The 140,720-nt window shown below is 48.2% G+C and overlaps 9 protein-coding genes and 2 pseudogenes across 9 annotated transcripts; 2 read left to right on the forward strand and 9 right to left on the reverse strand.

Moving 5' to 3' along the window:
- Nucleotides 1–2,742: 2,742 nt before the first annotated feature.
- Nucleotides 2,743–19,224, reverse strand: LOC131291410 (kinesin heavy chain). The gene is made up of 8 exons (XM_058320618.1): nt 18,648–19,224; nt 12,591–13,429; nt 11,233–12,486; nt 11,045–11,146; nt 4,301–4,418; nt 3,878–4,217; nt 3,654–3,788; nt 2,743–3,586 (listed from the first exon to the last, which is right to left on the reverse strand). The coding sequence occupies exons 1-8, from the start codon at nt 18,792–18,794 to the stop codon at nt 3,573–3,575; spliced, it is 2,949 nt and encodes a 982-aa protein (XP_058176601.1). The 5' UTR covers nt 18,795–19,224; the 3' UTR covers nt 2,743–3,572.
- A 3,025-nt stretch (nt 19,225–22,249) lies between these two features.
- LOC131290384 (paraplegin) lies at nt 22,250–24,868 on the reverse strand. The gene is made up of 2 exons (XM_058319537.1): nt 22,831–24,868; nt 22,250–22,763 (listed from the first exon to the last, which is right to left on the reverse strand). Exons 1-2 carry the CDS (start codon nt 24,844–24,846, stop codon nt 22,410–22,412), a joined length of 2,370 nt encoding a protein of 789 aa, XP_058175520.1. The 5' UTR covers nt 24,847–24,868; the 3' UTR covers nt 22,250–22,409.
- A 709-nt stretch (nt 24,869–25,577) lies between these two features.
- On the reverse strand, nt 25,578–27,860 carry LOC131290427 (uncharacterized). The gene is made up of 6 exons (XM_058319581.1): nt 27,200–27,860; nt 26,854–27,117; nt 26,672–26,769; nt 26,477–26,599; nt 25,905–26,022; nt 25,578–25,840 (listed from the first exon to the last, which is right to left on the reverse strand). Exons 1-6 carry the CDS (start codon nt 27,858–27,860, stop codon nt 25,578–25,580), a joined length of 1,527 nt encoding a protein of 508 aa, XP_058175564.1.
- LOC131290821 (uncharacterized) lies at nt 26,229–35,982 on the forward strand. Its single transcript, XM_058320002.1, has 5 exons — nt 26,229–26,348; nt 28,763–29,290; nt 29,380–29,660; nt 35,503–35,691; nt 35,767–35,982. The coding sequence occupies exons 2-5, from the start codon at nt 28,909–28,911 to the stop codon at nt 35,980–35,982; spliced, it is 1,068 nt and encodes a 355-aa protein (XP_058175985.1). The 5' UTR covers nt 26,229–26,348; nt 28,763–28,908.
- LOC131290822 (uncharacterized) lies at nt 30,541–31,497 on the reverse strand. The gene is made up of 2 exons (XM_058320003.1): nt 31,296–31,497; nt 30,541–31,157 (listed from the first exon to the last, which is right to left on the reverse strand). The coding sequence occupies exons 1-2, from the start codon at nt 31,495–31,497 to the stop codon at nt 30,541–30,543; spliced, it is 819 nt and encodes a 272-aa protein (XP_058175986.1).
- A 1,264-nt stretch (nt 35,983–37,246) lies between the features above and the next one.
- On the reverse strand, nt 37,247–39,182 carry LOC131290428 (putative fatty acyl-CoA reductase CG5065). Its single transcript, XM_058319582.1, has 4 exons — nt 38,559–39,182; nt 38,142–38,457; nt 37,925–38,057; nt 37,247–37,838 (listed from the first exon to the last, which is right to left on the reverse strand). The coding sequence occupies exons 1-4, from the start codon at nt 39,180–39,182 to the stop codon at nt 37,247–37,249; spliced, it is 1,665 nt and encodes a 554-aa protein (XP_058175565.1).
- A 4,839-nt stretch (nt 39,183–44,021) lies between these two features.
- Nucleotides 44,022–46,065, reverse strand: LOC131290431 (sodium-independent sulfate anion transporter-like). The gene is made up of 3 exons (XM_058319584.1): nt 45,729–46,065; nt 44,890–45,618; nt 44,022–44,815 (listed from the first exon to the last, which is right to left on the reverse strand). The coding sequence occupies exons 1-3, from the start codon at nt 46,063–46,065 to the stop codon at nt 44,022–44,024; spliced, it is 1,860 nt and encodes a 619-aa protein (XP_058175567.1).
- A 1,953-nt stretch (nt 46,066–48,018) lies between these two features.
- LOC131290953 (uncharacterized) lies at nt 48,019–49,185 on the reverse strand. Its single transcript, XM_058320145.1, has 4 exons — nt 49,006–49,185; nt 48,585–48,923; nt 48,208–48,522; nt 48,019–48,135 (listed from the first exon to the last, which is right to left on the reverse strand). Exons 1-4 carry the CDS (start codon nt 49,183–49,185, stop codon nt 48,019–48,021), a joined length of 951 nt encoding a protein of 316 aa, XP_058176128.1.
- Nucleotides 49,186–55,719: 6,534 nt separating this feature from the next.
- LOC131290432 (protein kibra) lies at nt 55,720–74,030 on the reverse strand. Its single transcript, XM_058319585.1, has 9 exons — nt 73,906–74,030; nt 59,938–60,239; nt 59,693–59,852; nt 57,821–59,619; nt 57,482–57,781; nt 56,846–57,140; nt 56,585–56,745; nt 56,189–56,513; nt 55,720–56,101 (listed from the first exon to the last, which is right to left on the reverse strand). Exons 1-9 carry the CDS (start codon nt 74,028–74,030, stop codon nt 55,720–55,722), a joined length of 3,849 nt encoding a protein of 1,282 aa, XP_058175568.1.
- Nucleotides 74,031–74,441: 411 nt separating this feature from the next.
- On the reverse strand, nt 74,442–108,740 carry LOC131290433 (ionotropic receptor 25a-like; annotated as a pseudogene).
- Nucleotides 108,741–113,289: 4,549 nt separating this feature from the next.
- On the forward strand, nt 113,290–118,005 carry LOC131290434 (ionotropic receptor 25a-like; annotated as a pseudogene).
- The last annotated feature ends 22,715 nt before the right edge of the window (nt 118,006–140,720 follow it).

The following is a 140,720-nucleotide window of genomic DNA, read 5'->3' on the forward strand; positions in this document are numbered from 1 at the left end:
CAGCTCAGCAAACTTGCACGCGCACGCGGGGGTGCGTCGGCACACGAACGGCATACCCAAGTTTTGGAGATGATTCCGGTTCCACCACGGAGCTGGTTCTACTAGGGCGCTAGACCAACTTGTTTCTGTTTGTTTTATGAACATTGCATAGGTTCGAATTAACATGCCGCCATTGAGCTGCCTCTTATACGCAGCAAGCAACTTCAAAGCTACAACTTGACTGGAGAAGAGAAGTTTCCCAAAGCAACTTACAAAGAGCAGAAGTTTCAGTGTGATTTGAACGTCTAGGAAGTATTCATGATTTTTCGGCATTCTCCTTTATGTTTATGAAACGTTATGAAAATTATTTGAAGCACAATTCCGGTTCCGATTATCCAGCTCCAATCCACTCAACTTGTCCATCTTTACTTGGCTGTGCTGAGTTGCGGTGGTTCAGCACTTGTCAGCGATTTGATGATTATTTAAAAAAATGGTTCAAAGTTTCTATAAGTTTCTGCTCTACTTCATTTATTTTTATGAAGACTACGATACATAGAATGATTGAGTTGAGGCTGCAAAAAAATGCAAAATAACTAACCATTCATCCCAATTTCTAGTATCCAACCCGTCTTTTAAATCGCACGCAGTGAGCGCTACGTAGCTCGAAGAGGCTGGTTTATACATGTACTGCAGTGGGATCGATGGACATCGTACGTACATTATAACATTATGGAACGTGTTTACTGTGAACGCCGGCATCTCCGTGATGGAGCCGGTGGTAACTTAAATGGTTTCGGTTGCGTTTCATTATGTGCTATTGAAAAGTTTGACTGGCACCCACAATTTAAGTAACTATACTATAGTTTGTATTCACGATGCCAGCTCCGATCACAATGTCTTTATTGACATATTTATTCTAATAATTCAAATCATTTCTTCGGCTAAACTCATTGTTTCATGCTGTTCATCATGTGTGGTATAATTTACAAAGGAAACAAATTGTATAACACGCCGGTCTCTTTTCAGATATCGCTATAGAAGGAATCTTCGGCAAAGCAGGAGCTGTAGCTAGGCAAAAGGAATTAAAGGTCCAGGTTGATCAAGGCAGCGTAATTCCGCTAGAACAGGGGCGCAACAGGGCACATGACTGTGCCAATGTGATCAAAACCTTCCTGGCCAAAACCTTGTTGAACTCCAATGACGCCAAGGTGGTCCGCCGGGATGACCGTGTTCTGTGTGCACTGCAGTTGTTAATCCTGCCGTTACCGGAAGAGAACCGCGTGTTGTTCCGCTCGCTAATCGAGTTACTGAACCGCGTGATTCAGTACGAGGCAACCAACAAAATGTCTGCCAAAAACTTGGCAATTTTGTTCACGCCTCATTTGGTCTGCCCACGGAGTCATGACTCGGAGAACCTAAGTAAAACGGCCAACCAAATGTTCGGGATCATAGAGTTCATGATCAAAACTGGCCCACAATTGTATGAGATTCCGGACATGCTGTCGACCGACATACGAGCGACATTCCTGGGTGAGTACGCCACGTCAGATTCGGCGACAAATACGGTCTTTACGTTTGTCGACCGGGAGAAAACGGCGGTGGCAAATTCAGGCAATTATACTGAGTGGTCACTGGAGAAGCTGCATGCCTACGCGCAAGCTATGCCTGAATCGGCAATAAAAAAAAATTCCTTAAAAACTATGAGCGTGTGCATACGAAGAAAAACTAAATTATAATAAACCTTATACTTATACTTTGATTTTAATTAATAGTATTCCATAATAAATAAATCAATAAGTCTTTCTTAACATCTGTGACGTCAATTGTATATTTGTTTGATCGCTAAAATAAGCAGTAATTATTTTCAAGGATAGGATGTTGCTCTCTACGTACATGTCTTGTTTTTATTTGTGATTTGCTTGTATTGCAGTTAGAATAAATTTATTAGCGCGCAATGATTTATTGAGGCAATGAATATTTCTTCCCTTCCATCGTCCATCTTCCCAACCGAGTCGATCGTGCGCATTTTGTTGGTTAAGAAGGACAGCGTGGCGACAACAGCAACGGCAGCTTCGGCGGCGGTGGCATTAATGCCAAGCGGTTTTGGATTGTGGCTATCATGATTTTGTCTCCTCGTGGAGCGATTACTCTTACTTCCAGCAAGTATCCTCAGTTTCTGCTGCTACTGATAACAAGAAAACAGCTATACTCTTACATACACACACCAACGAAAATTGCCGCATTTTTCCACACAGAAGAAATCCCCAAATTTATAAATAATCTGACACAAACAAAGCCAGTGCTTCAAGCTTCACACGCAATCTTATAGCAAAAAATGCCCTATTTTTATGTTGGTTACCTCACACATCACAACTACTTCAGACAACAATACTAAGTGACTGCTAACAAACAGACCACTACCTGGCATAGCTAAAACAGAGGATAGCTCTCTGAATGCAGGTGATAACCCAAGTAACAAGCGGAAAATATTGGTGTAGCATGATTTAATTTAATGTGAAACAAAAACGAATCTTTCGTGAAGAGAAAGGTGACAAGCAGATTCTACACATTCTATTCTGTGTCTATTGCACTAACTTATAACTTTGTAGTTTTTAAAAATTATTGATGGTAAAGGTAATTTTATATAGCTTTCTTTTAATTTGCTTTTGTTCTGATTAAAATCGATTAGGAGTTGACGAAATTTTTTTTTTTTTTGATAAATAACGAAAAATAGAACTGGTATTGTTATTAATAACCTGGGAAAGGTAATGTTTTGCACATATATTACGAGCGTTTCAATCTATTGTGTTTTAAGGATAACGTGCCTACTCTAGCCCGTAAAGTAATGAATGTTCGTGATTAACGCCGTCCGATCCAAGCGGAAACGTACGATTCACGGCAGGGAGTGTGTTAACAGTATGTTTAGTGATTCTGCCTTGCACCTGCAATTCGACAAAGAGCGAAGGAGGAACTGAATGGGTTGTTTTGTTACTTAGAGTGTATTTGATTGCTAGCGCTTCATATTTATGCCAAACGATTTCAATTATAAATTGCCTGAATCCCGTCGTAATATTGCGCATCATATGTTACGTTAAGCATTATTGCAAAAAAAAAAACAATAGCAAATTACAATAGTTAGCATAATCATAATATTAATATTTATAATAGTTAACTTTTCACTTTAAGCTTAACTAACGTTCGCACTTGCAGCCGACATGTAACTTTCCTCACGACACGAATCAGTTCTTTTGCTACCGTCTGTCCTTGCTCCGATGAAAATCTACCAGCACCAGTTACTCTTGAGGCTGCATAAAGAAAAATCACTTGCGTTAGCTTCTTCCTTCCATCGAAGCCTTTGGGAATCATTTCTTCTGTGTGGATTGTCGGCTCAAAAGATCTGCATGTGCATAATCGTATGTGTGTGTGGTGCGTGTGTGTCTGCGAGAGGTTATATTTTCTTTTTACTGCTCTCTGTAAAAGTTTATCCGGAATTTGTATATCAATATTCAGCTAATAATCGCCTCCCGATCTTCTTGTTTATTTTGCAGATGTAAAATAGTAGTAGTAGAATCGCTCTCTGATGATCAATTAATTCAACTATCCATATCTGCAAGGGAAAGAAATAATTATTATAGTGCGGTTGCTTCTCAGATTGCGAAAACTTAAACACCTACCCTTGATCTGGGACTTCCGCTTCTCGTCTGCCAGTGATTTCGGTGTGATGGCGGTGCTGCCTGGTGTAGTCGTAGCACCCGCGTTGCCACCGCTCTTGAACAGATACTGTCCCTGGCCGGCTCGGATAGGCTTAGCTGTTGGAGGTTGATAGGAGAACGAAAGAAAAACAAAATAGAAATTGAGCTACGTGTGCGACTTGCTTCTATCGTTGCCGCTATCGTACCGATTTGTGCTTGCGGGCCTCGGCGTGCCAGGTTCTTCTGCCGCACAGCCTCCTTGATGCGGTCCACTTCGTACTGGTAACGCTTTCGGTCGCGCATCGCGCCCTCCTTCGCCTCCTTCAGCGCCGTCTCGAGGGCCTTCACGCGCTCCACGGTGGTTCGCAGACGCTTTTCCAGCTTCGGCAGCTCGCACCGCAGGTCGGCATTATCCCGCACCAGCTGCTTGTGCACCTTGGTCAGCTGCTCGAGGTTGTTCTCGAGGAAGGAAATCTTTTGCTTCTGTGCCAGCGAACCGCCATCGTCCTCGGTGTCCTCCGAGTTGAGTGATTTTTTGATACGCGCCTAAAACATGAGAAGGGAGAGAAAGATAGTGAGTTGTTTTGTTGAGCAAACCAGCAAATCCGAATATCCCATATTGTACATACCTGCAAATCTAGGACGAACAGTTTGCGCAGTGCGTGCAGCGACTGCAGCTCCTTTGCCACCGTATCCTCCAGGCCCTTGAGATCCTTGCGTGCCTGCTCGCGGCGTTCGTCCGTCAACCTTTATAATGTTCACGAAACAAAGATAGTGGTCAGCTTAGCCATTTGTATTTTTCCGCTCCGTCCCACCATCAACCCGTGCAGTACAACGACGGTGATCGGGTGTTGAGAGTCGGACGAGTTTGTTAGTTCCAACAGCACCAATTGGACGTATGTCAGGACAGTTCACAATGGAATGAAGCTTGCTGAGAGGTGTCGAAGAGGAAATTCCGAGAGCAACTTCGACATAGTGGAACAAAAAACACTCCACAAATAAAATCGCAAACTTAAAACCAAATGAGAACAGGTATGTGTGTACGTTTTTGGTTGTTAATGCTATTTTGTTTTTTTTTTGGGATCTTGTCATTTTTTTTTGAAATAGCATTTTTTAATTTCGTTCTTAAAGTTTCGCCCTTGCTATCTCACATCATTTATCCATTTAACTATCTTTTACCTCGTTTGTGCAATAGTAGTGTTTTTCCATCTCTCTTGTTACACGTTATCAGTTTTTTTTTCACAAAATACATTTAGGTTTTATGATGATTTCGGGCTATCTTCCTCTTTAGCATCTCATTTGTATATGTAAACATGTATATAGATATATGGTCATCTGTTTTACAATGTGTAAGTGCTTAACTATCATCTCCTGTGTAGTTTTCTTTTTTTTTGTATGTTTTCTTACGCTCCACCGCCTAGCTAATCACTTGGTATGTAATTTATGAATCATTTTGCGCGTAATAGCACACTGTACAATACATGCTCTGACCCAGCGATCGTTTGTTCTATGACGGGTAACTAAAGCCTACAGCATGTCGTCAACGAGTTGCCGTTCCCCTCGCCTAATACTACTTCTATCACAATCTCAACACTTCTTCACCGCTGCAGCCTGTGATTCCTGTGGTGATCTAAGCACTTTATAAGTTGCCCCACAATCCTCTGGTTATCTGCAGATGAATCGCATAATTATATTTAACTCAGTGCTAGTGATTAGGTTACATGCTGTTAACCGACATCCGGTTGAAGCTTCACTTCTCAGCCATAACATAACTTATTGCCAATCTACACTGTTTCCATCAATCGTACACAACAGCCGCCCAGCGTACTTTATATTTTTAAGGCTTAAACTATACAAAGCGCGAGAAAAACTTCCCAAAGGCTATCGAAGTCGGTACCAACTTTCCAACCATTTTTTTTTACACCGCCTATATACTGTGGTTCATATAACCACGGCTATTATTGTCCATAAATCAGGATCTACATCCTGCCCTTTAGTGTCGAGGGCCCCCAATTTAATGTTGTGGGTGTTTTTGGGGACGAGGAGCGTGAAAGATATGGTTTCACATGATAGGACTGTACTGTAGTGTATGCACCCTTGCGTTTGAGTAGCTGTTTGATCGTGTGTCTGTCTCTTTCAAAGCAGGTGTGTATTTTCAATTTTCCAACGACGGTGTTGAGAGCCAAACAAAAACACGGGAAATTCATTGGGAAAAGTACGACTCGTGAATCTGTTTTATGCTAGTTTTGATCTGTACGTGTTTGGGTGTGTGTGTATGTATCTGGTTGTGTTACGAGCCTATTTTTAAATGGATATGCATCAAATCGAAGCTATACGCTGAACGAAAAAAGAAAGGGTAACATCAAACGCAAGGGTTTTAATAATATACAAAACTAATCAGCATACAACTTAGAAAAAAAATAATAACAGGAATCAGAAACGGAAACCTTACACTTCACTACAACTTGCTAAGCGCTCGATAACTTTTAAACAAGGATCAAGTAAAAGTAGGCAATAGGTATTAGCAGCAGCATTGCGGGAAGTAATCAGGTATGTAACAACTTTAAAAGCAGTTTAAATCGACTGCTTGCCCTCGTTGCAAAGCTTTACTTTGCTTTTCCAAGTACGATATGATGGATGTTTCATAGCTTCCCGGCCTGTTTTAGTTAAGCTTTCTCGAAAAGCCGATACTCGAATCTGGCTACTAGCGCTTCACAGCAGAATATATTCAATGAGGTTTTGGTGAGCATCTTGCGATTGTTTTAGATTCGTATCTCCTATGTCCATATGTATCCTAAATTAATATCGAGAACTCTTTTTACTGGTTTTTCGCCTACGGATCATAACAAGAAATATAAAGCTTGCTTTCCTTTAACAGTCAGTCTATTCATAAAAAAATCCTTCGGCACCATAGCATTCGTTTGTTTCGATACCCATAAGTTTTTTTTTCAAACATTCCAATGCTCGCCTCGAAAATGCATTTAGCATAATTGTGGCAGCAATATAACATCATAATGTACTTATACACACACATACTTGTTCTCATTGGATTGTTCATTTCGTTTTGTTCTTCGTTATATGGTCTGAAGAAAGCAGATAGGTTTATGTAGGCGAGTAAACATGTAAGGGGTTTGGATAAGATTGGTTTCACCAAGGAGTAGCTTCGCTTCAGGGCTTCCATTTGCACAGCAACAGCAGCTGCTCAAAAGGTAACAGAATCCAGTGCAGCTTCGTGTCTCGGAGAAGGTGCTTCAGCACATGTGCATTGCCCTCGGGTATATCTTTTGCGTTTTTGTCCTGCGTTCTTTTGCGTTCCTGTACAGGTTTCGCTTTCACTTTCAGGGAAAGCATTTCTATTCGTTTTGTATGTAGATGCTTTTCATCCGCAGCACACATCGTTGGTTCGGTTTTCTCGTCATTAGGAGATGCTGGAGGATCGGATGCTGTTTATCTTCACATGAAGAAGATATGGATTCGTACACAGTGGTACATTCCTTTGCTTCGAGCACTTCGTGTACCCATTGAGCATTTCGTTCCTAAAGGAAAAACAAAGTAGCTGGAAAAAAAGTTACAGATATTGCCAATTCATTTGGCATTTCCACCTGCGATTGGTACACAACAAGACGGAAAACGTTTTATACTTCCTAATGAGTCGGGCAAGAAAAACGAAAATACGAAAATGGAATGCAATCCCTGAAGAGCAACAATGTCGCTCTTCATGATGATAAAAAACGCTGATCCATTTTTACCTTCCCATTCACAATGTGCCTTTTTTCCGACGAGTTTTCTACCTTCTACCTTTTTCCTTGCATCCTCGCTTTTCCTATCTCTCTTGGAACAATCGTGCGCATATCCAGCGAGCTCTGCTTATGTCTTCTAGTTTTTTCATTGTTGGTAAAACAATCCTGCGCATTCACGAAGCATTTGCGGTAAACAGAACATAGTCAAGCTGCATGAATTTAAAACTAAAACTCCACTAACGTAAATGCAACACGGTTGCATCTAGCGTTCTATTGCTAGAAGCGGAGAATGCAAGCAACGGAAGAAATTATTAAAGCAACTGAGCAGCATATTGAAGTTGGTTATATGAACGAAAGTATAATATAAAGTATATGCAACCAAACCCGAAAAGGAGCAGCAGTTTTACATATTAACAATTGACAAGGAAAAAAACATATCCTAGCTCGATTAACGCATGTTTGCTATGTACAGGTGCGTTCATCCGGCGCGGATAATGGCATCTATTAGTAGGTCGTAATGTGTTGTTTTGTGGATTGTGTTGGTTACTGTTGTAGTGCTAGTGTATAGGATGTGTGCAGTAGACGAACGTCATTTAAGGAAGGGTGACAAACGGCTGGGAAAATTGGATCTATTTACGGTTAGCCTTTGGTTATCTTGTAAATAGCAGTTCGTGGCGTTCCCGGGATGCGCTTTACGATGTGGTTCTTTTTTTAAATTCATAGCAAGGTAAATTTCCATCAATTCGATAGAATTAGCTGCAGTGTATATTCAAACGGCATTACAAAATAGTTTGAGTTTAAGAGCAAGCCAAATAGAAAACCAAATTTGGGGTCCAACCAAATGTTAGCTGAACGTTTTTCGCAAACATATTTATTCTGGCGGCTTTATACATTATATGCCATTTATCACAGCTGTCGCCACCAATCTGTACCGTTTGGCTATTTCGTTAGTGAAAGCATCAGTATTCAAATGGTTTGGTTTTTCGATGTCAATATGATTTTCGCATCGATTTCCTACCATGCCAGTTGGATAACTTATTTCCATATCAACTTTGCCTTTAGTAAAATTTATCGCATATTTCTAACTTCCTAACAAATATTTTCAACAGTGCAGGAAGTCGTAATGCTAATAGACGATATTTTGTTTGGCTTCTACTTAGAAACAAAAAGAGGCAGTGTGTTATTGAAGCAAAATTTGCGCGTGCTAGCAAGCTTTACGAGGACAAGTAGTAGGTTAACTAACGAAATATGCATGAAACAATGACTGATTTCCACCACAGCCTACACCACAATGGTTTCCAGCACTCACAGCAAAGGGCGTAGCTACAACAGCTGACAAAATCCTGCCGTGTTAATTTGTCTGTCACTTAATTATGCTTAGTGCGTTTGTTTTGTTATCGTTTTTGCTATCACAGAAGCAAAAGGCTTAAAGACACAATAAAGAAAACGTGTATGACTAGCTTGTACTAAAACATATTAGAAACACGCGGCCCGTAAGACATGACACAAAAACTGATTCGTCAATTAATCGACAATGTTTCTCGTCCGGTAACGATTTCCTACGAAATAGTCAACAATGATTAAAGATATATAATTCATTCTATCTTTTGTACAAATGGTATGTGTGTTCATCAAATTTGCTGTCAGTCTAATATTATGTTGCGCAAACCCCGCCACCCACTGAATCTCCAGCTCTCTCTCTGTTTGTTTCTCTGAAACTCTCTTCTCGAAAGTGATCGAATCTAAAGAGTTTATATAAACGAAATGCATAAACAAACAAATTTATATCCTTTTACTCTGCGCTACTAGCATCAGACATTCCTATCCATATATGGAACTTAATGCTAGACCCGGAGAGAAGGAAAGAAACACCGAACAACATACATAAAGCGCAAGCTCCTTATTGTAAAAACTGAAAATTTATGCCTCCACCCGTCAAATCAATGTTTGTGGGTTAATGGTAAACATAAGCAGGGGGCTTGCATTTGACTAGTTTACGTTTCGTACAGAACCAACTTTGACAACACATAACATCATCGAATGCTCAAGCACTCCGATCTATCGAATTCGTAGTGAATTAGAAATCACTGATACATAGAAATTTAGATTTCGATTCGATGTGATCTAACAAACGTAAACAAATAATATGTAAGCCGTGCATATAACAGAACAATTTTTAAACGTATTGAATTATCTCTTTTACAGTTATTTTTAATTCAGGTAACCATAATATATGGTTTCTAGCGAATTAACCACCTTCACCTTATCCTGCACCAGCATTCTTTATCTCTTGTGCGAAAGTAGAATCAACCAAACAAAAGGAAAATTAATAGATAAGCCATACCTAAACGCCCTATGCTTATTTTACCGTTAATTAAGGAACATTGAGGAGCTTTGCCGCCCTCCTAGAATGGTCAAACCTAAACAACAGTACAACAGTGGTAATGAAATGAACAATGAAGGAGAGAGAAAAGGAGCTAACAGAGAGCAGATCTTAAGCTAAAGTTATGTTAGTTGAACTATGACAGGTTAATACATCCAACGTCTTACTCCTTGGTAACGTATGGCACGCAATGTTCCTGAAGGAAGTGAACAAATTAGGCTTGTTTTCCTTGCGCAAAGAGGCGTTTGGGGTCAGCACTCCCAAACAACAAAAAAAAAACTTGTTGGCTTATGTCTGAAGAAGTGGGGTGAGCGACCGCTTACAGCACCAGCATAAACTGCGGGCAGCGGTGCGTCAGTAGCACCATCGTGAGCGAAATGAGCAGGTGAAGTTGGAGCGTCGGGATTGGCGTTTTTGGTAGCAGCGAGCTGATCAGCCGGCTCGGCCAGCTGCAGTCGGTCTCGCCGTCGCGTGCGTCGCCCTCGTCGGCGTCGTCAGCCTCATCGTCGGACTGGTTGTCACTAATGGCACTGGCACGCGATGGCGACGAGTCTGCGGAACGGCTATACCGAGAGCGATGCACAGAGACGCACGGCGAGGGAGCCGCTACCGCCGCTGCCAATCCCGTCGCCTCCTGCTCACCGTTGATAGTGCCGCTCAAGTGAAGTGCCCGTTTGCCGCGCATCGCACGCTTGCGCTTTTGCGAGTGTTGCTGCTGTTGCTTCTGTGATTGTGTCGCCACCTTCTGCGGTGTCGATCGCTCTTGGTTGGCGCGGTTTTTGTCCCGCTTTGAGATCTTGGTCTGCTGTTGCTGCACCGTTTTGGTGGCCAGCCTCTCCGCCTCCTGCTGCTGCTGTTGCTCCTTCGGTGGTGCAGCGCCATTTTCGGCGAGAAACGCTTCCAGCACGCGTATCACCTCAAGCGCGCTGGCACCACCGTCGGTACTGCGCGCCAGCTCCCGCAGGTACTCAAGACTCGCCGGGGGCAGCGGTATGGCAGCCAGCAGCGAGGAAAAGGAAGGCGAACGGGAAAGTTTATCTCCGGACGACGGTGCCTTCAACGCAACCGAATCGTTGTTATCCTTCGACAACTGCTGAAACTGCTTCCGTTCGTAGTCCAGCTGCTGTTGCTGTTCGAGGAGCTTGTTTGAATCGAGGTTATTAGTGGGATTGATAGGTGGGTGATGGCCACGTGAATTGGTGTGCGGAGACTGCGTTAGTAGTAGCGGTTGTGGAGAGGTAAATACTGACATTAGCGTCTGCAGCTTGGCAGACTTTTCCTGCTCCTCTTGCTTGAGCTTCTCGAAGTCGGCCGTCATCTGCTGGTGGGCCAGCGTCAGCTTCTGGTTCGTGCTGCAAAAAAATAAAGCAAAGAGAAAACAAACAAATGCTAGAGTTGCGGACCGATAGAGGGAGGGCAAAGGACTGAGTGAACGTACTCCTTGATCTCGTTGATTAGCTCCTGTTTCTCGGAAATCTCGTCGCGCAGCGCGGACACCTGCTTGGTGTGGACGTCGCGCAGCTGGTCCATCTGGCTCTCGAAGGCCGCCTTCAGCTGGTCGGCGCGCTGCTTTTCCTCCGCGTTCACCGCCGACACCTGCTCGGCCGCCTTCAGCTTGGCGCACTCCTCCCTCAGCGCGTCGATGTTCTCCTCGAGCGTGCGCTTCTTGTTCTCCGCCTCGCGCATCGACTCCTGCAGCGACTTGATGCGCGCCTCCTGCTGCGAGACCAGTAGCCGGCACTCGCTTAGGTCCTTCTCCTGGTCGCCCACCTTCTTGCATGTGTCCTGCTGCAGCGACTCGAGGTTCGCGCACCGCGCCGACAGATTCTTCGCCTCCGACTTCATCTTGCTGATGTAGAGCCGCGCGACGGTGAACTCCTCCTCGACCTTGCCCGCCGACGCCTCCACGTTCATCTTCATCTCGTTCTGGTCGGCAGCCAGCGCCTGCCCGACCTCGGATAGGTCGCGCAGCAGGTTGGTCAACATCTCGTTGATGCGCTTCTTCTGGTGCGACGACATGTCCTTCAGCTGCTGCAGCTCCGACTGAACGCTGTTGAGCGTGGTCTGCTTCTGCAGCAGCTCGTCGTTCACCGTGTCGATCTCCTTGTTCTTCAGCTCGATCTCCTGCGACTTCTGGTCGTAGTTGACCGCGAGCTCCTCGAGCGCCTGCAGGACCTCCTTCACCTCCTCCTTGGCGTTTTCGTTTTCCTGCTGGATACGTGTCATCTCCGACTGGAGGTTCTCGTAGTCGCGGCGCGTGTTCGCGATCAGCTCCTCCTGCTCGATGATCTGCTCCTTCAGTTTCTCCACGTACTGCGACTGCTGGTTGATTTCCTCGTCCTTCTCGTCCAGCTGCTGGTACAGTCGCTCGCGCTCCACCTCGAGCGTGTCACGCTCGGCCGACAGCGGCAGCCCGCCGCCGCCCGGTGTCGCCGGTACCGGCAGGTCGGCCGGTTGCGCCAGTAGCACCTCAACGTTCGGCGTGCTCGCCTCCATCGTGTCCTGTTGCAGATCGAGCTGCTCCTCCACGTTGACCGTTTCACCCGCGCGCCACCGGGCCAGCTCGGCCTCCAGCTTCTCAATCTTACCCTTCAGCTTGTTGTTCTTTTCCTTTTCTCGCTCGTACCGCCGCTTCCACTCCTCAGCCGTCAGCTCCTCGTTCACGCACACGACGTTCTTGACTGTCTTCGCTCTGTGGAAATTTGGGGAGAGGAAAGAAATACCCGATGCCCGATATCAGAATCTTTTGCTGGTTCATAAAATGAATATGGCTGGAAAAGTGTAGCTGCGACCTACCTGCGACCGAAATCGAGCGTCGACTTGGTCTCGGACTCGTTGAAGCTGGCGGGCGAGCAGCAGATGACGATGGTGGTGCGTGCGTTACCACCGAGCGACTCCTGCAGGATACGCGTCAGCTTCGAGTCACGGTACGGGATGTGCGTCTTGTTGCCGTCGGCCAGGGCGGAGATCACGTTGCCCAGCGCCGACAGCGACTTGTTAATGTTCTTCGCCTCGTCCAGTACCGTGCCCTCAGCGCCGGTTTTGGACACCTTTTCCGAACCGGCCAGATCGACCAGGTACAGCTTGCCGGACAGCTTCTTCTCGTTCTCCATGTTCTCCTGCTTGACGTTGATCAGGAAGACCGAGTGCGATCGGGACGAGTGCTCGTTCATGTTCGTCACCGCGATGTGCCGGTTCGACTTGCCCTCCTCGATCACCTCGAACACCTCCTCCGGGCTCGAGACGAAGCGCTCGGAGGCGCCCTTCACGTACGGCACCCGGTTCTTGTCCTCGTGCACGCTCAGGTTCACCTTCGACACGTCCAGCAGGTCCCGGATCTTGTCCATGTAGATTTCGTAGTACGACACCTTGATGTGGAACTCGATGTTCATCTCCATCGTGTAGATGTGGTTGAAGATGTCGTTCACGATGCGCGGGATGATACCCTGCTTGGCCGGGTCGCCGATGACGCCCTCCATCGTGTGTGTCTTGCCAGACGATGTCTGGCCGTACGCGAAGATCGTACCGTTGTAGCCGGCCAACACGTCTGACACGATCGACTTGGCCGCCTCATTGTACACCTTCTCCTGTGTTGCGTTCGGTTTGAATACTTTGTCGAACAGATACACCTTGCCCTGCGCGGAACGAAACGAAGCGAAAAAAAAACGGTTCAAACAATCAGTTCGAAGTGACAGTTTGGGCAGTGTGATGTTGGAGCAGAGTGTGCGATGGAAAACAACTCAAATCTTTGCTTGCTCTCGCAACTGTCGTACGACCGAAACATCAAGTCACATGTGCATCGTAAAACTAAAGTCTTGAACATCTGCAGTACCATACAAAGCGCTATCTGGAACCGATTGAGTCCAGCATTGTATACCAGAGTGTTGTGCTATTTACCAGCAACCCTCCGAAAAACCGCCGGAATAGGAAGACATATTAGAGGAAAAGAAATATATTTCCATTAACACTGCGCGCCAGATAGCTGAACCGTCCGTCCTTCCGTCGACGATTATGGCCGCATTTTCCTTCCACTCTTTGGCAAGAGGTCCCCTTTCTTTTGCCGAAGAAAGTTAAATTTCACCCCAAAGAGGCCGCAAAAGCTGTTATTCATGCCTTTTCTTATAAATAACCAACGCATACGGTCGCTGAGTCAATTTCGGATGGAAAATCCCATGCACACACGCGTGATTTTTCCGACAAATATGTTCGGACGCTTCGACCGGTGCGTTGCCAACGCTCTGCTGCTTCGGTGTGCAAATTTCATCTGGAAACCAAGATCCATTGTTTGGTTTGTTTATTCATTTAAAAAAAACGTGGAAACGACGCAATCGCACATTCCCACATTGGGTGGCGCTTCGCAGTGGTTCGGAGATCGGCCATTTTATTTAACATTTTATAAAATCTAATTCCAAAATCGCTTTTTCAGAACAGAGTAAACTTGCGAGATTATACAGCCTGGCGTCCCATCCATTATTCCATGTTCCAGAAGGTCCGTTGTTTTTTGTTAAATACAATCGAAAACCCTCCGATGGAGCCACTTTGCGCAATGAGCTCGATTCTCGGTTATGTATATCGACCATACACATATCAACAGCGACGATGACACAGGCGGTCGTCATCCGCCGCCGTTTCCCGCTAGCATCATGCTGATGATCTCATGCGTGTTACGTGAGAGAAGGAAGCAAGAAAATCAAGTAAAAATAATAAAATAACAAGAACGTATACACACGAGAGGAAAGTGTTCGACCGTAAACGCCTCCCGGCAAGAAGCGCGGAGTTGGATCGCCGCATAGATCGGCCCAGAGTCGTCGGTTTGCCCATTTTGTGCGTTTCTTCGTTTTACTTTTCTTTTGAGAGCAGCACTCATTGTTTCACGTGCCAGCTCGCGGTTACGGTGCTTCCGTTTTTTTTCTCCAAAACGGTCAGCCGTGAAGGGAAAGCCCCAGCAGGGCAAGGGGAAAACGCCAACGCTGGAGTTACCAAACACACACACACACACGTGCTTTCCCAAATTAAAACATCGAAGGATGGCGACGTATTCCGGCGGAAAAAGTACCATGCCGAACAAGAAGCCCTACCGAATGGACAGAAGGAGCGAACACGTGACACTCCTCGGTATGGCGAATGAATAAGAGCACGGAAATGTTCTAAATCTGGCCCGCCTGGTGGTGTTGCTTCCGGTCAAGAAAATAGTATCAAATCAGGACTTCAACATACCTTTTTCTAATGATCCCACTTGGCAGTTGGAGGGTTTCTATGACGCTAACGTGCAATTAAAGCAATTTATTGTTCGGGTTCCTTAAGAGCTACACTTTATTGGGACTTGAGTTGTTTTGTGTACTCTTCTCAAACACAATTATTAAAGCAGTCTTGATTGAAGAACTTCGATCGAAAGGGAACGCCTTAGTTAGGCCATTCGAAGATCGTACCAGGAACAGAGGAATGCTATGCTTTTATGCTTTTTTGTGTTAGAAAATTGTTGTTTTGGGAACATTCCGTTGGTTGGTTTGGAGTTAAATACCCACACGCGGAACGCTCCCAACAACTGTGTATAGCTTTCTATACTTTCGTCTACTTTTCCCTGTCCCAATTCTGCAATGCATTTCATTTTTCCTTCCATTGGCTCCACTTTCGGGATTATTCTTTTCCAACGCTACATCTCACTATCGTGGTCGGTTTCTATCGTGTGTACAACGTTTTGGGTGGTGGTTTGGTTGTGGACCCACCAGAGCGTGCCGGTTTAGTAGTCTTAAGGTAATAACATAAAAAAGGGCGAACAATGTAGGAACACAAACATCCGAATAATGATCATAACAATCAACAACCAGCAACAAGTAGAAAATGGGGATTCCGCATCCCCGGTGAACGGAGTGGCTCTACGGTTGACCAGTGCCTCGCCGGAACCAGGAACCTCCACGTGGCCAAGCTGGCCTCAAAGCTGCCCCCCCTTTCGAACTCGCCCAAGAAGTTTTTCGTTCACCAAAAATCATTGCGTGCTGGGTACACACAAAAAGAAAAACCAAACGGAAGAAAAACAGAACCCGTAAGCTAAGTCGGTGAGATGCTTCAAGAGAAGAATGACGATTAAAGTAAAAAGCAAAGCAATGGCGAGCTAGGAAGAAACGAGAGAGAAAGGCGCAAACTGATCAGAAAACTGATAGACCGTTGGCGATGACTCGACCAAACACATCAACTCGGACGTCTTGTGGTTGTGGATCGACAAAACATTCGTTCCCCAGCTGAGCGAAGAGTGGTAGAATGCTAAGCTTCTTTCGCAATTAAAATGCCATTCCGACAATGTGCCACAACACCTACGTCGTTTTCGAGGCCATTTTAACTCCATGTGAGGAAGTCGGGTCTGAGATATGCCCTGGAAACAAAATGGGATTAAATTCGAGCATGCATTCGCTACTTACTTCGGCGATCGGTTATTACTCGCGGTTGTTTTTGAAATTGAAATTAGATCCAAGTGCTCTTTCATATATGTATACTTGATGTTTAAATAATGCGCTTCAAAACTCCGTTCAGTATTGCATGCCGGACCATAGTTAGGCCTTGGTCCCCGGAGTTCCCAATATCCGTAAAAAAAAAGCGGAAGTGGGCACGTCCGTACGAAATCAGCGAAGCAGAATCCGTTTGTGTGTGTATGTGAGTTGGAGCTGATGCATGACTCATGATCTCATATACCAAAGCTCACCTTTCCATCCTCAACCGCCCCAACGTTCCATCCACTTACTGGCGATATGATGCCAAAAGGGAGCGCGGTGTGCTCATATATGCTTCGGGGAAGATTTTAGGAGAAAAAAGCGCCCACAACAGTTTGCTGAAGGAGTCTGCGTGTATACGTGATTTATTCTAGGTGTACTTTCTCTCCTCAGGCATGTCTCAATCGTGTTGCGTTTATGTTGTATTTTTATGAGCTATTTTATTTTAATGATGTATCCCCCAGTTCGTCAAGCTTAGCGGCGTTAAAGTAACAGAAACGGTTCAAAAAAGGGTTTGAGTAACCAAAACGACGATTCGGCCCCGCACATACACACAACCAAAGTTGCGCTGCAACGGTAATGGATAGTTGTTAGCCTCAGACCTCACCGCACACTGCTATGATTTTGGTTATTTGAATTGTTTACTGAAGTGAGTCATCTCTGGCCGATAGTGCGGGCGTTCGACAAATTTCATCTATAGCACGAAGGAATTCAAGTTCGGTTTACTTACATTTAAAGCTAACCGATCGTACTAAGAGTTTTAATTTTTGATAAAATACATTCAATCTCCTAGTTCCCATACTTAATGTGCTTGGGCTCTGATAAAGAAGATATCAAGCTAACTAGTTGGAACATGTTTGTGAGTGCATTTTCCTCAAGGATTACGAAATTTCGAGCTAGTTTTTCTTTTGCAGTCGAAACAGTAAGTCGAAGGGGGACATACATTAAGAATGAATTCGTGCAATCGTGTTAAGCAAGGGTACGGCAACCATTTCCAACATCCGAAATCCTTTGCTGCCTTCCTTCTGTGGATATCTCCTTCCGGCTTCTTCGAGAGCGGATTAGATCAGGTTGACGTCGTTTTAGGTTGGTAGAAGTTGATGGAAGGGTGCCTCCGGTTGATCTCGTTGCTGTGTTGAAGGGTCATCGGAAAAGGTTCCAGCCGTTTTTATTGATCGATGACGAAGAGCGGCTGCTTTTGTCATCAACTACATCATGTCCCCGCAGGATGGATTTCGGTTGGTGGAAACGGGTTTTATGGTTTGACCGATTGGTGCGGGAAAAAGGAAACATGTCTCATCGATCGATCGAATAAAACCGGAAACGGTTTGGAGTGATAAAAACAACAACACAGAAAGAATTTGAAGGAGTGTCGCCACGCGCATGCACAACATCCCGCGTTGATGTTCTTTGTTTGTGTCTACATAAATGTGTGTGTGTGTGTGGGAAAACGCTACCGAAACTTCAAGGTCGTCCCCCCCGGATTTCGTCCTCCTTACCGCACGCGAGGTGCAAGCAGTCCTTTCAGCCTTTTTCGAAAAGGAATTGGAATTGAAACATGGCGGCTTCACAGTTTCCTGCGCCGAAGGTGCCTTTGTTATTGTTATTGAGGAGATGCGCAGTTTGTTGCGAAGAAAAACAAACACAAAACAAACAAATAAAAACCGTGTATCGAACATTGCCATTTTCCAAATACTGCAGCGAATCAGAAACAGTTGATGCAGAAAGATTGTGTATTTTATCGAAGTCCGGCAAACGGTCTGTTAAACTTTTAGTAGGCAACGTGATTGTTTTCTATGATTTTATGTTAACTTTTTGCCCTTTTGAAAATTAGTACTTGTCGAGGGGCTTCTTCCAAGGAAACTTCAATTTAGTTTCCAAAGTTATTCACCTACAAGAACGTTTACCAAGCCACGGAGTGTATCCTTACAAGTTACGCTCGTTCCGCTCGGGGGAAAACTTTGCCCGTAGGTCGCATTCGGTGTTGGTGTTGGGTCACGTTCATCGGACACACCATTGGAAAACATTTCAAACGTTGTATGGTTTTGCTTGCATCTGAACACTGCAGCCCTGCCAGCGAGCTTTGTTGCTTTTCCAGGGTCCCCTGTGAATGTTTCTATTCATATCTCTTTCTCCAATGCTCTCTTAGCGACCTATTACGCAAGCAAACGAAGAAAAACCACCGGGGGCAAAGTTTGTTGCTGCAAAGATGCGGTTACATAAGTTTGCAATGTGATTCTGATGGCATTTTCTATTCGATGTTGCTCCTTTGATGTGACATTTGAAAAAGTTTTGCTCAACACACTCTGGAAATGGGTAATACGGATGAAGGAAATGGTACAGGGATCTGGTGGCTGATGATACTTACCCCGATCGAGAGACAGTTTTCCTCCGGGCCGGACGGGAACTTGACGACGAACTTTGACCCCGCTAGCTCCTCGCTGTCGTTCAGTGGCCGGAAACGGCACACCACCTTGATGCTGTCCTCCGCCGGTATCTCCCGTACCCCCGACATGCTTGCCTCACTGTTATGCACTTCGCGTCGCTGATTGCTGCCGAGCCCACACTCTCACACACGACACACACACACACAGCCGAGCGCCCGCGCACTCTCACTCGACCCTAATGGGACCGATCTATGTTTTCACAACGCGGTGGCGCGGCTCCACAACCCACAACAACGTACTGATGGTGCAGCATGCACACGCATAGAATGTCCTTTTTTCAGCAGGGCGTGTGATGCGAGGGGATGGGAGGAGGAGAAAGGGATGTGGATGGGCGGGAGAGTTGTTGATGTCCGGGTGGTTAAGGTACGCCCACAAACCACTAGAGAGTACTCCACTCTGCGAACTGGGAATCGTTTGTTCTTGGTGTCTTTTAACTTTCACTTGCCTGCTGCTTTGAAACCTACTGCGCTTCGCATAGCCTCGTTCAATTCCGGCTATTGCTCATCTGAAGCACCACAATCAAAAGCAAAAACATATATAATATATTAGATTCCGCAAAATGAGTCCCTAAGGCCAGCGATAGTAACGAATCGATTTTCCTATTGTTTTTCTCTCGACATCGAGAATGAAATGTTTCTGCCGTAGCAGTGTGTTTTGAATCCAATCGCCAATGCAGGTGTGCAGAATACGAGTGTGTGCATGTGCGGAAAATTGAGAGCAAATGGGGCGAAGAGCGAGGGAGAAAACAAACCGAAGAAAACGCGAGAGTAACAACAAAGAAAATGGTACATTTGGAAAATGGAGCCAGGCCCGTCGCCACCGGGTCGCCTATAAAATCTCCAGCGGGGGTACGCGCACACATGCTTCTAGGCAGTGGGAAAACCTCTGGTAAAGAAATACTGGCCCAAAAGAGACACGGTGGAAAATCAGGCACCATAATTGTCGTAGATGGGGATATGTGATGGAAATGTTTCTCCAATTTTCTCTCACCGGAAAAAGGTGGTGAAGGAAAACTAGCAATAGGAAAATGAAGCAGTGCGACACCCAGCTGGAGTTGAGACTTGAAAGAAAAGCTTTCGCGAGCCTCCTTCATCACGAAATCACCGAATGATATCGCAACCATCGAGGGTGAAGAAAATCTTCACCTGCGGGAAAATTGCACCAACAAAGTAGTTTTAAAATACTCCACCAACTTATCGTGAATTAACATTGATTGGTGGTTTAAAAAAGATGTAGAATGTGATTTAAAAGAGAAAATCATTGAAAAGATGACAGTAAAACTTGCCTAAGCAATAACCCTCTTTTTCTTTTCTGGCGATTGGTTTTGGACTCTTGGCTAGACATGAGCTTATTGTAAGCACCGTTGACCTCCGGAAGGTAAGCACGAAGAAGACTTCTCGTATGCTCGTCTGCAGCTTTGCTCATGCCCGCAACTGCCGTTTGCTTTCCTTTTGGATGTATGTTGTGGTTGGCTGCACTTCCACTCGATGTTCCTTTTTACTTCTCTTCAAATTATGCTTCCACCGAACCGGCACGGGCTTCGAACCGTATTTGCTGCTCCAACCATGAGCAATGTGATGTGGATAGGAACCGAATGGCTGAGTCTGCTATTCGCACACATTGCGATAAAAAAGTAATCAAAGTAGATTTCTTCTACTCGACAAGCCGCATAGGCTGCCTCCTGCCAGCCACCAATCAGTCTTTCGTATAATCACAGTTTGCTGGCTGCCGACCGTTTTACAGCCCCGTTACTTTGGGGTTTCTTTAATTTTTCGACTCCATCATCGCAAGTCCCTCTCGATGGCTTTAGCTTCTAATGCCTATACAGGCTCCATTTGCAGCTATTTTTGTTGACGAAAAATGGAGAATTGGGACCATGGTTGTTATTCTGGACTGTATCGAGAAATTCTGAAGGAACTACAAAATACAATCGAAAAGAATGCTTAAGTTGAACATCAATTTCCAATAGGATCGTTGAGCCATTACTCTTTCAAGAAGGCATTTATTAGACCGTTGAAAAAAGGGGTTCAGCAATGGTTTCGCTACGACTGCAAACCCTTCATTGCGGCGAAAATCTAACTGGCACCATGTTGGAAACTAGAAAGACAGAGACGGCGATTGCTAAAGGGAAACGAGGGCGTCTGAGGGCCAGGGCAAAAAAGGAGTCCGCTTTGGGAAACGCGGCTCGTCGACCCGACAAGTTCCGTGCAGTTTTGGGAGAGCAAAAGAAAATTCAACGCACAACTATCGATTGAAGCCGCAGACGTAGAGAATGGAGAAATCGGCTACCAGCCGATGGTGACGGGGGTGCAGCGCTGCTGGAAAATCGATCCGAAATTTTTCAAAGAAAATTAGTACGGCACACATCCGCTACGGCAAAACACACGCACACGACGCGAGCAACACAATGAGTGCACACAAACACCGCTGTGCAGAACGGGCCTGCTGCTTCCGTTTTGTTGCGCGGCTGCAAACACGGCCAACTGGGAAAACGCCACAGAACGGATGAAACGTAAAGGATACTTCGGATGAATGGAGCACCGGTTGCCGAATAATGGGGGAGAAATAGTTTTCACGGCCAGTCCACTGCTACTATCGGCACCGGTGACCGCCCAGAAAACATCCGGAGAAGCGAACTTCAAGATGACAACCAGCGCACTGGGCTACAAATTATTTGCCTTAGTTTTCACTGAACTATCCAAATGATGCTATATTTCGGTGTTGTTTTCTGTTCGATCCACCGAGGGGAGGGTCCATTAGTCACTTGTCCGCAAGCTATGCTCGCGTTTTCACCAAACAAACTAAAGCGAAGCCCGGCTGCACCGCGGAGCCAAGTCAACACCTACCAACTATCTCGCGAAGACTGAAAATGTCCATTGTTTCGTGCTTATGATTTATAATATTCACTGCACTGAAGGTGTAGGTGACTTCAAGCGTGATGTGGAAAAGTCATTTTTGACAGCTCGAGCGTTTGCTGCGTTGGCAGAATTTGCTGTTTTGTGTATAGATGCGAAGAAAATTTTACAAATTTTACAACGAAAACATCATAGCATAGCAAGATTATTAAATAATTTATTTTTCAATCCCGACACCACAACTCTGGAGCCTTTCCATGAATGTAAAACACCGTAGACACAATGTGAAAATGGTATATATTGACCGATGTAGCAAATTTTGTAGCCAGAACCCAAAATGGATCAACAGCTCGCACTAGCTCGTTTGATCGGACCGTTACGTTAAATACAGAAAGACGAAAAATTTCACGGTAATTGAATTTTTGTGAAAAATAATCGTTCCTTTAAACCGACCAAGCCCGGGATAAGGCCTAATATCAGGGAGGAAATGCCCTGATAACCAAAATATCAGTTAGCGGATTTTTCCTCTGACAGTCATTGATTCCCAATCGATTGAAATACAATTTCAACAAAACTCAAAATTAGGCACCAATTAGATAGATCCATGATCAAACAACAATATAACATGTTTGAATTGTTTTAATTTTTTATTTTTATGCGAATTTGTTTAATTTACTACTGATATTTTCACTTCAAACAAATTTACAATCTGATTGCAGGCAACAAGCGATAGCATAAACGATCCTAACGGTCGCTATGTACAGTGGCCCAAACTCCTTTCGTTAGGACCATCAATAGTTTTATCTATTGTGCACTCCTAGTGCATGATTATTTTTCCTCCGTCCCATTGTTGGCTAGTCGTTTAAGGCTGTCCTCGAACTCCACCGGTTCAATCTTTCGTTTGGCGTCCTCATACTTTGGTGGCCCTATCAGTTCCACAACCTGGTCATAGTTCAGCGTTTCCTTCTCAAGTAGTGCCTCAGCCAGCTTGTTCAATAGTGCGGAGTGCTCGCGCAGGATCTCTTCGGTACGCTCGTACGCCTCGGTGATCATCTTGCGCGCTTCGAAGTCCATCAGATTGCCCAAGCTCTTCGAGTACGGCTTCTGTGCGTATGGGCTGGATTCACTTTCGTCTGCGTACGAAAGCGGACCTACCGTGCGATTCATCCCGAAATATTTGATCTGAAGAGAAGGTTAGACGGCTTGTAATCAATTGTAATAAGATTGAAATAGCCAATGCTTTACTTACTTGAGCGTATGCCATCTTAGTCACCTTCTCGAGGTCGTTCTGTGCCCCCGTTGTTATTCGGTTGAAGGTAAGATTTTCCGCTGCCCGGCCACCCAGTGCCATGCACATTTTGTCGAACAGCTGCTCGCGGGTGTAGAGCTTTTGCTCCTTCGGCGTGTATTGGGCGAAGCCGAGCGCCAGGCTTGTCCGTGGCACGATGGTTACTTTCAGCAGAACGTCCGAGTTGGGCAGCATCCAGCCGACGAGCGCGTGACCCGATTCGTGGAATGCAATTACGCGTCGTTCCGTTGGTGAAAGGGCATGCGACCGTTTTTCCGTACCGCCAACTAGTCTTTCTACCGCATATTCCAGGTTGCGAGTCGTCACTGAAGTCTGGTTCGTGCGGGCAGCGTGTAACGCTGCCTCGTTGCACACGTTTGCAATGTCAGCACCTGAAAAACCGGGAGTGAGCGTGGCTAGGCGAGCCGAGTAGGTTGCAGGTGGTCGCTCAAGCGCAATTACTGAGAGGTGCTTTTCGAAAATTTCCTTCCGCTCCGCTAGATTCGGAAGATCGATGAGAATGTGGCGATCGAAGCGTCCCGGGCGCAACAGCGCCTTGTCTAGGATGTCCGCCCGGTTGGTGCTGGCTAGCATCAACACGCCCTCCTTGCTTGCCATACCATCCATCTCCACCAACAGCTGGTTTAGCGTTTGCTCCGATTCACCCGAGTTCATGCCGCCAGCAGCACCACCACCAGAGCCCTCCCGCTGACGCCCAATGGCATCTATTTCGTCGACGTAGATAATGCAAGGTGAGCGTTTCTTCGCTTCCTTAAAAAGGTCACGCACCCGAGCCGCCCCAAGCCCTCCGATCATCTCGATAAACTCCGAGCCGTTCATGCTAAGGAACGGGACCTGTGCCTCAGTAGCTACCGCTTTGGCCAGCAGGGTCTTGCCACATCCGGGTGGACCCAACAGAAGAGCTCCTTTGGGTACTTTAGCTCCTAGTCGTTGGTATCGGTCGGGTGACTTGAGATAGTCTACGAATTCCATCACCTCCTGTTTTGCTTCCTGTAGCCCCGCGACGTCTTTAAACCACACGCCCCTTCCACCCTCGACCGGGTCCACCAGCGTAAACTTGGCGCGGCCCATTTGCGTGAAACTATCCATCGAGATTGGACCCCGCCCACCCCGGATGCGGCTTAGCAGCGCGATAATCACCCCGGTGGCAAAAAGGGTGAACAAGATCCGCCCGCTGACGTCGCCACTGCGCTCGAACTGCACCGACACTCCCTCCGTCACGCCCAAACGTTGCTCGACGGAGCGCAACTTCTCCTCGAACTTATTGACATCCGCGACGGCCATATGAAATATGTTGGACTGCACTCGCCGTCCCTTGACGATGGCACCGTCGTGTAGGATGATCGTAACCATCTCCATGTCCGGATGCACGACCACCTCTTTCACTTCGCCGACCGCCAGCATGTGGTGTACGAACTCGTGCCAGCTGACATACCGGGTTGCCGACTCCGGTCGATTTTTCGATGGTATCACCATGGTAAGAAAGCCTACCAGTAGGTAGATGGTGATCATCCAGATCAGCGTTTTCGTCACTACCGACATCATTTTCTCCTTATCATCCTCATCGTTTTTCTTATTTCCACGGTTTGGATCCCCCGGGTCCCGATCAGGCTGCTGTTTATTGCTTCCCATCAGACGCGATGCGGTTGTGTGCAGGTGTCGAGCAAACACGTACGAAGGTATCGAGCTGGAGCTGCACAGCATCCTTATAAAGGCACGTTGTTCGGTATGCAGTAGTTTCAGTTGTTTCCGTGGGTTGAATTGCTGGATGTCTCCAGCAGCGAGCTTCTCATTCCGCACGTTGGAATTTTTGTTGTGCTCACGCCATATCAAACCGCAGTCCAGTCTTTCGGTTCCCGTACTATTTGTCACAGAAACGATAGGTTGCAATCTACGAACTACATACATCAACGTGCTGTGGTTCAAAATTTGCTTGCATCTTCCCAACCGGTACATGATGATTGTTCGTTGAAATTTAGTTCCTACGGATGATGAAATTTTGTCGTAAAAATATAGCCAGTGAATCGAGAAGTGTTTTTTATTGTCACCTACCTCACCGTAAAACAGCGGTAAATGTTTACATAACCATGCACAAAAACAGCTTTAACGATGAAACGAGTTGCGTAGCATTAATAAACCTGTAACTCAATCAGTATGTCGAGCAACACATTGCAAAAGAAATTAGATTTTATGCTGGAAAACAATGGTATTTCACAACGTAACGCAGTGTCTAGAAATGATGTTGAGTCTTGCTGAACGTTCTTATTGCAACTGTAACTTTTCACAACGATTGAGAATTATTTATTTTTGGTAGGCGGCAGGGAAAATACTTTTGCATTTCAGCAATCTAATATTATTGAAATGATGTGAATCGGTGCTCTCGCAGGATCAATGTTTTTATTTGGTTGTACTCGGTAGCTATGATTTCAACAACATGATGTAAACGATGCTGGACGTCAGGTTGAACATGAACGTCCCATGCAGAAAAACGTCAAATGCTTGAACATTTTGACATGATTGGTTGTGTCAGGAACATTTACTCGGCGTTCGCACCATGATGCATTGTTTTTCGTCTATATACGCTTGCTGTATCAAATAAAAGGTGAGTATTTTGGTTGGAAATTTATAAAACAATATGGATTAGATGATTGCGGAATGGAGACGATATTTATTTGAATGAATAAAATCTACACTATCTTGTCTATGCAAACATTTTGTTTGTACGTAAGTTTAAAGCCCCTGCCAACGATAGATTCATCCGATCGTACCGCCACCAGAATGGGCCCAGCGCTGGTGTAAGAAACGGGTGTGTTTCTAGTAAAATCAGCTACAATACTACCATCGTTCAACCGCTCGCCGCACAATCGCATGTAATTGATGGCGATGTAATCGTCTGGGCAGCTGAATATTTCCACTCCCGCTTGGTTCGGTGGTACGAGGCTAGAACCGTCTGTGGCGATTCGATGTAATAATGAACGTCTGTTCGGGATGGTTAGTACTTTTCGTTTGATTACCTTCTGCGATGTTAACTAGCTGAAAAATATTTTCCTTCCCAAGGGCATTCTCGTTCGTAAATACAACGTTGCAGAACATGATGTGCCGTTTGATGCATATCGCGTAGTTCAGGTTATTCTGCAATTCAAATGTATAAAAGGAAGAAATATTTCATTAAACATTTCCACTTGACTACGCAGCCAGAATACAACACGGTACGCTGCCTAAACTAATGTTTACATGAAAATGACAACCAAACACGGGACAGTTCGTAGAATGCAGATCGAATCATATTGATACCACGCCAAAGTGGTTCGCATAGTTCTACATGTTAGTTTTGTAAAGTTAATGTAATTTTAGAACGTGTGGAAAATGAAACAATCTTCTGTAACATAAGGTGCTGGTGAAAGTGCAGTGATCGGTCAGTGTTTGCACATTTGATGTTCTTTGATGTGCTTTGGCCCGTGAGTAAACAATACGCTCCCAACTTTTGATAAGCTGTTATCTCCTTGCATGGGCGGACATATGAAATAGTCTAACGATAGAATAGGGTTCGTTTTCGATGTTCATTCTATCAACATTTTGCACATACCAGATAGCTAGCTTTTCGGTTTTTCACCACAGTGGAATAATTGTCATAGTTAAACGACTTCACGATTCCGCTCAGCCCATCGTGAAACTGAAGGCAGTTCATCGGTGCCCGGGGAGTGGATAGCTGGAGTGTAAGAAAAGTGATTCAACAACTTTCCATCTTCTCCAAATTTCTTGGTTTTAGTTTTTGCAATACCTGCGTTATCTTGACGAGGAATGCACGTGGCTGGCGGGAGCTAAAAACTGCATTCAAGAACACCAGATGGGAGTACGCTCGATCGATATCAAGGTACACTGAGGTGAGGGAAGAAAACAACCAACAGTTAATGGATGGTCTTTAAAACACACGCATGAGTTTGCGGTGTATCTAGAACGTACTGTGCTGTCCACTATTTACGCCGCAAAGCACCGGGTAGATGCGATGGTCGTTTTGTATCGATATAACAAACTGATCCTCGATGCAGTTGCCCAGCTGCGGTGGCTGTAGCTCAAAGAAGATAAACTCAAGCACCACCTGGCGCACGCTGCGATGCAGGGCAAGGGTAAAGGTACACGGCAATGGTTCTACGGCGGGTGACGGGAAGCTGGGACTGACAAAGTAACTGACGTTCTGTTCGGACCTACTGTCGCACCCGTACTGGACTGAAAATGATGAGAGAAAGGGGAAAGGTCCGTGTATTAAACATTAATGTTGCGCCAAGCCCCTGACTCCACGGTGTCTCACAAACGCAGCACACTCCAAATCCCCCGGCGCAGGTATCCATCGGAATGCCTTTCAACTGGCTGCACTCTTTTTCATGGTAGCAAATACCCATCCAGCTGACCACGAACGATGTATTGCCAGGTGCGTTCTTCCGTGGTACGCACGGCCCGTTGACGAACGTTATGATGTTGATCACGCTCAACAGTGGCACCGCAGGTGCTTTGTACTGCTTCGGTGGGATCAGCTTATTCCGCTCCCTGATGGGGCTAACGCCGGGCATTGGTAAACTAGCTTTTGTTGCATTCCAAGAAGAGGTGTTCTTTGACGACGGATGTCGTTGAACATTCGTTTTGCTTCCATCGTATCGTGGGTTGTACCTCAGGCCGTAGTGGAGCTTGTAGTCGATGTACTGCAGCTGATGCTGGTGGTTGATTGTTGGCGAGGGTTGATAGACGGGAAACGGGACCGGTTCCGAGAGTAGGATATCATGCGCCGCTAGTAACTGGTTATCTTTGGGATGAATGGTCCTGTTTGACGTGCCATGCCGATCGTTTTTCATCGTCCGACAGAGATTTAACAGCTCCGGTGTGCTGGATAGCATGGATTCGTGTGCTTTAGCAGACGACGAAGACGCGTATCCGTATTCCTGGAAGATGATCCAAACGATCCACAAGGATGGCATTTTGTTCACTATCTATCGGGTGGTTTCAGGTCGCGTGAAAAGTTAGACTTCCTTCCTTTTTGCCTGCGCCAGCAAAAAGTGCATTTGATACTGACACCATGCTCAACCGGCGCAAGCCCACTAAGTGGCCATAGAAAGAAGTGTCAGGCAAAGCGCGGCAAATGGTAGCGTAAAATTGACTTCACGCGTAGTAATCGAAACCATGCGAGAAAAGTGTCTGTTGCGAGATGTATTAAATTAAGAATCAGATCGTAACGACTGACATATCTCTGGTTGTAGTTAAACACGATAATCAGGGCTACGATGCTGGTTGCGATATAATTACCTGTACTTTAAGCGATGATTAGCCGTAAGTAACTGGGCTCATTCCAAGAGGGAAAACGGATGGCTCGGATACAAGATGCATTTGCAGATAGACTAGTGCACAGCGCCCCGAAAGCTTATGACACACCGTGTTGAGTTATGAATAATTTTGCGAACTTCAATAGGTAATACAATACAGATTACCTTGTTCTCAAACTTGTTTTTCTTATATCGTAAGATTATGCGCTCATTAAAATACTCATGTTGATTCTTTGTATGAAACATTTTTATTGTTAGCTAGAGTTCTATTCACAACAAATTACTATCAAAGTAAGAGACAGCAACATTTGATCTGCTTGAAGGAAAAGACAGGAAAAGAAACAGAATAGGATTGTACAACCGTATGTCATTTTATTACCACGTTAAGAAGTTAGACAGTTGTTAGCGTATTGGGGTTATAAATATTATCCGCATTTATTCTACGTTTTATTGGTCCGCAAGTCGTAGTACGCATTACGATTTAACAATATTATTACTCGGGTTTAAAAACAAAACAAGTCTAAACAAGTTATGAACGATAACATTTCGCTTCTTTCTAGCAACTACACTTAAACCACCAACAATCATAACGGTCATTCCTAGCTGCGCTGCAAGTCGCCAGGCCAAGGCCGCTCAGCGGTTGAAGCCCTCAATAAGTAAGTGTAAGCGAAAACAGGCCGGTTCTTAATTTTCGTTCAGCCTACGGATGGGTTCGGAACATTCGGCGCAACTGCAGCAGCAGGCGGGTGTAGCTGACGGTGCCGGCGGAGCACTCCGGGCCGGGAGTCTTCATCGGCATTCGACAACGGCAACGGCCGCGTCAGGACGCGCTACCATTGGCGGCAATGCATCCGGCGGCAAACTGCAGCGTGGCAATACGATTGCCGTGACGGGAGGGGGTGGTATCGGGTCGGCGAGCGCTGGTAGCGTTGGAGGCGCCGGAGGCATTCCGGACGATGGATACTCAACCTCGTCCGCGACACCCTCGTCGGCGTACATCTGTGATTCGCGCCCGGTCTCGCCACCGATGAGCGTCTGCTCCGACTCCGACCTGCCATACATATCATACACCGACAAACCGATCGGCGGTAAGTGTGAAAAAGCACCGTTCACTTTCTCCTCATCCCTCACCGACTCACTTGCCCGTTTTGTGTTGCTTTCGTTTCTTCGCGTCCAGATTCGCCCAAGCTGCGTAACAAGCAACAGGCAAAACAGGTGAAATCGCGGCCCAACAGTGCCATCATCATGAACCGCTCATCGCAGCAGCAGCAACAGTATCAGCACCACTATCAGCATCAGCAGCATTCCCAGCCATTCGAAAGTGGCCGCGGTGGTAGTGCGCCCAGCGGCCGCGGCAGACCGATATCGGCTGCGGGTGCGCACAGTATTGTGGTGGTGAAATCGGGCGCCGTCAAGGACGTCGGCATCGAGAAGGACGACGATATCGTGCGGTTGCAGGTAGATACCGAACGAAGACTAATTCCTCTTATCCAATCGATGACACTCTTGTGGGTAGGATTCGTAAAGGGCAAGGGTTGAAAGCTAGCATACCACGGTATGGAAGGACGTAGGTGAAGTGTCGAGATTGCCTTTAACCTCATTTCTCCAAGAAAATCCATATACGGGGGGAGAAATGATGATGTACGACAAGGGAATTGGCAAATCCATGAAACAAATGACAGTTTTAAGTACTGAACTGCCTGCGCGAAATAGAGATGAAAGACTGATGGCCTTATTTTGTTAAATAAAAAAGAGACCTTTTCCGTTACATCTCCTTACGAAAAAAGCACCAAATGCTCGATTATGCTAACTTAAATTTTGTGATGCGATTAATGGGCAATTGTTTGCATTCCGGAGTTTTTTTATATGAAAAACATTTCGAAAAGAGTCCGGATAGTGTGCTTCGAACTTTTGTTTGCTCGACGCCCACATTAACGGCGTGGACAATGTGCTGGATCACGCTGTTTATTGTCTTAACAGTGATGACTACGTGAGACAATATTTTACCGCGCGGCAAATCACTGCTTGTTATGTTTTATGTGTAACAGCTGTCCGAACCAAAAGAAAACTTCATCTTAAGTTATGGCCCCTGCGAAAGGTCTCGTATTTGCCAACTGATAGCACCCACGATTTAAGGTGATACACATTTGTGCGTGCTAGTGTGTTACACGGGAAGAATTCACCAGATGCTGTCATCTGATGCGACGTTTTGTCTCGCTTTGGGTCTGGGGGTTTCCTGCAAGTGCGGCCTCGACTGCCTGGTTGTTGGGTGGACGTATTGATTGATGCCATTGATGATGGATGATTGCAAATGAGTTGAATCTCTTGGCGGGGTGTTTTAGAGGTTGGGTAGGCCAACGCCAACGCGCGATGTGGCCGATTCGCGAACGCTCACGGTCTTCCGCGGGGCCTCGCTGTCGTCGGCGATCGTGCAGCCGTTGTGGAAGTTGATGCTCGATCGCAGGTGGCGCTGAGAGTTGCGCTTGTGCTCGGGCAGGTCAGAAACATGCGACGTCCGGCGGTAGCAGCTTGGTGCGTAGGACGATGCGCTCGAGCGTATGCTGCTGCGGTCGTCAAACTCGAACTCTTCGTCCTGGTATGTGGTGTCGATATCCTGGCGGCTGGCGGCTCTGCTCCTTGGTGGGGACTCTTGCACCGACCGGGCCGACCCACCGAACCGGTGGATGATGACGCGCGGCTCCCCGGCAGCCACCGATTCTGGCGGGTAGTCGTAGAACTCGATCTTGGATTGCAGCGTGCTGAGTCGTTTGGCGCGTGCCGCCTCGCCCGTGTCCTCTTCGGACTGCTGACGTAGAAACTGCTCGATGCGACGCCGCTCGTGTGCCTTCGAGCGCTCCAGCTCACCGAACGATGACTCGACGCCATCGTAGAACTGAATGTGTGACGCTGTGTTCTTCTGCTGGTGACCACGGGTTGCCGGTGCCGGATCTGGATCTGCTTCGCCATATCCAACCGGTTGCCTTCTGGTGTGTGCACCCACGCCTATCCTCTCGTCTACCTCATCCACACCCATCTCCTCGCTATTGCCGAACAGACGGCCGTTGATTGTTGTTGTCCTTGCTGAGCTTTGGCCACGCTGCTCGTGCTCGTGAACTTTCCCATTGATGGGCCGTTGAGGAGGATTTGGAGCATTCTCCTTCCTCTTCGGCGCTTCTACATCCGGCGCGTACTCGTCCGGCCAGAAGAAGTGTGTCTTTTGTCGATCTGGACGCTCACCGGCGGACCGATTGATCATGCCCTCCGTCAGCCCGGAGAAGAACTTTTGCTGAGCCATACCTGATCGGTTTACAGAATACGTTACGCTCCGGAACTGTTATCCGGTCGCAACCAGGAAAGCTGCTCTAAATAGCTCACGCACGTTGTCCTGCAGGTTTGGTCCTGGTCGTCGGATGCATCGGAACATCGGTTTGCGAACGAACCGGACGATTTCACGTTATGCGCACTACTCCACCATCCTGATGATGACTCCCCCCGTTGGACTCTCGTTGGTGTTCCAGAAACGGATTCTCCAACACATACACACACACACACACTCACCGCAACAAAAACAACCGCACTATTGCGCTTTAGTTTATTCACACACCGCCACCTCTCCCCTCATTTCACTTTCATTCCACTCTGTTTCTCGCGCGGTATGTTGTCACGTTTCGTTTCGGTTGTTATGGCGATGCCGCACAGTGGGCACTTTGTTGATGAGGATTTCTTGCTTATTTTTCTTTCAGAAAAATGTTGGCCCTGCGAGAGGCTTCCGATATGATCCCTACTCCCTCTAACTGGTTTTTCCCCGGTGCACCTACACACGCATACACACATCCACCCACACACTCACGAGTATTATAAATGATGGTTTTTATCGAGTGTGTTTTGCTGTCGGCCTATGCTTGTTGAGTGATGCGCTCGAAGGGGTGAGAATGCAGGGTCCGCTTTCTGAGGCGAGCTGCGTTCCGATCGATAGTGCAGCCTGTAAATTACGATACACACCGCACTAACAGCTGGAGAAGAAGGAACACGCAACAGTACAATAACGCAGAGGGATTGGAAAATAAGACAAACTGTTGCTGCGGCGGGCTTCTCCACGACGAGCGATCTTTCGGCCGTGGCTTTCTTAAGCGCCGGTTCGATGTCTTCAATCTCTCCTGGTTGCTTTTCTCCTTCCTCTGGTGGGTTTTTGTTTTCCCTCTACCTCCGAATGGACACCGCGGAACCGACAGATCCGTACCGTTCCACTGCGTTGGGTCGAGTGAACGCCCGACTGCTTCGCGGAACGGCCCAACCGTTGGATTCGTGGCTGAATCGGTCCAAATTGCGGGGGTGGTAGATACCGCTTTTGGAAGGGAATGGTGATGGTTGAAGAAGGACAGCGCAGGGCAAGGTGTGGGGAAGGGAGAAGGCGATCGCTGTCGTGCGCGGTTTCTTTCACTCATTCGTGCCGTCAATTCCAACTCAGGCCGACCCGACTTCTCGATTCAGCAAGATTGATCTTGGGAGCAAGTTGATCCTACAAAGGTATTATTACTTTATTCTATTCCTGCTCCTCCATCCCTTACTCCCCTGCATTCCGCTTTTATCTGCTACTTTGCTCTTACTCCGTGCCCTTTTCTATCGGTGTAAAATTAGCATCCATCCAAAATGTGTCCTATACTAAGCTGAGCAGTAAGTCTTGGAATGGGAGATGCCTGGCCCCCTCTGTCCAATAGATGCCCTTTTTCTGACCTATTTTTATAGTTCCCTTTTTCCACCTTGTCAACACAGGGTCCACAACTCGGTGGTGAGTGTGTTTTTTCCAATTTTAAACTTATTCCTTGGCCTATTATGCACTAGACTACATTCTTCCATATTTGATGGTGGCCCTGTACCCTTACGTCTCACCCTCGGTGCAGTGGGGGGACAACTTTAGCGTCTCACTCTCACTTTCTACACGAAACACGGTTCACCTCCTGACTCGTGGCCAGTACGCCTCGCCCTACCAGCCACCCGCGTGTCCCGTGCATCAACCCACGCGAACGGTTACTGATGAACTCAGCTCCGACTGCACAGTGGGCCGAAAGGTGCTCTTAGGCTCCGAAAACAACCATATGCTGCACATGCTGATTTCATATGAGCTGAGGTGTACAAACACTACTTGCTAGTTGGGTAAAAGTTATTTGAAACACATTGTGACAATCAAAGTAACTGAAATGTCACTGCATAGCCAATGATCCACTAGTTTCTGTCCACTGTGCGCTTCATCGACATGGCATTTCATTGCCCTGCAACATCTCGAAATGCTACCCGGGACGGAATGGATAATGACCTAGGGGCTTCTCTTATGCATCTGGTGTTGCAATCGGTGTACGGTGCGATCGTATCAGCAGATGTGTTAGAGGATCCAACAGCGGATGATTTTGATTGTAGCCCATTGTCCCGAGTGGAATTTACTTCTGGTCGTTTTCGTGTTACTCTTCCGCGCTCAAAATTTACAGTGCCAACCAAATAGACGACATGCCAACCGTGGGTACTTGTATACTCCGCAAGCAGCACACCTCCAGGTTTTAATTTGCATAGCAGCGCAAACACCGTAACCGGCGACCACTTTCCGTTAAACGAAGCGGAGCATAGCGTTGCCCCTACCGCCACCATGGCGCCCACGTGAAGAACAAGAACCAGTTGTGCCGTTCAATTCCAATCCCACACGCCACCAGGGGGAATAAGAACTTACCGGTAAAGCCAGCAGTGAGTCTGTAGGCTAATGCAAAACAATCCGCGACTATGAGCTTAAAAGCAAAGTAGTCCGTCAGCATCCTCATGTCACTTACCGCCCAACTGTTCTGGAACATCTGGCTGGAAGTTCATCATCGCAATTCTTCTTACGGGAGGGAACTTGCGAGAACTAATAGGCGAAAGTGGGGCAAGATGTGCTTGATGTCAAAAATTTACGAGTTAAAACAAACGGAGAATGAGATTTCGTCACCATATTTGAAGTGTACTCTTGGTGCGGAAATGGGATCATAATTCTTGCATCCTCATCCTACCTCACATGTGTTTTTGATTTGGTTTGGTGTCAGAAAACCCCAATTCATTAGGGGGGGGTCAACATTGCTTGAGCAAATAATCTCCATTTTGGAGTCAAACACAGTCGGCTCAGTTCTCCCCGGTTCTCCTTAAGAAGGTCCAGCAGTGTGTGAGTGCCGACTTCTTAGCCCGAGTGGAGGAGTCCGGACGGGCGGGTTCGGCTCAAACGGCCGGTGCACAAATATGGTTCGAGTTTATTTTTGGGGATTTTTCGTTGGTAAAGTGTCCCCCTTTGACCGCTCGGTCCCGGACTAGACTTCTTTCCGCGCAGTAGAGTTACGAGCTCTAGCGAGGCGAGGCAAACAATCACGGCCGTTTTGCCGAACGCAACCATATTTATCGCCCCCGGACCGGCAACCGAAACGCCTTGTAACGCCTGGTAACCTTGACACTCCGTGACGGCTTTCCGCGCCTGTCCGTGTACGGCTGTGTGTGCCGTAAGCCATCGCCCACGCACCAAAGTGGACTCGGCCCCTGGCTGGATGACTCCGTTTGGTCAGGGCCGTATGCATAAAGACTGCTCTCCAGCAAACCGCACCGAGAAAAGGGTCATGTACAGTAAGCGTTACCGAGTTTTGCCATACGCACCGAGGCATTTCATCTTCTTAACTGCAAATCCGTCTGGGTATTGTCTGGCCGTACGATTTAAGTACGATTTACGATACGTAGTGAAGCAAGAGCATTTGGTGTGCGCAAAATATTTGAATTTTTAATAGTTCCCGAATGATCTGGATAAACACATTTCTGGATCAACTCACTCTGTGTGGAGATGTTTGAAGCAGGCCTCTTTGGATGCAATGAATCATGCACATTAAGTGATATAATAATTGCACCTAAATGTCCATACTGATTGTGCTATTTCCGGTTCAGAATGATATTAAAATCAGTTTCACAGCTTTTGCTTGAACATTACAATCTGAAAATAGCACAAGTGGTACGGAGCTTCTGACTATTACTAATGATACTCCAGTCGTTGTATGTGAATTATTTCGTAATACAGTGAGCGATTAACCTACGCCAATGATTGTCACGCTTCAGCCGCTCAGTTGAGTAATACATGTACGGGCTGTGTGACGAAATAACTTCATGAATGGTGCTTTGCAGCGGATACAGTCATGCGCTATGGAGAGGGTGTGAACTGAGATACAAAGAATGTAAATGGGGTGCTACGGGGTCTGGTAGCGGGTAAGAGTGCAATTAATCTAACTTCCTCTTCATCGTTTGACAGAGTGTCCCGATGTTTCTTCCGGTGATGCGCGGTACACTGACGCTGCCGGCCAACCGCGACCCGGACGTGCTGGAACGGCTGCAGCCCACGCACCTCATCAACATGTGCAGCCGGTTGCAGTCGCACTTCAACACCTGCGCCATGCACGTCTCATCCGAGCAGCAGCAGATCACCAACAAAATCAAAGAGGTAAGCAGTCTCTCGAACTATCCCCCCGTGCGTTGGACGCTAATCTGTTCGTGTGTTTTGTTTGGTTGTGCTTAGGTGGACCAGGAAATCTCTAGCGCGCTGGCGCAGCTGGTGCAGAAGCAGAAGCTGTACACCTCGTACGCGGAAACGTTCTCCAAGGTGCGGCAGATTTCGCAACAGCTGACGCGCTGCAACGACATACTCAACCAGAACATCGAGAGTATGGAGTATCTGAACAATTTGCTTAGCGTCGACGATCGCCTGGAGCCGTTCGTGTGGAAAACCGAGTAGGGACAGTGTGTGCTACGAGTTTCAGTCCCGTTGTTGTTCGGATGAAGGAGGACGAGCAGTAAGGATGACACGACGGGCGCTGGGAGGTTGTTGATGCACCCGTTAATGATGCGGCTGCGGTTTGTGATGGAGCAAGAGGACCGCCTTTCCAAAACAAGCGATGTGCCATCGCTCGCTCTTCCCGGAGGATATGTTCGTCAGTCTTAGCAATATTTTGCCCTATGCGCAAATGACGGGGTTGGCAGTGTTGTCATGCACAAGATTACAGATGATTGTTCCACTCTGTGATTTACCAACTAAAGTATGGAGGTTGCACTTCGCTAAAGGCTAATGCAACGGTGTCGCTGCGGTCATTGCAAAGTGTGTGGAGTTATGACGCCTTTGATCGAGAAATCGCAGTACTGTTGTGACTGGCTGCCCGTAGTCCGATGGTACGAATTTATTTATTTAACATTTTTGGGAGTTTGCCATACTTTTATTTTCACCTGCGGTGGTTCACCCCGTCGCTCATCCGTCGCATACGCTTGCACGCGCGGGAAATACTAAAACAAGTTTCGCAACCGAAGTGAAGCAATAGTCGCTGCAATAACTGTACTGTCTCCAAAGTCCACAATGTATTAGGATAAGAGCTATCGGTGCTTCTCCCACTGGCTGTTAGTCATTGCGTTTAAATGTTGGTTGTGTTTTAAATTGCAGATGCAGATATTTCGACTTTAAGAATCAAGAATGAAGACATCCTACCCAGGATCGATAGAAATAGGGGTAAGCTAAAAGGGAGGGCCAAGTATTGTACACAAAAGAAAACCCATTGTTTTGCTATCGACATAGAAAGTGCTCTTGGAACGGACAAATAATGGTCCGATCCGAAAGGCCAACAGCAACGTGCTATTATTATCAAGAGTAAGATACCAACTTTCTTTCTTTGTATAAAAATAAAGGTTCATAAAGTTCAGCTTAAAGCAAAAGAGAATGAAACCACAACTCCGGCAATGATGATATGGGCAGCAAGACGAATGTGTTTCCTCTTAGTCATGTGAGTTCCCGCGAAGAAATCGGGTGTCTTACGTGCTAGTAAAGGATATACAGTAGTACAGCGTTTGACCCTTGCTATTTTCGACCCCAAACTTAACAAAAATTTACTTATAACGAAGAAAAATGATGACATGACATGGATGTGTTTTGCGCTTCTACCATTGCAGTGGCTTCCCCATCCCACCTATGCATGTATATGCCCTCCCCAGTACAATCCCGTAGATGATAGATGCTAGATGTGATGCATCCGAAACAGGAGCCCGCAGAAGTAGTACAGCAACAGAAGCGCACCGAGCTGCAGGAAGCGCTTGAACCAGAGCAACCGCTGGAGTTTGGAGCGCGCCTGGCTCATGCTATCGAGTTCGTCCTTCAGTACGAAGCGCCTGATGCCGAGCATGTAGTTCTCGATGTACGCTGCCCAGTCGAGCCCCTGGACGTCACAGGGGAAGTCGGCGCCGGCCCGGTCTCGACGCACGCGCCGCCCCAGCCCGAGCAGGTTATCGTTGCGGAAGTTCCACTCGTGCATCGCAAAGTACTCGCCTGTGTCGGCCGCCTTCTGGAAGCGCTTGGCGATCTTAGCCATGATCGGCTTGGCGCCCTGGGCGCGCATCAGCACGTCGAACAGGTACGCCGGCAGGAAGTGCAGCAGCACCTCGACCAGCTTGTGCATCAGCCGGTTGGTGCGGAACCGGAAGCCTGGATAGAGCATCACGTACTTGGTCGGGTTGCGGACGGCGCACTGCTGCGTTATGCGGCCGTATTCGTGCCACTTGATGCCGTTCACCTGCCCCGAGGTGCAGTTGTACACACGTATCGGCGTTGCACTGTCAAAGGGATAAAACTCATCCGTCATCAGACGCAGCAGAAACACTAACAATGGACGGCCCGCCCTCCATACGAAAACACTTACATTTTTTGGGCGTTCTCCCAGGCGGCTGCGATCAGCGTGTTGCACACGATGTCGACCGGTATGACGTCCATCGTGCACCGTTCGTCGCACATTATGCTGCTGATGGTACCGCGTCCGATCTCCATCATGATGCCTACCGAAAAATAGGAATCCGACCATCAATCAATCATTCGACCATGGCTCTGTTGCCATGCCACGAGGACACGGTACTACCTACCAGTGATGCCGTACACGTTGTCGATCCAACCGGGGTACGGTTCGGCCACCGCACCCGTCACTATGGATGGGCGGACGATGCAGAGCGGTAGCCGGTCGGCGTACTGCGCCACGAGCTGCTCGGTGATGGACTTCGTTAGCGTGTAGGTGTTCGGATGGGTGCCCTGGAGCTTGCCGGCGATGGCGTTGATGACATCGCCCGGCAGCAGCTGTATGCACTGCATGAATTGTTCCGGATCCATCGGCGGTGGGTAGACCGCCTCGTCGACCTCGCTCCTACACGGGTTGCTGTAGGCGGTCGAGACGTGGACTACACTCTGCAATGTGGTAGGAAAATCGAACCCCGGTAAGTCCCAATCATGTCCTTTATTAAGTCAAACTTCTGGAGCAAGTTCTGGGAACATCGAACAGTACTCACCTGTAGCTGTTGCATGTTGGCGCAAAGGTCCAGTAGTCGCTTGGTGCCGATCGTGTTAAGCAGTGCGGCCTCGATGAGTCCCTCGTTGAAGCGCACGGTGGCCGCGACGTGGAACACCACCTGCACCTGGTCGAGCAGTGTGCGATGGTCGCGCTCGGACAGTCCAAGAAGCGGCAGCGAGATATCGCCCCCGACGCACACCAGCTTTTCGAGGAGCTGGGGCGTCTTGCTGCGCAGCCGGTCGAACACCGGATGCCGGACGAACTCCTTGTAGCGCTGCTCGCTGGTGAGGCCTCGCTTCGGGCGCAGTAGGATGTAGATGGTGCGTAGGCCCTCGCAGGCGCGCAGTAGCTTCTCGATCAGCACCTTACCGAGGAACCCGGTGCCACCGGTCACGAACACGCTCTTACCATCGTAGAACGGTCGTAGCGTATCCGTGGTGGCCGGCTCGGGTACGAGCTCCAGGTCCTCGCCGACGCTCGGGAGGAACTCGTTATTGTTCTCGTCGATCACGGCCAGCGGCCGAGCGTCTTTCGGGCGCACCTGCTCACCGTGCGCTATCAGAGCCGGCCGCTTAAGGCTCAACACCGATGAGACGGTGCTTTCCAAGCTTTTCACGATCATTTTAGGGATCCCTTCGTTCGCCAACTGCTAGAGGATGCTCCGTGTACTAGAATCTCTCGCGAGGATACCGTGGAATCTGTGAATCTCAACCCAGCCTCGGCGGGTTTCGAATCGCTGAAAATCGGGAAAAGAATTAGCGTGTTGTCCCACAAATTGACCTTCGTGCTTCGGCGCATATGAGCTCGTGTTCGGAGCTTTTCACGGTCAACGGGTAATGAACTGAACCGGTAAGATGCTTTTGCTGAGATTAGGAATTCATCACTCTTTGCCGAGCGTTGTTTTGTTTGTTCGAATAATCATAGCCTCATTAACGTCGTGTTGTTATGGGAGACGATTCTGGAGCTCATCGGGCTATCTAGTTTATCTGTCAACCATCGGAAACCTATCCACCGAGAGGTGTCGCTAATATTCCTTCGCGCGTTGCGATTGAGGTCGCACGTTCAACTCAATCAGCCCGTCCCGACCATGCTGGTTATTATTTTATCTATTTATGTCCCACATTTCAAGTACGGACCTCCGCTTCCTCGCTCCTCCCTGGATTCCCCCGGCTTGCTCAAGCCATGCAACTTTGGACCGGTTAGCAATCGTAGCATCAAAGAAGAAAGCGGACTTCTGGTATCAGCCTGAAAAGAAATGGCAATTCCAGCCACCCCAGCGTGCAGTACGTGCAAACGAGATCCCCACACAAGCGGGCTGGTTCCCCCATGCACCCTCCTGCCCACCCTTGTTGCAGTGGCACTGCATTTCTAATGCCGTTCGCCGTTAGTGGCCAGTAGCTTGCGCAGGACTTGCAGCTCTGTTACGCTAGGTACGCCTCTGTGCTCGACGGGTTGGAATGTTGCGTAACGGTCTGGGAAAGCCAACACCACATCAGCTAGCCAGCCAGCCAGCCAGGCAGGCCATTGCAGAAGAGAGTGCACCCGTAACCGGGCACGTACGTACGGCTCGAGAATCTGCCCCCGGGGACGAGGACGAGGACGAGGACGAGTGCGGTGCGTTACATTTTCCTCGCGCCAAGGAACCCGGTGCCATAATCGTTGCTGATGCCCAAATCCCCTCTGCGCAAAGCGCGAAGAGCGTAAGCACTGGATGTCGATCCGGTTGTATAACCGGGAGCTTGGTGGTGCTGTGTAGCAAAGAGGCAAACATGGTTGGCGAGATGGGGTTGCTCCCGTGCGTCCCGAACCCGAAGGAAAGTTCTTGCTGGTGCCACAAAACCACACTTTCTGGGCGATTCAGTAATCGATTCTGGATCTGTACCCTTTGACAACAATTTGTGTTCCAAACAGACTCTTGTTAAGGCTTGCAATAACCTTATTGCACTGTGGGTTTGGACTCTGGGAGATCCTACCAGTACCTATTCTTCTTTAATTTGGTACAAGATATGCCCAGGGACCAGGTCACGGGTGAACGTAGACTTCAGGTGAAAAGATCCACTAATGAGGCACTGATATCATGACAGGTTGCGGGTTGATAGGCAATCGGTAGTTCGGTTTTGGAACAAATCTTCCACATCCTGATGCTTAGTGATTGGTTGATGGGTGTCGCTAGATGAACTGCCGATCTATGTGAGGCATGCAATGTCTGTCCGGTGTGTAGTTCGCGTGATCCCTTCGGGACAGTCTTTCTAACACACTTGCGCCAGAGTCCCTTTGGCTTTCGTAGCCCGGGACTACATTCACTCCACTGCCCCCTTACTTCCCCGTCACTCTCACTCAATCCTTCCCTCGCATCTGCCTCTTTCCCCCGTCTTATCAGGCAACCCTGTTGGTTTGTTTCTTTTATCACACCACACTCACTCTGTAGTTCGCTCGGAAGCGTCACACTTGCACGGGAAAACGGGGGTTTTCTCCGGCGGGTCGGGGGTAGCGGGTTGTGGGTACGTTTGGGGGCCGTCGTACTCGACTCTCCTCCTCGCTGGTGAGGACGCCTCTGGGGTGATGGACGCCGATCCGTTTGTGGCGCGCTCCGAAACTTAACTGACCGCACCGACCGGGTGCACCGTTGCAGCAAGCCCGCACCTGGGCCGCAGTGGGCCCCTCGGGGAGGGTCCGCGAAATATGCCACCCGAAGCCACACATTCAACCACCCTTCTTTGCGCACGCCATCTCCCACCCAAAAAAAAAGAAAAGAAAAAAAGAAAAAAGCAGCGCCCGATCGCTCGCGGTTGCATTATGCACTATTGCATGCACGGGATACGCAGCCACTTGCAGACGCTGCCGTCCGCCGGCGCCTCGACGCTGCGTGCGAAAGAAAGCCTTTTTCGAGCGCGGAGGAAAAACAAAACCAGTTTTTGTTTTTCCACCTCGGGCGCAAAGTCGCCTTCTGCGGCGGCGAGCGTGTTTCTTCACTTCTGCTCAAGCCAAAAACTCCTAATCTCCGCCGCGTGTCTGCATGAGTACTTAAACGTAAATAATTAAACAAGCATAAATATGCAGATTTTAGTGACCTGTTGATAGAAGGAAAAGTCGTCAAAGTAGAGACAACATTTTTGGTAATTGGATAAAAATGGATTTATATGGCGTTATGGCGATTTCCTGTTGTACAATAGGAGTCAACACTCACCATATGGTTGGATAATAGTTGATGGTTCTAAGTTCTGAACAAAGGCTAAAAGGCTAAGGGAGGGCCTAGATGGATGGAAACATTAATGAAACACAACACGCACACGGCATCCAACACGTTCGCAGGCTCAAAACATCAGGCTGTTGATGACGGAGACGTGTGATCTAGATGAAATGAAATATCGGATTCCAAGTGTTGTCCCTAGCTACGCATTACTCCACTCCTGGTGCTGCTGCTTTCCACTCACCCCCGCCGTCCACCCTCCCTTGTACGAGAAAACCCTAACTTTTCGTTCACGCCACATTCATTTATTCTGCTGCTCGCTCGCCGTCGTTCACGTACTTGGTTTCTAAGCGCCTGCGGTACGGATTTGGACGGTTTTGGCGCATCTGGTGTCTGATGTGTAGATCGATTTCTTCGTTTTCATGCCGTCCTCCTTTCTCACCTCTTACCCAACCTTCGACCATTGCAGCAATGTGTCTCTTCCCGAGGCGGTTGAACTGTGTAACGTGCTTGGCGAACGTTCTTGGCGGAGTTTGTTGACCAAGATTTGCCAGCTTCTTCGGTCTTTCACTCTAAACTGCCTTTTAATTGCGCTGCATCGTCGCCATGCGGGCCACAAACCGCTCCATACTTTCCGGCGGGAAATTGCTGCCCAAAGGACATGGCGCAGTGACCTTGGGAAGGAAGTGATGGCGAAATGGTGACCATTCCCAGACGCTAGCGCTGCAGACATGGGCATCATTGAGTTAACATCCATAAGGATGCGTTAGCAAACAACATTACCAACTTGGGCCGGCTTCTTCGTTAGGCAAACAGTAGACAATTCTCTGTGAAAAGAGGTACTTGGTTTGGGCTGGCCGAGTGTCAGAAATCTGCCTCCAACTTTAAGCTGACCCTCCATAGGCCTTTTGCTGCGAGCCTACACGATTACGAATGATTGGCAACTTTTGGCAAAAGAGCCCTTTCAGTTGCGCATACACATTCACATAGCCATGGTTTATTGAAAAGTGAAGGAAAATCACATTTACAGTGGCTGAAATGTTGTTAAGTGCAACCTTCCTTTTCTTCGAGTATTTTGGCAAACATTACGTTCAGGTGAAGACAAATCCATATAAGGGATTTTACTAATTTTCTAACTATAAATAATAATTAATGTATTAATTGTAATTGAAGATAATCAGGCGAAGATCTTACATCTATAATCTTATGTGTACTTGTATGAATCCGGGCCACTGTATATTTGACGCCGCACTGGACACGTGTGCATTAAAACGATCGATTTGAAAATAGAAACGAAAAAAGAAAAGAAAGGTAAAACCCACAAAACTGCCTTTTGACGCAAAAGTGCATCAAAGTGCAAAGTCCGCCCCCCCCCCCCCTCCCCCCTCGCGATTCCTGCAACACAGATTCGGAGTTTGATGCAACTTTTACCCATGGTTTAGTGGCGTTTTGAATGATCGGCTGTTGGATGGTGTTTGCCTGGGTTTTTTTTGCCTAAACATAATTTATTTTCACCCCCACCCCGAATTGTGGAGATGATTGCACAAAGCATGCACTTGCACCTCCGCTGACTTGGGGAGTGGGGTGGTAGTGGTGCATCGCCTATGCCAACCAGTGGGGCACCACAACCCCCTCGCACTGGAGGGGGGGAGAAGTGCATCAAATGCACACGTTGGTGTTACCTTTTCCTTCAATTTCTTTCACTCGTTCTCTAGTGCTTTCTTTCTGTTGCATTTTATGTTAGCTGCAGGGCAAAGCGCGGGGGGGGGGGGGGAACGCAGGGGTGGGCATAGAAAGCAAAAGCTATATGTGTGTTTCCTGCGTTATGCACGTTGGCTGCTGCACCGGACTAATTCACCTGTTTTTCCACCCACACAACCACAAACTAGCGTATCTCAACCGGTGGAGAAACACGAGTGATCTATTTTAACAAATGCCTCCGCTTGCATACAAATGTAACCTAAAGCATTGGCAGTAAAAGAGTTCTTAGGCTGCAAAAATAAAAAACTGGAAGGTATCAAAACATGGGCTCAAACTATCATCATAGGTGATTATTTCTGGCTTGTCCAAATTAGTTCTAACCAAGACTATATGGCAAGCGTATGTTTTACTTAATGTTAAAACAATTTAATTTTATTAAACATTCATAGTTAGGTTCACTGTTTAAAGCTCTAGGACTCATAGGACTAAAGATGCAGATTTGGAACTAGAAAGATTGCCATACAAATTGCTGATCGCGTTCATCCGCACAGGGTTTTGGGCGTATGGACATTAGGGTATGGCAAGACCGTAGGTCGTTTCGGTGAGCTGCAGGGAGCTGCGCCACGCCGAAGGTACGTCTCGCAGGTACAGGGTGCCCCCGAGTTGGTGTACTTGCTGGGTGAGCTCCCGAAGGGCACGGGCGGAGCTGAAGTCTAGCGCCACGAGACGCTCGCAGTCGAGTACGAGTGGCAACGGCAACGTGACGCCGGGAGTTCCGGATACATCGGCCAGCTGACGATGCGCCTCGGCCAGCACGAGCTTTCGGAGTCGGTCGACGCCGGGGTAGAGCAGGGCTGGCACGTTACGCGGACGGATTCGGCGGTAGCGGGTGTCGGTGGTGGGATCGGTTTCGGTGGTACAGTCGGCACGCGGCCACACCGAGTGCCTCAGAGGTTCGAGCAGACTGACGCCCATCCCGCACAGGAGTCCCAGCTCGACGCCCAGGATCAGACACACGGCGAAGCAGAGCGTCCAGGAGAGGAGATCGGCGGGTGAGTGGCGTGGGGGACGCGGAAGTCGGCGCACGATTCCGAAGTCCACCATGGAGGTGACGGCGGCGATCAGTACGGCGGCGAGGGTGGCCCGCGGAATGTAGTAGAAGTAGGGCGTGAGGACTCCGAGGGCGAGCAGCGTGAGGAGGGCCGAGTACAGGCCGGAGAGGGGCGTACGGACACCACTGGCGTGGCTAACGGCGGACCGTGTGAAGGCACCGGTGGTTGGCATGGCGCGGAAGCACGAGCCTACCAAGTTGCAGAGTCCAAGCGCCAAAAGTTCTTGAGTGGCGTCGACAACCGTCTCCGAGGCTGGTGAAGAAGCAAAGAAGAAGGGACAAGTCCGGATGGTAGTTCATGAGGGTTCTAGGGTACACCAAGCTTACCGAACGCTTTGGCGATGGCTACATTCGCCAGGACAGCCACTAGGGGCACAAGCAGCAGACCACTCCCAAGTTGCGCGGTGACTTCGAGGAAGGGAACGGTCGTGTTGCCGACGGTAACTCCTCGCATCGGCCACTCAAACGAAGGCAAGCCAGGCTCAACGTTGCCGGACAGTCGAAAAGGCACCGAACCGTCAGCGGAAGATGCTGACAGATGGTAGGCGAGAATGGCCGATGCGAGAACCACCAGCGCATTGCGGGCAAGCGACACGTACCACAGCGTGCGACGCAAAAACGGGTAGCCCCTGGCCGGAGCGCACTTGGGTAGCTGCTGGAGGGCGATCAGCAGCACGATGCAGAAAACGCCAAGCGCAGTGTCACCCAATTTGGCCTCATTGAGCCTGCCCAGCACATTCATCACCGTCCCGAAGAATCCACCATCGCCGGTAGCCAGCCGGGGAATGCCGAGCAGATTGCGCAGCTGGACGCCAATGATGATGAGGGCTGTGGCGGAGGTGAACGCAGATGTGACGGGCGCCGAGATTAAGCACACGAGAAACCCCAGCCGGAAGATACCCATTGCCAGTTCGACCAATCCGGAGGCGAACGCAAGCACTATCACGTAGCCGGGAGGGCGTCCGGCAGTGTACTGTAAGGTCAGCAGTGACATCAGGCTGGTCGGACCAATGGAGACTTCCTTCACCGTACCGAAAAACACGTACACCAGCGAACCTGGTCCAAGGGAAGAGGAATTAGTTACCGGGAACTCTCATGCTCTTTGTCGAGGTACCTCATTATATTGAAATAACAAAAACCATTAGGAGAACCATTCACTAACTCACCCATGAAAGCTGCATAGAGACCGTACTGTGTGGGAAGTCCCGCTATGGTAGCGTAAGCGATACTCTGCGGGATCATCGTCAGTCCGAGGGTTATGCCAGCAATAAGATCAGAGATGAAATCCTCACTGTCATACCGTCGGATCCAGGACAAAATCGGTATTCGTCTCGTGGGCGAACAAAAGTGTAATCCTCGGCGTATCCAGGACTCCGAGTTGACATCGGAACCGGGTGGTGACAGAGGGACCTCTTTTCCGGAGCGCCCAGCAGGGTTGATTGTGGCGGACTGTGTTTCCGCATCACCTCGCAGATAGCGAAGTTCTTCTTCCTCGTGCACCATTCTGTACCAGAATAGATTGATTTTCATTAATCACCTGCCTGGTTGTCATACATTCACTTTACTTTGTTTTTGTGTATATTTCACCAACCTTTTCACTTCGTTAAAGTCCAAACCTTCAATGTTGCCATATGAAATTTGATTGCTCCAGTTAGCTTCACTTCATGCAGCAGATTTGCTCCCGGACACCACTCTGTTATACTGAAGGACACAGACCCTTTGGGTGTAGCAAATCCCTGGGCGAAAAACTTCGGCTACCGCCGACCCTCTGGTTTGATACTGAGCAGGCTGTTGAACTCGCGGGAAAGTGTCACCCAATTGAACACCTCATTGTTGATTAATTCGGCACTCGCTGCTTCTGCTGCCGTACTGATACGCTGTGCCCTAAGGGGTGAGATCCAATTTCGAGCAAACGGAGATAAAGATACTTCCTCCTTCCTCTTCTCCTTACACTGCACAGGTGCGATTGAGCAAAACATAGCCGAGAGTACGACTGGAGCAAACAGATACCATCGTAGCCTGTTTGCTCTACTGTGCATGATATCTACAATGAAAATCTCCTCCCGCACATCTCGTGACACCGTGGCGCAGCTTCACTGGCCCAGATTCTATCCTCTTGTACTTTATCACTGCTTATCATATGCACATTTGGCTTACCATCATTCCACACCCTCAATGCTTTCAGATTAGTGTACGTTTAATGAAGCCAATGCACCGACGTTCCCGGAACTGCATCTAATGGACAGCAAATTGAGGTTAGGGTCTATAATCTGCCCTTCGTCCTTCGCTTCTCCGTTTTCTTGTTGGTTGATATGCGTTTTAAATCAGTGCTACTGTGCGTGTGCGTATGTGCCGCGATATCGAGGGTAGTGTCACTGTTTGGGCAGGTGCGTAAAAGATGCTACTGTCGACCCTGAAGTATCTCGGTTAACTCTTGCGTTCTAGACATTTTTCTTTCTCAGTATTTGTTAGATTTTATCTGATGATTGGGAATTACGAACGCACACCATACTGTTTTCACATCATCTATTTATTGTACGTAATTAAAGGTTACTGTAACTTCTCCTCTTCTTCATTGTCGGTCTTCGTCTTAATTTTTGTATGTTTCATCTAGCGATTTTGTGTCTCTTTATATAGTATCAATCTTGATAAAAGCTGCTTGTCGCTTGCTTCCTTCTTTTAACTGCAATTTAATTTCACTACCCTTCTACATAAGCGCCCGATCGAATCTGAAAAACTAAGAAGAAGATCTACGACAGCAGCCAAAGCCTTGCTGTGCTGATCGTTTAGATATGTTAGAAATATGACAAATGGGCCATTCTTCAAAACTCAAAACATCTCCGTTGGAAAGCGTCTAGAGTGTCCGCACCAACATCAAGAGAAGGAAAGATGTAAACACCTATTCTCTAGAATCGAAACCAAGTACTAAGTAAGGGCAAAGAGTAGATGAGACGAAAAATTAAAAATGCTGCTGCCTCACAGTGAACTAATGCAATCGTTACTGGTCCTGCGCCCCCGTCCTGATGGAAGGTGTAACTGCACGTTTGTACCTTGTTTTCATCTCAATGCACTCTCTCTCCCTCTTTCCTTATCTTTTCATTTTCAGCTATTTTTGTTTAAGTGTTGGGATTTAAATCTAGTTTGCCGGCATCTTATCTGCCGCATGCGTTTTTGCCTTTTTGGATCCAGCTAGTGCGGAAAGGCCAATTTTATGATAGGTTATGGAACAAAACAAAAAGAAAATAAACGCAAGAAAACGAAATGCTTGCCGTCAGTGCACCGTGTGTTGAAACCTCTTTGGAGTTCACGCCCACACCAAGTAGATCAACCTACGCAAACGTGCGCAGTGATGCGGGGTGGTGGCGAGTTGGGTAAATTTAGAACAACGGGTAGGCCAGTGCAACCGATCCGTTATGGACGGTGCACCTGGATGTAGCAGTACTGTACGCGACCTGCTCAGCGTATCTTCTTGCTGATCTGGTCGATCAGTACATCCACCCGTTCGCTTTTGCCCTTGAAGTTCTTTGGGTGCGGTCCGATCATCTGCACGAACTGCGGCACATCCGGCGAAACCTGTTGGAAAAAGGGGATCCTGATTAGCCTGGTGGGCACTTCGCTATCGGTGTCTGGCTCGGAGGTACTTGCCTGCACGAACTTCGCCAGCGCCTTCATCGTGCGGAACAGGTGCTCCTCGGTCGGCGAACTGTTGAAGAACTGTAGTAGCGCCATCGAGATCTCGACCGCGACGTCGTCGAACACGACCGTTTTCACCTCCTTGCAGGCGATGTTGTGCACCAGCGCAGTCCCGATGTCCAGCAGGCGGGGACAGGTGGCGAGCAGACAGTGGACCGCCACCTTCGTCGTCGCCCGAATGTTGGATGTCGTCTGACCATTGTAGCTCCACTCGGAGATATACAGTAGCCACTCCGATGCGTTGTTGTTCTCGAACAGGTTACACATCTGTAGAAGCGATAGTAGTAAGCTGAATAGTAATCTTCCTCTCGGTACGGCGTGATACTTACGAAGAGTGCGATCGACTGCTGCTCCTCTGGTGGGTGTCGGTCGATGTCCTGGGCAAAGTTCATCAGAACGTGCTCCTTGCGGTCCTGGTGTAGTAGCAGAATGATGTCTTCCTTGAGCGCGGCGTTTGCCAGCGCTCGCAGCAGATGTACGCGCACGTCCGTGGAGAAGCACGTCTGGTCGCGGAAGATGCGGCCCACGAACACTAGGAAGCAGTCACCGAACGTCCAGGCACCTTCGCCGAGTAGCAGATACTGGTGCAACTGGTCGACAGCCTCCTGCTCCTCCTCAGACAGCTTACCGTCGACAAAGTCTACCAGCCGTTCCAACTCGAGCTTCGACTGTAGACACACCGGACCGGAAACCCACAGTTAGGAATTTAATGTTTCGAAACGGGGATCGGACCTTCATCTAGCTACTCACGTCAACTTCGTTGAAGATGATCGGGGGCTCGCGGTTGCGCTTTCGCTCCTCCTCCGCCAGTCGCTCCGCTTCTTCCTCCTCGAGGACCTTCTGTGAGGGAAGCAGGTGAGGGGAGGAACCGTTTGCGGTTGGGCCTCCGTTTGTGCTGGCGTGTGCCAACTCCGCCTCGGTATCTGACATTGCTAGTACCGGGTTTGAAGACTTCTATTCCGCACTGGTATCACCTCCTTGAGTTCCTGGTGGTGGAAGAGACACCCAACATGAGTAAAACCTACGGCCATACCTTGGATGCCTGTAATTTGGATATTCGGTTTGACACCCACTTAGTTTTACTAAATGGCGTAGTACTCCTTCTGTCGTTTTTCTCTGTCTCTCCTATACTCTAGTTTCGCCAGAATGTTTGACTCTATGTCATCCCGTTACTTCTACGCCAGTTCCTACCCGGAGGGCATTGCCACGCTCACAACCGGCACGAGTTGTCACCTTTAAAACCGTCACGCCTCAGTCGTGCGCCGATTTGGGTTTTAGTTAGATGTTTTTCTTTTTGGCAAGAGCGGAGAGCTCTCTCTCCTCCCATCCCTCACCACCGTTGTTGCTGCTTTGTTCCGCGATCCCATCTGCCATGTTGTGTCCCGTGCTCTATTTATAGCGTGCTGTGTTCTGCTCGGAATTCGGCAAAACACATCTTCCTACCAGCCTACCATGTGTTACAGACAGAGATAGAAGATATGAAACCGTTGCGATCCCCATCAAAAACCAACCTTAAAAAGACATGTGCATTGTCAAAAGAACGAAATTGCCTGCACTTTCCCTTCACTGTTCCGACTTACAGGTAGACTTCCTGACATTCTGCCTTTCTCAAGCTAACTTCAATTTTTACCGTCTGCAATTGGATGACGGAGTTAGAGTAATGACGGACGGTTGTCGCTAGGGGTTTCCGCAATTGGCGACACATATGCCGGCTTAATTCACCCCCATCTTCTTCCCCTTCTCCTCTCTACCTCCAAACCACATGCATCCACCTTTATGGTGCACTCGGCGGGAGGGTTTGCGCTGTCTAAATGGGCCAGAACCTTCCTGCACACAGTCCGTTAAACCTCGGTGTCTCGGTGCACCTGAGACGTCCTCCCCTCTCCGTTCCTGCTCAAAATTTCACCCAATTTCGAACCGCCCGTCCGTGTGTCGAGTCCGTGCCGTGTGGGCATGTGGTCGCTATTTTTAGGGTCCCCAATTTTCCGCGCTCCCGATTTCCGAAAAAAAATACGGTAGGCGAACGGACGCACTCACGCAAGACACCGGTGACCGCGGTGCCTGATAGCAAGGCACGGAACTCACATAAGCACACGATGCCGGTTATTTGTGCCGCTCAGAACTTAGTCCTTCAGATTTTCTCGCTCGCTTTTAAAGCCCTTTTTGGGGATTCTAATGCCGTTGGTCCATTTCGGTTCGTTTATACGTCAATCTGTAGCACGTAGGCCTGAAGTACACTCGCATTCGCGCAGGCATCTGTCACACACTAGATCTTTAAGACATCCAACCAATGCACATACACGAGCGGTCACAGGATAAGATTTGGTAACCTTTCCCTTTTGAATCGGTTTTGCGTTTTCCTCGGTTGATTGCGATTCATTTATGCTTGTTTTCCCAGTTTTTGTACAAGTTTTCCCGGACCATACACTTCCGCACGGTTCGGGTTGTGCTAGCAAGAAAAACCAGTAACCGCACTGTGGTGTATTGCAGTGGCTCCGATGTTCCTCCGATGGGCTGGAACTGAGGATGTTTCTTTCGGATGTCAATGTTCTTCCCCCTTACTCGGTGGTACATAACGCTTCTCATCGAAGCGAATTGTTGAAGCTCCAGGCTGCTGTACTCACCACGGCTTGCGGCTCCACGCTCTTTTGTTGACTGGAATTCCGGATCACGGTTTCGGTATGGCCGCGCGCGCGTTTCCCGGGCTGGTGAGGTGTGGTGGGTGTGTGTTTGTGTGTGCCTGCCTGTTCCGAAGCCGCAACCGAACCAACCGGACGAACCAAACTGCGCCACTAGTGCTCCGCTACTGAGTCTGTCTGCTTTCGGTAGCTTTCTTCGGCGCTGTTGTCCGTCCCGGGTCCGGGGTCCTTGAGGGAAGGCGGATAGTGTGCGTATGTGTGGAGGGTACCGAATGCTGAATGGTGGAATGTGCCCGACGTCGACTGAGCCGCACCGACCGGTGTCATCGTCCACCGGGTGCATCAGGTTGTCACGGCGTTCGATTGACATCTTTTTCGGGACAAAAATGCGCACACACCTGCGAAAATTATATTGTCAAAATTTCATATCCATTTTATTGCAAGCGATAAAGACTCTAAAATAATTTGCTCCAAAATGTTCCCAATTTCCCAAATGTGCCGGAGGTATTGCGGGTTTTGTCCATCCCGGTTAACCACTGTGCCGTGGTGTGATTACACCGACACGTTCGGCAGAAAGGCCACGATTGGCGCACGCGCGCATGCATCGATATGAAGACATAGACGACGGTACGAGGCTTGCGCCTGCGTCCTTTTCCCGGGCCGAGGTTTTCCTTGTGTTTTTTTTCCCTTTCCAGCGCCGACCCACGCACGGCACTCTTCGTCGCGCCACCGTTTTTTTTTCTTTCCGGCGGAGGATGGAAATATCGAATCAAACAGACACAAACACCTACACGCGTGCCCATCATATTATCACGGCACGTGACGATCGCAGGTTTTTCTTTCAATGGAAAAATGAAATGAGAGTAGGCTAGAGAAGAAAACTTTTCACAACTCACACTTGACGACATCGGGAAAATGCCTCCGGAGCGTTGGTGTGGTGATGCTTGTGAAATTGTTATTGCATTCCGAAACGCCATCAGGGGCGATCGGAACTTAGCTTGGTTAAAATTCCATTTTCCAAAATATTATGTGGCTTACAGAAATAATCAACACACAGGTTTGGGAATACATTTCGGGGTTTGCTGGGCAATGTCTCCCAATTTTCTCCCATGCCATGTGTGTGTGTTTGTATGCTCGATGGCACATAAATGCATAGGCAGTACGTGTGCATCCGTTCAGGTGGCATTCGTGCATGATTAAGATTTTATTTTCAAACGACAATTTATAAGGTGTCATGTCGTTGGAGGAATATAAACACACCGCGAGTGACTCACGCGGCGAAATAAAGATGCAATAAAGCATTCCAACGGAATGGGGAAAAAACAAACCCAACCGTCAATAAAATTGTTTTCCAAATCTATTAATAGAGCACCCCCTTCCCACTTGGGAGGTGAAGAATGTGCAATCCGCAGGCGGAAAACATCTCCCTCCGAAGGGAGAGTGCAGCATTCCGAACCCGGGGCTGGTACGGAAAAATTTTTGGACACTTTTTCGTCCGTTGTCGTAGGTACGTTCGCCTCCGTTGTCCGTCTAAGTTGCCCTAGCGGAAGACTTCAAAGGCCCGAGGAGGAGGTAAACTCCAGATGTACGCCACATTCTCTGCGGGAAATTCTATTTTCGATACGTAGCCGAGACGGACAGGTAGCTTTTGCCGGATCGCTGGTACCCTCCAGATGGAATCCGGAAGTCTGTTAGTTTTGAAGAAAATACATTTGAAAAAATGTTCATATTTTTCATGCACCAAATGCACTCCAGATAAAATAGACGGCTATTGCCGTCAAATGATCGAAGTTTTGTGCATGCTTTCATTCTGATATACGCTTTACAAAATAGATAAACATTGCATTCAAAAACAATCGCTCGGCAAATATGTATAAAACGTAGCATAATACTCAAGGGAAAGGAAAAACAAGCTGCACTATAGGAGTACGTTTATATATGCTGTATATGTATTTGTTTATGAAACTATATACATATATATTAGTATGTATATATACCTCTCTAAAGTTTGTGGTTCGCTCTTTATTACGCAAATAAGTTTGCCTGCTAGAAGTGAGTTTTTACGCCCGGTTTTTTGTTTTTGTTTTCGTTTCGTGCTTGCTGGCTTGTATCGCTTCTCTTAAAACAATTTCAACACAACTATGACTGAGCTCTGTTTTCCGTTCCTACTTCCGCCGTTCTTTGCTAAAGCTCTGCTGCTAACACTGGCGTGGAGGTTAGCTATCATGTTCCCTTCGCCCCGCTGCTGCTTTCCCCTAGTATTACGTTTAAAATTTGCATAAAATCAATTACAACACCTGATCCTTCCACTTGACACCACGTTAGTTCTGTTTTTGTTTTATCTTCGGTTTTTCCTCCACATAAAACAAACGTGTATGTATATCTCATCCTCCGCCACGCTTCATTTTACTTTCGTGGAAACTCCTCTATTTCCTAATTCATTTCGTTACCAATAACAGCAACCCAACAGCAACGTTTCTCTCCCGGCTTGCTACTACTAAGGCACATATTTGATGATAATGATGGTCTCGACTGAACCCCAACTGCCCCCAACATTTCTCGGCAGCAGAATTAATTAAAAAAACAATTTCCTATTAATGTTTCCTTACCAGCTAGGCTTTCCGCGCACGATTTACTAACGACAGATACGCACAACCACTCAAACATTCAAAACACAACGGCACAGTGTGTTTCTCCCCCCAAAGGTTAGCTTTCGTCCATCCCTAAACTAATCTCCCTTTCCACCTTTTTTTGCATTCGTTTGTTGTTTGCTTTGCTTGCGGTTAATCGTTACCAAAAAAGTTAATAATAATAAAATAATAAAGCACACATTCCCTCCGTACTTTTTAACTCGCTTAGATTCTTCAGGTTGCATCCTTTTGCGAACCTTCCACTTTCGCTTATTTTTTTTTTAACATCCGTCTACACTATGAGAGACTTCCGCCAAAGGCTCGGCTTTAGTATGCTTTGCTGTTTGTATGTTTTTATGTATGTGTGTGCGTGTGTGTGTGTATGTGTGTGTATGACTACCTCCTGGTGCTCCCATTTCCATTAAAATCCTTTCCATCCTCTAAGGCATCCTACCACTATATGCCATTACGTTTGCTATGTTGTGTCTTGCTCAATTGTATGTATGCCTGGTGTGTCTATGCGTGTGTGTGTGTGTGTGTGTGTGTGTTACTATAACGTGAATGGGGAAGAAGAGAGGCTCAGCCGTGTGATAATCGAATAGTTCTACACTAGCACTAAAATAATAATAATCGTGTATAATAAGAATAATATAATTAGAATAAAAATAATCAGATGTAACAAACTTGAAGATATTCTCGCTATTGCACGTATGGATTTGACTCTTATATAGAAAAACTAAACCCCAGCAGCTCCCACTCACGCCCCACCCATTCGCACACACATACACACACACACAACACACTAGCACGCACGCACAAACCGGATGCTGCCCTTTTTGCGCCCTCTTTCTCTCTCTCCCTCCCCAATACCTGTTTTCCTTTCGATTGATCCTCTTTCGTGTCCTAGTCTTTTGGATTCCCCGTTTGTTCATGTTTCTACTTTATGCCCTACTGCGGTTTGTGTCTGATATTGCCTGTTGGCGTGCTGTGTTTCTCTTTGGGCATACTCACGCACGCACACGCAGCTGGCTAACGTTTCGATTCGTCTACTAGCGTGTCCCTATCCGTGTTCCAGTTTTCTCGTTGAAATAGAACATTGATCGACACTTACTCGCTCCCGTTGCCAAACTCATTCGCAAAGAAAAAGAGTAAGAAGTAGGAAAAAGGGACTTGGTGCTGCACTTAACTAACACTAATATACGCGTTGCCCTCTAGAAAGGAAATAAGTGTTTTCGAGAAAGAGAAAGGAACGGAAGGACACTTTTCCATCACGTTATTTCATGTGTCCGTCAAAGTGTCCCTAAATTACATACACACACATACACAAACACGTGCACATTCTTCTTATGCTTAGTAGGGCGTAACAAAATGCCAATCGAGTTCATATAAGTTGCTTTTCCATCTAAGCTCCACTCGCTGCATGTTGTACGTGTAATAGAAAGGGCGTGAAGGGCGGGAGAGAAAGCGGAGTGTCCGAAAGGTTCCCTATCGAGTTTAGGCGACACTAACGTAACGTAAAATTATAATAATCATTACTTAAAGAGCAAAAAAAAATATATATATATATATACCAAAAAGGGAAAACAACCTACACTTAACGATTAAATGCATGCAAGACCTTTGGTCAATCTTCTTTTGTTGTTTTGTTCTTGTCGCGTTTGTCTACGTGCGTGCGCGCGTGCTTTTGTGTGTGTGTGTGTGTGTGGTATGTGTTTGAGAGCGTTAGTCTGTTTTTCCTGAATTTGTAGTACTACTTTTGGGTTTTTGTTTTCCTATAAATGGGATTTTCTTTGCCTGCGCTGTTCAGAAATTCTCATTCGACAAGACTTCTTTTATCATTCCCTTGTGTGTGTGTGTGTGTGTTTGTGTGTGTGTGTGTATGTGTTTAATGTAGGAGAAATTTCTATAGTAATCTTAATTAAGTCCTTAGGACCGAAGACCGGGGAGTTGTTTCCTTCCCGACCGTTACTTGTCATATAGTGTTAATCTTTTTTTTTTCCCGGTGAGTTTTTCATCGTTTCTGGCAGCGTTTTAGGGGATGATGCATACCCGTTCTCTATCTCTATCTCGGCCACTCGAGCGGCGCTTAGCTACACGGGTGTATTGGGGGGAGAATGGAAAGTCTAATTAACGTTAACGTTAAAATAAAATAAAAAAACAACAATCTAATAACAGACACAGGCCACGGACGGCGCTCACACCTCAACGCCGTACGTGCGGTCGACGTCGCTGTACGAGAATGATGACGACGGATCCGAACCGCGATGGTCGTCCATGGCGTCCCCGTCGGTCCCGGTGCCGGTCGACGTCGTCTGCATCTCGCCACTGTTGGTCGGCGTGGTGCTGCCACCGTAGTCTTCGCCTCTTTCCGACGAACTGCGCTTGCCAGCCGCCGCCGCTATCGAGCGAAACGACGCTCCCAGCCTCGTTTCCACCAAATCTGGTGTCAGCTGATCGAACCCGTCCTGCTGGATCGACTGGGTCTGCTGCGACTGCGATTGGGACTGAGGTTGGAATATCTCCGACGGCAGCTCCGGTACGGAAACGCCGCGGCGTGTGAAGAACGCCATCTTTTCCCTACAAGCGAATGGGGGAAAAAATGGTTTTAAATGAGTCGTTCAACCGACGCCGGATCGGACGAACTTCTTCGGAGGGACTACTCACTTGAACGATATCGAATCGAGCTTGCCCTTGCCGACCTTCGTCTTGCGCAGCTTGTAGATCTCCTTGGAAGTCTTCATGAGCAGCTTGGCCAGATGGCGCTCCTCCGGCGTGGCTGCGTTCACCGTCTTCACCAGGCGCAGGAAGTCCTCGTTCTCAAGCGCCCAGGCCGCGACCTTCACGTCGTTGTTGTCGCGTGCTTGCTCCAGCCGGTGCTTAAGCTCCCGCAGCCGCCCAATCTCGTCCGTCAGCGTCTCGAGCTTCGTCTGTTGCGCCTTCAGGTCGAGCTCGAGATCGAGGCTGGTGCGCGGTACTGCCGGGTGCATTTCTACGGGTACAGTGAAAATCCATGCTTAATTAGTACACCGGCCCTAGCGCCCCAAACCTACAAACACTCACTGTGGTAGATTTTCGACACGCGATTGTGGTAGCGCAACGAGCGCCGTTCCACCGAGCCGCGCTTGAACGGGTGCGGCGTCACCTGGTTGTTAAAGTGCATGGCCGAGTCGGAGTCGCTCCGGTTGAGCCGGCAGATGTAGCGCGTCTTGCTTGCAACGGCACTGTGTTGTGACACGAAGGCACGCAAGAAAAGATATAAAAAAAAAACGTTACATTAGGCGAACAGGAAACAACCGATCCGAACAGTCCAACTAGACGCACCTAGGCGAAAACGTTTGCGATCGTTTCACCAGCCGATCGTCGACAACCGAACCCTCCTCGATGGTTGACGAGCGATGGCTGTGCTGGTGTTGATGGTGGGGGTGATGATGGTGGTTGATAGAGTTGGGATCGGGGAACCGCCGGCGGCTCCGCTCGGGCAGGAAGGCGCACTCGGTGTTGGTCTCCTTATCCACACGCTCCACCGGTTCCGGGAGGCTTTCGACTACCCCCGGGACACTACTGCTCTGCTCCTTCACACTGTTCATGTACTCTTGTATCATTAGCTCGGTGGCTTCTGTAAGTGAAAATGAGTAGGTATTACAACACAGGATATTGCGCCATACTTTTGTGTTAGCCTATGACATTTCATAGTCCTAGTTATCATAGTCGAATTCTTCATATGCCTATCTGTGCAGGCTTAGTACCAATAGTCAGACGAGTATGAAAATGTACGTTCGTAGTGCTCTTAGTCTTGTAATGACATGGCTAGGTGGAAGAATTCCTTAAGTGACTTAGTTGTTGAAGTCTGTTGTATGCTGTAGGTGGAGTGAGTTGTCAAGACACAACAATTGTAGATAGTGAACCTCGTGACTGTAATGACTCAGATTTAAAAGTTGCACCCTCGCGAATACTAACCCGCTGAAGCGCAACCATCTTCCTGCAGCTCGTCGTCCGTTTGCTGCCGCTGCACGACAGTCTGCTTCTGCGATCGAGCTCCCGCGCCATTCTCCACGTCCTCTCCGCCATCCTCCTCGTCGTCCTCATCATCTTCGTCGTCCTCGTCGTCCTCTTCCTCCTCGTAGTCCTCATTCGACAGCTCGTCGTACACCATCTCAAGCACGGCCTGCAGTTCCTCCTGGCCCTGGTTGCGCGTCAGCGTGGACGTCTGCGACGAGATGATCGTCGACTCGTCGGATGACTCCTCCTTGATACCGGCTACGCCGTGACTTTGCGCGTAGCTTCCGGTGGCACTACTGCTGCCCGCTGCGCCGCCCTCGAGCAGCTCGGATTCGTTCATTGACTTGCGGCTGATAATGTTGTACCAGCGGCTGGTGGCATCGGCCGGATTGAACTCGGCCAGGCTGATCTGCGCACTGCCTACCCAGTCCTCGCGCTGTCCGATTAGCACCATCACCTTGACGTGCAGTGATTTCGCGTATACTTTGTCGAGCGGCAGCTGCACGAGCAGGAGTGTCTTGAAGAGTGGTCGGGCAAAGTCCGTCACGGTGTTGGTGCGCACCACACCGGCACCCGCGCCCGCACTCACCGAGGCGCTTCCGGGAGGCAGCAGCATGGCCCGGATGTACAGTTGGCAGCCGTCGGGCAGGCAGAGTGCGGTCAGATTGCTACCCCGCTCGATCGCAATGCACAGTGTCGAGTCACCGGTCGAGTAGCGGATGCCGATCTGCACCTGCGCACACTCCTTGGTCGCCAGCAGTGGCGCCCGCGATGCCTCGAAGACGCCCGAGTCGCCCGCCACGGATTCGTCGCTCACGGTCGTGGAGACGGAGCGTGTATTGGAGGTGGAGGACGAGCGGCTGAGCAGTACGGCGGGGGCGATGTCAAGGTACGAGGGCTTTTCGTAGATCGGCGACAGTGGGCCGGCGATGCCGAGCTGGCGGATCTTCAGCTCCTGCAGTTGCTCCTCCAGCCGCTGCCGGTCGAGGTTGTACTCGGCGGCTGCAACAGCGGCTGCCGAAGTCGCGTTGGATGACGTGGCGACGGCGTAGCTGGGCACGGCCGACGCATAGCTCGGGGCGGTGGCGGCCGTCAGTGCCATCGCTCCACTCTTTGCAATCGCAGCCGCCACGGCCGCTGCCGCCGCACCACCGTTAGCCGCCGCGGCAGCCGCCATCGCCCAGTCGAGCTTGAGTGGTGAGGCGGGCGGCGTCTCGGCGGAGAGACTACTGCGTGGGGACAGCGACACCTCGGAGCTGGGGTGGAACAAGCGCTGGACGCGCCGATTCATGTCGACCATGTCGATCTGCGGCTCGGCCGACAGTGGATCGCCGTAGATGTCGGTGAAGCTGAGCCCGCTCAGTGAACCCTTGCTCGATGCGGTCGACAGCGAGCCGAGACTGGAGCTGCTGCTGATCGACAGCGTGCTGGCTGACAGTGACTTGAGCTGGTTCTCCAGGTGCGTAAACTCCTTCAGCGCCTCGAGCAACTGCTGCAACAGCGCCTGCTTCTCCTCGTGCAGCTTCAGCCGGTTGGCGATGCACTGGTTCGACTCCTCGTACGCCATGTTGAGGTCCGCTTCGAGCTGCTTGCACACGTTCTGGATGCGGCGCATTTCCGTCTGCGAGCGCGACTTCGGCGTGATGCTGCGGTACTCCAGCAGCAGCTGCTTCTTCTCCTGGAACAGCAACAGCCGGTCCTGGTCCGACTCGAGCTCACCCGGCCGGATCTTCTCCTCCAGTGCTGCCAGCTGCTCCTGGATCTCCTTGACGCGCTTGCGCCACTCGTCGTACCGCTGGCGCATCTTCGCCATCTCGCGCGCCCCCATCGGGAAGTTCTCCGACGAGAGGTCGGTCTGCGAGGCTGCACAGATGCGGTCCTGCGCTAGATTGAACGTTGATGCGTCCGGGCTCTCCTGGCGCAGCTGGAGCCGCGTAAGGTCGTCCTTCACCTGCGCCAGGCTCTTCATCAGCTCCTTCTTCTCCCGCTCGCCGGTGATCAATGACTTCTGGATCTTCTTCACCTCCTCCATGATGGCTTGCGCCTCGCTGATGTTGTAGCAGCCGTTCACGTGCGAGTTCAGCTTCTGCTCCACACTATAAAAACAAACACCACGTGTGAAAACGATGGCCCATCGTGCGCGTCGTTTGCTACTGACTACGGCCTTACCTTGCCAGCGTGTCGACGCCCTTCTGAGTACTACGCATCTCCTTCTGTATCCGCGACAGTTCCTTCTTGAGCCGGAAGACACGCTCCTTTGCGATGGCCAGATCGGCCCGGAGCAACTCCGGATCGAACTTGGTGCTGCACGAGCTTGTAGAGGAGCACACTAGCAGAGGGAGGGAGAATGGAGAAGAGAGAGAGAGAGAGTTAGGTAACGTCCTATGAGGTGAAGAGGCGTACACGTAACGTACAGCTCGTGCGGCTCGCGGCGAGCGCATTCAGGTGGTTGTACTCCTCCTGCGCGAGATGTAGCCGCTGCGTCTTGACGTTCAGGATCTCCTTCTTAGCCTCCAGTGTGTCCTGTGCGGAGCACAGGTACTCGCGCAGCATCTCGTCCTGCTTGCTCTTCCATTGCAACCGGGGGTCCTCGAGCTGGGTCGTCTGCGTGTTGTGGTTGATGTAGTAGGTGCCGATCTGCGAGTCGTAGCTCTCCTCCCAGCCAAAAGGCAGCTCGTTACCGATGCAGTCGGCGAACGTTTCCGGTTTCGTATGCCTAACATAGGAAAGGAGGGAGGAGTTTCGAATGAAACCGAATATTTCACCATTGTGTCTAGGGAACAACTTCTTCAGATGATGATTCAACCGTGTTCAATCACCACCATCAGTCCGCGAACCAAAATAACCATACGAGAAGCTCAATGAATCACGATCCCAAAAACAAAAAACATGTGCCCCCGGTCTAATTGGTACTAATCTGTTGTAGTGTATGCCATCTCCAACCTCTTCTGAGACGCCATTTCCTTGATTTGAGAATGCCCAAAACAATTACATACATTGCAACCGACCAGCCTACGCTTATGCTACGCGTCGCAGAGCGTTCCGAACCCTGCACGCCATGATACATATTTACGATGAACAGAGTGATCCGTTCGTCAACCATCCCAAACCATCCCAGCGTTCCGCCATCAAACGGGGAGGGAGTCTCCATCCGCAGGAAAGACTTGAGACTAGAAACAATAAACCAATGCCGTGGAATGGGCGAGACGACGAAGAAGAAAAACAGCCCGTGGAATGCCAAATATTTTCCCAGACGCAGACTCGGGCGGACAAATATTTATCCAAGTCCCAACAACCGGGGACAGATTTCCGCCGAAGATGGTGGTGCAGGTGTGTGCTCGATAGGCGAACGACGGTGCGGTATGTGCGGTTGTTGTATGCTATGCGGGGGAACCTTATTTTTATCCACCAAATATTGCACGGGCCGCGTGTGATGAACACCGAACACCGACCACTCTGGAAGGTTCCGCCATGATGTGATGATGATTGCAGTTTGACATGTGTCTCTGCGGTAGCCATGTGAAGTAGTTGAGGTTATGGTGGACTCAGCTTATCGTACGCTTTGCTTTGCGTAATGTAACATTTTTACGTTTGCTTTTTTCTCCCGAGACCAGTGCCCGGTGGAGTTGGTTGAAATTAAACTAGTGTCGAGTTATACACCCTCCCCTCCCGCTCGCTTCACACCCCTACGCAGTCCATGCTTCCTCGCTGCCCTAATTTACGCTGGGTTGCATTTGCGAGAGAACAATATCGCTTTGGCGCCGTCCATGCCGGAAACTTTGGCGGCACTGAAAAGTGCATTTGGCGTGCATTGGCGTTTCTATTTCGGGAACTCCACTATTCAAACTCGCCAGCTCTATTGACCCGCAATACGGTACAAGCAAAACTTCTTCTCCTGCCCGCGGACGGCGTTGCTCGTGACCGGTGGACCGCAAGGAAGTATTGGACCGAGCAGCAAAATAGATGCGGAAAGAAAGTAAACAACAAAGAAACAACTGAAACCGCACACATAAATACTCAGAAGCGAGTAGTGACTCAGAAGACTATATCCGCAACCGAGCGGCGGCGGTTGGCTCGAACACTCGACATTTAGTGCAAGGTTCTTGCCGTCCCAGCTGCAGCCGAACATACGTATATATTTGTGGGAATATATAGCGATGACGACTGTGGGTCATTGCGAAACATAGGCGAGAGCATGTTGTGCATAGTATGACGCATCGGTACCGCTGGTACGTAGTGGAATCCCATCCTTGAAGTCAAGTACTCAGGTAATTGATTTGGCAACTCGTATAGACCATCGCTGAACTCTTCCTTCGCCAAACAGCATTAGGGCATTTATGAAATGTAGAATTCATGATTGTAGCTAGATGAAATTAAGAGGATTTGACACCGATTCTTTGCCCTTTGCCAGTTGTGGTGCTCTCTAAGAAGCATTATGTGGTACCCGTCTAAAAAGACAACTCTCCAGAACGCATTTGTTAAACCGCAATTGGTTGCGGGATTAAGGGACACACAGACACACACACGCACACATTCGCTGGGTTGTTCTAATCAACTCGGTTCCACCAAAAGCGCGTGCGAACCTGTTTTCCACTGTGGCAACACTTTGCGCGCTGGTAATTGCAGACCCGGACCCCGGAGACCCTCGCACCGGAAACGACGAATCGTTAATTAAAAGCGAGGGCAAGAAATTAATACAAAGGGCGGGACAGGGCGGGGCAGGTGGGCAAGCGGTGCACGAGATCAGCGGGAAGAATTCGCGACTCCAGAAAGCATACCGCTTGCAGCATGGAAGGTGACAGTCCGAAAGTAAAAATAATACACGCAAAGTCGCAGCGGAGCGCAAAGGAAAAAAACAAGGAAGAAGAACGGTCGGCAGTGATTGGGGAGGATGGAAAAATAGTCCACGTCCACACGACACCCTTCCAGTTAGCTTCTCCTTCTCCTCTGCTTCTTGCGACCTCTTTTTTCCCTTCCCAAAAGTATGGAAAGATGGGAAAGGAGAAGTAGGAAACTATGTTGTGTAAAGAAGAAAAAAAGCATAACCGGACTTGGCGCGTTCCGGAATTTTTATGTTCTGCTTATCAAAACCAGACCCCAGATCGGGAATACTCACACATACACACACACACACCGATACAAACGTATTCACGGTTCACAAAACGGTTCACCCTCAGCATAACCTCCTTGGGACGGGCGGGCGGTGAACAGGATTGTCCTCCCGCGGACCACCGTTTGCTCGCAGCGAATGGACGAATTGGTTTCCATATTTCAAGAAAAGAGCTTTCTACAAAATATCTAGTTTACAGAGGACATGCTAACACAAACTTAAGGGACAATTTTGGTGTCAAGGGTACAAAACAATGAGTTACAATTTTATCAAATATTTGCTCGCACCTCGTTTGCGTTGTGCGTTTCAAAAGAAACAGCATAATTTTATAGAAAAAGTAAAGAGTTTTGTCAACTGTTCATAGCAGTTCAGTAAAGTAGTTACATTTGCTCATATCATCAAGTAAAACCGGGGAAAAGAAATCGTTTGGCAGAATTAAACCACCCGACCGGAGGCGAAGAAGTGGTGAGGTGGGTCACGAGTGTGTAGGAGAGGAAGGGGTGAGGAGGTGGAGGGGTTGTATCGACGAAACGATGAGATTTGATGGGCAACCGGAAATTAGCTCTAATGAAGATGTGACATCGAGAAACGCGCCTTGTCGGATTCCAGCCGGGGTGAGGGGGTGGGGGGGTTAGTGTGCGGGGGGTTAAATAAACGCCACTGAGCATGGGTGCGCCGGGGGGGTGGGAGGAGGTCGGTTGGTTTGCGCAAGGCAAATAAAATAACCACACATTCACCGGATTGGCGCATGGCGCGGCCAGGATTAAAAAGGCGCCGTCCGCAAAACGCCGTCGGGGGTGGGTGGGGGGTGGCCAGGGTTGCTGCCGTGATGGTATGTCTCGTTTTGTGTTTTTTTTTTCGTTTGTTTCATTTTAACGACCTAGCTGGTGACCCATCTTTCGCTGCATTCTATATATCGTGTGCACATTTTTATTACCATAATAATCCCGCGCCAGTTGCAATGTGTCCCGTTTGGAACGGGGTCGGACGAACCGGGTGGGAAAGTGGGTGGGGAATAAGCAGGAAACAAACCAAAAAAAAATAAAAAATGTTCAAACATAAAAATTGCCAAGACGCAGGCGATTAATTATAAAGAGCAAAAGAGAAGGGAAGAAGCAAAAGAAAGGAACAACAAACGTTAGATGATGGGGCGATCGGGGGGAGGTTTTGCGCAAGTAAAGTGCAGAAAAGGATGCGGTTAACGTGGAGGAATTTAGTGGCAGGGCAGGGAAAGGAGTGGGGGGGGGGGGAGGCGTAACGACACCGCAAGGGGGAATACGGGCAACATTTGCTTTAATTAACGCTTTAGCGAACAAATAACAGAAAGTTGTTTTCATGTCAGCGCGCCACCATAGCCTTCTCCGCATCTCTTTCTTTCTCCCTCTCCCTCTCTCTCTTTCTCTCCCTCTTTCTCCCTCCACCTGTCTGGTTGGCTTTTTGAAGTTTATTACTTTTATTCGCCTGGCTCGTCTGGCCTGGGCCGACTTCTGCGCGAAATGGCAAGGCTCAATGGCTAAGCTCTTTCGCGATCATCTGCCACATCTGCATGTGTGGGTCCTTGGGGGGGGGGGGGGGGGGGGGGGGGGGGGGGGAGGAAGAGGAGAATGTGCGGCCAGCTGCAAGCATCGCGATGCACTTGTGGTGCAACGATGGGGAAGTGAGGGGGGGGAGGGGTTCAGAAAAGGGTGACGCAAATCATAAAACGCCTTTTTACGACCCGTGAACCGGAGGAACCTCGAGAGCCAATAATAAAGTAGTGATGGCCGCACTATGCAACTACCCCCTTGCTCACCCCCCCCCCCTCCCCCCCTCCCCCCACTCATCCCATTTCTTCGGCGCTGCGTAACACCAGGCACCACCAGAAGCCACCTCTTGTGCTCATCATCCTCGGCTGCAGAAACTACTGCAGACCGATATGCGAAGTGAACAACAAAACCAAAAACTTGCTGTAAAATAGCAACTAAAACCATAAAACAAAGGGGTCTGTGTGCAGGGGGGATGTGGGAGCCGGAGGTCATAAACGCAGCAAAATGCAGGCAGTGAAATTAAAATAAACGATGCCTGGCCTCTCGCGAAGTGGAAGCCGTCGCCGTCGGTCGTAAATCGAGGTCCTGGTCATCAAATTTGAAAACACCACTTGTTGTCCGGGAGAGTTGGGCCATAAATTGCACATCGTTGGAATTTGCTACCCACAACGCACAACGCATCGAAAACCTTGCTCGGGCAGAGGAGTTATCCTTCGTGGATAGAACACCGTATGCGCGTGTTCTTTTATTTTAATTATCATCTGCATTCCAACTCGGATAGGGAGGTTGTGTGTTATTAAACACATCTTTAACTTCCTTCTTTAATGCTCAATTAATCCCAGGAAGTTTTAATCCTTTGCTCATAGTGCACTTCTGTCTTGATCACCATCCCAGTCTGTGCTATTTATTCCTTTCTTATGCACCAGGAACATATTTATTTAATGATATTGATCTTAAGAAATACTCAAAGACTCAAATCATATTTATTCCATGTTTTTGTTTTTGCATTGAGTTCGATGCCTTTACATTAACTACAACTCGTGTAGAGTTGGAAGAAAAATATTTCGCTTCGCAAGTGCTCAACGGGTTGCACTGAAGTCGCTTGCCAAAATATATCATCTAACTGCCTTCGTTTCGATGTGAATATTAACAAAGCTTACGTTAATTTTTGCGATTTAATTTCCCTTCTGACACATCGTAAATCATTCATTCCAAGGTTCTCACTCGCTCTAAATGCGGCATTGGCCGTCATTCCCGAGTTGGGGGTGGGCAAATAGACCTAAAGCTGTTTGTAATTAGATGTGTACACCCGTTTATTTTATTTTTCCACCGAACCAACGGCCCTTGCTAACAAACACACACTCTTCGGCACAAAGAAAAGCCGTCCGTCATTGCAGTGGGTCTGGGTTTTCCCCGATGACGAGTGGCTGGCCGATCGCCAGAAAAGGCCGAAGGAAATGTGGCGTACAATTATGTCACCAGTTCAAAATTTTCCCCATTTTTCCCACCCACACGCGAACACGTTGGCACGAAGGGCAGTGCGACACCATTCTTAGAAGGGAGGGGGTGGGGGATGTTGTGGGAAAACTTCAATCTTTCCCTTCATTCCATCTGTTTTTCTGTTTGCTCCAAGAAAAAAAAAACAGTAAACCAATGCAACCAAACGCTGGGAATGCACAATAAATGCATAAGCGGGTGAAAATAGGAAAGAGGAGTAAAATTGAAATGAAAAAAAGGGTGGAATTGAAGGGAGAAAGAAACAAGATCAAACCGATCGGTAGGAACGGTGAATGAACAGCGCGAATGTGGGAAATAAGTATGGGTGAAAAATATCTTACCGTCAGCAACAATCACCCTTACGGAATAGAAGAAAACCGGAGAATGAAAAGCCTCAAACGCGAGAGGGAAATACCAAAAGCCCTTCGCTAGCAAAAGATGGAATAAGGTGAAACATGTATGGGTGTATGTGTGTGTATGTGTGTATGTAAGTGAGCGAGATAGAGCAAATGTGGAAGGGAAAAACAAAAAGGTATATGATAAAACATGATGCACAAGCGAACGACAGACAACAGTGGTACAGGACGCCGGTGAAAAGAACGCGCGGCCAATGAACCTTTCCCGCGGTCCCTTCATTCTCTCCCACCCGCCCTCTTTTCCACCCTTTTCCCACCTTTCTGCTAGTGGACTAGACAACAGCAGCAAAAAAACATAAAAATACCTTCAGAACGGAAAACACAAGCAGAGGGAAACAAATCGTCGTCGTCGTCGTCGCCATCGTTGGCGGCGTCTTCTGACCAAGAAAACTATTCCAAACAAACGGGTCAATAACACGGCAAGAATGTGTGCTGGCCGGTCGTCAGCAGAGCTCCGTCCATTGGTTGCCCTGCCCCCCAACTCTCAACTCACACCGACGAACTGTCGAGGCCGGATGCTCTCGACGACGGAAATCGAGCCTCAAGCAACTACCGCGCACTGGATAATAAATTCTGGATTTCCTCCATCGCGTTTTCCAGCCAATAGCGTTAAACAAGAAAAAACAGAAAAATCATTTAAAAAATGCCAAAGGGTGGAAAACGGATGCGAAGGATACGCGGGATAGTGGAATGGAAGGGCCCTCTGGTGTGGAGGCTTTTACCTAACCAGGTGATGCTACATTTTTTTTTTTTTTTTTTTTTTTATTTAAGAGATTTTGCGCCTTAACGGCGACATTCATCTCTAAGTAGGTGATGCTACAGATGTGCTGAACATTGGACGCCTAGAGTTCCACCTAACTCTTTCTTTCGGGTAGTTTCTTCTACTTTGCACAGTGGTATTTGGGTCGATTGTCTTTTGTTTGTCTTTGTTTTGCCTTTTGATTGGTTTGTTATTAATTTGTTTGTTTGTTATGTTTCATTTTAAAATGGAATAATTTGCTTTAGAATTTTTCCTTTCTATTGGTTTTGTATTAAAAGTGACTCTTAGTACAGGTTGTGACTCACAAAAGAGTTACTAGGAAGTATCGAAAAAGATCTATGCTTTAAAAAGAGGGATTAATAGTTAGTAAGGAGATAACACAAGGGAAAATGTGTCCAAGGTGATCGCAAGATCGATGAAGAGCAAATGCGGAACGAAACAAACAGGAAGCGTGTTTCAAGTGCGTGGCACCGGAACCGTATGAGCGAAGGCGCAAGATTTCGATTACGTTTGCATAGGATTAGCGCTGTACAGACCAAAGTGACAGAGAAATGTCCTTTCTGCTACTTTCGTTTCGTTTGTGAATTGGTTCGTTAGCGCTCTCGTTTTGTTTGTCATACCAAGCGTTTCCCGTTTTCTCTTGTTCTTGCTATTTGTAGTTTTGCATCTTTACTTAAGATATTTCCTTATGTAATTAGTCTTCTGTTGTTATTTTCTCTTTATTTTTTTTCCCGATGGCTTTTAGTTTCACATCGATCTTGGGTTTGTTTTGTCAGTGCATTTGCTACCCTGTCCCCGTATATGTGTGAAGTGCATATTTGAACTTGCGTTAAAATGCATGTGCTAATGGACCAATACAAACGAAGCATCTACAAAGGGCGCGAAGGGTAGGGGGGAGAGAGTGAACAGTGAAACTAAAGAAAAGAAGGTTTTATTCTGTCAATGAACTCCGCCCGGAAAAGGGGGATCTAGAAGGGATTGGAAAGGCGCCCGTCTTTCTCTACCCAGCTACTCACGATGGGGAGGGAAAGAAGGGACATTCACACACACACACACACAATCACAGAAACAACGATATTAAAATCTGTTTGTCGAAGAAGACTGCTAAAGGAAGGAGAAAAGAAGCTCGTCTTTAACGCCTTCCTTTGATGCAGCTGCGAAACAACGATGCAACTGTTTATAACCGCAACCTGTTGCACTGTTCTGGGCTCATCGTACCCGCCATCCCTCCCCTCCCCATAATGGGGCGCGGGTTGGCCTTTTAGCCGCTTCATTGTCTGCCCGTCTTCGACTGTTCGTGTTGAGGATACAACATAAAGCGAGGAGAACGAAACTAAAAGGAAGTCGGGTGTGTGTGCCTGCAGGAGTTGCGAAAGATTCATTCATTATCAGGTCGCGAGAAGCTTGTAGAAGGTCGGATGGGAAGGGATGTGGGATGGGAGGAAGGGCAGAAGCAGGTGCGCGGATATAAAGACGTTTTCTTGCCCTTTTTTTTCGTTCCTACTGTTTCTAATACTGCTTGATGCGTTTGCGTTTCTTGGAGATCCTCAAGATTTCGCCCCCCCCCTCTCCATCTCTCTCGCGCTCTCTCTCTCACCACTTCCCGTTCGTGTATGTTTCAATGCTTTCCTCTTATTTCCCATCCGATTCCTCCTCCCCCCTCCCTTGTTTCTTGGACTGCACATTTCTTACTTCTTGTCGTAGGTCAGGGTAGCGAATGTCGGCGCGAAGGCGCAAAGATGAAGGCGCGAATCCACCACCACCAGGTGCCTCTTCATTTGCCAAACTGATTCGCAGATCGCTCCCCCCCTTCTCCCGTCTCTTTTATTTAATTCCCTTACCTCTGTACACCCTGTTGGTGCTATGTTTATTGCGCTTTTAATTCTCTGTCTTTGCGGAGGTTTGAAAGCCTTGTCCGGGATGTTTCACGACCAGTGGATTCTCAATCATTTCTTCATGACAGCGCATGCAGAAGTAGAAGCCTTTCTCATTCTGCTTCGCAAAAGGGGGTAAACAACAAATCTTTGCCGATTCAAAGCGTCCACCAAGCGCGGCCGTATGTCAAAACATAAACAAAAAACCACCCAACGAAACGATATCTGCAATCAGAATACGAAACATCAAACAAACGCTGAGCAATGGAGCCTCGTTTGCAGTTCTCGTTTTTGCAACCCTTATTTTGCAACGAATTCTCACGCACGCGAAAAACCACACGAGCGAGAGATTTTGGTGCCCAACCGCCATCTTTCTTTGCTTGGTTGTTTTGTTTCTTAATCAACCATTCCCAACATTGCTATTTTTCCTCTCTGCGAAACGTCTGTTATCAAAAACGTGTTCCGGCCGCTGTCTCCCACCCCAGCTTGTTGGTGCTGTTGTTGTTCTGTCTTATGTGAGCTTCTTCTCGCCCTCCGTTGGAATCTTTTTTCGGGGTTGTGCCTTCCTCACAGTCGTGTCCACCTCGTGCTTATGTCTCTGGCTGATTAGCAGGCTTGCTTCGGCACATTCCACTCGTATATGTCGTTTGCAGAATACATACGAACACACACACACATGCCCGAGCGATACGATAAGGCGCTGGCTGCAAAAGATGAATATTTCAACGCGAGGAACGCGGAGCAAATGAAAAAAAAAAAAAACAACGGAGTCAAAAGATAAAGATGCCTCTTGGCTGCCGGAAAGACGGGTCTCGCAAGTACGAGAAGGCGAGGGCCGAAATAATAAAATACATTCTCTCAGTCCGATCAGGAAAACTTTCCCAATTTTCCCAACACGGTGGTTGGACATCTTTTCTACTGATAAAAGAGCTCTTTTCACATGTAAAAATTGTCACATAATTGGAAAACACGCATTAGATGTAAGGAATACGATAAGTTCTTATCAATTGCTATACATTTTGTGAGTTTCCAAAGATTCTTGGGTTCAGCTTTTGTCAATGTATAGGCTGATCGTGAAGGAACGTGCCTTGGGCCCATATTCTAGGACGGAAAATCGCATCATCTGTTCCGTTTCTTCTCGTGTGAGGAAAAAAGGGCCACCCTTATCCCGTTATCCCTTTGCGTTGCGCTCCACGGAAAACCTTCGGCCAGCTGACTGATTCCCCGTTTCCTGTTCCTGCCGGCAAAGCGTGCCCGATCCGAGGGCGGCTTCCTGGGTTTGAGATAGTAGTTTAGTGACCTTTGCGGCCTCGTCGGAAAAGCTCCCAGCACGGGAAACAGGATGCTGGGATGGAGGGGTTGACAGCGCCGCCTGTCTGGGAGTGCTTTGAAGCGGGATCTCGGAAGAAATTCCATCACAAACAAACCGCAAGAGATGCACGGCAATTATGCTAATTTGCCTTTGGTACGCAAGTGCAAGTATGTGTAAGAGTGTGGTGAGGTGGAGGAGGGGGGGGGGGGGGAGGAATGTGGTCGTGTATGGATAGAGTGAGTTTAAAGAACCATCGCTCAATGTGCGGGGTCCTCCTTGGAATGGCCCCCATCGTGCTGGAGGGACTCTTGAGCGGTGAATAATATCTGAACCGAAAGGAGGGAGGGCTGCACTGGATGGGAAGGGCGGAAGCGGCGAGGCGAGGCCTTCTGCAAGTGGTGGGAGTCAGATAAGGGGGTCGTGCTGTGCGCCCACCGAGGCTAGGTTCCGCGGCGAGTCAAGATATTTCTTATTTAAAAACTGATAAAACTGATATAAAGTGAAACTCGCTCGCGCTCGATGGTGCTCGGTGCTTTCCTCACGTATCTGGAGTGTCCAGGGCAGGGCAAGGGAGAGGATATTTGATGAAACACTTCGGTGTGACACGCGGGCGGGTGGAGCGGGGGGCAGAAAGGAGGGCAGTGTTGCTCAGAAGGTGAAGGTGTGCTGATAAGAATGGAATGTGTTGATTGTTTACTCAGAGGTTTTTCCTTTTTTTTCTTGTTTACTGCTCCCACCCTCTCCTCTCCCGCTCATTGATACGCCTTGTCAGACCACCCAAAACCCCTCTCCGCCCCCACCGGTAGGTCTACCGCTCCTTTTCTGTTGCATGTCTGAATCAGCGGCAACTCAAGTGAGACGCGTTAGAGAGCCTAACGTCGGAAGCAAAACGTGGTTCCTTCGACGACCCATCTGAATCAACGTCCATTCCCTCCTCTCCCCTCCCCATTTCCTCACCCCGCACATCCGCATGAAGTTCATAAGTGTCAAATTTACTTCGCCCTTGGCCCGAGCTGCTCGCTGCGTCAAATATGAAGCCGGCTTTTCCGATTCCGGCGAGTCACACTGACGACTCCCAAAGGGAATTTACAGGGTTTGAAGGATTGCAAAGAAGCGCAACAAGTGAATCGGGAACCCCGCGTGTGTCCTCCAACGTGCTTATCGTTTGCACCAAGCACGTGTCTTTGGATGAATTCGATCAACATGCAACTAGGACTCCGATCGATTGAAACCGTCGTAAGATTGCATTCTTGAACGCGATAAACATTTTCTAACCATGGAAAAGTAAACAGTAAAGTTGGAAAAAGGTAAAACTACATAGTGATATGTTAATGTTGTTTTCTCTTTACCTTAATGCACACAAAATGACTAACATTATGCATTCATCCATTTTATCATGACAATTTTGAACTTCAACTACAGTTACCCTTTTGTTTTCTCAGTGTTCGAATCACTTCTTCACAGTGTTCACAGTTTTCCTAATGCTATTGTTAAATTTCTCTTGTGTTTTTCAAGGAACTCTTCTTGTTGGCACATTTTCATTTTGTTGTGTCCAGCAAAAAACATTTTTATCGAAAAATCGATTCCAAATTCAATTTATTTCGATTACAAAATAGGAGCCATCGGAAAAGGCGTGCGGGGAACAACTTAATTGTCTTCTGTTTTGTTTGATAACGAGCAATTGGGGAGGTTTTGATAACATTAATTTGAAACCAAACATAACTAGTGATAAATCGTTCGGCTAGTTGCTTAAGAAATCGATGGAAATGAACATTAATAATGGGAAGCAAACTTGAAATTGTTATTTTCATCAATGTGCTACTATCTGGAATGAACTCTAGTAGATGCAATTTTAAATCACCTTATCGCGAAGCCCGAAATGTGTTTTATGTTTCCTGCAAGCATTTGAGCGGGAATCACACACACGATGTTACGAGCACAAACAAATATCACCCGGTAGGTGGTATATTGCTTGGTTTGGAATTCCATTTCGTGCTGTGTTTTTTGTTTTCTCCTGGGATTCTGTGGGTTTTCTTTTTATGATGCTGCACTTTGGAGTGGATCCGACGCTATTTGAAGAGATGATGCTGAAATTCCGATCGAGGGCCAAAACACAAGTAAAACGTAAAGAAATTAACGCTTCAGAGTTGCACTCGCGCACGACGAGCTGCGCGCAGTAATCAGTGGAGTTTTTATTTTTGGTTTTTTAAATTGTCTTTTACGAGCCCCGTTCTTAATTGTCGCTCTTATTTTGGTTGATTTTGTTTTATATTTTACGCTTGATAACTCCACCTCGCCGTGTGTTGGAACGAACGCACAACATGCTTTCATGCTCCGAGAAAGTTTCGGGGGGAAAAAAAATTGCACCAAACGGAGCAGAGAAGACTAAACAACATCGCTGAAAATTCTCCGCCGAACGGTTTTTCGAGTGCGCGACGCGAGATAATGGGACGCATAAATTCGTGCAAAGTGCGAGGGGCGAGGCTCGGGGAGGTTCGAGAGGCAACCGTTCAAGACGCAAATCGAACTTTTGCGGCGAACGAGAATTTCATTTTATTTCGCCTTCATCGGCAACGATTGGCTCGGTCTCTGGTATAATCCAAGCAGACCGGTGCCTAGGAATCAGACCATTCTAGGCGGGAGAGTCCGGCGAACCGCGGTGTAAGTCGGTGTCATCGAAAATTACTGATAGGTTGCAAAAGGGAAGGGGGGGGGGGGGGGGGGGGGGATCGGAGGATGGGGAGTCCAAAATCAGCAAGCGGAAAAACAAAACGTACGGCTGGTGGGGAAAAAACCACACTCAACCAACTCGGCAGACACTATCGCTCGCCTTAAGCTGGCGTTTGACCTCTTACAAAACTGAAGACGGTGGACGAAACCAAAGTACGTGGGTCATCGTTTTGTTTAGTACGCCTTTTTTTCCTAGCGATTGAGTAATTTGTGCAAGTGGAAGCAATGATTCACGGTGTGCCCTAGTTCAATCGATTAAAATTGAATGCAGAAGAATGAAATTGGCAAGGAACGCCCAAGGTATTCGTGCATCAAGTATTCGACATATTAGATCATTTCTGCTACTTTGGGAACACTCGATGCATTTGGAGACAGCAGCTGGGTTCATCATAGAATGTCTGTTTTCATACACTCAGAGTATTACACATCTACAGCGCCAGAAATTCCTATTTAAGCACTCCCATCTTCTATCTAGTTATGAACATGGAATTACTTAGAACTTTATGCCTCCTCCCCAGCAAGATGTATCCAACAACATGTCCCAAAAGTTGTGTTATATAATGAAAGCAAATTCATCCTCGATACTGCGCCTACTAGTAGAATAATCTACGTACAAATTTTGAGGATCGAGTCTCATTGTATCATGTGCCGTATCTTCTATAAATGTTAGAACACCAGTTGAGACAATTGCTTGCAGAATTAGTTCTCAAAACTGTTTGGAACTTCTTGACATCGTTTATGAATGCCTCGATCCACATAAGCAAACATCGAAACAGTGGATTCCCCTACGAAATATTACTTAGTCTTAGAATTAGTCAGAACGAAGTCTTCTGACAAGAGGAAGCAGTTCTGGACGGTTTAAGAGCTCCAAGTGTAGCTTGGAAAATATCCAGATATTCCAGTATTGGTGAATATTTGCCCGGATGGTACCATGATATGTCTTCAGAACGTTTGAAGGCCCGGTTTTGCCATCTTCTAGCTCTACACACTTCAGTTTTGTAGTCCTTAACAACCGACCAAGCCCGGGATAAGGCCTAATGGCAGGGAGGAAATGCCCTGCTCCAAAACGTCAGTTAGTGCATATCTGCTCTAACGACAGTACGGCAATGCCTTTGGTATGGTTTGGAGGATTTTGTTCTACGTATTACGCTACTCACTTGTCGCGTGGATCGATCCAGGTCGTCTTCTTGTTGATATGGTCGATGAAGTAAACCTTGCCATCGTAGTCGGTGTTAATTTCCCAGCCAAGCGGTAGATCTGCATTGTTGGAGCTTTTTGGCATAATTCGCACTTTCGTTCGTACGTGCACACGTGGGTGCGCGCACACGTCCAGAGGGGTGGGGTGGGGTGGGGAGGGTTTAAGAACCGGAAGGGATGAGGGAGAGTTCTCTAGCTTCACTCAACGGCGGATGGCTGATTGGCGAAAATTGGCGGGGTGGTTGACGGAAGTGGAACCACCGTGCGCGATATGCCGGAGTCGCTGTTCGGAGGCTCCCTGAGCCTGCACGTGAAGCGCTGGTGCTCCCTGGCACAAGTGGCTGTAACTCCTTCCTCCTGCTGCTGTTGCGCCGCTTTGTTGCTTGCTTCGCGCCTGTCTGACTCCTCTCGGGGCACTTTCCTTTTTTTTCTTCCACGCTTACAATTGGCTTTCGTATGCTTTTGCTACAAACTTTTTCGGTGCTTCGGTGCCACCCTACTGGCGACGTTTCACTTCTTTTCGCTCGCGCGTCTGTGTTTGCGTTGCACCGGCGAACAACAATCCAAAACTCATGCTGGAGCCAAGCGCCGCCGAACTGCGAATCGGGAATCGATATTCGATGTGCGAGAAAACAAAAGAACAGAATCAAAAACCAAACCAAACGATCAAACGAACCGCACGCACGCACGCACAGAGTGAGCACTCGATTGGGAGTGAGTTCGCGAATGCACTTCCGGGCGGAGTCCTCGCGAGATTATTCCGGCTCCACCACCAGCAGAGCATAATCGTCAGGAGACCTCGGTTCGAGCGGTGCATCTGTCGCGTCCCGTGTTGCGGGTTGCAGAATGCCGGCGCAGAGCGCTGGCCGAATTCCCGAGAGCCGAGCGAACTTTCTGTCACCAGAAGCAAAAACAAAAAAACAAAAAAAACTAAACAAAAAAAAAGCGCACACGCTGACACGGCTCACACACGCGCACCGAACGCACCGAAGAAGCTGAGACCGCGGAACCGTGCACCGCGCACACACACAAAGTGCTGACGCTGCTGTTGTTGCTGCTGCTGCTGCTGGCGCTGACGGTTGTGAAATCCAACCTGTTCGACCGAGCTGGCGGTGGTTCGAGGGGCGAGCGAGGCGAGTGCGAGGGACGGCAACGACAACGGCGGTGGCGGCGACGGTGACGTTTCGGCCATGATAGTGTGCTGCTGCACCGCGTAAACCCCGCGAGGATGCGTACTCGCGTGTGGTGGTCGTGTGATGGCAGCCGCCCGCGCACACCGAGCGACGGATCGCCTCGCAGCCGCGTGAGTGGCCGCAGATTTCACTTTTCTTTGCTCACGCGTGTCTCACCGGCGGCTCACGCGCGTCTCATCGGCGCGTCTCGCGAGCCGCGGCACCGTACCCGCGGACAAGGGAGGCTGGAGTTGTGGGTGGGTGTGCGTGGGACGCGAGAATGCTCTCGAAAATATGCTTGCCCTCGCGAGATTTGTTGTCAATCTATTTGTGCGCACCCACTGCGGTACCGCTGCTTTTTCTACCTCGCTCGCGACCCGTTCAAAAAGCTACAACTTTCGCGACGTTTCCTTTTAGCGTTGGGTTGATCGTGGAGGTTCTTTAATTTCCGCTCGAACCGCAGCTTTAGGTTGTTTATTTTGTTTTCCTCGCGGCACAGCTCGCGACAGGGGGAGAAAAAAAAGGTTGATCACGACGAGTGGCTGCGTGTGTGTGCGTGTACGAAAGTGTGTAACGCTGTTGTGTGTGTGTGTGTGTGTGTCTCGCAAAGACGTGCGCGTTCCTCGCGCTGAGAAGTTTTGGAATTTGTTCCCTTGGGGTTGATTGAAGACGTCGGACGTGAGAATGCGTACACAGGGGCAACCCCGAAAACACCCACACCCGCACTGCACACACGTTCACACCACGGCGCAGCGAGCGAACCCATCCATTGCTCAATACCTTTTTTGCCCCGTTGTTTTTTCTTCGTTTTTAGCTTTTCACTTGCACAGCGAACCACAGCGAGCTCGCGCATCGATCGGTCGACTTCTCACTCGCGCTTTGCTCACGGATCTCGCGGGTGCGCGCGCGCGCGCGCCTTCGCGGGCCACGCAGGGTCCGCGAACCACCGCTTCTCACACACCAGCAGCCGATCGCGATTGGGTGTGGGTTTTGCTGCGCGGCACTGCGGCTGTTGTACGGGCGAAACCGCGGAGCGCTTGCACTGCACGCCTAGAGGACGCGACGAGACTAACCAGAGGCCAGGGTGGACGCGACTCTACTAGATTCTAGTGTTCCGTGCGCCAGCCCCTGAGATGATGCGCCCAGCAGCCACTCTCGCCCCGCTGTATGTGTGCTACACCCGTGCTACATACACCCGGTGCCTCGGTGTGTGTGTGTGTGTGTGTGAGAGTAGGTACGCGCCGCGATGCTGTCTCTTTGTGTACGTACGGCGGGGTGTTTTGTAACGCGAGCGGTTCGCGATCGCGCCCCGAACATGAGATCCCTTTCCCTTTACCCCACTCGGCCGCTTCTTACCATTGCCCTTTTACCTCCTTCTTCCTTCCTTATCACCGCTCCTCTCCGCTGGCCTGCAACGCAGCGGTATGTTTTATATCAATATTTATATTTTTCTACATGCTTCTCCCGCTCTGTCGCCATCTTTTTGCTGAACGCGAACCGACTCCAAAACCGCGCACCGACTCCGGATCGAAACGAGAACGCGAGCGCGCGCGCGCGCTCCCAAGGGGGTGCTCCAAGGGGTGCTCCAAAACGGCTCTGGAATCCGCGCGCACTGCTGGAAGAAGACCGGGTCCACAAGAGAAGATCCGAAAGAGAGAGAGAAAGAGAGGGAGAAAAAGCTATGAAAATCAATGATCAACGGGCGAACGGCGGGAAGAGGAGGCGCACTTGACCGCCCTTTCTGGGACAAGGAAAGTGTCAGTCGTTTCGTGTTTTCTAAGCGGTGGAAGAAAACGACAAAACAAAAACCCCTGAAGAAACAGTCTAAATGCCTGTACATGCACCGTTTAGTAAAAATATAACGGGCTACAACAACACAGCTTGCCTTGCCTTTGCAAGCTTAGAGATTGAGATGTCCCCCGCGAAGCTCCGAAGAAGCCAGGGGGGAAGAGACGCGCATCGGGCTGCGCGGGGAGGGACTGGGATCGGATGACTCTCGGGTTCATGATTTCCAAGCTGCAATTGCACACGTTGCATTAAATGGTTGCTAGCAGCACAATGTTGCACTGCTCCGCGCTATGGATAGTTGGTTTGTTTCCATTTACTCGACCGGGGTTTGGACTCAATTCCTGGTCCCGCGGGGGAAAGGGACGGAGCAGGAGACGGTTTGGGTCTTGGAATGCCCTTTATACGATGGTGGCAATTGACAGAGCAACGTATGCAATAACGCCTATGTGTTTTCCTTTCCACTATCCAGTACCAGAAGCTATTTGCACCTATTATCGCATGCATCACAATCGATACTGATGTGAGTTAGCTTTAGCATCACATAGCAACATCACTGCCACATTGAGATGTATTAAAGCCAAAACAACAACCCGAGGACTTCATAAGGCCCGAGGAATTCTTACTTTCCGCTGTTGTTCCCCGAGATGGCTAGGGTCTAACGAACTAATGTTAAAGATCGGAGAAGATATGTGCAACGAGGTTAGAACCCACGGCGTACCGGCTGAGAGTCGAACCTGAGCTCAACGGAGGTCTTACAGTGTAGTTAGAGTTGCGTACGTAAAGTTATCCGTCTACCGAAAACCTAACCTTTGATCTGTTTGCCTGCGTACAGCTGAGTCCATAAAGTTCTGGATCATCTTCCAACCATCAAAGCGCGATGTGGATCAAGGTTGCCGAATGGTGGAGTATTTTATATGCCATTATTAACAAGAAACTATAAAACTCTTCCACTGATCGTTAAAAGCGACTGTTCGCTGCTCTCATCTGTTTACTTGCGTTTTATGCACTGCCAGCTTTTTATGTACTCGATGTTCGTTCGAACTGTTTACATGTGGACCGGTTGAGAGGATCTCGCGTGAAAATAAAACAAAATGTTCTTTTCCAGAGCGGGCCCCTTCAGGCATGCGAGGGGGGGAGTGCGCGAGGTTTGAGGTAATAGTATTCCGGAAAATCTGGATGTTTGCCACCATGATGCCCGCTGCCAAAAGCTGGGCGAGTGCCGCATTTCGCGGCAAAACGATTCCCGGAATATTCGCTCGTTAAATTCTATCCCCTTCACGCTAGGGGATCGGGCAAGATCATCAGCACGATTTCTGCATCTCCAGCGAGCGCGATCGCGAAAGCCATGGCGACGACGCCGCCGCCGCCGCGTGCTCAATTATCTCAAGCCATGCTGCCCGAGAGCACTCAATTATCCTCCCAACTGTCGTCACGCAGCAACCGATAAAGGGCTGCACTCCCCAGCCTGCTGCACCAAGCCGCGTAACGACGCGAAACTAACGGGTCTTTCTTTTCCCCTGCTGCCATCCCTGCCCCCACCGTCGTCACCCGTCCCCGTGAACCGGCTATCAGGCATCTTCAGCCTCCCCCTAACGGTTTGTGCAGCCTGTGGTTGTGTGGTGGCCTTTTTGTCTCCGGTTTGTGGGCCAGGCCAGCGGATGCAGCAGGAAAAACGGGGAATCAACATGCATGCATGCTGGAGCTCATATGGCTTGAGCGGTTGCGCTGCACGGTGGCTTTAGGATGTAAGATTCCTCTTATTATCTACCATATGTCGGAGTAGAACCTATGACAAAAGTCATATTAGCCACACTAAGTTCTTTCTTACGGGCAAAGTACCCGATTCTGGAAAGGAATTCTATTATATACCAACCTATCACAAGATCCTCTGCAGGGATCGCTATTCGCACCTTTGGACAAGTCTCAACGATCACTCTTATATGATCTCTAGGTGATACTAGGTTTAAAAGTAGATCAGGACTAATGGTTGGAACATCGATCGGGGATATATAAGTTGAGGTTATGACAGTTTATAAAAAGGATTAAATGTATGTCGTTCTCTTATATCTAATGCCTCAAAAGTTCTGGAAAAACTGCATTTTGGCCCAACACTCTCTTATCACCACTATTCGGTCAACATTTTTCGATAGTTTCTCCCCCCCCCCCCCCCTCCCCCACGATTCACCCCTCGGTCGTACGATTGGACCCAATTTCGTCCACCGTCCCGCAATGCGCATTTTACCCGTGATGTGATGTGTGGAAGCGGGCGAATGATCGGGGAACGCGCGATGCTGCGATCGCGTTGTGGCCGCGACTTGCTCAACGCGAATCATGGGTGCCCCAACAACACACACGCGTTCGTATTATTGGCCGCGAATGCGTGGAGTATGTGTATGTTGCGCGCTGTTGCCATGCTTTTCTGTTCGGATTTTAATGAACCGACCGCATCGCGGGATACGCCGCTGACCGGAGAGCCGCGAATTGTTTCCCCTCCCATGCGGGGACCCTGTTGGTCCACCCTCCCCACCCCTCTCCGTGCTCCTCCTCTCAACACAACGTCAACAACAAGAAAGAAGAGGGCGAAAAAAGTGTCCACTAGTGGCAAAATCGGATCCTTAAGTATTAACACATCTGTCAGAAGCAGTATACGTGTTTGTGTGTATGTGGCTGCGTGATTTTGTATATATGTCACTCGCACAGTGTATCCGCACGCGTTGTGTGGAAATGTGGACCAGTCGCATTCCAGCCCGATTCGATTTATATTATTAACCTGAGACCTCTCTGGGCAGCAGAGTCTCCGTCGCCATATAATGAGACCTCGGTGGAGGGATGTGTTGGCGGTACTGGGGCGAGCCGGACGAGGCCAGGATGTGGTGCACGAGGTTTGATTGGCAATATCTGCCTGTGGACTGTAGACGGTCGAATAATTGCGTCCAATGAAGAAATGATCAACTATGTTTTAACTTATCTTTACGCATGAATATATGATGGCTTTCGTCGCATATCTCTTGGGTTTGGGGTAATGTAACCTTTACTGAACCATAAGCGAACAGCAAGATGGGTAAACACTACTAAACGATGTTAGCACGATTCGAACCTAAGGAAATGAAAGGATACACGCGAAACAGTGGCAAAACTGATAGCCGTCTACTGATAAGCTGTTCGAGAAGTGAGCGAGCGATTGCGAGGAGTCAACGGTTGTAATAAAATGTTGACCATTTCCCAAATGTAGGCCAATGAATGTCAAGGCCAACAGAGGGAAAGATTAAGAGAGCGACGCTAAGACAACATTTCTCACATCGGTTCGACCTGTCATGCTTATCACAGGTTTAGATAGTTTGGTTGTTTAAAGGCAGTATATCTGGAATACCTTGCGCTGATGACAAACCCTGTATCAACGCAGTGGTATGCGGAGACCCCGTGAACTTTAACGTGAAGAGCGTGAAAAGGACGTTGAATGAGTAATCGCCATCAATGGCTTACATAAAGGACATCCCTGGAAGGAGTCACGATTCGGCTGTGCGGTGTATAATAGCCGAAAGGATGTTGGTGTTGTCATTTCTAGCTGACAAGACGTGAGACCGATAGGTCTGCTGGTGTGTGATGATTGCAGCCGTGGTCCATCTCACCGTCGGCTCACAAAGACTCTGCGATTTGCGAGGTACAGCCATTAAGTAACATGTGTGATACGACTTCGCCAGGAGACCTGAGCTTTGCTTCCCCGAAGCGTACATTTAAAAAAAAAAAACTAGAGTAACTTCCTTGAAGAAGGGCCTTAAAGAAGCCTCCTATGTTCAGTGGCCGTTGAGTGTGTGGGTGTTTGTTTGAGCCTGGCACCTTTGGCACATTGATCCAGGTACCTTTGTAAGGTACGTTTGGCCGCTTGGTGACTCGCTGGGACCTCATCCAGCTGACACTCACTGCGCCCGAAAGGTGAAGGCGCGATTGGAACGACGCGATAATCGCGTGAGCAGCCGCGGACCCACACACACACACACACACAAGCACAAACCCGTGGCACACCAAGGCGAGCTCTGGCCTAGGTCTTCTCCTCTGCCCTCGCCCAGCCCCTCGGATGCCTTCACCAACCTTCCGCCCACGATAGACGAGCTGTGGCGAGCTGGTGTTGAGTATTGTTCCCTTCCCAAACTTTGTGCAGCATAAAGGCAGCCAGCGACACGCATACACGCCCGGATCCGCATACCTTACGCTGGATCCGAGCTGCCCAGCGTGAGCGTCCCGTGTGGAAAACCGTTTTCCTTCGGCCTTCGTAAACGCATCCTAGCCCCTCTTCCTAGCCCGATGTGTGTGTATGTGGCCTGGCTTTCTTCTGATTTGACGCGACCTTTTTCGCCTCACCCGAGATTCGTGCACCCTTTGCACGGCATGCACTTGTTGGCTTACATAGGCATTTGTATATACCTTCATGTACAGACCCATTTTCCGGCCGCACGCTGCACCCCTTGTTTCTGCCTCCAGCTTCTATCGCCGTCTTCCTTGCACCGGTGAGCCCTTATTTCCCCATCTCTTTTCCGCTCTATCTCCTTCGCACACAGACACCACCGATGCAGTTAATTCTCCTCGTAGGTTTCTTATTCTACCTGGGTCACTTAACGGGGCAAGCGGTGCAACGGTGCTACGGCGACAGGTGCATCGTTCGTGGTTTCGGATGGGACCCGGTTCTACCAGCCCGAGCCCGTGGTCAGCCCACGGGGAAACGGGAAAAGAAAATGCAGTGGCTGGTGGGTCGGTGGCAAACGACCCACGAGAAAACCCCCCAAGGGCAAGGCTACGCATGCCGCACGGCTACGTTTATGCAGCGGGCAGCATCGTCAACATTTGACAAAAGGCGAACGTTATACAGTTTGGGACGCGGCGGCCATAACATTGGGCGGGCGATCGATACGACTTCGAGGGAAGCCCGACAGGTACTCGAGGAAACTACACGTGCTATTGACTGATGCATTTGCTTGTAGATAGCATGGAGTCCCTAACACTTTAATGGCCGCACGACCGATTCACGTTCGTCGCCCGTTCGCCGGTTTGTTTTGACGTCCTAACCTAACGTTTCGTCACCGTCTAATGGTACATTTCGATCGTTTTCCAAAAGACAAAGTTACCATCGGCTGTCAGCTAGAGGTAAAATAGACCTTTACCGTTACAAAAAGTCCTCACGGGACGTGGGATCCGATGTACGGGACTCGAGATCCTGATGGACAGACCCCCGATTTGGTGCCTTCATTTCTTTAAACCAACAAACACTGGACGCAAAATGCTTTTGGTTTTGTGGCCGATCTATGTCTCCTTGAAAGCATGCTTGATCCAAATCGACGGTTTACGTCGAAGTTCCCAGCAGCTCTCACCCCGCCTTTCGACCGACCCGCTTGACTTTTATTGGCGTCACGCTGGACGCAACCGGAGCTCGTTTGAATATGCTCTGTTGTTGTATGTTTGTGTTCCGTTGAATGCTGATCCTCTGCGACTGTTTAACCACTTTAGGCGAAAGAATAAAAGCGAGTTTATGTGTATGGGTGAGCGAGAGAGAGAGACAGAGAGTGAGAGAAGGAGAAGGACACAGGACAGTGTGTGAGAGTATTTGTGTGTGTGTTTACTGGTAATAGTGGATCGGTATCGAGCACTTCCACTCATCGCAAACCACTGCCGCAATTGACGTCCAATGATAAATATTGGAAAGCAATAGAGTATTTACAGAGCCATATGTGTGTGCTGCCTGTCACTTTCCCAAATATATCCCCTACACGCATTCGATTCCAAAACAGTGGGCGCTCACGGGTGAAGGTTTTTGGCGAGGGTCTCGAACCTCGGACCTTGCGGACGCGGGTACCTGGGCACCTGCCCGACCAGGACAATCGGCAGGTACCGATGGTATACCATCCGCGGAGGGTTTAAATGCAATCGAGCTCGAATGGAGAGTCATCGTCTATACGCTGGATTGTTTACATACGCGCATACGGCTCGGTAGAAGTTGCGCGCAATTGGTTGTAAATTACAGTGTGTTGCATACGCAACATGAGACGTTGCCGACAGATTTTCAACCTGTGTGATTGCCTGATCTTGTTGCTTTTGGGAGTGTGTGGTGAAAAGTAAAATTAACCACTACCAGTTGAGGTTGATGGGTGGGTTGGCATGCGGGAAATTCGGTCGGCTCGAAGAAAACCCTTGACAGAGAAACACGAAATAGCATATCCCATCGCGAAAGAAAGGAGAAATGAATGTGCTGTGTTGCTCGCTTCAGTCTCTTTCTGCCTCGCTGTATTGCTACGTCTACGTGCTGGGACGCTATCTCGCACTGTTTGCCTCTCTATTTCTAAAATCCAACAGCAATACTCGCGTGCTATTTCGTCGCGATGTTAATGGTGTGTGCATGCACTGGTGCACGGTGGTGTTGTACCTTCGGCTCGTCCGGTGGTTTGCAGGTTTTTAGGAAACTGGTTTTGTTGCGCCAAGTCGGCGAGTCGCTGGAGCTTCAGGGTGTGTGACGCCACAGGGTTGGTTGGCCCGAGCCGGCTCGAGGGAACGTAGCGAGGGTGGGTGGGGAGGGGGAGAAAAGCTGTGTGCACACACTCGGCGGCTACTGGCGGCCTTAATTGGAGTGTACCGACGGTGACGACACGGCCACTGCGCGCAGCGGCGGGCGGGCGAGCGAGCGAGCGAACGAACGCACAAGCACTGACAAATGACACATTCTTCCCGAGCCGCACGCCCGAACTAACTGACTGGCGGGTCGAGTCCGTGGCTGGTATTCCGCGGCCGACGGTCCACCAGACTGCGATGCGCACGCTGCGCCTTTGCCGTCGTCGTCGTCGCCACACACCGCCGCGGTTCGCGTACAGCCGCTGGCCCGAAAAAACACCGCGGCGCCTCGTGAGTGCCCCCGCGGTTTTGCCCGTGAGTGGCCGCGGGCTTCCAACGCGCGGTTTGTATGTAAAAACACACACTCGAGCGTGTGCGGAATGTTGAGCTGCGAACGCGCTGTATATACAGCAGCTTGCTCTCGCGTGGTACGCACAGCTGTGGCGCTATGCTGCACTGTGTTGGTAACGTGCACATACCAGGAACGGCTTTGCGATCGCGAGTGCTCGGAGCAGAGATCGCTGATGCTTCTCGCGAGGCCAGCTGGAGCTAAGGTAGCGTTCGGGCCGTGAAATACCAGCACACTTGTGGAAAATAACTCGCCATGCCGCATTTCAAGCACCGACCCGAACCAACCGGCAATCGTGCATGGTCAGCACGGTTTAAGCCGCGACTCGAAAGAGCGCTGGGCAGCCTCCAAACCCCGGAGACAGGGACACAACATACACAAGAAAGACAAAAACCAGCTATCCCCACCCCTATGTCATACTAAGCATTACGCCGCCATCATAAAACTGGCCCGCGCTCACACCGTTCGCCATCCGATCGCTCGGTAAGCGAGAAATTGTTTTCTTCTTCCCCTCCCCAGCCCCTGGTGCGACGGTGCGGGGTCGCCGCGGGCCGTGGAGATGTTCGCGGTGCGTGCGTGGCATACTTATCGCTGCGTTACTAGGCAGATCGCATAGCTTCTACCAGAGGTCGCTGGAGTAGCGTGGCTCAACTATTTCGCGGGAGTACCCATACGGCCTAACCCAATCTTCCGCTCGTCGCCTCGGCTCGGCTGAAATGTTAGCTAACTCCTCCCTCCAGTATCGCGGATGGTATGCCTCACTGGAGTTGAAGGCCAATTGGAATAACTTCAGTATTCAAACATACATAAAACTCACGAAAAGCTTGTTTTATGCAAGTTGCATACAAATTGTGAGTCCGGACAAGGCTGACAGAGCTCTGCGCCGAAAACAACTGTTTTAGCTCTACACTCAAGCGCCAATATTCATTGAGTATCTCAATTTCCTGCTGGGGGGGGAGTGTTAAATGTTACCGCAGGTCTACACGACGCTGCGACTTTCCTGCGACGCTTTTGACATACGAGATAGCCAATATTGTTTGATTACTTTGACACTTCCGTGGTCGCAGAAACCCCGCTCGCAGGAAAGTCGCAGCGCCGGGTAGACCTGCGGTTATACCCTTATTAGACGAGGACTTTATCTGTCATATTTTCCCTGTGTTTCAAGTTGCAATCACCATTGTTTCGCAGTCGCCGCTGGACACCAACTACCCAAGACACAAACCATTTTCTTGGACGCAACATTCCATGCAAAGCTTGCATGTAAAAGCATTTTCCTTCACATTTCCTTGGGAACTTTGATTGAGCTTTATAAAACGAATCGATGGTGGTGTTTTTTTCAAAGAACTATTTGATTTCATCAAAATCATACCTTAGATATTGTTTTGCATATTACACCTAATGTCTAGCTTAATATCTAGTGTGTATGCTTCATTGGACGTGTGACAATCGTGCCTGATATACAAACGAGAAAAACAAATAAGAAAAACCGTGAAAACAAATCAATTTGTGTGAGGGAGCGGATGAAATTGCGGTGCAGCGATAAGAATTAGACGATACAAGCAACTTTTCCGCAAAGCTGCTGTCTAGAATGGGCCGTCCATCTCGTTCCGCACCTCCTCCCACAACCACGAGTGTTTCTGGTACGTTTGCTGCCATTCCGACATCCTGACATTAGGCAGTGACGGTTCTTTTTCGGTTTTCCGGAAAACTTTTGAACAACTCCCAGACCCCCGCCCAAGATCGGCTGCTTTCGCTATCGTGCCATTTATCTTGATTGGTTAGAAGCGGGAACCCTTTTTCACTCCCCCCTCCTACCCCTTCACTCTCTTGGGAATGTCGACGAAATGCCTACTTTTCCTGCTTCTTCTGTGAAGTTGGAATTAAATTATTTCACTATTCCGATTAGAGAACCATTTTAAATAAATTCCTCTACTATGTGTGTGTGTGTTCGTAGGTGATGGTGCGTGGTGAAAAATGAACTTTCGAGCAGTGTGGCAAATCCCGTCGGACCCTTCGAGGGGTGCCGAGGGGGCCCGCTGGTCAAATAATAAATCGCTCCCTCGAGGCGCTCCGGATGTTTTGGTCAGAAGTTTTTCCGAAGGGTAGCCAGGGAGTCGTTTCTTTTTGGCTACGGTTGAGGATGAAAGATGGTTAACGTAAAAGGGGAAAGCACCTTCCCGTAGGGTAAGCAAAAACAAAAACAAACAAGAAAAAACCATCAACGTTTGTGCAAGCGGAACCTCTCAGATGAGATGGGGAAACATTATCTCAGCCGCAAAACAAAATGCTTACCGGTTTAATTATAGAACTGCCAAGTGGAAGGTGATCTTCTGCATGTTGTTCCAGTTGGTTGTGCAGATATCGGATCTACTACTGCTTCTCCTGAGGAGATCTCAAGCTCCGGCGGATCAAAACATAGGTTGAGATAACCAGTGTTCTGAACAGGTGAACTCCCCCCAGGCAGGAGGTCATGCTACCACTAATTCAAACCCCATCGGAACGCTAAATGGCTCCGATAGAAGAGAGTCGTGATGACGATCTACATTCCTGCATGCGCTCGAGTGGAACGGATTCCACTGGCTTTCAAATAACCCAGCTTCCCAGTTCGAAAGGATCGAAAAGAAAGGATACCTTACTTCTAGAAAACTAAGAGCATGGGGAAGGGACCGGGAAGTGGAGGTGAATACTGATAGCGCCACGCGGGGGTGGTGTAAATCTTGAGAAGATTTATAATGACACTAAAAGTGTTTTATGGTCGAAACCGAGCGGGCCGGCGCGCGGCAACACTTTCGCCGGGGCCATGTGGCGTGCTGTTTTTCTTCACGAGTTTTCCACACGCGCGTTTGCCGGCACGCCGCGCTAACGAAGGGAACAAGGAAACGCGCAGTCCGGATCTGATTATCAAGAGTAGTAGATTTTCCGCAACTGAGTCTGCTTCCAAAGTCGACCGAAATATGAATTCTTCCATGAATCCCCAAGTTCTGGTTCATATTTCAGAAAGATTTTTGCTTTTTGTAACTGGAAGGTCTTTAGCATCTCAATCACATCCTTGGGACATAAAGGAATTTAGTTGGTGAAGGGAACTTCCCGAGCATCTTGATGAAAACTCATTTTCGGATAGTCTAGTCTATTTTCAATGATACTTGCATCAATATATTGCTCTAAACCCTTTTTTAGTTTGTTTTTGAGTTCCCCCGGTGAATCTCTAGTGCTCAGTATAGCCTAGAACACAGGTGCGTCGTCACACATTACCTCTCGAAGACAACGCGCGAGGGAAAATTGAAGCAAAAATCAACCAGTAAGTGAAAACCGTCACGTACCACTCCAGCGTCGTACTCCGTGGAGGATGAGGGAACATAAATATTCAATTAAAATCGACGTTCCGAACCATTTTCAGCCATTTACCTTCCAAAATCCGGGGCCTCGCCCAGGAGTTCCAGCGTTGGCGAGGGTTTGAAATCTTACCAATCGTCGTCGTCGTCGTCGGCGTCTTCGTCGGTGGCAAACTTTTAGGCAAACTACAATCTATTATTAATCGAGTGCCAGATTTTTCCCTGTGGATTGGGGGAAGCAGGAGTTACAGCTACAATCGGATCGACGCGCCCGAAATCACTCACTCATTTTCAGTCCGGTTTGGGGGATGACTGTGCAAAAGTGTTTGGTTTGTCGCTGAGAGGCCTGTTTTAGGAGGAAAACGATTCTTAGTATGATGGGCTTATTTTCTTTATCGGTCCCAAGATTTCCACCAGCTTTGTTTGACCAAGAACCTACAGTTTGAAGTTACTTCGTGGACCAAATTGTCATCGAATTCAAGCTAGCTATAGTATCTACCAAAATATTTCTAGAATCAAACCTCTTCTGGAAAGTTTTCCTTCAAATCTCGATTGCAAGGGTTTGGGAAATACTTACATCCTTTGAGAAGTGACAGCTACTAATGCAAAGGCAACAAGTTTTCAACTTAAATACCATATCAACTACGGGTTTAAAGATTTGCTTTCCCCAACATGCTAAAAGAGATGTCAAATGATGTACTAAGAAACAAATATCGAACTAAAAGAGTAAACGGTGGAGAAACTTAAAGTGGTAAAAACACAAAAATGAGAGACGAATGAAAGAGGAGTGTGGAAAATGGTTTTCCCGTGCAATATTAATAACATTCACAAACGTTCCTTTAGTAGTCTTATGGTATCGGGGGGTTTTTAACAATTCTGCCACCGCGGAGACGGGATTCCGGACGTGATGCTTTCGCACTTCCTCTCTCGGCAAGCATCTCCTCCAAGGGTCTAGTATCATTACCTGCCTTTTCACACAACTCAATTCACCTATTTTCCAGCTTTGAGATGACACGAACTGTCACCTCCGCAAGCCGTGATTCGGCATTCTCTAGCTGCGGGTTCTTCTCTTAATCCCACCTTCGAAATATTTTCCAAGCATACAGAATGCTCTGCGGAAGGTCAAACCGAAGCTAGTGAACGAGGTCTGCTTCATAATAGATATAGCAAATAAAATCCACCATCCATCCTGGTAGTGGAACCATCCGCCGCGCCGAAAAATGAGAAACATTTCAAACGAAACGCTGGAGTAGAGCGTAGCAAACAGAAACGAGAAAACAAAACAAAAAACGGAACGAGTAAATCCACCATAAATCAGGCCCACCGACACACACACACACACAAGCTCACCTTCACTGCACAGTCCCGGTTCGTATCGGAATGATTTAGCGTCGCACGTAACATTTGTTTGTAATTTCCTTTTCTACCACCGCCCCCCCCCCCCCCCTCTCCACGTTTCACCGTAAACCCTTTCGGAGGAAAACCCCAAAACGAAAGCGGCACGAGTAAATGAACGGAACAAGTGGCATTTTCCGGCCAATCTAGAAGTGGTAGTCGCTCCGTCGTAGTGTTTTCCGTTTAAATGAGCTGGCTACTGGGATGGGGGGGTGGAATGGGGGAGGGAGGGAGGGTGTGTATGTGTGTAAAATAATATGAAAAACTGGTGTACGAGAGAGACGGAGTTTGACGCTCACGTCGCCTTATCAGAGAAGAGGGCAGTTCAAACGCTCTTCCCTCCTCCCATCACATTTATCCTTGGCATTCCCTCCTCTAGGAAAGGACCCTTTTCCCTCATCCAACCACCCAAAGCACAGCTGCGACTCGTGGAAAAAGCTTTTCCGGGGTTGTCCGGGATGGGACTGCGATCGAAATTATTACATACATGACGAGTGCGGTCAGCCATTCTCCAACAGTGCAAACGGGGTGGGAGGAGGGAAGGGTAACGGAGCTGCCAAGAAAAGGATTTTCTCCCCCGATGAAAACTCCGCCCAGGGGGGAGGGGGGGGGGGGGGAAGGATTATCAAACAGCATAAATGTTAGCTTCTCCCGAACGTGGGCAACCATTCGTAAACTTCTATCCATGCCTTTCTCTGTGTGTGTATGTATGTGTGTAACAATAAGGGTGGATGGGGGGTGGCATGGTGGACACCGGAAAAGGAAATGGTCCTTCAAATTTTCCCTTTAATTAAGTTATACGCCGGGGCTTGGAGTCGATGATAACACGCCACGCTGGCTTTGAATCCTTATAAAACACATACTTAAAAACAACTTTCACCTCGTGAGAGCCGTCCCCTTTTCCGCCCCTCCCCCCTCCTCACCCTCCTCTGCAGCCCCCGGATACACAAGTGCGGCTGGGATTTTCCGCCTGACGGTGCAATTTCGCCGCAAATTCGTCGGAAAAGTAACCGAAATGTCTACTCAACTGTACTACTTGCCAGGGAAAAGTGTGTGTGTGTGTGTGTATTTGTGTGTAAGAGAGAGAGGGAGAGAGAAGGAAACCATCGACCGTCCGGGAAGTGGCACGTCGCTCTGGCATAATGATAATATATAGGCCAAGAAACGGGTAGTTTGTTTAAACACAAATTACTCTTCGGACGGAGCTGTAATGCGAAGGAGCCGGGAAAACGGAAGGGGAACGCACGTCAGGACGACACCGCCACACGCCACTGTCGGACATTTGTTTCCTCGCTACCCGCTTCCCCCCGCTTTCCACCTTTCTCTCCAACGTTAGGGCCAATAAGACACATCCTAAACGAAAGGGTTACCCTAAGCGGGGTGTGCGGGCGGGCGGGCCGGCGAGTCGGCAAAGTGTCCGAAAAGATCCCCGGGACACGGCTCCTTGCCCGAAGCCCCTTTTATCAAAAGGGTTGCGGCTCGCTCGCAACATCGCCCGGCAGCCCATAAAGATTAAGATAAATTACTTTAACAAACTAATTATTAAGCTGTTATCAGAATTATATTATTCCATTCGGTTCGGTACTTTTCCAACCACGACCTCCTCCCCCCCCCCTCGTTTTTCCCGAGCGTGGATGGAAAACTTCTTCGGGTGCACGGGAAAGCGACCTCCATCCGGTCAACTTGGTTTGTCCATTTTAAGGTTGTACGAAAGTTAACTGAGTTGTTGTGTAACGTGGAAACGAAGAAAATCACACAAGGAAAGAGTAGTGTGTGTTCGTTATTTACGGAGCACCCAACATAACGCAGGTGCACGTTATTTTCCTGCTGATATCAAGAGACCGGAACGAAAGTAAAACTTCGATAGTTCTGTACCATTTATTTCTAGCAATATTTCTTGCTTCATATTTGTTATTATTATATTCATAAACCATCGTTATTTTCTCGATCGTATTCAATTTGCATTTCACATAGCTTTAATCGAGCGGAAAACCAAATGTAGGAAAACCATTGACCAACAAAGTGGAAGAATCACAACAACCACACCAGGAGGCGAGGTTATACTAATCAATGAAATTAGATCTTACCAGGCCGAGGCCGAGGACGAGATCGGCTTCTCATGGTGGCGGCTTTTCCACCGACGACGGTGATGATGATGATGACGATGCTGTTGATGTTGCGGTTCTTGTGCCTGATGCCTTTGCGGTTCGTTCACACCGATTCCGTTGGCGTTTCTCGCCGAGTTTTCCCGTGCGTTTGGCCACCGGATGGTCCGACATTTTCACAGCGAATCAAACAAAAAAAAAAAAAAACCCGCTGGAAACAGAAAAGCACGGGAAAATTGCTGACGGGTGGGGGTGGGGTGGTGGTCTGGGCGGGGAGGGCTCTTTGTGCGCCCGTTTATTTAGCCGAACGCGCAGTGATTGAAGCGTAAAGTAGATAAGCGCAGATTATCGTTTTTGTTTGCATGCATGTAACGGAAACGCATAAACATACGAACGGAAAACCCGCGCACACACACACACATATCATCCGCATCACCATCATGACCATCATCATCATCATCGTCGGCCTGTCCTTTTGTTGTGGTGAAGACATGGGCGAAAGGAATCCGATTTTTTCTGCCTTTCAACTCCACCGATTGCGCCATCAGAAGTTTTTCCCCGATTCGTTTTCCCCGCATTCGACATGTTTTTTTTTCCTTCATCCCAGCAATGCCATACCGCCACATTTTTAAAGTTTTCCAGCGTCCGCTGGTGGTTCAGTTTTCCGATGGAAATTGCTCGCTTGTTGATAACTCTCTGGTGTTCCAGCTGTAAACTTTTTGCTTTCCCATTTGTTCCCGCGTTTTTTCCTCTCTTTCGACGTTTTTTAGTCTGCCGCTTGACCCGCAGCCAGCCAGAGGAAAACGGCGTCCGCCGGTGAAAATGGGTTCCCACTTTTTATTTTTGTTTTGTTCTTCTGCTCCCTCCATCCAAAAGGCATCCATCGTCCTGTGATGACCGTTGAACCGTAGCCGGCTGACATTTGTTTTCGACTGTGTGCTTTGTTTGTTTGGTCACTTTGCGCTTTTCATCCGCGTCCGAGGGCGATGTGAGGGTTTTGTTTTCGCTGGTTTCGGGATGGATTCGAAACCATCATATGAGGCACAATCGTGGATGGGTGCTAGTGGGTGGAAATAAGAAAAGGATTGTGTTTGTTTGTCACAATGTTTGCTAGAGTGTGTTGGAAAATAGAAGGTTTGAAAGTAGCTTAGAAACAATTTAATGGAACGAATAGTAAAGTTACTATTGCTTTTATATTCCCAATTTAAAAAAGTCCTAATCGAGCATTATACAAATCGAGATACACCGACATCCACAAATCTATTCAAAGCTGGAGAACAATTTAAGGTGGGAAAACTAGTTGGCTGCCTTAAAACCTAGTCCAGTTTCCGAGATTCACCGACAACAAGCAAATCGTAAATCTTTCGCAGCTTGAGGCTACGACTCAATCATAACCGAAGGCCAAGCAGAAATCAAATCCTCAAGCCGCCGGGTAAAGTCGAAGACAAACAAAGAACAACACACACACACACGCACACACCCATCCATTGCCGGGAGGCGAATCGGGAGATTTATGTTCCTTTAGCCGTTGGCTAACGGTTTCGGAATGTGTCGCTAAGTAAGTAAAGACGGGAAGTAAATCAACGCCTGCCCCTTCCTCCTCCTCCACACAAAGACGCCCTTTCGTCCCCTCCCCTCCGCACCTCGCTCCTCGGGGGCATCGAAGCGAATAATGAAAGAAAAATTGTCGCGTCGCTGCAAAGATTACCGTCATTTTTTTATCACCTCCAACATCGTCGAGGCGAAACAATCACGTGCCGGAGGCGAAGGACACATATTAGCCGACCGGATGAGCCCCACAGACACACACACACACACACAAAGAGATTGTCGACGAACGACTGGCAAGGAGCAGGGAAATCGATCTTAATTTCCACCAGCTGCGGGTGACAAAGAAAATAATGTTTTGTCATCATTTTCATTATGTGATTTGCGACCATTTCCGCCATGAGGTGTGGCGATAGGCGAAGGAGGGGGTGGGAGGGAGAAGATATGTTCTACAGGAGAAATGGTTAGATGGCAACATGATCATCAATGATTTGTTTTCCCATGTTGGCATTTGTTGTTGTTGTCCGGTCCGGGAAAAAGTGCCATCGGGCAAGTTTTCTTTCTTCTTCGTCATCTTCTTCTTCTTCTAGTTTTTATCTTTCGGTCAACTTTGGGGTCAAACCGGGAACAGTAGCGCAGGAAGCGAGCAACTCGAAAACCAGTTACTGGAAGGGAAAAATCCGCCGAAACGATGGGATTAAATGAAAATGGAGAATCACCACCGAAAAGGATCCATCAATTTTTTGTTTGAAGTAAAGGAGAAAACATGGGAAGGTTGCTGATAGGAAAAGCCCATCGGGAGAGGAAAAGAAAGAAGAAAAAAACCCCAAGGACGAACAACATTAAGAGAAGCGAGGAAAACAACCGTTTAATCCATTACCACCGCAAGGACACGTGCACCGGCTTGATGAGAAGGGGGAGGAAGGAGAGGCTCATTGTGGGAAGGCAGGAGAAGCTAAGAAAAATAGATCCACTGCAGGGGGCGGCGCAGCGGGGGGATGCCGGTGGGACGGTGGAGATATAGTTTTCCCATCACGGTAAAGTGGACCCTTCTCGGGCGAATGCTGCACCTTTTCCACCATTTGCGTTTTTCCGACCGCTTTTCCCGCTACCGGTGGTGTTTTGTTTCTTTTCTTTTCTCGACGCCGCTCGAGATCGGACACAACTCGAACGCAAACCACCCCCCCCCCCCCCCCCCCCCCCCCCCCCCCCCCAGTGGGTGGAAGTTAGGTGAAGAAAAATGTTTTCGGACGGGAGAGGGGGCAGGAAAGCGCTGGGTGCAGATTAGTTTAGCGAAGGATGGATTAGAAAGAAATTAGGCACCGGCTACCGTGACGGAACATTTTTCCGTGCTTCGTCCTTCGTCCACTCGGTGTTTGTTTTGTTTTGTTTTGTTTTGTTTTGTCGTTCGGGGTTTTGGTTTTCGATCTTTGCCTCTGTTTTCCCTGCTTCCCGGGTGGGTTTGGGCGGGACGAGACAGGAAGCATCAAGAGGGAGTGGGGGCGACCGATGTCGGAATGGGAAAAAACCCGCTGCCCCGAGCGAAATGCCGATGCCGAATTGCAATTAGCAATTAATCACCGGAGTTCGCATTTTTCCGGATATTTTCCCGGGTGAGCATCGTCGTCGTCGTCGTCGTCGTCGCCGGTGCTGCTACTTGGAGCGAAAACCCAACCCTCCTCATCCTCATCCCTCCCCCCCTTCCTCTATTTCGCCTTTTCCCCCGCATTTGGAGAGGGATGTTTTCGAGTGTATCTATTTTCAGGATAAATAAACATGTAAATCGATTACCATTAATTACGATCGTTTGACCACCATCAAGCCGTGGATTAAGTGTGTGGTAAGGGCGAAGGTATGTGTGCTGGTGTGTGTGTGTGTGTGTGTCCTTAAAGCGCTGTACCCGTGGTTCGGCGTGAAAATGGGAATGCTGGGAATGTCGGGTCGATTCTCGACTCATCGCCCGGAATTCGATTCGATTCGCTTTCCACCAGCTGCCGCAGGGATTACGGGGAATGAGGGAAAGGGGGGAAAGCGGAAAGGTGGTGGAGAGGAAAATTAATTGCCCATACGATAACTCAATTTACCTTCAGCCGTTTAGCCGCCCGTTTCGGGCGGGTGCTTTTCCGGGCCGAATAGATTGTTGCTTTGGTGCTTTTGGGTAGCCGGCGGTGGTTTTTCCCTCCTCTCTCGGCCGTTTTCCCCGCCGTGCGCCGGGAAATTCCTGCCATACCGGGTGGTAGCGGAGGCTATCGGGATGATTTGTGGCGTCCGAGCGCTGACCACGATCGTTTCCACTTTACCGGTCAATCCACGGTTTTCGTTTGCATTTTTCCGACAAACCTCCCCTTCCAACACAAACTCACCGTCAGGGGTGCTGTGTGAAGTTGATAAAATATGTTCCCAGTGCAGCTTTTGATTGCAGCACATCCATTCCGGCTGAACGCGTTACTCAATCAACGGACATAAAATGAACCGCTTAAATTGCCAGCAAAACCCCAAACGGTTCGTTTGAAAGTGGGAAATGTCAAACCGAATGGGAGTGTTTTACTTCAGGTGTGCTAAACTAAAACAAATTGATCTTTGCTAAATAACAAACACAGTTTGATTGCCGATATTCCCCTTTTGTTTATTGCACAACAAATCAAAACAAACACTTTCCGAGCAACAACAAATCAACCTCACGTACGTCAAATCGTGAACTTGTGTTCATTCCGACAATCTTAACAAAAAACAAAACCTAGAATATCTGAGTTGAAGTTGATCTGATCAAAAGTTCCAAGCAAAGTTGTGTTGCGAATGTACCAACAAATACATAAACAAATACAGTTTTTCCACCGCAAGCAATCAAATAATAAACAAATACGGCAAGAAGTACGTACGTTCTTTCGTACTGGTAGAACATCCTTGAACAAAGGAAGAAACATCAACAACACTCCCACACCAAGCCTTCCGCGGTTCGCAGTGACGTACGCGAGTGTTTTTCCGCTTTTAATAATGAAAGTAAAAACCCGCACAACGCGCCCCCGTGATTGCGGAAAGTGCGGAAAATTATCATATTACAGCTCAGTTTCCCTTGTCAAAACCCGTCAGCCATTCATCAGCAGCCCTTCCGGAGTGGTGGTGGGGCCGCGGGAGGATGGTTCATTTTTCACGCGCCAGGATTCACCCGAACACCCTCTTCCACCCCCTAACTCCTGCCCCCTTCGCACCCTCTAATAATCGTTTAATTAATTGTAATGGAGGACGAAGGTGTTGCGCTTGATTTGAGTACACTTCAAAGATGGAGTGGTTGCCGCTGCCTCCGAGGAGAAAACACTCCGAGCACACAGAGTCAAAGGAAGAGATAGAGGTAAAAAAAAATCTTCACCCTGGGATAATAAACCGACACACTGCTGTACGCCGTGTCTGCCGTTGATTGAAAAATGAAGCTCCATCCTAATGAAGATCCCTTCTGTATTCTCTCCTTTTTTTTTGTTTGTATTGCTCTATTTACCGCACGAGGAGGGGTGGCGGAAAAGGCCGCACAAACAGAAGCTGTAAAAATACTCATATATTTGAAGATGTAAATATCATATGATGTAAGAGCACTCTACGCTTTCCGTCTCTTCCAAATTTATGGAAACGTAGGGTGAAGAAACGGCGAGAAAAAATAATACAATTATTTTACGGCTTTGGCTATTGACGTTCATGAATAATATGTTAATATTCCCGTTGGCTACCAACAACCTATCGAGGGAACATTGTGCAATTTAAGATGTTTCAATCAAAAACACATTTTCACTAACAGTGAAAACAGCTCTGATTAGAAATGTCGTCTATCTTTTCACAGCGTTTTTAATTACCGATAAACCGTAACGTAAACGACTTAAAATAACAAGATGCTTTCAAAGAAAAAAGTATGCGTATATTATATTCTAGCCATCGTAAGTTGGCTTTTAATACTTGTTTCCAATAGACATAACGATTAAACCATTTGATACGAAGAAACTTAATAGTAATTAAAGAAAACTTTACGCTAGCATTAAACATACAACAACCAGTGTTCCTCTTGCTTACCACCGAGAGCTGAATTATTGACACTCAAGTGAAAATGAATGGATGCAAATGGGAAAACAGGAAAAATCGCCTACGAAAAGGAAACGAAACATAATAATGGCAGTGCGCTGCGTGCATGCGATACTTTTTCCAGGATTGCACAATTTTTCTCATTCTCTCTTTCTCTCTCTCTCTTTGTCTCTTTCGTTTGATGGATGATAATGATGACGATGATGGTGATGATGATGATGAAGCCAGATCCTGGCTTTTCGGACCCGGATTGGAAAATTCAACAACCTTTCCAGTTGCCTTTTATTCTTTTGGTTCTGGTGTTTGTTGTTGTTTTATCTTTATCGTGCCCATTTTTTCTTTCCGAACTTCAGCCTTTCCCGTTAGTTGAGAGACATTTGATTTTGTTACGAACGTGTGTGTTTGTGTGTGTGTGTGTGTGTGTGTGGTGCAGCGGTGCATCATCATCAACAACATTATTCGCACAAGCCATCGGCTTTTCACTCACTCGATTTCGGCTTGCAGACTGCATTGCTTGCGTTGTTCTACTCTGTTGTTGTTCCGCTCCCTTCCACAGGGTTTTTGTTTTACGCCCGGAAAAGTCGCTGCAGTCGCGGGGAACGTGTGTGTGTGTTCGGGACGTTGTCGAGCATGCCGGTGGAAAATGCGGAAAAAGCGACGGCACGGCGCTCTGTGGGAATGATAATAAATCGGTGTCGCTTATGGTTTTAATTGCGCTTCGTATTTTCCCCGTGATTCCTTCGCTGCGTGCGGGTGCGTATGCGTGTGGGGTCAACGGGGGGGAGGAGGGGGGGTGGGGGTTCCCCCGGCCGGGGTGTAGAAAACCCCCCTCAGGCGGGGGTGGGGTTGGCTTTGGCTGGCGGAAAACGATGCGATATGAGTCGCGCGTTTCCGTGCACTGTTTTTCCGTGCATAAATGCGTGTTATAGGGGTTTCGGAGGGGAGGGAGGGGGAGGAAGGCGGATGTGATGGCCGGCATGCTCGGCAGAACGTAAATTCCAACTGACGGCCGCTCCGGAAACCGGAGCCGATACGGGAGAGTTATGAGGTTCGGCTCGCGCTTTCCACTTCGTTTTCCGGTTGTTCCACGCTGTGCAGAAACTGGGGGGGGGGAGGGTGAGGGATGCTTTGTGGGGGCGGTAAAGGGTTAACGGAGCTACGGGTGAGCGTGGGCGTGAGTACACTAATTTTAATATGATTAATGAGCAACATGTTGACAATAAATTGGTGTCGAATGCATGCTTGCTCCTCAAGCCGTCGTGCGGCTTTCAATACAACACGTGTATACATGTGCGTGTGTGTGTGTATGTGTGTTACAAAGAGGCGCGACAGGGGACATTTGTTTATGTGTGTGTGTGTGCGTTTGTGTGTGAGTGGCGGTTACAAAAGGGTTGCCACAAAGTGTTTGCGTGCAGCAAAAGCCGCACCATTTCCCGGGAAACCAATTATCAATCTTGAAGCGCAAGGAGGCACCGGAAGCTCCCCCAAATGCCCCCTCCCCCCGCTTGTTCCTTCTCCCATTCACCGCTCTAAGGGTCTTGTTTATCGAGCTCTCGGGGGAGGAGGGCTAGCGGCATTAGGCTCAATGCACACGAACAACGGGCCCAAAACCGAAACCGGAAGCAAAACATCGGACATCGGTCAAAGGGAAGGTTGCAGTTCTCGCCACCGTTTTTCCGGATTTTCTTGCGCCATCCCTTAACGTGGCCCTTACGACCATTACGAGAGGGCGTGGGGCGAGTGGGAAATTGAAATAAATCATCACTTAATACTTAAAACTCTGTTACACCATATGGTGACACGTTCACGTCCCGGGCCGACTTTCCCCGGTCCCGTTTTCCTGTTCGCCTCCCCCCCCCCCCTCCGATTCGGCCAATGAGTGAAATTATCTTCCACCCCTCTGGCAGATCCCAGTCCCCATCCATCTTTCATCTTTCCCAGGTTCCGGCAAAAAAGGGTTGCAAACAACGGTGACGCGAGGAGAGCGCGCCCAGAGGAGGGAGTTTGGTCAGTTTCAGCAAATGCCACATTTTCCCGTCTTTTCCAAACCGTTGGAGAAGCGCATCCGGCCGAGGTACGAGGGTTTTTTCCCCGCCAGCCGGACACGGTTGTCTCGGTATCGTACTCCGTGATTTGCTTTACATGCGGGACGTGTTGGACGTAAACGTGGCCAAATTTGTTCATTCCATCAGCGATCCGTCCCGGCGAGCGCACAGTGGGCCAACGGTGGACGGTGGTACGGTGGTCAATTTTGAACGCTTCGGAAAATTGCCAGTATTTACGAGGGAAGGTATGTTAGTTGGTTTGTGGAACTATAAACACAAACTGGTGGCTCCTCTAGTTACAATGTTTATCTACGGAAAGCACAAGCTTAAACACGTTGAGTGTACCTTTAAACATTGAAAACAAATGCGTTACACCTGCGTTGGACATCGTCAAACGGCGCCGGCCGAGGCCCATTGTGCGGCGACTCCAGCTTAGGTGTCCGAACAGCTACCGGGGGCTACGGTTCATTTCGACAGATAGCACTCAGGCATATCAAAACAGCCCCATACCGTTTGCTAAAGGCTCGGATGAAACCGACACACCAGTGACAGGATAGAAGCAAAAACGAGCCGAAAACAGAGCGGAGGAGTAGCTGCCGAAAGTGGGTTTGTAGTTCGGATTAGGCGATGACCGGGTTCGACTGGGTCCTCGCAGACAGTGTGTGTGTGTGTGTGTGTGTTTACTAAAAGGAACCGACCACGAACAGTGCCTCTGTCCGTTGGCGTTGATTTGTTGTTTGTGCCCCTTTGCCCCCGGACCGAGGGTCTGACCAACCGACCTTTGCCCGTTTTGCTGCTTCGACGTAAATAAAACGTTTAGGGTAAATGCACCAACGAGCGAGCGAGGGATATTCAATGTCGACGTTTGGAGTAGGGATAGCACACCTTTTAGATAGATAAGTCGAGAGTATGTAGTTTTAAATTTGGTTTACATTTAACGAAGGTATATTTACTAAAACTGCACCTTTTACATCTTTTCAGAATTCATTGCCTTTCAACAGTTGTTGGATCGATTCGGAATATTTTGATATTATTTTGAAATTTGTCTTCTTGTTAAATATCTTCTAGAGATCCTCCATCGATAACATAACACACGCTCCTTAACTGAGAAGAATGGAAAAATACTGTAGCAACATCGAACACGACAACAAGTGGTTGGAAGTTATGTAAACTACGGCCATCAATCAATCGTAGGTTGATGCGCTGTTGTATCGAAGCAATCCTTGGGGAGAACGTCGTCAATCCCGTTCACCGGAAGGATCAAATGCAAGCGGATTGAGGCACTTAACTCGTGCGGATTGGATGTCGCCTGCAACAGTGAAAACAAACGATAAACACGAATCGACGGACTCGCAAGCAACAGGAACGAAATGACGAGTAAAAGAGGTATGCAAAAGCGCAAAAATGATATCGGAAGGAGGAGGAGGACCAACTCAAAAAAGGAAAAGCAAAGACACGGGCAGCTAATGCTACAGTAAACAATACACTTCCGCCGGTTCGTCCTTTCCGCTGTTTACCTTTTTTTTTACTCTCTGTCTCTCTCTCTGTTTCGTGTTTGGTTTGTGTCAGGTCTGGTGACTTTTCACTACGTCGGTCGGGCGTTGTGCGCGAGACGTCTCGCCGTTTCCAATACCGTACATCGAGTTCGATGTTGGGTGAGTGTCGCTCGTTTGTTTGCCTCCGTTCGGAACCGTAAATCACACGGACTCAGAGTTCGATTGCCGATTCGTCCTTCGTACGAGTACGGCGGGAGAGATAGCACAGAGCCACAACACTGTCCAATCCAAGATCGACGCATCGAACGTCAGGCGGAACAAAAAACGAGCCAAAAGAAATTATATGCCCGCATGAGTCAACGTTCGTCGCATCGTTAACGATCGAATATAGTATGCAGATGAAGTCTCCTATCGTTTTGGCATGCTCTTTTTGGAGCGATGTTTATTTTGGGTTTTTTTTCATTATTTGTTTCTTTTCTTTTTGCCTCATATCGTTGGTCTGTTCGGCTTCCAGTGTTTGCTTCGAAGGCGCCATATATTGAAGCTTACAACTTCATTCACATCTGTTGCCAACGATGATCGGCCTTTTGGTAAACGAAAACTGGATACTTCGCGCTTATATGTAAGTTATCTTTGTGACTCTGAACAGCAAATTCAAAGTCTTGAAAGTATGAATTGACTTCGGCGAAGTATGAGAAAGGAGAAAGACAAAGACAAAGCAATTAACCAGGATAGATATTTTCAAAACGGAAGCAAAACACTTGAATATGTTGTGGAGCCTTTTTCCCGGGTCGGTAACGAATGCGGTTTGAATTATCGGTGGAATGCGTAAGGTAAAGCACTGACACATCATGTTCATGTAAAATAATTCCCCATACATCATCCTGGACCGGACGTCGGGTGGTTCCAAAGGCGGTTCGAAACACGACACGATCTTCAGAACTTCTCTCTTTGCAGGTACTCGAGATCGTGTTGTGCATTCTTGGGATAATTACGTCGGGTGAAGGCGAAATTCGGATGTGGAAAGACCGGCCGTGGGTAAGCCGTCAGCTCTTTTGAAGCTACATCTGAAGATGCACGCTTCCTCGCCCTCGTTTGAAGAAGATGTACATTCAACATTCCGAGCGGCATTGCACAATGTTTACTTGTACAGGAAGGTCTTAGAGCTTGTTGCTACTTTCGGTCCAGTGAGGTGCTCGAGTTCAGGAACGTGTTGCAGCACGATAATGTTCAACACACACACGCACACACAGCAAGGGTTTCCCGCAAGTGTTGCAAATGGCAGACGACACTTGCTTGACAAGACAATTTCCCTGCCCGAAGTCGGCATGTTCTTGCGTGTGGTTCTTGCGGTGACTTTGCGCTGTCGTTGTTCCGAACGGCGTGTCGAAACACCTCCTCCGCATCGAACCTGGAATCAGGTGGAAAAGGTCATCACCGGCGCTGAACGGGTGTCATTAGATTTGACATTTTCACTTGCGGCCGGTTGAAAGGTGAAGAAGGTTAGCTTTTTACTAGAGGTTACTCATCGGTAGTGCCCGGAATAAAGCCTTTAAAGCGTATTTAAAAGCCTTGCTCGAGACGCTATCGAAACATTGAGCCACAGTTTACGGAGAGATGCACTTCAAGTTTATTATTGAAGTGTTCACATCGAAAAGCGAAGGTAAAATGTGAAAAAAGAAACACACGTAAGGTTTCACTTTGCCTGTCTGTCGACTGCATTTGTTCCTTCCCTTGCTCTTCCGTTATTTTCCATTTGTTTCCTTTGGAATCCTCCCTCCATCCCTCTGCCGACACGTTCGAGAAGCGTTTAGCACGATTGAAAATTGCTTTTCAAATGTCATCCACTCATTTTCGCGCGTGTCCCCACGCGGGTTTCTTTCCACGGGCAGAGGAAAACAAACCCTCGCGCTCTCGGCTTCCCCATCCCACTTTTTCCACTGTGCCCTTCAGGCGAAGCTAAATGCCAACCGTCCCCAAACTCCTGTGTCCCGCACCGGTGTGCTCTTTTCTTAGATCTCCCCCACTTTTGTTTCCCGCTGGAGTTTTCCCGTGTTGAAGCGTTTCCAGTTCATACACGTGACTCTCGGCGCGGCCTGCATGAACTGCGCAGACGCGGCACGCGGAGGGGAAAAAGGCGACTTTCCACCTCCACCGGTGTTGGAGCGAGTGCGAGAGAGCGTGTGTGCTGCCGTGCTTGTCTGCTGCAACGCTCCGGGAAAAAGGTCCACCGTGTGAATGACCAGGCGTCTCCATTGGGTCATTCGGCGGCATTTCCACCGCATACGGTGTGCTCTTTCTTTCACGAGCGCGAGAAACGATACGCTGTCCGACGGGTGCGAACAAAAAATAATCCACCAAGACGAGCGGTCCATAGCGGCCGAGCGATGGAAAACCACTGGCCCCCCCACTCCGAAAGGAGGAGCCTTGGCGCGAGCTTAGCTCTGGCTGGAAAATTGGGCTCCGCAGTGCAGACGGGACGCGCTGATTTGCTGCTCCGGTGTTTCTGCCCTTCTGTGTTGTGTGTGGGAAAATAAAAATGGATGACATCAGAGTGGAAAAACAAAAACTCCAAAGCGGGGCCAGGGAAAAGGGGGCTAGTCACAAGTTTGGCTATTTCTAGACAAACACATAATGCAGTTCAGAAACATTTGTTTGGGTTGAAAAGAACGTTTAAAGTTTAATTGCTGCGTACTTTAAACGATTTCACACAAGCTACAGGATAAAATGCCATTTTTTTACAACTCCATTAAAATTGATTGGAGAGGCTTTACTTTTAATAAATCTAATTACTTAGGTGTGAGTAAAAACATATGAAATATTCGTGTTTAAAGTAATTCTAAATGAATATTTAAAAACAATCCGATTGAAAGGTATACAAGGTTATTTGGTTACAAGGTTATCGAAAAATGTTGTGTCAAGGAACGTCTTTAGCTCGTCATCGAAGTGGCAAAGATATAAAATAGATTAATTTACTTATTTGCGCAAAGGAATATGGAATATTTCATTATTTATCCTTTCGAATGTGTAGCTTCTGCAGATTATACGGTAATAAGATAAGTTTTAATATATTCTTTAGTTTTCATTTGTTTAATTTGGTAGGTTTTGCTGTGATCTATAAATTAGAACAGGTGAGTATTGAAAATGAAACGATTTCAGATTAGAAACCACATGTTAACTACTTTCCTTTAATTTTTTATCGGTGATTTATAAGGAGATAGGTCAAAGTGTTCACAAATATTGAGACATTTTCACGAATAACGTGCAACGACAAAAAAAAACTAATTTCAAGCATATCGTGTCCACATAATGACCCAAGCCAAAGAGTAATTGGCGTTTATTAAAATTTATTATCAAATGCTGCTCCCTTTCGGACCTGAATAAAGAAAAAGGGTTGCCAAGTAAAAGGTAAAAGATTCCCAGAGAAACATATTTGAGAAAGAAGTGTGTAAAAAACTGTACTTCTTGAGATACAAAAAAGGAATCCAATCATCTTTCTTCATTTTCTAGCCGGCGTGAAATGTTGGATTTCACTTTTTCTTACCTACAAATATTTTTTTCTTTTCTTTCCTTTTCTTTTCTTTACTTGCGCGCGAAATATGAAATGATACACCTCTTTTTTCTTAACAGCCGACCAATAAACCCAGCCAGGGTCGGGTTTGGGGTTGAAGGAAATGGGTTTAAAAATGTCATTAATTTAAATTTCTTAGGAGCCAGCGACGGCAGGCCGATCATTCCAAACGCGGGCAGTTCTCCGGGGGGAAAACGAAAGGATGGCAGGTCAAAAATATCCGGGCCCGAGGACACCCAAGGGGGTAGTTTGGTGCAGCACGCAGAGGCAGCGAAAATAAAAAAAAAAGGAAGAATCATCGCTTCGGTCACCTCCGGAGTCTTAGCGCGCTTTGTCCTTTGCGGAATTAAATCGAACCCCTGTTCAACCCCTTTTTTCCTCCGCGACATGCTCTAATGAAGTAACAACTAGCAATTTTAATGCAAATGAATTACCCCGGCCGGAAATTAATCTGCCGGAGTTAGTTAAAGTCTTATTGGGCTCATTTTTCTTTTTCTTCGTTCCGTTATGCGTGCTGGGCTCCGTAAATGGATTTTTCCTCGGAGATTTTCCTCTTTTTTGTGATCTATTTCTTCCTACCGTAGCATTCGTATTTCTTCCTGAGTTTTTCTCATGCATGTAATGTGTACAAAATTAGAAATAGATAGATAACGCAAAATAACATGTCTTTACATACCAAAAACTTCATTAATTAATATCATTCTAGATGAAAATCCCGCATAAAACCACATCCTAGTTTTGGAAGCATTCAACTGAATGAAAAAGATCAATCAAGAAGCCGGCGAGCATGGAAAGGGTAAAACGCTCAAACTATATAGAGAAGGAAAAGTTTCTTAAAAAATGGCTTGCCTCCTGTATTTTGCGGAGTGCATTCGATCGGGAGGAATTTTCCTTTATGCTGAAGAAAAGAAAAACAACATCGAAACCTTTAAACAGGCAAACAAACAAACAAACAAACAAACAAATACAACCAACCGGTTGCAAAACACAGCGAAACAATGCCAAACCCACAAGGCGGAAACTCCAAAAAAGCACTCAATCAAGCGGCAGCATCGGCATCGCTCGCTTTATGCTTGGAGTTATGCGAAACATGCTGGGCTTCGAGGCGGGAAAATGGTGAAAACTCATCGCATCGAGTAAGGAAAAAGTTTCTCCGGCACGTTTGTGTTTTGCTTGCTTGTGGTCGTTGGGGGAGGGAGGGGGAAAGCGGTCGGTGTGATGGTGGTGGAAGTTAACCTCTTCTCCCGTTAATCCTTTTCCAGTTTTCCATCCCCCCGGGGGTTTACAACCGTGTGTTGGACTCGCCTGCAGTTTCAGTTCTGGAAGTTCGGGCATAGCTTTGGAAAGTTTTCCAAGTAGCCCTTTAGGGGCGAGTGGAAATTCCCAGCCCTCCTGGGGGTTTCCCCTCATTCCCGCTGGCATGATAAGGTAACGATTTTCTAACAGCCATTTTTTCTCTCCCATTCACAGTGAATGAAAGGAAACGGAATAAAACTAAACCAACAACGGATTCAAACCGAGAGGCGAGTGTCTTTGTGTTGAGCGCACCGCGAGGAAACCGTAATGTTGCAGTGTTGTAGTGCTTCGCCGACGGAAACGAAACGATACCGGAGCAGTTTTCCAACGTCGAGAAGTCGAGAAAAAGGAATTGATTGAGGACGAGAAAAAGCCAAAATCGTACAATCACGACAATCGAGTAGACAAGTGGAAATGGCTGGCGGGGTAGCGCAACGGGGAGGAAGCAAAGGGAGAAGGTAAAACAATTCACCGCCACTTGAGTTTGCATTCAATGGCGCAATGGGGACGTATGCAAATGTTCTAAACGGTCGGGAAATGGGACGGAAAATAGCGTGAGCCTGAACCGGAACCACAAAACCCGGGAGCAAAAACAATGCCAGAAACGAAACAACGAACGAACGAACGAAGGGGAAAACTCACGGATGCATGTCCATTGCAAGCGGGGGAGAGGGAAATTGCCGTCAGAAACAACGAGTTCGATGGTTGGGAAAAACCGGCGCGGCATTGCATTGTCGTTGGATGCAGTTTTGGAATGGGATGCTTATTACCTTCCACTGTTTGCATCGCATGTTTATTCTATTGGCTCATGTGTTATGCTCCTGTGTCGCAAACACCATTACGTCCACGATATGCCACCGAGGGTGATCCAACTAATTTTTTCATAAAATCTAGGTCCACTTTAAGGAGAGACGAATGATCAAACTGTCGGAGGAATGGAAGATCGATAATTAAATGGTGAAAAACAGGTTGCAGGAAACATATAGTTTTTGTAAATGTGATATCAGCTTTTCCAACAAGCCACAAAATAACTTACGATGTTAGTAGAAGGATAAAAATATCCTTTAGTTAGTTATTTTATCTGCACCCTAAGTTCGGAGAAATATCATTGTAAAAATCGTTCGATCCTGTTTATATCTAACGAAAACATCACCAAAATGTAACAGCGATTGCAACATTGTCCGTCATAGTGTGATAACGGTTTGATTTGAACACCTATCACTAAGCCTTCTCACCTTTCACTACGCCATCTCACCTGTCACTAAGCCTTCTCACCTATCACTAAACCCTCTCACCTGTCACTAACCCCTCTCACTTGTCACCGCCACTCTGTCAAAGTGACTTCCTCTGAAACCATGTGCTTTTACTAACCTACAAAGCTACTAACTTCTCACGTAAGTTTTACGTTCTTTTAATGTCTATCACGGCATTTTTACTTGCCAGAAGGACATAATTGCCCCCTACCGTGTCCTGTTCATCAAATATTAAGGTATGTTACATAAATACCCCAAGATACCTACATGATTGAGTACACCTAACCTTCCTACACCTAATCCTCGCTCGATCCTTTTTCGGCATTCTAAGATGGTTCTGGCCCGCTCTTTGCGCCGATAGCACCTTTGCACCTCGCCGAACAGCGTGATCATGGCCAGCGCCAGCCCGACCAGCGTCCAGATGAACACCCCACCGAGGCTCTCCTCGCCCCAAAACCGGCAAACACATAGCCCACCTCGGTGAAGTTGCGATTGCGCAGAATCTCGTACTTGATCTCGGCCGAATCATGGATGAAGGCAAAGTCCGCATCGAGCCGCTCGTTTACCCGCCGAAAGCCGTCCGCCGCACTCGCCACCGGCTCCTTGATCGGATAGTCCCAGACGCGGTACTGCGCCGGATCGTTGCCGCTCGAGAGCATCAGATTGCGCCACATCTGGTACAGCACGTCCTCGACGTTCTTCATGTTGCGGAAGTATTCATGTGTGTCCGAGTTCTGCACGACCGTGTACTTGATGCGGTTCTGGCGCGACAGTTGCTCAAGGGGCTGGACCGGTGTTTGCATGCGCTCCACCGTGAGGAACGCGTCCAGGTTTACGGTAAACGTTGCAAGCATGAGCACCACGAACAGCCAGTAGGCAGCGACCAGAGTTCGCCCGGAGAGTGCCTTCGGAGCTTCATCACCACGCAGAATCTCGTACTTGATTTCGTCCGAATCGTGGATGAAGGCAAAGTCCGCATCGAGACGCTCGTGTACCCGACGGAAGCCGTCCGCCGCACTCGATGGCGGCGATAATGTTGATGTACTGCTCCTTGATCAGATAGTCCAAGAACTGCGCCTGATCGTTGCCGCTCGAGAACGTCAGATTGCGCCACATCTGGTATAGCACGTCCTCGGCGTTCTTCATGTTCCGGAAGTAGTCATGTCAAGGGACTGGATGAGGTCAACGCAAACCAGCAGCTTTCCTTCATCGTAAAGTTCCTGCGTGTGGGAAAGTCAGTGGAGTAATCGGAAACGAACACAGTGGAGGAGTTACAATATCTTTAGGGAACCTGATCTCTTACCTTCTTGCATTGTAGGGCGAGAACTTGTCCAGCAACCGATGCGAAAGCGAGCCCCAAAGCTACAGCCAGTGGTCCATACAAATAGACGTACTTGCTGATGCTTTACCGGTGATCATAAGATATCTATCCGGCCGATACCGATCGGTTTATGGCCAGCCGGAAAGTCCATGCAGATCAGTAGCTGGGATCCTTTGCACAACTTTGACCGCCCGGATCTGGACCACCTTCAAGCGGAGAGCGTCGTCAAAGAGAAACAACGGCAGCAACTCGTCCTTGGTTTGGTGCCCGTCACAAACGCTCCGCTGCGTGGCAAGCGAAACCGCCAGCCTCGTGACGTCGTCCGTGTGACTAAGTTTGCTGGACCTAAATGGTTACTTCAATCATCCTCGCCTCCTTCCGATCAACCTCCACTTCCTGAGTGCATGATGACAGACCGGTTGTTCTGTGACCTCTCCAATCTTCGATTTCCAGAGTGTGAACACCCCACCGAGGCTCTCCAGCGTGGTGCCCTCGCTGTCGTCCGTGTTCGGGCACTGGCCGTGCGCCGAGTTATTCCAGAATTTTGTCGTGAGCGACTCGAAGACGTGCTCCTGCAGCTCCAGTATGAAATAGCTCAGATCTTCCTGCAGATGGCTGTCCTGCTATCCCGTACGGTTGCTCGGCAAACACCTCGCCCACCTCGATGAAGTTGCAGTTGCCCAGAATCGCGTACTTGATCTCGGCCGAATCGTGGATTAAGGCAAAGTCCGCATCGAGCCGCTCGTTTACCCACCGGAAGCCGTCCGCCGCTTTCGCCACCGGCTCGGACGAATCGATGGCGGCGAGAATGTTGATGTACTGCTCATTGATCGGATAGTCCCAGACGCGGTACTGCGCCGGATCGTTGCGGCTCGAGAGCGTCAGATGGCGCCACATCTGGTACATCACGTCCTCGGCGTTCTTCATGTCGCGACGGTAGTCATGTGTGTCCGAGTTCTGCACGACCGTGTACTTGATGCGGTTCTGGCGCGACAGTTGCTCAAGGGACTGGACCGGTGTTTGCATGCGCTCCACCGTGAGAAACGCGGCCAGGTTTGCGGTAAACGTCGCGAGCATGAGCACCACGAACAGCCAGTAGGCAGCGACCAGAGTTCGCCCGGAGAGTGCCTTCGGAGCTTCACCACCACCTTGCGGGATGAACGAGGTCAACGCGAACCAGAAGTTTTCCTTCATCGTAAAGTTCCTGCGTGTGGGAAAGTCAGTGGAGTAATCGGAAACGAACACAGTGGAGGAGTTACAATATCTTAGGGAACCTGTTCTCTTACCTTCTTGCACTGTAGGGCGAGAACTTGTCCAGCAACCGATGCGAAAGCGAGCCCCAAAGCTACAGCCAGTGGCCCGTGCCATTGGTGACAAATAGGCGTACTTGCTGGTGCGTTGCCGGTGACCACAGGGTATCAATCTGGCCGATACCGATCGGTTTATGGCTGGCCGGAAAGTCCATGCAGATCAGCAGCTGGGATCCTTTTGATGGTCCACAAATTTGACCGCCCGGATCTGGACCACCTTCAAGCGGAGAGCGTCGTCAAAGAGAAACAACGGCAGCAACTCGTCCTTGGTGCCCGTCACAAACGCTCCGCTGCGTGGCAAGCGAAACCGCCAGCCTCGTGACGTCGTCCGTGTGACTAAGTTTGCTGGACCTAAATGGTTACTACAATCATCCTCGCCTCCTTCCGATCAACCTTCACTTCCTGAGTGCATGATGACAGACCGGTTGTTCTGTGACCTCTCCAATCTTCGATTTCCAGTGTGTGTGTAGTTCGAGGCATCATGGAACCGAGCCCTGTTGATGCCGTGCCTCTTCTCGCCAAAGGGGGCCAAAGATTCTTTAGGAAACTAGCTATTTTCCTTCGGAAATGTGTACCAGCAAACTTCCGGATTAGCTTGTGGCGCTACTCGTGTGTTAGTTTAGTGTAGACGACGCAAGATGTTGTCGGGAAAGGATACCAATGTTCTTTCGATCGCCGTCGTCCTCGAAACAGCCAAATTGACTGGTGAGTGCGACGTCGGTGAGGTAAACTACATCGAAAATCGGCACTGTTCAACAAATATTAAGGTACGTAAAAAAAATACCATTAAAGACATATATGATTGTGTACACCTAATCTTCTAACACTAATCCTTGTTCGATCTTCCTTTTTAGGCGGTCTAAGGTGGTTCGAATGCGAAAGCGAGCCCCACAACTACAGCCAGTGGTCCATACAAATAGACGTACTTGCTGATGTGTTGCCGGTGATCACAGGATATCAATCTGGCCGATACCGATCGGTTTATGGCTGGCCGGAAAGTCCATGCAGATCAGCAGCTGGGATCCTTTTGATGGTCCACAAATGTGACCGCCCGGATCTGGATCACCTTCAAGCGGAGAGCGTCGTCAATGAGAAACAACGGCAGCAACACGTCCTTGGTGCCCGTCACAAACGCTCCGCTGCGTGGCAAGCGAAACCGCCAGGCTCTTGACGTCGTCCGTGTGACAAAGTTCGCTGGATCCAAATAGTTACTTCAATCATCCTCGCCTCCTTCCGATCAACCTTCACTTCCTGAGTGCATGATGACAGACCGGTTGTTCTGTGACCTCTCCAATCTTCGATTTCCAGTGTGTGTGTAGTTCGAGGCATCATGGAACCGAGCCCTGTTGATGCCGTTCCTCTTCTCGGTCTTCAGGAGGCCAAAAATTCCTTAGAAAACTAGCTATTTTCCTTCGGAAATGTGTGCCAGCAAACTTCCGGATTAGCTTGTGGTGCTACGCGTGTGTTAGTTCAGTGTAGACGACGTAAGATTGTGTCGGGAAGGGATACCAATGTCCTATCGATCGCCGTCGTCCTCCAAACAGCCAAGGGTGACTTGCAAGTGCGACGTCGGTGAGGTAAAACACGTCAAACATCGGTACGGCGCGTGTGCAAACGTTTTACGTACGATTATTACCGCACGCGGTCAAAACCAATTGTTTTAGAATAATAAAGTTACTTGTCCTTACTGTACTCTTCGCGAAAGAAAAGAAAACAGCTATCAGCTTCGTTTGCATGTCGTTTCCTGTGAGTAAAGTGTAGTTTAAGTGTGTTGCGAGTAAATTAACGGGTTCCAATTGTATTTAGACATGTTCTATTGCGAATTTTAGTACTGTAAGAACTGCATTTTGTACGTGCGGACAAGAACATGCAGTTTTACTAGTTGTTTATAAACAAATGTTATCAAAACCGATTATATAGGCCATAAGAAGGCGAATCGCAAGACTGTAGAGGCTAAATGCAGTAGTTTTTGCACATTTTTGTATGTTTACACGCTCGTGATTGATTTGAAGAATAAATAAAGTCTTAAATAAGGTTATACTAAAGAATTTTAACCCTTTTTGTCGACTTATTATTGCGTATTATCCGAAAATATCTGTAAATCAACTTTAAATTATCCGAAAAGAGTTATTTTGATAAGTAAAACAACTTTTAGTAATCCGAAAATATTGCATTTTATGCAAAAAGATTTATTTAGGTAAGTTAAACAGTTTTTAATTATCCGAAAACAGTATAAAAAGCTTCTATTTATCCGAAAAGAATGAGTTAGGTAAGTTAAACTACTTTAAATCCATCACTTTTGGTAAAAAAATGGAAATTTGCATCCCCAAAAATCGGCCCAAAAGTACCAGTTTATGCTGAAAAATCGATAAAAATTTTGCTCCTGTTACCTCCTGAAAATCCTGCGCTCCTGTTAAAAAAGTTGAAATTTTCATCCTCAAAAACCGGCCCAAAAGTACCAGGCTAGGTCGAAAAATCGATAAAAATTTTGCTCCTGCTACCTCCTGAAAATCCTGCGCTCCTGTTACAAAAGTTGAATTTTCAGCTCGAAAATTGTCGGGCCCGCTCGGGTTTGGGCCCCAAAAACCGTCAAAAACCGGCTTTTTGGCCGAAAAGTAACAGGAGCGAAGGATTACCAGTTTCGTAGGAGGTAGCACAAAATTTAAACCGGTTCGGCCGAACCGGTTGGCGGGAAACAGGTGACAGTTGGCGGTTCGGCCGAAACGGTTGACCGGTTATCCGAAGCGGTTGACAGGTGACAGCTGTCAGCTGACAGTTGTCAATTGAACCGGAGAGACGGTTTTCGCGCTAAAAAATGCAATTTTGGACCAAAAAATCTGATTTTTTCAGGATTTTGTCGGAAAAAAAGCCTGAAATTTGTGGTAATATTTTAGTTTAATTAAAAGTTATTTAACTTACTTAAAAATAACTCTTTTAAAGGTGATCAAAAGTTGTTTTACTTACCAAAATAACTGTTTTCGGATAATTTAGAGTTGGTTTACAGATATTTTCGGATAATACGCAATAAAAAGTCGACAAAAAGGGTTAAAATTCTTTAGTATAACCTTATTTACGACTTTATTTATTCTTCAAATCAGAAACGAGCGTGTAAACATACAAAAATGTGGAATAACAACTGCATTTAGCCTCTATAACCTTGTAATTGGTCTTCTTATGGCCTATATAATCGGTTTTGATAACATTTGTTTATAAACAACTAGTAAAACTGCATGTTCTTGTCCGCACGTACAAAATGCAGTTCTTACAGTACTAAAATTCGCAATAGAACATGTCTAAATACAATTGGAACCCGTTAATTTACTCGCAACACACTTAAACTACACTTTACTCACAGGAAACGACATGCAAACGAAGCTGATAGCTGTTTTCTTTTCTTTCGCGAAGAGTACAGTAAGGACAAGTAACTTTATTATTCTAAAACAATTGGTTTTGACCGCGTGCGGTAATAATCGTACGTAAAACGGCTGCACACGCGCCGTACCGATGTTTGACGTGTTTTACCTCACCGACGTCGCACTTGCAAGTCACCCTTGGCTGTTTGGAGGACGACGGCGATCGATAGGACATTGGTATCCCTTCCCGACACAATCTTACGTCGTCTACACTGAACTAACACACGCGTAGCACCACAAGCTAATCCGGAAGTTTGCTGGCACACATTTCGGAAGGAAAATAGCTTGTTTCCTAAGGAATCTTTGGCCCCCTTTGGCGAGAAGAGGCGCGGGATCAACGGGGCTCTGTTCCATTAAGCCTCGAACTACACACACACACTGGAAATCGAAGATTGGAGAGGCCACAGAACCACCGGTCTGTCATCATGCACTCAGGAAGTGAAGGTTGATCGGAAGGAGGCGAGGATGATTGAAGTAACCATTTACCGGGCACCAAGGACGTGTTGCTGCCGTTGTTTCTCATTGACGACGCTCTCCGCTCGTAGGTGGTCCAGATCCGGGCGGTCAAATTTGTGACCCATCGCTGTTTTCTTTTCTTTCGCGAAGAGTAAAGCTAGGACAAGTAACTTTATTATTCTAAATTGGTTTGACCGCGCGTGGTAATAATCGTACGTAAAACGTCTGCACACGCGCCGTACCGATGTTTGACGTGTTTTACCTCACCGACGTCGCACTCGCAAGTCACCCTTGGCTGTTTGGAGGACAACGGCGATCGAAAGGACATTGGTATCCCTTCCCGACAACATCTTACGTCGTCTACACTGAACTAACACACGCGTAGCACCACAAGCTAATCCGGAAGTTTGCTGGCACACATTTCCGAAGGAAAATAGCTAGTTTTCTAAGGAATCTTTGGCCTCTTGACGACCGAGAAGAGGCACGGCATCAACGGGGCTCGGTTCCATGATGCCTCGTACTACACACACACTGGAAATCGAAGATTGGAGAGGTCACAGAACAACCGGTCTGTCATCATGCACTCAGGAAGTGAAGGTTGATCGGAAGGAGGCGAGGATGATTGAAGTAACTATTTGGATCCAGCGAACTTTGTCACACGGACGACGTCAAGAGCCTGGCGGTTTCGCTTGCCACGCAGCGGAGCGTTTGTGACGGGCACCAAGGACGAGTTGCTGCCGTTGTTTCTCTTTGACGACGCTCTCCGCTTGAAGGTGGTCCAGATCCGGGCGGTCAAATTTGTGGACCATCAAAAGGATCCCAGCTGCTGATCTGCATGGACTTTCCGGCCAGCCATAAACCGATCGGTATCGGCCAGATTGATACCCTGTGGTCACCGGCAACGCACCAGCAAGTACGCCTATTTGTCACCAATGGCACGGGCCACTGGCTGTAGCTTTGGGGCTCGCTTTCGCATCGGTTGCTGGACAAGTTCTCGCCCTACAGTGCAAGAAACAACAAGGCTGCCTATCCGTACGAGTGTCGGTAAGAGATCAGGTTCCAAAAGATATTGTAACTCCTCCACTGTGTTCGTTTCCGTTTACTCCACTGACTTTCCCACACGCAGGAATTTTACGATGAAGGAAAGCTGCTGGTTCGCGTTGACCTCGTCCAGTCCCTTGACATGACTACTTCCGGAACATGAAGAACGCCGAGGACGTGCTGTACCAGATATGGCGCAATCTGACGCTCTCGAGCCGCAACAAACCGGCGCAGTTCTGGGACTATCTGATCAAGGAGCAGTACATCAACATTCTCGCCGACATCGAGCCGGCCGAGCCAGTAGCGAGTGCGGCGGACGGCTTCCGGCGAGTGAACGAGCGTCTCGATGCGGACTTTGCCTTCATCCACGATTCGGCCGAGATCAAGTACGCGATTGCGCAACTGCAACTTCACCGAGGTGGGCGAGGTGTTTGCCGAGCAACCGTACGGGATAGCAGGGCAGCCATCTGCAGGAAGATCTGAGCTATTTCATACTGGAGCTGCAGGAGCACGTCTTCGAGTCGCTCACGACAAAATTCTGGAATAACTCGGCGCACGGCCAGTGCCCGAGCACGGACGACAGCGAGGGCACCACTCTGGAGAGCCTCGGTGGGGTGTTCACACTCTGGAAACCGAAGATTGGAGAGGTCACAGAACAACCGGTCTGTCATCATGCAGTCAGGAAGTGGTGGTTGATCGGAAGGAGGCGAGGATGATTGAAGTAACTATTTGGATCCAGCGAACTTTGTCACACGGACGACGTCAAGAGCCTGGCGGTTTCGCTTGCCACGCAGCGGAGCGTTTGTGACGGGCACCAAGGACGTGTTGCTGCCGTTGTTTCTCATTGACGACGCTCTCCGCTTGAAGGTGATCCAGATCCGGGCGGTCACATTTGTGGACCATCAAAAGGATCCCAGCTGCTGATCTGCATGGACTTTCCGGCCAGCCATAAACCGATCGGTATCGGCCAGATTGATATCCTGTGATCACCGGCAACACATCAGCAAGTACGTCTATTTGTATGGACCACTGGCTGTAGTTGTGGGGCTCGCTTTCGCATTCGAACCACCTTAGACCGCCTAAAAAGGAAGATCGAACAAGGATTAGTGTTAGAAGATTAGGTGTACACAATCATATATGTCTTTAATGGTATTTTTTTTACGTACCTTAATATTTGTTGAACAGTGCCGATTTTCGATGTAGTTTACCTCACCGACGTCGCACTCACCAGTCAATTTGGCTGTTTCGAGGACGACGGCGATCGAAAGAACATTGGTATCCTTTCCCGACAACATCTTGCGTCGTCTACACTAAACTAACACACGAGTAGCGCCACAAGCTAATCCGGAAGTTTGCTGGTACACATTTCCGAAGGAAAATAGCTAGTTTCCTAAAGAATCTTTGGCCCCCTTTGGCGAGAAGAGGCACGGCATCAACAGGGCTCGGTTCCATGATGCCTCGAACTACACACACACTGGAAATCGAAGATTGGAGAGGTCACAGAACAACCGGTCTGTCATCATGCACTCAGGAAGTGAAGGTTGATCGGAAGGAGGCGAGGATGATTGTAGTAACCATTTAGGTCCAGCAAACTTAGTCACACGGACGACGTCACGAGGCTGGCGGTTTCGCTTGCCACGCAGCGGAGCGTTTGTGACGGGCACCAAGGACGTGTTGCTGCCGTTGTTTCTCAATGACGACGCTCTCCGCTTGAAGGTGGTCCAGATCCGGGCGGTCAAATTTGTAGCCCATTGCGAAGGATCCCAGCTGCTGATCTGCATGGACTTTCCGGCCAGCCATAAACCGATCGGTATCGGCCAGATTGATACCCTGTGGTCACCGGCAACGCACCAGCAAGTACGCCTATTTGTCACCAATGGCACGGGCCACTGGCTGTAGCTTTGGGGCTCGCTTTCGCATCGGTTGCTGGATAAGTTCTCGCCCTACAGTGCAAGAAGGTAAGAGATCAGGTTCCCTAAAGATATTGTAACTCCTCCACTGTGTTCGTTTCCGATTACTCCACTGACTTTCCCACACGCAGGAACTTTACGATGAAGGAAAGCTGCTGGTTTGCGTTGACCTCATCCAGTCCCTTGACATGACTACTTCCGGAACATGAAGAACGCCGAGGACGTGCTATACCAGATGTGGCGCAATCTGACGTTCTCGAGCGGCAACGATCAGGCGCAGGTCGGGCGCAGGCGTGGGACTATCTGATCAAGGAGCAGTACATCAACATTATCGCCGCCATCGAGTGCGGCGGACGGCGTCCGGCGAGTAAACGAGCGTCTCGATGCGGACTTTGCCTTCATCCACGATTCGGCTGAGATCAAGTACGAGATTCTGCGTGGTGATGAAGCTCCGAAGGCACTCTCCGGGCGAACTCTGGTCGCTGCCTACTGGCTGTTCGTGGTGCTCATGCTCGCGACGTTTACTGTAAACCTGGACGCGTTCCTCACGGTGGAGCGCATGCAAACACCGGTCCAGTCCCTTGAGCTACTGTCGCGCCAGAACCGCATTAAGTACACGGTCGTGCAGAACTCGGACACACATGATTACTTACGCAACATGAAGAACGACGAGGACGTGCTGTACCAGATGTGGCGCAATCTGATGCTCTCGAGCGTCAACGATCAGGCGCAGTACCGCGTCTGGGACTATGCGATCAAGGAGCCGGTGGCGAGTGCGGCGGACGGCTTTCGGCGGGTAAACGAGCGGCTCGATGCGGACTTTGCCTTCATCCATGATTCGGCCGAGATCAAGTACGAGATTCTGCGCAATCGCAACTTCACCGAGGTGGGCTATGTGTTTGCCGGTTTTGGGGCGAGGAGAGCCTCGGTGGGGTGTTCATCTGGACGCTGGTCGGGCTGGCGCTGGCCATGATCACGCTGTTCGGCGAGGTGCAAAGGTGCTATCGGCGCAAAGAGCGGGCCAGAACCATCTTAGAATGCCGAAAAAGGAAGATCGAGCGAGGATTAGGTGTAGGAAGGTTAGGTGTACTCAATCATGTAGGTATCTTGGGGTATTTTTGTAACATACCTTAATATTTGATGAACAGGACACGGTAGGGGGCAATTATGTCCTTCTGGCAAGTAAAAATGCCGTGATAGACATTAAATGAACGTAAAACTTACGTGAGAATTTAGTAGCTTTGTAGGTTAGTAAAAGCACATGGTTTCAGAGGAAGTCACTTTGACAGAGTGGCGGTGACAGGTGAGTGGGCTTAGTGACAGATGAGAGGGCTTAGTGACAGGTGAGATGGCGTAGTGAGAGGTGAGAAGGCTTGGTGACAGGTGAGAAGGCTTAGTGATAGGTGTTCAAATCAAACCGTTATCACACTATGACGGACAATGTTGCAATCGCTGTTACATTTTGGTGATGTTTTCGTTAGATATAAACAGGATCGAACGATATTATAATATTATAACGATATAAACGATTGAGGATTATTTTACAATAATATTTCTCCAAAGCATCTCATTAAATATACCCCAACTTAGGGTGTAGATTAAATTCGGCATGTGTGACAAGCGTGCAGCGTTCACCAAGCAAGGGTAAAGCTAATACAAGTAGAATTCGTGCATTGCCAAACCCTTTAAACCAGCGATCCTTGATTCACTGCTCCAATGCGTTAGGCGCGCTACGCGCAACCTACCAACCGTTATTACTCGAGATTATACGCACCGACGATCGGGACCAAGTCCTCCGATTCGGTTGCCTTTGATGTGTGTTGAAAGTGAGGAGGGTCGGGAAAATTAGCTCAAGAGCTGCTGCCAGCAAGCGATTACCGACCGAGGCGGTTTGTGCCGGGGTTGAATCAAGCGTTTATCAAATTATATACCTTTGCCGGATGCCCATTCTTGCCCAAAGTGAAACCACGGTGGTCTTCGTGTGTGTGTGTGCATGTGGATATGTGACTAGTGGACGGTAAGTCAACTAGTTAGTTAAACAGAACTCCATTTAACGCTAATCGAGCGTGAAGCTTTCATTTTCCTAACCTTACCTTACCGTCTTTTGGGAGTCAGCCGATCGGAAAATGGCTGGAGAAAGGGCAGTGGGGTAGAGGGTGGACCGGTGCATCGGCTTTCAGATGCAGTTAGGTGCATCGGTGCATCGCGTGTCCATGCAGGGCCGTTTTGTGTGTAGAAAGCGTTCCTTACGCCGTATTGCTTCGTTTACGTGCAATCTAACGAGCAAACGCCAGCACAGGACACAACACCTGTCCGATGCACTGCATATCGTGCCATGCATGTGTATGTGTGTGTGTGTGTGTGTGTTTGTGTGCGTGCCTTTACGTAGAAGGTGAAGGATATGCAGCCTTGCAGGCTTTTCGCCTTTCCAGAGTTGGGTTTGCGTTTGCTGTAAAGATTGCAAGGATCAAGACCTGATGGCAGATTAGATGCAACGAGGCCTGTACCCCAGACTCCTCCCCCTCCCTCCTCTAAACTCCTCCCTCTCTTCTCTTCCTCTTCTCACCCTTGCACAGGACCCTCTGATCATCGGCACGTAAGTAATTCAATAATATCAAAGCACAATCTCCAGGCCGGAGGACGCCGGATTCGGTTGCCTGCGCTTGCGAGTTTCCTTTAATCCGGCCTCTAGAGCCACCACACACACACACACATACGTCCCTACACTCGATGGTACTCAGCTCGTAATGAGTTTGAAGTTGTAACGTACCCTGACGTCAACAAACGGCCAACGAGGACGGGAAAGATGATGCTGATGACGGCGACGGTCGAGTTCCGTGCGTTTCCGGGAAAACGGAGCTTAATGGAGTGAAAACACCTTCCTCCACCGCTCGGGACGGGGCCCAGCGAGCGAGCAAAAAAAACAACATCAAACACACACCCATACACAGGCACAAAACACTGATGAGCAACACATGCGGTGGTTGCAGGATGTCATGCAGATACATTTTCACTCGCCCATTCATTCGCCTGCCACCAGCAGAGTAGCCTTGCCTAATGAAACACACACACACACACACACATACACAGAGAGGGGAAAACAGAAACAGTGGTGGAAAACAGTGCACCCTTCCTGTGGAGGGAAGGCTCTCTCACCCCTCTCGAGCTCGAGCACGGAAAAGCCCGTTCGGAAAACGCCTCACGTTGCACGGATTGATGTACGTACCGAGCACAAGGGTGACACATGCACACACACACACGTCCATTTGGTGGCCAAAACAATCGCATCCTTTACTCATCAACAGCAAACGCTACTGGATGCAAAGGAAAAAGGTGCTTCTTCCACATTGTACAGTGAAGGTAACAATAGTAGCAACTAGCTAGTGCTTTCAAATGCTGGTTTTCAAACTCTTTTATCGATTACTTAAAACTTGAACACGCAAGTTATAATAAAATTGTACATGCGAAAGTGGAAGGGATTTAAGATAAAATTCAAACCTTAAGCATTAACTCCATAAAAGCAAGATTCATGCATTACGCCCTGTAAATTTCGTTGGTTTGTTGATGTTCTGCTCATCTTAATCGCGGTACGTGTGCGTGTTTCTATGTGCATGGTTGTGTCATAAGGGGAGTGTGCGGATGGTGGTGGCGGGAGGTGAAATAAACATGCCGTTTAGATAATGATTTAATCGATTGAATTTCAAATTAATGATCAGTCTCCGAGGGGGTTGGCCCATTAGGCGAGGGTAAGAGGAATGGTTCACGGGGAAGGAGAGCTGTGTCGCTCGGTTCAGCAATGCAAATGGGGAGAAAAAACGCACTGAGGAAAATGTAAACATCAACGAAAAACAAGATAAGATATGTAAAAAAGGCAGTGGAAAGGGAAAAACCGAAATATCTTTTGCTTTCTCCGCCTGCCTTAACGACGTGACGCCGTTGATGGTAAAATATGCTAATGTGATAATCAATAAATAATCAGCGGTCGGGAGTGGAAAACTCGGTAAGGAAAAAAGAAAACGGGAGAGAAGGTAGCGAGCGAATACAAAAAAAAAACAACATGAACATGCCTGGAGTGCGTTAGCGTGTGGATTACAATGTTGTTTGTGTGTCTCTGACTCGAGGAGGAGAAAATAAAAAATAAGTCCACCGCTCCCGGACCGGTGAGGAAAACCAGGCGGAAAATCGTGTGGCTTGAGCTCCGATCAACCGGAACACCGTTTCGTCATCCGCGACCCCGCGACAGCATCCCGGATTGACACTTACCAGAGCGTTTTTTCTCGATTCACCGACGGAAAGCAATGAAAAATCGAACGGCGGTGGGAGGCGCGGGTGGAAAGCGAACGAAAATAACCAGCAAGGACATTAGAAGGGAAGAAAAAAGAAGATGAACAAATAACGTACCAAGCAAATATCCGCCCGGTGTTTGGACAAAACGGGAAGGTGGGGAAAACTTGAAGGGAAGCGTGGAGGGGTAGGAGGGGGGGGGGGGGAGGGAGGGGGGACATTACCGCAACGCGCCATTAACGCCGGTAAACGTTCTGCTCCCTGTCTCCGGGGGTTGTATCTCTCTCTTATCGGCCGACCATTAAACGAGAGAAGACGAAATAAAAAGGAGGAAAACTGTAAACCGTGAAGGAAAAGCCAAACACATAATTTCCTTTCGCGATTTTTCCCATATCGACACTTCATCATTGACGATTCCCGGCCGCCCGGTTCGCTCTTTATGAGTATGCTGTTTTCTTTTTAAGCAGTTTTCCACTCGCGTCGTTTTTATCTCTGGTTCGTGTTTTCGTTTTCCTCTGTTGCTATCCTTTTATGGAAAAATTTACCACATTTACCCCGAAGGAAAACCGGTTCGTGCCGTGTGCAGCAAACCAGGCGGAGGAAAAACACTGGGAAAAAAGCGTACGACAAACACACCTACACACATACTAATTTCCTTTGGCACCCAGCCGTAATATCATCTATTTCCTGTCCCTCGGGTCCTTGGTTTTTCCGCGAGGTTTTTTGCGCCTTTCTGTTTGGTCCCACGACACCTCTTCCCGAAACCATTAATGATTGCACCACCGTGGATGATATTTTCCGAGCAAATCGGACGGAACAGTCGAACGGCCGTTTCGTATAGATGGCCATTTTCCGAACCTTTCCGGGGCGCGCGTTTCGGAAAGGTGGGAAAGTGGAAAATTCTAAACCGGCGAAGAGAAGAGTATTTTCCGGATGGGGTGGGCAAGATAAATAAAATGTCACCGGGGGCCGTCCATCGCTTTCCCTTTTCCTTTTCCCTTTTGGCCTGACAATGAAAATTAGTAATAATTTTCCATCACGATAGGAAACAAATCAAAGGCTGGAAAAGGCAATCCCGGTTCTTCGGTTGTTTTGCTGCCGATTTCTCCACTTTCCCGGAGCCTCCTTTTCTCCATCCTGTACTCACACAATTAATCGGTAGGATTTAACGAAACGCACCCGGGAAAGCGATTTATATTCATATGCTCAGCAGCAGCTCCCTGTTTTCCTTTCGTTTTTCGTCCGAAAGCAACCGTACCCCGAACCCCTTTTCTTGTTCACCTTATCCCTTTTCTTCGGGCTGGCATGCTTTGCTCACCGTGAAAATTACCGTTTTTTTGGTGTTGTTGTTTGTTTGTCTTCTCATCCGGTCGCATATCCATCTCAGGGCGGACTTTACTTTTCTACCACTTGGTTGTTTTTCAACTATCTTCGTTTCGTAAGCTTAATTTATTGCACTCTCGGTCGCTCCGATCCGTCGATCCGGGATGGAGTTTTCCCCCGTCGGAAAAGGGTTGGGACGATATGATGGAATAAAATTAAATGAAATGAAACGAACGTGATTCGGTGCGCGGCTATCATTACAACCCTTTTCCATTTTTCATTTAAAAAAACCACCTCGTTAAGGGTCGAACGGTCGGGAAATCGGGAAGGAAAATTGGGTTTTGTTTTGCTCCGTTCGCTACTTTTGAATTATGAAATTATGATACTGCATTTTATTTTCGCGAAACCATATCAAAAACCGAATGCAGCGAGAAAAGATAAACCCTTCGATGGCTAGCACGAATTTTCTGAAACTTTTCGTATTTGTTACGCTATTTGCATCCATTGAATGAATTCTTCAGTCGATGTTGAATAGTTTTGACAGAAAAATCCATCGATTTTCATACAAAATGTATGACGTAAACGCATCTGTATAGAGTTTTCCACTCGTAAACATTAGGGTTAACGCTTTCCATCTTAAATGAATGCCCCTTGTCACCACGATATGGCAGGGGAAGGGGCGAATGACGTCGGAAAAATCTTCCCTTACGCGTGAAAAACCGGTAAACGGGTTATGGCCTGGTGGTGGTGGCGGCGGCGGAAAAACCGGGGTTATGAAAAAGCGATTCGGAATCGCGCACGCCGTAATTAGAGGGTAGGTGGGTGGGAATGTGTGCGGTGTCGGTTTCCACGGAGCCGTGTGGGAGGGAGGGGAGAAAGGAAAAATCCTTCCACGGCGCGAAACTAATCGCGGTGGCCCGAGAACTAATTTGCATTGCTAATAATAATGCCTACCCCGCTGACCCTCCCCGCCTACCACGACCTCTTTCCCGCCCGCCCACCGGAAAATCTCACCTTCCACCATCACACCGTCGGCATGCTTTCCATCGCTTCGAGCGAATAAACGCCTTTCGCTGGGTGGAAAATGAACACCTTCACCTCGGTCTGGTTTAGGAAAAGACGGTTCAAGGAAGCATATTTGCCGAACCGTCGTAAGATGTAAATCTTAGAAACGTACGCAGCACACACTAGCATACGTTAAGCCTCCCGGAGGGCCCCGACGGAGGGAAAATGTATGGAAAACTAATAACTTTAGTTGCGAATTGGGCGGATGAATAAAATATTTTTCATCCTTCCGTGTCTTTTTCGGGTCCGGGGGGTAAACACCGGAAAATATTTGATTGCCGTACAAAAAAAAAGGAGAAGGAGGAAGAGGAGGAGGAGGAGGAGAAAAAAATGCCGTGGGATGAACAATCCACTCGTCCTTTTTTCCGGGATTTTTCCCGAGCAGTAGCAGGTTTCGGCGAATAAAAAGAAGTAAAACGGATCGGAAACGGAAAATCTAAATCCTGCCAATCCAGTGCGGGCAGGGAACTGACCGGATACCAGGCTCAATGCTAGGCTGCACCTCTCTTCCTCGCCGCCTCCTTGCTCTTCCCCTCTCCCCGTCATTGCCGTGCCCCTCGAGAGCGATTCGGGAAACGGACCGACAAATTGAAGATGGTTAATATTTAATTTTATTGAGTCTATTTCGGGCTGTCACCGGAACAATAAACATACATAACTGCCCCTGCCCCTCCCTTCGGTGCTTCACTTTCCTACGCGTGACGCGTAGGAGTTGCCCTGAGTGGAGTGGAAAATTCACCCGAGAGGACAAATTCTTCCGGTCTGCTCCTTTTCGGTTTTACAATTGTGTTGGATTTTCTTTCGCCTTCGCCTTCACTTCCTTCGCACGTGCGTGTGTGTGTGCATTTGGGCGCATTGCCCTGGGATACGGGAAAGTGGTCACGTGGGGTTTTCCACCGGTCGCCATGGTCAAGAATCTGCACCTGCAGGCAACGGCACGTTGCAGCACGTCGAAGTAATGCTAAGAATTTTCCATTCATACACACACTCACATATGTAAGATCTCCGGTGGTGTCCGGAGGGTGGGGAAATTTTCTTCGCAAGAGGGCAAATTGTTGCCTCAATCAAAATGTGTGCCGCTTCAAAAGGAACCGCTTCGCCATGGCGATGGACGTAAGACGGACGAATTTTCCGAGTACCCTTCCAGTATTACCGCACCTTGGCCCCTTTCCCTCTAGTGCCGAGTTCGGTGTGTGAGCGAACATCTCCCAGCTAGGGAATGGAAAATCTCCTACACCCCTTTTTCTACCGGTTCGGAAAGTTTTTTAATTAAAATCGTAAATTTCACCCACCTGATTTTACGGTTTTGTGGAAGTTCTTCTGGACTTTTACTCTGTTACGGCCTCTTGCCTACAACTCCCTGCTTCCTTTTCCCCGGAAACGTCCGAAGGGAAATGTTCATTCAATCTCTACTTTGGCAATCGAACAGGAAGCCAAAGGCAGCCGTTCCGGTGGACGGTGCATAATTTTCTTTCTTACGGCTCCTTCCCCATGCGCCCACCATGGTTGCCATGGAAAAGCGCTCGTCAGGAACCAATCGATTTCCTTCCCTCGTCGCGCTCGTACGGATTTTGCTTTCTTTTCCCGATGAAACCGAAACGCGAGCGAATGTAAGACGCTTTTACCCGGAATTGCGGGTGCAATTGAATATTGTATGCGATAACTATTCGTCGCCACCGGAAAATGGTACCTCGAACAACGATGGCGGGAAAATACGGCCACCCGCACCGGTTACTGCAGCGCTGCGGGTTTTTCTTCGAAGCGAATCGAATGTCTCATATGCGGGATCAACTCGGGCACCGTTTAATTCCCAGCCGCTTTCCCGCCCAGCGCACCCAACTTTTCCGGGGTGTGTAGTGATTATGCTGGTTGGAAAAGCTCCGCCTCCGCGGGTCGTCAAATATTGACTCATCGTCCATTTCGTCGGCAGCGATAGGCCGTTGTCTATGTGCTTGTAATTGCCTGACGCCTCGATTCAATGTAGGGCCCGGAGGAAAATAGGGGGGGGGGAGGGAAATCCGACCAGCTGTAGCCGTTTAACAATGTTTCCAATGCAAGAGTTGTGTGCTTCCGTAAGCCGCCACTCGAATGCACAAGGTGATACTGTAAACTGCACAGTGTGTCCCAAACCGGGTGGACAAAAAGGGGTTTTCCATTTCACAAGGTCAAGTTTTTCCGGGAAAACTTTTTTGAACGCACCGGCATGTTTTGAACCGATTTGTGAAATCCATAACATTATCAACTTAAATAAGACGCAATTGTCTTACCTATCTTTTAGCCACCAAAGTCCTCATCTCAGCGTCCTACTGTGCAAGGGTTGCATCGATGCACAGTGTCAATAGGTGTGTATGTGTGTTCGTACACGTCTCTCGGCATTAAATACCGATGCCCTCTGGAATCAAAGCCGGGAATGGTGTTGGCTCGGAACAGAAAATACTTGAACGTCGGAGGCTGGCGAGCCATTTGCACGCAGTTGCAACATTGCAGATCGGACACAGCACGGGCTCGGGACTAGAAAATGTAAACATACCCGCCCGCCATGCCTTCTACCTCCTCCCCCGGATCGAATGTCCTGCGAGGGAGCGGAGAAGGAGCAAATCGAGCAATCGATTATCATTAATTATCGGACCAAAATCTTCACACCGTGCAGCAGGCTGGGAAGGGTGGGGAGGGGTGGTAGACTGCGGCAATGCAGACTAGAGACTACGGCGATTCCGAGGATAGGACACTCAGGGCAGGACTCGGCTGTAAAATTGCCTTCGATGGTGTGGAATTTATTGGTTCACCAAGTCCAGCACCAACTTCCCATTTCATTCCGGTTCACTTGCAGCACTGTGTGAGAGTGCTGGGGGTGAGGGGAGAGGGACAAACAGGGTGTATATATGTGTGTGTGTGTGGTCGAGGGGAAAGACATGGATGACCGTGCCGATTCCGTTGAGCCCAAAACGAGGCGCCTTCTATTCACTGGCGTCGAAGCTCGAACTGAACGAATCCACCCCGGCCTCCGCTTCCAGTTTCCCACCCGCTACACACTATTACCATACACACACACACACACTCGCTTTGGGATGCACCTTTTCCCCGGTCGCGCTTTGCGGTGGAAATTTATCACCGTAATTAGTGTAATTTATGTTGTGTGCTTAAGCAGGCAAACCTCTCTATCTTTTGCTCGCAACACTATTTCCACTCCCACCCTCCCTCCCATGGTCCCTTTCCATTACACCCCACTAACCCCTTGGTGCCAAGTGAGGATCGCTTACACCGACGCAGGAAAGGCCACAGTTTCCCGGCAGTCCCAGCCCTGCTGGCAACACTCGAACGATTTAGGATGACCTTGGACACACACAGACACACACCCTTACAGCTCCCCTTATCCAAACACCCATGTTAGGCGGGCAAAAACATCACACAACCGTAGGAGGGAAAAGTCCGGAAGGAAAAGGGTTCGTCCCCGTTGGAAATTCGGTTCGGCTCGAAACTACTGCTACGCTGGAACAAATGCTGTGAACGTGGAGAGGGTGCTGTTGCAAAAAACGGATCGCGACATTCGTCGGAATGCTCGATGGTAGTTGTTTTGTTTTCCCCGCTTGGGGACATTCCTTCCTCCAGCTGAATTTGCGCGCCAAACGCTCGGGTTGGCCGTGATTTAATTACGCGCCTCCTACCGACCTTCATCCTGGGTAGGAAAAGAGAAGAAGGTAAAGGAGGGCAAGGGTGTAAGATGCTTGAGATTCCCTGGGCACAAGCACAAGCCATCACGCTAATTTTCCCCGTGCAGGGAGAGGGGAGGATTAAAAATGCACCGTTCTGCACGCTCGTCACGCTTGAAACCGAAGGAAACAACCCGGTTCCGGGGTGGGTGGATGGAGTTGAGGATTGCGGGGTAATTTTCCAAGATCGCAATATTTTTAAGGTGAACCCCAAAAGACGCGAAAAGACTGAACGAGTGAAGCAGCTCATTTCTCTGCTATAGATTCGTTCGTGCTGTTGGAAACTATTTTCTTATTTTCCACTTGCGCTGCGGACAATTTAATTTAGTTCTACTCAAACTGTGCTCTGTGAAGAAGAGGAAATTTTTTTTAAAACCATTTCCCAATCCTCCCCGGCTCAGCGGAATCGCTTTAACGGTAGTTTCCTGCCTCAAACGCAAACGAGAAAAAGTCCTTGTGACGAAGTTTTTATTTGTTCCTCCCTCGGGGAAAGGGAAAAACAAAACAAACACGAAACCGGGAAACGTGTGGGTTAAAAATCGTGAAAATTATTCCTTCTTTTGCAACGAAACAAACCCCCGAAATCCATTGGTGACTTCTGCTAAAGCACAGGCGAGAGGAGGGGGGTTAGAATGGGAAGCCAAAGTGAGGTCTGATGGGCGTAAAGTCATTAGCGCTGACCAGAAACCGAGTCCGGTGGAAATCCAATCCGGTGGCAGCGAGTTGCAGATAGGAAAATGCAACCCCTTTTCTCACATCCCCCGCTCCGGAGGGCAAAACAGGTGTGTGTGTGTGTGTGTGTCTCCCGTCTAACGATCATTTAAATTTTAAATATACTTTATCCGAAGTAATGGCCACCGGCGGCAAAAATAAATTACCAGCCTCGGGATTAAGCGGAGCGAGAGAGAGAGAGAGAGAGAGAGAGAGAGAGAGAAAGAGAAAGAAAAAGGGTGGTCAGAATGACCGGTTTCGTTTTTCCCAGCGTCCAGCGACCCCACTACCACCCCAGGCTCGCCGCGGAAGATAGATGACCCGAGCGCACCAGGAATGGGGTGCTGTAATCGAAATTGACAACAAATTTACGGTAAAAATTGAATCAAATTGGGTTTCTACCCCTCGAAAGCATGTCTGGCGTTGTTGCACGGCATGTAACGGATAGCGATGGAAGGGTCACAAAAAATTAGAGACACGCGTGTACATGTGTATGTGTGCAACGAAAAGAAAACACGATTAAAACCACCGAACGAGCGCCAGAAGGCAAAGAATCATGCAGAACGAAACGAGAGAGAGAGAGCCAGGAGAGAAAGAACGAAAAGCAGTACGAGCGATTCGAAAGGATGACCATATATTTCTTCCCCGCCCCACCAAACACACTCACACACATACAAACAAACATCATGGCAGCTAAAAGGACGAATCATTTACCTTCATCCACACGCCGAGCGGTGGAGCTCGTGAAAAGGATTAACGTTGTAATTAAAAATCTCCAGATTAGCAATCTCGGCACATACACGCGCACCACCCCCACCACCACCACATACAGCCCACGTGCACACATTCCTTCCACGAGAGCAGACCCGCATGTAAATCCTATCGGACGCCAAATATTTGACTTTCCTTTTGGTGTGTTTTTGTTGTTTTTTTCCCTCTCGAGTTTCCCTCTGTTCGAGATTTCTTTGCTTTGGGGAGTTTTGTTTTTGGCAGGGTTTGTGTTTGTGTGTACGTGTGTGTTTTACGACCAGCGTGAAATTTGCGGCATCAGCTTTCAGGCTGACCAGAAGTGTCAGATTCGTGGATTCCTCCGTTTCCTGTAATGCCTATCTTTAATACGTCGAACCATTGAACGTTTCTGTTCTTCAAACATTATGTTAACATGAAATTGCGTGTTTGAGGTACCAGGCGTCTCCATCATGATTATTGTGCACTCATTTCAACGATATAGCATTGTTTTACAAACATGTTCAATATTTGTTTCACATGATTTCAACTAGGTATATAAACATTTTAACTTCTCTCGTTTCAACTACTTAATTTAACAATGAATATTACATCACAAGCCCACTGTGCAGTTTAGAAAGGTTTATTTTAAAATTTAATTACTATACTGTGTTCTCAGTGGTTTCGTTTCAATACTTCTACTGCAACTCTGTGCATATTTCCCTAAAAAGACGAGTTAAACAAGAGGGAACTCGAATAAAATCCCAACGAAATCTAATTCTTCCGCATCGCCGAGACGTTGTAAAGAAGGGAAGGGAAACAAGTCAATTAAAGATGTTCGGCAGGCGTTATCTTCATTATTACCGGCTTAGGCAGTGAGCGAACGTATCGGAGGTGCAAACATTGCCAACACGGTTTACCCACGACGCACGAGATGGAGGAGCGAGTGTTTACCTTTTCTTTTGGTTAATTTGCTAAAAAAGCCACTTCACCATTCCACCGCCAGCCGAAATAAAAGAAAGATTATGCCAATTTCATCCAGGGGAAATTTCCGTCCTTCCGATTATTTTTGTCGGTTGCCTTTTCCTTTCGATGAATTTTCGTTTCCTTCCCGGCTGGGTAGAAAAGTTAAATAAGACGCTCGGAAGAAACTTTCCACGCGACAAATGGGCCACAATTGGTAGGATTCTGCCCTCCAGGCACCGCGTAAAGCCAACCTAATTATGCACCGCATTGAGAGAAAGGGGAAAAACGACGACGACGACGCCGACGACGACGACGATGATGATGACGACTCGCAAGCCGCGAAAAGACGCAATCACACAATATTATCTTAATCTATTTAATTTTTATTTTATTTCAGCTGCCTGCAGCCGGAGCGGGGGGAGGGATGGCGGCAGGGGGTTGTAAAATCTTGTAAACGGTGTACTTGCCAGCGGAGGGTTGAGGTAGGCATTGTTTTAATGAAGGTGGAAAAAAGTTGTCGAACATCGAACTGTGCGATGCGCGGCACAACGGGAGGGATCGGTGGACATTTTTTTTTTTTGAAGGAGCCAATTATGCATGATGACATGATCACAGGTTGAATTTGTCACATGAAAAAAGACAGCTAGAAATAAATGTTTGACGCCTTCATATATTCCCAAACGAAGGTGACACTTTAGGAGAAATAAAATGTCAGTTTGACAGATGTAAGAACATGTTTAATATAACGTTTATAACGCCTTCATATCTCATAGTGCTGCCGCCTGCTTTTAGAAGCTTACAGCTTACAGCAAGAGGATGTTTTGTTTGTCGTCTGCCAAACTCTGGCTCAACTCGCCGACTAAGTCGTTATTCTTTCCTTTCAGGCGCCACGGCCACGGGCAGAGACGATGGGAATAATTGGCTGCGGGATGGGATGGCGAGAGTAAAAAAGGTCCGGCCCTTGACACTGTAGCACAGTGCGCAGTCGAGAAGGGAGAAAGGGTTTACCCGGAGCACAGGACAAGATAACGGTGAAATTTTCCAGGATTCTCGTTTTGAATTCAAATTATCTAGTTGTAACTTTAATTATATTTTATAGCAGTGCTGGGAGTCGTTGGCACTTTTTACGCCGTCGGAATGCCTGGCCGGTTCCGATTATCTCACCCTCCGCGCTTGATCGCGTGTCGCGAAAAAGGATTACACCCCAGGTCCCCTCCCCCGAACGCTCTCCTCCGTGCTGCACGAAAACAAACGATTGTAGGGTGAGACGGTGCTGCCAACCCCACGAATGGTACAAAGATATTCGTTCAACACCAAGCACCCGATCCAGCGCAGGATGAAGTTTTAAAGCGAATGAATTTGTTTTATTTGCCACCACCGCCACCATCCCCTAACGTCGTCGTCGTCGTCGCCGTCACCAGTGTGACCTCATCTAGGTAACCCTTATCACTTCAGCGCACGGGGCACGCGGGGTAGAGGAGAGGTTAAATGGCTCCAGGGGAAGCTGGATGGGGGAGGCTGAGGCTTCCACTTGAGCAGAGGTGAACGAGTGATATGTACCGAAAAAAGTAGTTTGTGACAGTTGTGAGCTCGGGGGTTATGGGGATTTGGCAGGAGTGAGGAAGGACTCTGGAGGAAGAGATGAAGGGAGAGGGTGGACGGACTAAGTTAATCAACCAATATTTTCAAACCACTTTCGCAAGCCGCACTCATAAACCTATTCGATGCTAAAGGTGGAGTGGTTTGTTTTCGTTTATGATTCATGAAGGCAACGAAGCCTCCACGTCTGCATTTGACGTCTATTAGATGACACTTCAATCGAGCGGTGATTTGCACTAAAGCGTTAGTGTACGGGTGGAGTTGTGTAGTGCTGATTATGCCCAACACTGTCTATCGATTCATCATCGCATATTGATTTCGGTTCCGGTATGTTTAGGTATGAACTGGAGCTTTAGAAATTTGCAAATGTTTTTCTTACTGCTTCTTCCACTGCAGGGAACTATCCCACTCATTGACTTGCGACTACCAATAACGACCTATTGACAGAACTTTATCTATAGGTTCTTAGGTTACACGTTCATAAACTAACATTAGGAGTTGTCATCAGAAAAAGGTAAGGTTCGCGATGAGTATCAACATGTAAACACCTGTCCGTCGATTCCCGGACAGCATTTCCGAGTCTAAATGGCACTTGTGTTTATAGGTTACGGAGTTCCTGCATGCAAATGTGTTCCTTCCACTCGCAAAGCGTATGATTCGAGTGCCTCCATAGACGTCACTTGAAATGACAGCAGGGAAAAATTAATAAACGAAACCCGCTTGGTGGAAACCGGCTGACACGGACTCGCTCGAAAAGCCAACGACCGACCATTGAATATGGGTGTGTGTGTGTGTGTGTTTTGAATGTTTTGTTCCCGAAGCTCGCCCGGGTCCGTGTCGTCCTGTGTCCGGTTCGCAACGGACGAACGGAAGATAGACATGTCATTTTTCAATTGACCGAAAAATGTCGACCTTATGGCATGTGGGAAGGGGCAGGAATGTTGAGCGAGGGATGATCACAACAAGGCTGCGGAATGTTCGCATTCCCAAAACTCCATCCGAAGGAGGGAAGGTGGAGGTGTGTGAATGGTCGGGCAAGCCATTAACCGACGGTCAATGTTCAGAAACGATGTGAAGGAAATAACACGAGCGGTAAAACATGCACTAACTCAAGTAAAATGATACAAAGCAAGGTGTTTTGGTTTTTTCTTTGCCTTTTCCAACCTCGTAACGTACAACGTTGGATGCTGTTCCGCTTCCATTTCATTGAATCATCGACTTCGTTCGTTTATCTGCTTTTTCTTTTTAGTTTTATCTTTCTCTTTGTAGTTTAACTCCTTTGAGATGTTTGGTTGTATTCCATATTTGTTTAGATGCTGATTATTTTAATGTTTTATATTTAATCTAACGCGGTTTGACAGAAACATGAAACCACCTTTAGTCTGGCTTGCAACAAACGAAGTAACCGACCTACCAAGCGCCAGTGTCACTCTCATAAGAGTCAACTAAACCAACCTCGCCCGGAAATTGTCAGAGTTTCAGTGCACTTCCGGGTTGTTCGACTGTCCCAGTCGGAAAAATCCTTTCGCCCACTGTCTCAGGCGCTGTCATCGGCTTCGTTCCGGCTATTTATTCCCCACGATTTTCCACCACTCAGTACTCGCACACGACCTGTTGGCGCAAAGCGCGGCCAATTTAGAGTTTTCCCGTCCATGTTTTTCGTCATTGCGGGAGCCCGCCGTTCGAGTAATTTCCGGCCGCTCCAAAAGGAGAAAACAAAACCCGAAAGCTAATACGACCGAACCGGAAAAGTGGGAGTGAACAGCAATGCGAGAAACAAAAAAAAAAAGGACACACGGGACCGGAAATGTCGGCACTCGATATCGTCTTGTTCTTCGGGATGTTAAAGCGATGCTTTTTGTTTTTTGTTCGCAACCTGGACAAACAATAAAAAAGAAACAAAACAGCACAAAAAAGCAGAATTTATAAAAGCGAAACAAAGTGTTCGGCCTGGCAGGAAGCGACGGGGATAGAAGGATGTCAAACGATGAAATCGGAGACAGCAAGCAAAAAAGGGACAACCGGGAGTGATGGGCGCGAAAAGGCCAACTTCTAACAGCATTCCCGAACCCGAACCGGACAATCACTTACGTTGCCGTTTTTATTGCTTCTCGAACGGACTGACTTTCAATTACCTTCACTCATCTAATATTGATACCGCAAAATATGACAATTGGCAACACTCCCGCACTCGCCTCCGCTTTGTTGATGTTTTGTTTTTAATTTCCTCGGCCCTTTGTTTCGGTTTCTGCTGTTTGTTTTTATGTTTGCTGTTTGACGCATTTTCTACTACAGCGCGCTTCTAAATGGTCGGAAAAATGGTCCTCGCTTTTCGCAGACCGGACTACTCCGCCCGACGACCGAGGCCTGTCACTGTGTATAAATATTAAAAAAGTCTCATTTCCGGGTCCCCGATTGGGCCGGGCTTTCCCCTTCCAGTGGCCGGAAAATAGGACGGATTTAGACGGTGGTATTCGCCTCTGCCTTTCCCGTGTCGCTGCACGAGTCTGTGCGTGTGTGTGTGTGTGTCAGTTGTGTACGTCGCTTGACTTCCGGCACTACAGCATCCGAGCCCCAAAAGTCACCGCTTTCCCCCCCCCCCCCCCCCCCCCCCCCCCCCCCGAAAACCTCCTCCGAAACGTCAAACTTGTAAAAGTGAAAGGAAGCAAACGATTGGAAAAAAGAAGAAACACAAATAGAACAACCGGCAGCATTGCGATGGACTTGTGTAGACAAAACCATTCAAAACTCGCGGTTGCCAGTTTTTCCATCCCTTCCCTTTCTCTCTCCTCCTTCTCTTCTCCATCGCGCCACATTCTGACCGATGAGATTTGTGTATTTCCCCACCCAAGCATCCACCTGCGTCCGGAATCGCAGGCTTTTCCAAGCCGGTGCGCTGCTGTTTTTCCCTAGTGCACATAGAAGAGGAAACATACACTGCAAAATAGCCTACACGCGTGGAAATCAGATATTCGACCGGTGCTTTCTTTTTTCGAATCAAAATTGCGATTGAAACACAAAACCAGATGCAACGGGAAAAGAAAAACCAAATCAGAAGCAAACTCTAGCCAAAACACGCGCTATCGTGGGTGGGAAAACATGGCCCAATTTGCTGGCCTCTCTCTCTCTCTCGTTGCCAGGTTTTCCTCTATTTTAGCGATTGAGTTCTGGAAAAGCAGTTCCATTGTTGCCATCAGTTTCCAGCCCAGAAAAGTATTACCAAACAAAACCAATGCATTATTGAGTTGATATGGCATATAGCTGAATATTAAATATCACTGGTACTCGAAAAAGGATTCACTAGCTCGACTGCACGTTTGTTTAATACAACATTGCAGTAAATTGCAGTTCAAAGTGCATTCAAGAAACATGCTTCGAAAAAGGAAAACAGATATTATTACCATGATTATTACTTTTATGAAAGAGTTTACTTTCGTCCACTTTTTTCTGGTAGTAATGAGCTTTCTGTAATAAGGTGTGCTTTGACGATTTCCTAACTAAACAGGATGTTCCAACTTGTTTAGTTGAGTTTAGATATAAAGAGTATACAAAGAGGAAAGTCCTACCAAAACTGACTGAAAATCCTCTATTTTTCGTTTAAAATTTCACGCACGAAATTGAGTGTATGCCTTTGCTTCCTAAGTTTTCCACATCCAATCACTTTTCCATTGGCACGGCACGAAGAGTAAGTCGATAATCTAAACATGAAACAGAACAGAAAGGTCCAATTGTGTCGATGCCACCTCGTTGTCCCTCCCCCTCCAGCCTTGGGCTCGCGGATGATAAATGGCAAGGCGGTTAATTTTTTTGTTCGTTTTCCTCTAGGCCCATATTCCATCCCCACACTTTACAGATGGTGTCCACCAATAACCCCGAAGGCGGTTGGCAGGATGTGATTTTTTTTTTGTGTTTGTTAAAATTCCTAACACGTTCAGAGCGGGCCCATTCAAATCGGGAAAACGTTGAACGTTGAAATACCGCGAGTGTAAAGGGATTTCCCGAGCGTCGCTTCCTCCTTGCAGTGCGACTGCTTCCAACGTTGCACCTCGACGGAAGGAAGAGTAAATTGCCTTCTGGGATGGGAGGGGATGAAGACGGGGACAGGGTCGAGAATTGAAGACACCAAAACAACCAACGGTCGGCAAAGGTCTCGGGAAAACCGCAGACCTCGCCGGCGTACAACTTGCACCATTTCGATACATAATGGATGAAGAATTTCCCATTTCGTGATTTTCCACTCCCGGCTCGCCAGAGTCGTCGGCCACCGGGAATGGTGTCCCGGGAGGTGGCCGGGTATAAATTTCACACCCCTTTTTCGGTGATTCCTCCTTCGGTCCCTCGGCTCGCGCGCAACACCCCAAGCCATGCTTCGCAAATCGTTCCGATTTTCCACCCGGCAGGAAGGAGGAGGCGAGCGGGCCCAAACTAAAGGGTTCCGGTGTCCATACGCCCGATCCGAACCCTGTCGGGGGAATGGTTTTAAAATTTGATGATTTTTGAAGATTTGATTTGAACCAATAATCGTAAAGTCGGGCGCCTTTGCGTTCTAACAGCTCCGACAGGAGCTTGCGAGGAGCCAATCAACACCCAGCAGGATGTTGCCAAGGGGGCACAAAACGATGCACACAGCGAACATGTGTTTTTCCAACCGCTTGCCGTTGGTGGGGTGAGCGGAGAAAAGGGTTTTTCCGTACCGTCGCTTTCCTCGGTCACAACAAACGCGCGTCGAATCGAATATTCCACGTTGCATCGATTTATTAACATTTGATTGGGAGCTAAATGATTGATCTGGAGTTCGTGCGCGGGAACTTTACGTTGGTTGGCCGCCCCGAGAGTGGGTGGTGTGAAAAACTGTACGCTCGAAAACCCCCGGCCGATTGGTGCGGGATTTTCCGGGGCTTGGATTATCGAGCTGGTTATCAGAAAATAGGATGAAGTTCTACACTGAATGGTTTTTCCTTAAGGAAAGGCTCGCCAGCGGTGTCAAACTCCAATAACACTTTTTCCAGAGAAGTGGAACGCCTTCAGGAAATAGCTAAGTAGAACATTAAATAGTAATGTTTTAAATTTTCTTAACCTAAAACTAGTGCATTGAACACATTTACATAAAGACAACGTTAAATAAACAAGAAGGACTTCTGTTCTTCAAAATCTAGTTAAAGTGTTACCAAGTATTTTGTTACCGGGTGTATAAGGTTCTTCAGTCCTGAGTTATTCTACCGCCAGTCAGCCGACTCGGATCGCAAGCAAGTCATTAGTATTCCACACCAGCAGATCAAACTCTGTCAGGTGTAATCTAGCTTCTACCCTCACGGAATCGGTATGAAGTTACGTTCGGCGGGGGCAAAGGTGTAATGAAAGTTTATAATTCCATTTATGAATGTGATCCCGAGCCGTGTCGCTTCCTGTTTCTTGGCTCGCCCAGGGTTTGTGTTTGGGAAATCGATCGGGCATCTCTCCCATTCCCGACTGCAGCTGATTTCCCATTCGTACAAAGTTCTCGTTTTATTTCGCAAACGAACCGCTGCACGGAGTTGTCACAATGGTTTAATTTTCCCGCTTTCCGCTGCCGTTGTTCCGCATTGATCGCGCGTGAGTGCCTGCCTGGGAGTGTTATCATTATTTTCCTTATAATATTTCCGCAAGGCAGGGCACAAGCAGCTTCCGCTTTTGTAGCCAGCTCATCGGTTGTATTCACGGGTTTGTCACATTTCCCGGTTGGAAAAACAGGTTCCCATGAACCCCCCACTATAGAGTCGTCAACACGTCCCGTCAAGCATCTGCCAGCGAGTTTTCCCAACTCGCACCAACCCATGGAAATAACACACAGCGACACGAATATATTCGCGGCTTCCTCCTTGAGTGGAGTACAACATTGGGACGGGGATCATCGGGAAAATAGGTTTTGATTTTATTAATTTCTCCCTCTCATACCTCGCTTTCCCCCCTCTGCGGGGAAGCACGCTTCATTCTGGTGTCATTTTCCAGGCCCTCCGAGGCTTTTTCCCATTTGCTCGAAAGCTTGCGCGAGATTTTCTGGCGGCAGAAATTCTTACCTTGCGGGTAGGAATTCAACGTTTTCCCGACGCTCGGCTAATGGGGTTTTCCAACAAAAGAGCGTAAGCGAGTCGCGGGGAAAATCCTCCACCGCCGAAGTGTGCAAACGAATGTGACATTCAGAGGCACACGACCGTGACGCTAATAGATACAACTGACTTCATCGCGCTCCTTTCCGCCATCGGCTCGCCCTCCTCCCCCCAGCCCATCGTTCCACCTCGTGGAAAACCCCGCGGGGTGAACCGAAGATGACATAATAACCATCTTTCGAACCAGACCACAAATAATTCGGATCCAAACGATAAACTCCGGACGATCCGGCAGCATCTAACCGAGGCGGCGAGCGAATCGGAAGAACTTCATCTTCGCCAAACACCCGGCTTCCCGTTTTACCCCTGTCCCTCCCCCCTCCTGAGGTTTTGCCCATTGTTTCCCTGCTCCGGAAAAGGGGGAAAAACTTTGACGCATATTAAATATCATATATGACGGCGAAGTTGCGGCGGGGAAAACTTTGCCCGAATTTTCCACCCTGCGACATCCGACAAGTGCTCGATCCTTTATTCGCGTGTGTATGTGTGTGTGTGTGGAGGCGCATTTTCGATTTAGCTGTAGCCAAAGTCGGCGAGGTTGAGGAACCCGAAAAAGATAACAATAAAGATGTTAATTTCAGATATAATTTCTATACAAAATTTCCACTTATGAGTAACAGGACGAGCGTCACCCTTTACGGGATTCCTCCATCCCCGGGCAAACACTCTTGCCCCCTCCCTTTTCCAGCCAAGTGAGTGCTCGATGGCGTGTCATGTCTCGTTTCTTTCGCGAAGAAAAGCGCTCGCATGCGTGACAGGCGAGCAGCATTTTCCACTAAATAAACTCCGACGGCGACGAAGAAGTTTTCTGCCACGGTGGAAAACTTCTCGCACGAAGTGTGTGTACGGCGTAAGTGTGACCTCGCTTCTCCACTCTTCGCCCATCAGCCCCACCCTGCTCTGCTGTCACGTTAATTGATCTGTCAGGTTTTGGCCACCGTTCTGCTAAATGCGAGAATCTACACGACACGACAGGGAGCCACATTTTTTATCTATTTTTCTTAACATACACACAACGAAGTGCGAGATCCGGTTCCGTCCGGCTGAAGCGTCCGCGTCCTTCGACGACCGGGGAAAAGGATACCGGGGCGTCATCAATCATCGACACAATCGAAATCCGGTCATCAATCGGTTGTTCACCATTGTCATGGCTTTTGGGCGGGAAGATTCAATTGTTGGTGTCGTGGCGTTTTTATCCGCTTCTTCGGGAATCGATCCGGAACCCGGGGGCGGGGGGTAGTGTGAACGTGAAAACGGTTTTCCAACAGAGCCGTTTTATCGGGTGCGGTTTCCGTTTGTATGATTAATGGGCAGGCACTCGAGGTACCTTGAATTCATCACAAATACTCGCTAGGGACTGGTGTTTACCACACGACTGCACCAAGAAGCACCTACACGTAAACAAGTGCCTCAACTGAGAAACTTTATTCGTCCTTAGGAGAGTTTATTACACTTATGTCATCTCGTTGGCGTTACTTTGTTGCACATCAAAGCGTTACCTAGCGTTACGGTTGTTTGTTTTTCTACGGATAAACAAAATGCTTAATATAATTTGTAAAATCACCTAGCCAAAACGAACGCATTCGAATCCGTAAACCGGTTTCCGTCCAAAGTCAAACCGATCTGTCGGGATCATCTCACGTTTCGGCCCAATGTGGCGTGGAAAAGGCGATCTTTGTGGCTTCCCCCGAGTGGGTTTAAATATTTACCCACCCGGTCACATGAGATTTCCACAAGCGCGAACACTCTTCGACCTCTCCCGTGCCTTATTCCTCTCTGTGGGGGAAATCGGAAATCGCTTTTGAATCACGCCAGCCATTAACAAAACAAAAGTACAAAAACAACCTCAACCGATAAATGCCGTCACCATGACATCGACAGTCATCCGGCGCCGCGGATTAAACTGTGGAGATAATGAAGCAAACCAAACCGCACACCCGGCTCCTCGCCCCGCCCCCCGCCACGTTACGCTTTTTCCCGCAAGTGACGAAAATCCCGGGGAAATCCATCCGCACGGATGTCATTAAATTAATTATGGTTTACGGTGAATTATTTACCAGCGTTTCGAGAGCTGTTTTATCGGGTCAATCGTTTATCGCTCATCCAAAAGAGGCCTCCGTCCTTCCCCCTGGACCAGGGCAGCCAAATGGACATCCGGTTGGCAGTGGCAGGCACAACAACAAGCAAACAAGCAAACAAAAAACGAAAGTTCGGTAGGTTGGTTGGAAATCAACACTGCACTATTTCAACCTCATCTCGCTGGTTCGGGTTTGTTTTTTGTTTGTTTTTGGCTCGTCAAGTGCCGATCGGTGTCATTTGGTTGGCCAAACGTCAAGTGGGCAGCATGAGGAAACGTGATGGTGGTGGGCAACAGGTTTTTCCGGCTTCTCCTTCCGCAACAAAGGCAAAAACCCGAACCGAGAAACATTTTGATGTGAACTTGATCACATGCTGGTCTCCATCAAACTTTCCTTTGGACACGGCAAGAAAACCTACACCCTATAAAAAACAATAACAACAACAACAGCAACAACAGCGGCAACAACGAAAACAAAAGAAGGAAAAGGTCCCTATCGCCGCATCGTCTTGATGTGGGTAAACAAAACTTTAATTAAGAAACTAGATTGCAACGGGTCGATAGAAGGGTCGGGCTGCATAGTCGGTGTCGAGCATGTCCTTAAGAAACTGGACAACGGCACAGGGTTGCCCACTCCACCCCTCATCCTCGTCGGCAAACCTCCTACACGCCTTGTTGTGTTCGGTCAGCAAGTTTTTCCATTGGGCCGAAAAATACGGGTCCTAAGATAATCGAGTCTAAACCCGGAAGTCTCCTTAGATGCTGGGTGGAGGGAGGGGACAGAGAGGGTATGTGTTAGTACGCCAAGACATGTACACCATATTTGCCTTGAAACAAGCGTGCCTTCCATCGAAAGAAACGAAATTGTCCTAAGCAAACATCGTACTCACACAGCGTTACTCACGTTATTTTCTTATCGGACAACACCCCCCTTTCCCTCCATCCCATCGTTTCCTTTGTTTTCCCCTTGTCCACAGCCTAACTATCACATCACAAATCTGGCCCTTTCCACGAAGAACGAGAAGCACGGGAAGCTAACTTTCCTTCACTAAGATCTTTTTAGCCTTTTTTTCTGGTGCAGTTTTCCTTGCGCTCTTTAAATGGACTGGGCACGTTCTTGCTACGTGGAATTCAACGTCGTGCAAGAGCATCGTTTGTCCGAGACATCGGCAATCGGACTGTTTAAAACTTAAACGATCTCTATACATCGCCAGGACAACAAGGAGTTTTCCAACGGGAGTAGGGAAAGGCGATCAACGATGCAATTTCAGTGGAAAAGATGTGGAAAATGAGTAGGAGAATGAGCTGTACAGAGTGTGCAGACAATGGGAAAGAAGGGAGTGGGTGGGAGGACACTTGCAGGACACGATGCAAGCTCGCAACATTCCGGTACGTGGCCAGAAGAACGAATGACTAGAAAGACTCCTCCTAAAGGGCGTGGTAGGGTTTTCCACATTCATTTCTCCGTCTCGCTTGCTCACGATCGATTTTCCTCCCGAGACAGATCACTCGCAGACGCTCCTTCACTCTCTTACCATTTCTCTAACTATCTCCTTTCTCTCACTCATGTTAACGCACGACAGTTTTCCCACCACAATACCTCTTTCGCTCTCGTCCGAGCTGCTCTCTCATTTGCGTGCCGGTGGCAGCTTTTTCCGGGAAAACGTCGCACGGAAACGTTGCGCTTCCTAGGCGGAGCTTTTTCTCGTTGGCGCTCGTTTCGTTCGTTCGTTCGTTCGCTCGCTCGCTCACTCGGTGCATCGCATTCCATTTCCCGTGGCCCTTCCAAATGGCAACACTGTGGTCGTGGAAAGCGAAAGGAAGCTCTAGCAAACGTAACGATGACACGCCAACAAAACCATCCAATGGTTGGCAAAAAGAAGGCAACGAGTGGCGATCCCACGTTAACGACTCCTCGGAGATGAAAACTGCTGGCAACGGTCTGAGTTTTCCGCGGGCACTAAAGGTGGGGTTGAGCGGCGAAAGGGAAGAACGATAAACGATGGAATGACCTCCTAGAGTGGGCGAAAGGTAGTTTCATTCTAGTTGATCATTCGTTAACCCTTGAGTGTAGGGGTTTTTAAATCTAATTCTATAAGAAAAGAAAACTGTTTCAATATAATTTCCTTTTTCAATTCGCCCGAAAACGGGTGAATTATTCTTATTTATAGTCAGGACGTTGCCCTATTGATGGAGCAAATATGCACTAACTATTATTTTGGTTCTCAGGGCATTTCCTCGCTGAGAGTAAGGCCTTATCCCGGGCTTTGTCGGTTTTTCTTAACAAAATGCTTTCAAATGGGGTGAGTATAATTTAAGCCAAATCAATTGTAAATTGATCTCGATCATCAATCGTTATGAAATGGATAATCAGCGAAAGAGCGACGAATCGAATGATAGCATACTAGCAGCCCACACACACACACACCTTCACAGTTGATGCGCCCTCAAGGGTTCGTTCGAAACGGCTAATCGAACGGACTGCATAACTAAACGACTGCGAACCTTTTGGAAACGATCGGACCTCTTCCTCTACAGGATCGATTGCTTCTACGCTGGTGTTGGTGTGTGTGTGATAAAAAGAAAAAGACGTTATATGTCACCCAGTTGTTTCAAGCGTCATCCACCGTCACGAACCGTGCAACCATGCTGCAGGACAGTAACGACAGTTATGCAAATTTTTATTGCGATTCTAATTTCCGGAACCG

The sequence above is a fragment of the Anopheles ziemanni genome, chromosome X, assembly GCF_943734765.1.
Source record: "Anopheles ziemanni chromosome X, idAnoZiCoDA_A2_x.2, whole genome shotgun sequence".
In the NCBI taxonomy this organism is placed as follows: domain Eukaryota; kingdom Metazoa; phylum Arthropoda; class Insecta; order Diptera; family Culicidae; genus Anopheles; species Anopheles ziemanni.

What these genes read in the sequence shown, in the direction of transcription:
- LOC131291410 (XM_058320618.1), bottom strand. Translation starts at nt 18,794, where the DNA reads ATGTCGGGGGTACGGGAGATACCGGCGGAGGACAGCATCAAGGTGGTG. An exon ending in GCCAAGCTGCAGACGCTAAT is followed by an intron (nt 4,419 to 11,044) that starts GTCAGTATTTAC and finishes AACATTATAAAG; the next exon opens with GTTGACGGACGAACGCCGCG. An exon ending in TGTTCGTCCTAGATTTGCAG is followed by an intron (nt 4,218 to 4,300) that starts GTATGTACAATA and finishes CTCATGTTTTAG; the next exon opens with GCGCGTATCAAAAAATCACT.
- LOC131290384 (XM_058319537.1), bottom strand. Translation starts at nt 24,846, where the DNA reads ATGTACCGGTTGGGAAGATGCAAGCAAATTTTGAACCACAGCACGTTG. An exon ending in CTAAGATGGCATACGCTCAA is followed by an intron (nt 22,764 to 22,830) that starts GTAAGTAAAGCA and finishes CCTTCTCTTCAG; the next exon opens with ATCAAATATTTCGGGATGAA.
- LOC131290427 (XM_058319581.1), bottom strand. Translation starts at nt 27,860, where the DNA reads ATGCCATCCTTGTGGATCGTTTGGATCATCTTCCAGGAATACGGATAC. An exon ending in TCCTCGTCAAGATAACGCAG is followed by an intron (nt 26,600 to 26,671) that starts GTATTGCAAAAA and finishes CTTACACTCCAG; the next exon opens with CTATCCACTCCCCGGGCACC. An exon ending in GCTAGTTAACATCGCAGAAG is followed by an intron (nt 25,841 to 25,904) that starts GTAATCAAACGA and finishes GAATCGCCACAG; the next exon opens with ACGGTTCTAGCCTCGTACCA.
- LOC131290821 (XM_058320002.1), top strand. Translation starts at nt 28,909, where the DNA reads ATGGGTTCGGAACATTCGGCGCAACTGCAGCAGCAGGCGGGTGTAGCT. An exon ending in CACCGACAAACCGATCGGCG is followed by an intron (nt 29,291 to 29,379) that starts GTAAGTGTGAAA and finishes CTTCGCGTCCAG; the next exon opens with ATTCGCCCAAGCTGCGTAAC. An exon ending in TCACCAACAAAATCAAAGAG is followed by an intron (nt 35,692 to 35,766) that starts GTAAGCAGTCTC and finishes GGTTGTGCTTAG; the next exon opens with GTGGACCAGGAAATCTCTAG.
- LOC131290822 (XM_058320003.1), bottom strand. Translation starts at nt 31,497, where the DNA reads ATGGCTCAGCAAAAGTTCTTCTCCGGGCTGACGGAGGGCATGATCAAT. An exon ending in TCACGAGCACGAGCAGCGTG is followed by an intron (nt 31,158 to 31,295) that starts GCCAAAGCTCAG and finishes ATGGCGAAGCAG; the next exon opens with ATCCAGATCCGGCACCGGCA.
- LOC131290428 (XM_058319582.1), bottom strand. Translation starts at nt 39,182, where the DNA reads ATGATCGTGAAAAGCTTGGAAAGCACCGTCTCATCGGTGTTGAGCCTT. An exon ending in CAACGTGTACGGCATCACTG is followed by an intron (nt 38,058 to 38,141) that starts GTAGGTAGTACC and finishes ATTTTTCGGTAG; the next exon opens with GCATCATGATGGAGATCGGA. An exon ending in TGGGAGAACGCCCAAAAAAT is followed by an intron (nt 37,839 to 37,924) that starts GTAAGTGTTTTC and finishes TCCCTTTGACAG; the next exon opens with TGCAACGCCGATACGTGTGT.
- LOC131290431 (XM_058319584.1), bottom strand. Translation starts at nt 46,065, where the DNA reads ATGGTGCACGAGGAAGAAGAACTTCGCTATCTGCGAGGTGATGCGGAA. An exon ending in TCTCTATGCAGCTTTCATGG is followed by an intron (nt 45,619 to 45,728) that starts GTGAGTTAGTGA and finishes CCCTTGGACCAG; the next exon opens with GTTCGCTGGTGTACGTGTTT. An exon ending in AGCCATCGCCAAAGCGTTCG is followed by an intron (nt 44,816 to 44,889) that starts GTAAGCTTGGTG and finishes CTTCTTCACCAG; the next exon opens with CCTCGGAGACGGTTGTCGAC.
- LOC131290953 (XM_058320145.1), bottom strand. Translation starts at nt 49,185, where the DNA reads ATGTCAGATACCGAGGCGGAGTTGGCACACGCCAGCACAAACGGAGGC. An exon ending in TCATCTTCAACGAAGTTGAC is followed by an intron (nt 48,924 to 49,005) that starts GTGAGTAGCTAG and finishes GTGTGTCTACAG; the next exon opens with TCGAAGCTCGAGTTGGAACG. An exon ending in AGCAGTCGATCGCACTCTTC is followed by an intron (nt 48,523 to 48,584) that starts GTAAGTATCACG and finishes TCGCTTCTACAG; the next exon opens with ATGTGTAACCTGTTCGAGAA.
- LOC131290432 (XM_058319585.1), bottom strand. Translation starts at nt 74,030, where the DNA reads ATGCCAAAAAGCTCCAACAATGCAGATCTACCGCTTGGCTGGGAAATT. An exon ending in TGGATCGATCCACGCGACAA is followed by an intron (nt 60,240 to 73,905) that starts GTGAGTAGCGTA and finishes TTCCTATGTTAG; the next exon opens with GCATACGAAACCGGAAACGT. An exon ending in CGTGTCGAAAATCTACCACA is followed by an intron (nt 56,514 to 56,584) that starts GTGAGTGTTTGT and finishes CTGTACCCGTAG; the next exon opens with AAATGCACCCGGCAGTACCG.